The following is a 144,179-nucleotide window of genomic DNA, read 5'->3' as shown; positions in this document are numbered from 1 at the left end:
GGTCTGGTGCTGCCATCTCTTGGTCTGGTGCTGCCATCTCTTGGTCTGGTGCTGCCATCTCTTGGTCTGGTGTTGCCACCTCTTGGTCTGGTGTTGCCACCTCTTGGTCTGGTGCTGCCATCTCTTGGTCTGGTGTTGCCACCTCTTGGTCTGGTGCTGCCATCTCTTGGTCTGGTGTTGCCACCTCTTGGTCTGGTGTTGCCACCTCTTGGTCTGGTGTTGCCACCTCTTGGTCTGGTGTTGCCATCTCTTGGTCTGGTGTTGCCACCTCTTGGTCTGGTGTTGCCATCTCTTGGTCTGGTGTTGCCACCTCTTGGTCTGGTGTTGCCATCTCTTGGTCTGGTGTTGCCACCTCTTGGTCTGGTGTTGCCATCTCTTGGTCTGGTGTTGCCACCTCTTGGTCTGGTGTTGCCATCTCTTGGTCTGGTGTTGCCACCTCTTGGTCTGGTGTTGCCATCTCTTGGTCTGGTGTTGCCACCTCTTGGTCTGGTGTTGCCATCTCATCATAAGATCCATTAAAGTACACAAGTTCGGCAACTTTTATATAACAATATTTGTTCACCATTTATTTTGTGTTAGCCCCACGAAGAGTTGGAACGTGTGTAAGGTTTTCTATTGTAGGGTTAGACCCTCTACTATCCATGCTTGAGTGTGTTATATCAGTGAGTGGAGGGACTGGAGACCATTTTTTTTTATACTTAATAAGCTGTTGGTTCGTGAATATGATAATGTCGATCAATGAAAACCAGTTGGCCTGACTTAATTTTTGGGTTAGATGCACTCTAGTAAAAATGCCATCTTTAACTGAACTAAGACCCGCGTCTGGAAACACTTGTCCTGTTTCCTGACAAACCTTACCTAATCTAACCTACAAAAAACTGTAAGGTTGAGGGACTGATTACCTCTTTTCATCACCCTTCTGATTGTCCTTGTAGTGATGAAGACATTGGTTGAGAAAACGTTTACATAGTAAAGATACCCAGATATTACACGTGTGTCAAATTCATCTACAGAAAGTTTACATAAAATACTCTCCTAATTTTGTAACAATCGTCTACATTTTGAAAACAAAATTTCTTTGTTTATAACCAAGAACTGTGCATGCTCTCTGCCAGTCCTTAGTACCTTCCCTTCTTTCATACATAACCAAGAACTGTGCATGCTCTCTGCCAGTCCTTAGTACCTTCCCTTCTTTCATACATAACCAAGAACCGTGCATGCTCTCTGCCAGTCCTTAGTACCTTCCCTTCTTTCATACATAACCAAGAACTGTGCATGTTCTCTGTCAGTCCTTAGTACCTTCCCTTCTTTCATACATAACCAAGAACTGTGCATTCTCTCTGCCACTCCTTAGTACCTTCCCTTCTTTCATACATAACCAAGAACTGTGCATGCTCTCTGTCAGTCCTTAGTACCTTCCTTCTTTCATACATAACCAAGAACCGTGCATGCTCTCTGCCAGTCCTTAGTACCTTCCCTTCTTTCATACAAAACCAAGAACTGTGCATGCTCTCTGCCAGTCCTTAGTACCTTCCCTTCTTTCATACATAACCAAGAACTGTGCATGCTCTCTGCCAGTTCTTAGTACCTTCCCTTCTTTCATACATAACCAAGAACTGTGCATGCTCTCTGCCAGTCCTTTGTACCTTCCCTTCTTTCATACATAACCAAGAACTGTGCATGCTCTCTGCCAGTCCTTAGTACCTTCCCTTCTTTCATACATAACCAAGAACTGTGCATGCTCTCTGTCAGTCCTTAGTATCTTCCCTTCTTTCATACATAACCAAGAACTGTGCATGTTCTCTGCCAGTCCTTAGTACCTTCCCTTCTTTCATACATAACCAAGAACTGTGCATGCTCTCTGTCAGTCCTTAGTACCTTCCCTTCTTTCCTACATAACCAAGAACTGTGCATGCTCTCTGCCAGTCCTTAGTACCTTCCCTTCTTTCATACATAACCAAGAACCGTGCATGCTCTCTGTCAGTCCTTAGTACCTTCCCTTTTTTCATGCATAACCAAGAACTGTGCATGCTCTCTGCCAGTCCTTAGTACCTTCCCTTCTTTCATGCATAACCAAGAACTGTGCATGCTCTCTGTCAGTCCTTAGTACCTTCCCTTCTTTCATGCATAACCAAGAACTGTGCATGCTCTCTGTCAGTCCTTAGTACCTTCCCTTCTTTCATACATAACCAAGAACCGTGCATGCTCTCTGCCAGTCCTTAGTACCTTCCCTTCTTTCATGCATAACCAAGAACTGTGCATGCTCTCTGTTAGTCCTTAATACCTTCCCTTCTTTCATGCATAACCAAGAACTGTGCATGCTCTCTGTCAGTCCTTAGTACCTTCCCTTCTTTCATACATAACCAAGAACCGTGCATGCTCTCTGCCAGTCCTTAGTACCTTCCCTTCTTTCATACATAACCAAGAACTGTGCATGCTCTCTGCCAGTCCTTAGTACCTTCCCTTCTTTCATACATAAGCAAGAACTGTGCATGTTCTCTGCCAGTCCTTAGTACCTTCCCTTCTTTCATACATAACCAAGAACTGTGCATGCTCTCTGCCAGTCCTTAGTACCTTCCCTTCTTTCATACATAACCAAGAACTGTGCATGCTCTCTGCCAGTCCTTAGTACCTTCACTTCTTTCATGCATAACCAAGAACCGTGCATGCTCTCTGTCAGTCCTTAGTACCTTCCCTTCTTTCATACATAACCAAGAACCGTGCATGCTCTCTGCCAGTCCTTAGTACCTTCCCTTCTTTCATGCATAACCAAGAACTGTGCATGCTCTCTGCCAGTCCTTAGTACCTTCCCTTCTTTCATACATAACCAAGAACTGTGCATGCTCTCTGCCAATCCTTAGTACCTTCCCTTCTTTCATGCATATATTAAATGAACCAGCCATTCCAACCCTCCAAGAACGGGGTGTCTTGTTACTGGTGAAAGGCTCGCCATCAAAGGAATTAGAGCTACTGTCCCCTACCAAGGATCGAACTTTCTGTCCAGGTGCTGAATGATCTTCATTGGTTTGAGACTTCCATTAATAATAATAATAATAATAATAATAATAATAATAATAATAATAATAATAATAATAATAATAATAATAATAATAATAATAATAACTTTCAAGACACACCTTATCTGTTTTCCGTGGGTTCAAATTAATTCCAAGCTAGAGTGCAGGCGGGTTTATAGTCACTGTTGCGAGTACTGACACACCCAGAAATAAGTGGTCTTTTAGCGTAGTGCCTAGTGTTAAGGTGGGTTTATAGCGATGGTCGTTCAGGTTCTAGTCACGATATTTCCATAGCAAGTTCTTGTTCATTTGGGTATCAATTATTACACCCACCGAGACGAGGCCACACCACCTAAATTCAATTTTGATACTGAAGCTGCAGCAGCGACCTTGGCAGTGGAGAGATGGACGGAGGAAGCAATTACTGTGAGTGTGTGTGTGTACTCACCTAGTTGTACTCACCTAGTTGAGGTTGCAGGGGTCGAGTCCGAGCTCCTGGCCCCGCCTCTTCACTGATCGCTACTAGGTCAATCTACCTCTGCTTAAAGCTATGTATGGATCCTGCCTCCACTACATCGCTTCCCAAACTATTCCACTTCCTGACAACTCTGTGGCTGAAGAAATACTTCCTAACATCCCTGTGATTCATCTGTGTCTTCAACTTCCAACTGTGTCCCCTTGTTACTGTGTCCAATCTCTGGAACATCCTGTCTTTGTCCACTTTGTCAATTCCTCTCAGTATTTTGTATGTCGTTATCATGTCCCTTCTACCTGTGTGTGTGTGTGTGTGTGTGTGTGTGTGTGTGTGTGTGTGTGTGTACACCCACCGTACCTTAAATCTTTTTGGCTAGTCGTACCATCACTCACAAAAACTAGAAATCCCACACCTACCTAACCCAGCTCTCCATTGTTCTCTTCCCACCCTGCACCTCTTCTACTTACCCAAGTTCACAGATTCATCATGAACTAATAACCCCCCTTGTCTGAGCATCCATACATTACAAAAAAATCGTAGAAAACTTTAACGAAAACAGCAACACCCAACAAAAAACCAATGCCCAATGTGCCCAAAATCTAGCAAAAGATGACTATCCTGTGGTAGAGGCGGAATGGGTGATCATCCCAACGAGGTTTCAAGGTCGTATTTAACACGCCCAACTACGGGAGTTCCCCGTCCATGGGAAGAGATTCGAACCCTGCAACTCTCATCCTTAGCTGCGACATAAACACCAGCGACCTCGATAAAATTTCAAGGTCCGATATATTTCTGGCAGTGTCTTATGAACCCTCCACATATAATAATAATAATAATAATAATAATGATAATAATAATACATGGTATACAGACCTAGCTGACATCAGTCACATACTATATAGAAAGCCCGTTGTTATGCACAGCATTTCGGGCAAATTAGGTCAATTTTATCCCCAGGATGCGACCCACACCAGTCGACTAACACTAACACTTTACTGACAGGTGAACAGGGACAGCAGATGTCTTAAGGAAACATGTCCTAATATTTCCACCTGTACCAGGGATCGAGCCACGGACCTCCATGTGTGAGATGATGAATCTTACCTATCTCAAGGGAAGCTGTTCCAGCTTCCCTTCCTGAATGACCTATGAGGACAACAACCTCACTCTCAATATACTATACAGAAAGCCTAGCAACAGGGATGACCTTACACACTGCTACATGCATCAAACGGGGAGCATAAATAGGTTTCTTTATTTTCCTGATTTTAAGTCCTAATTTCTTAGAGGAGTGCACCTACCTACTACAAGCATTCCCCAAACATCAGTTCCTAGCCTTCTTTGCACAAGATTGCACACAGAGAGAGAGAGAGAGAAAGAGAGAGAGAGAGAGAGAGAGTACACCTGGAGAGGATTTCGGGGACGAACGCCCCCGCGGCCCGGTCTGTGACCAATTACAATAAGCTTTTTAAAAATGCATTAAAATCTTCATTTATTTTAAATGCATAGATGGAAGTTACAATGGACAGTGTGCAGTTTGCTTGGTTACAATTTGTACATTCCCAAGAAAGGTGTTTATTATGCGACGCATGTACACTCACACATACTCCGCTCGGCGTATATATTCTCACTGCAGTATCTTGTTTTACCGGTGTTTAAGTTTGCTCACTTAACTTCTTTGGGCATTTACCTATATAGATTCTTACTGAATCTATATAATGCTGTTAATGATCAAATTTACCTCGTATAGGTATGCATTCACACCATAACCTAACATAAGTCTCATATTGTTCTTGCATAGTCTGATAAGATCTCAAACGATTGGCAGACAACGACAAAAGCCGACAAGTGGAAAGATGATCATTTTAATGCAACGGTGTATTTGCTTATTCCTATGTGCATTATAAAGGTCAGCCTTGGGGAAACGTTGCACTGAAAGGATACTCTGCTACCACTGTCTTTATTTCCATTTTATACGGTTAACTGGTAAATCTATGTGGATTTTTAGTTCTTCATTATCCAAAGAATCTGCTGTCATATGGTTACATTTGTTGACCAACTGGGTCACATGACCTCCGGGCTAATACAAATAAAATCTTATGTAATAGATATTACAACTGGTACTGTCATCGGGAGGAGTAGAAACCTCCAAGCAAACTGCATGTATCCTAAAGATGACGTATAGTGTCAGCAACATGTCATCAACAGAGATACACAAATAACCCGTACGTAGGAGAGAGGAGCTTACGACGACGTTTCGGTCCGACTTGGACCATTCACAAAGTCACACTAACAAAAATGAGAGGAGGGTGTATATATAGGCCAGCAGACAGGGACGGGACAAGAGAGGTAGTAGAGGAAGACGAGAAGTAGTGGTAGAGGTAGCAGTAGTAGTGGAGTCAAAGACTAAGAAAGAGGAGCACTGCAAGGGAGGAAGCTAAGGGCCCATAAAGGGTAGGAACAAGAGCACAGAGGGGGGGGGGGAATTATTAATAATAGACCAAACAGCCAAGGCAGAAGAAAAAAAATAATGGAGAAAGAAGAAAGGGGAAGAGGGAGAAGGGGAAAACAAGAATCAGGTTAAGTCACGGGTGTTCTGAAGTTTGGAGCATTTTACAATGTAATGGCAGAGGAAGGCATCTACAGAGACAAAGCCAGGGCTAGGATTCAATTCATATAAGGAAAGTTGTGTATAAGGGAGGATTCAACCAGACGGCGACTGTGAAAGTTAGACGTAGGGGTAGACAGTTTTAGCAGAAGACCAGTCAATAGGATGACTGTGATCTCTGACATGACAGAAAAGAACATTGTTGGTGTCGGCAAGCCCAACACTAATTTTGTGCTCCCTGAGTCTGTCAGAAAGAGATCGGTCAGTTTCTCCAAAGTACTGAAGAGGACAAGATGAACAAGAAATAGAGTAGACACCAGGAGAATCTATAAAGGAAGGAGAGGTATGAACTAGATTGGTGCGAACAGTGTTACTCTAGCGAAAAGTAAGTTTGATGTCTAAGGAACGGAGAGAGTTGTTGAGATTAGAAAGACTGGAAATATAGGGAAGGCAGAGAACAGGAAGAGTTCTCAGGAGTAGAGAGTTTGGGAGAAAAGAAAGTCCGTTTAGCACGTGAGAAGGCAGAGTTTATGAAATGGGAAGGGTAGCCAAGACGGGAAAATGAATTACGAATAGCGGAAATTTCTGATTGAAGGAACTGAGGATCACAAATGCGGAGAGCACGAAGAAAGAGGGATATAACACTTTTCTTGACAGAAGAAGCATGATAAGAAAAGTAATGAATGTACATGCCACTGTGCATAGGCTTGTGGTACACGGAAAAAGCAAAACCTGATTCTGAACAGTGGACATGAACATCAAGGAAAGGCAGCAAGGAATTATATTCCCATTCAGCTTTAAACCTAATGGAAGGGGCAAGATTATTAAGGGTATCAAGAAATGGTTGAAAGAGACTACAGTCATGAGGCCAAAGAGCAAAGATGTCATCTACATAGCGGAGCCAGAGTGAAGATCACACATCAGTAGTAGGAAGAACAGTCTCGAAGTATTACGTGTAGAGATCAACAAGAGCAGGAGATGGAAATAAATGGTATAAAATACCGCCACAATGGAAATATAAACACAAATGCAGTATAATGTGATTCTTTATTGACAACGTTTCACCCACACAGTGGGCTTTTTCAAGTCACACACGGATCTACCACGGTAGATCTACACGGTAGATCCGTGTGTGACTTGAAAAAGCCCACTGTGTGGGTGAAACGTTGTCAATAAAGGATCACATTATACTGCATTTGTGTTTATATTTCCAAGAGCAGGAGATAGAGGACAGCCTATAGCGACACCGAAGGTTTGAGAATAATATTTACCTTGGAAGGAAAAGGAATTAGAGTCCACACAGACGCGGATAAGATCAAGAAAGACATCAGTAGGTATAGGGAGATGAAGTAACCCTTCATTGGCCTTCTCTCTGAGAAAATTAAGGACATCATCTACTGACAAATATACAAATCCACTAATTAGTCTTAAACTACTTGATTATGTACGACCATGACCGGTCTTACTAGATTCCTATACTAGTTTTTGCCTTATATCAGAGTTCAAAAGATTAAGAAATGGTTGAAAGAGACTACAGCCATGAGGCCAAAGAGCAAAGATGTCATCTACATAGCGGAGCCAGAGTGAAGGTCACACATCAGTAGTAGGAAGAACAGTCTCGAAGTATTACGTGTAGAGATCAACAAGAGCAGGAATAAGATGAGAGATAGAGTGTGCTTCCCTGGAGCTGGTGTTGGGGACATTGTCAACAGGCTGGATAATATCATGTCAGGTAATGGGAACAAGCCCATTATCTGTCTCAGTGCTAGTGGAAATGATATTGGGAAGGGTAGGAGAGAAGAGCTGCTAGATAAGTACAGGTCAGCTATAGATTTCATTAAGTCTAAGGGAGGGATCCCAATCATATGTAGCATCTTGCCTAGAAGGGGAGTAGGAAATGAATGGTTGTCTAGGGCAATTGGTGTAAATTGCTGGCTAGACAGATACTGCAAGGAACTTGCAATCCCATTCATTGACAATTGGAACAACTTTTATGGCAAACATGATGTGTATGCAAGGGATGGGGTACATCTCTCTGGGGCTGGGGTGGTAGCACTTGCAGACTCGATTGAGAAGGCCATTGGTGAAATGCCTATGATTTTAAACTGATGGAAGATAGAGGTATGGGTGTGTGTGGGAAACAAGCAGGTTGCAACACTTGGGTTGGAAACAGTAAATGTATAAAAGGCATTCAGCATGAAGTTATAAATAAAGACAATAGATCAGGTCAGCAAACAAAGGGGAACAGCAGAGGGCAGCAAGGGACTAGCTCCCTTAAGGTTTACTATACTAATAGCAGGAGTGTAAGAAATAAGATAGATGAGCTAAGATTAATTGCAAGTGCAGGAAACATAGATATTATTGCTATAACAGAGACCTGGCTCAATCTGAAAGATAGAGAGATGCCCTCTGAATGTCACATACAAGGCTATAAATTATTCCACACTAACAGGGTCAACAGGAAAGGTGGTGGAGTAGCGATGTATGTCAGAGACAATTTAAATTGTTGTGTTAGACAAGATATTAAATTAGAAGCGTCAGCCACTGAATCTGTTTGGTTACAGCTTCTCGAGGGCCGAGAAAAACTAATTTTGGGTGTGATTTACAGGGCCCCAAATCTTGATAAGGAGTGCAGTAAACTTCTATGGGACGAAATTCGTAAGGCATCTACATACGAGAATGTTGTGCTAATGGGAGATTTCAACTATAGACAGATTGACTGGAGCAATTTGACAGGAAATTTAGAGTCAGGTGACTTTCTTGTACGATCCAGGATTGTTTTTTTAAAACAGTTTGTGACAGAGCCAACTAGGGGAAATAACCTCCTTGACTTGGTTCTTCCCAGTAGGGAAACACTAATTAATAATCTTGAGGTTAATGATGAGCTGGGGAAAGTGATCACAAATCACTCAGTTTTAATATATCATGGAATTCCCCTAATAATGGCAATCAAGTCTCCGTCCCTGACTTTCGCTTGGCTGATTTCATAGGACTGAAAAATTACTTAGGTGGGCTGAACTGGAATGACCTGACTAAGGGTCAGGTAGGTGGTGATGGTTGCCGATATGATGCTTTCCAGGGCATAATTCTAGCTGCTCAGTCAAATTATGTTCCAAATAGGGAAATCAGATCAAACATAAATGATCCTAAATGAATGAACAATAGATTAAAATATCTGATTGGTCAAAAGAGAGGCATATATAGGCAAATCAAAAGAGGAGAGGGGCAATTGAGAAATCGATATATTCAGTTAAAGAGAGAAATAAAAAAGGGAATTAGAAAAGCAAAAAGAGATTATGAGGTTAAAGTTGCAAGAGAATCGAAGACTAACCCAAAAGGATTCTTTCAGGTATACAGAAGTAAGATCAGGGACAAGATAGGCCCACTCAAAAGTTCCTCGGGTCAGCTCACTGACGGTGATAAGGAAATGTGTAGAATTTTTAACACATACTTCCTCTCAGTTTTTACACAGGAGGATACCAGCGATATTCCAGTAATGATAAATTATGTAGAACAGGACGATAATAAACTGTGCACTATTAGGGTCACAAGTGACATGGTCCTTAGGCAAATAGATAAATTAAAACCTAACAAATCCCCAGGCCCTGATGAACTGTATGCAAGGGTTCTAAAGGAATGTAAAGAGGAGCTTAGCACACCTTTGGCTAATCTTTTCAACATATCACTACAAACTGGCATGGTGCCAGATAAGTGGAAAATGGCAAATGTGATACCTATTTTCAAAACAGGTGACAGGTCCTTAGCTGTGTACGAAATGGTATATAATACCGACAAGATGAGAGTAAGACACATGTGCAACATCTGGGTATCTTTATTGTAGACGTTTCGCCATCCAGTGGCTTTATCAATACAAATTCTAGGACATAACTTGAAGACAGTAGAACTATGTACAGAAGATGAGGTAATCAGTCCCTCAAACTAGGAGTAGGTGCGAACAGCACCATAGTCGTGGAGATTCTGAAGCAGAAGAAAGAATCCTGGCGCTTATATAGTAACGTCAGGTGTAGCAGACGAGGGCATATTCACTGGTAGGCGGGATTCCCCAGTGGAAGTAGGTCCTTCCCAAAGAGATGGGTTAGTTGTAGAAGTAGTTGTCGTAGTCGTGAAGGTTATGTACATGTCCTCAGAATTAAGATTCCATGATGTTGCAGTGTCTGACAAGTTGTGTACGAAATGGTATATAATACCGACAAGATGAGAGTAAGACACATGTGCAACATCTGGGTATCTTTATTGTAGACGTTTCGCCATCCAGTGGCTTTATCAATACAAATTCTAGGACATAACTTGAAGACAGTAGAACTATGTACAGAAGATGAGGTAATCAGTCCCTCAAACTAGGAGTAGGTGCGAACAGCACCATAGTCGTGGAGATTCTGAAGCAGAAGAAAGAATCCTGGCGCTTATATAGTAACGTCAGGTGTAGCAGACGAGGGCATATTCACTGGTAGGCGGGATTCCCCAGTGGAAGTAGGTCCTTCCCAAAGAGATGGGTTAGTTGTAGAAGTAGTTGTCGTAGTCGTGAAGGTTATGTACATGTCCTCAGAATTAAGATTCCATGATGTTGCAGTGTCTGACAAGTTGTGTACGAAATGGTATATAATACCGACAAGATGAGAGTAAGACACATGTGCAACATCTGGGTATCTTTATTGTAGACGTTTCGCCATCCAGTGGCTTTATCAATACAAATTCTAGGACATAACTTGAAGACAGTAGAACTATGTACAGAAGATGAGGTAATCAGTCCCTCAAACTAGGAGTAGGTGCGAACAGCACCATAGTCGTGGAGATTCTGAAGCAGAAGAAAGAATCCTGGCGCTTATATAGTAACGTCAGGTGTAGCAGACGAGGGCATATTCACTGGTAGGCGGGATTCCCCAGTGGAAGTAGGTCCTTCCCAAAGAGATGGGTTAGTTGTAGAAGTAGTTGTCGTAGTCGTGAAGGTTATGTACATGTCCTCAGAATTAAGATTCCATGATGTTGCAGTGTCTGACAAGTTGTGTACGAAATGGTATATAATACCGACAAGATGAGAGTAAGACACATGTGCAACATCTGGGTATCTTTATTGTAGACGTTTCGCCATCCAGTGGCTTTATCAATACAAATTCTAGGACATAACTTGAAGACAGTAGAACTATGTACAGAAGATGAGGTAATCAGTCCCTCAAACTAGGAGTAGGTGCGAACAGCACCATAGTCGTGGAGATTCTGAAGCAGAAGAAAGAATCCTGGCGCTTATATAGTAACGTCAGGTGTAGCAGACGAGGGCATATTCACTGGTAGGCGGGATTCCCCAGTGGAAGTAGGTCCTTCCCAAAGAGATGGGTTAGTTGTAGAAGTAGTTGTCGTAGTCGTGAAGGTTATGTACATGTCCTCAGAATTAAGATTCCATGATGTTGCAGTGTCTGACAAGTTGTGTACGAAATGGTATATAATACCGACAAGATGAGAGTAAGACACATGTGCAACATCTGGGTATCTTTATTGTAGACGTTTCGCCATCCAGTGGCTTTATCAATACAAATTCTAGGACATAACTTGAAGACAGTAGAACTATGTACAGAAGATGAGGTAATCAGTCCCTCAAACTAGGAGTAGGTGCGAACAGCACCATAGTCGTGGAGATTCTGAAGCAGAAGAAAGAATCCTGGCGCTTATATAGTAACGTCAGGTGTAGCAGACGAGGGCATATTCACTGGTAGGCGGGATTCCCCAGTGGAAGTAGGTCCTTCCCAAAGAGATGGGTTAGTTGTAGAAGTAGTTGTCGTAGTCGTGAAGGTTATGTACATGTCCTCAGAATTAAGATTCCATGATGTTGCAGTGTCTGACAAGTTGTGTACGAAATGGTATATAATACCGACAAGATGAGAGTAAGACACATGTGCAACATCTGGGTATCTTTATTGTAGACGTTTCGCCATCCAGTGGCTTTATCAATACAAATTCTAGGACATAACTTGAAGACAGTAGAACTATGTACAGAAGATGAGGTAATCAGTCCCTCAAACTAGGAGTAGGTGCGAACAGCACCATAGTCGTGGAGATTCTGAAGCAGAAGAAAGAATCCTGGCGCTTATATAGTAACGTCAGGTGTAGCAGACGAGGGCATATTCACTGGTAGGCGGGATTCCCCAGTGGAAGTAGGTCCTTCCCAAAGAGATGGGTTAGTTGTAGAAGTAGTTGTCGTAGTCGTGAAGGTTATGTACATGTCCTCAGAATTAAGATTCCATGATGTTGCAGTGTCTGACAAGTTGTGTACGAAATGGTATATAATACCGACAAGATGAGAGTAAGACACATGTGCAACATCTGGGTATCTTTATTGTAGACGTTTCGCCATCCAGTGGCTTTATCAATACAAATTCTAGGACATAACTTGAAGACAGTAGAACTATGTACAGAAGATGAGGTAATCAGTCCCTCAAACTAGGAGTAGGTGCGAACAGCACCATAGTCTGGAGATTCTGAAGCAGAAGAAAGAATCCTGGCGCTTATATAGTAACGTCAGGTGTAGCAGACAATATGCACTCGTCCCCAGTGCTACACCTGACGTTACTATATAAGCGCCAGGATTCTTTCTTCTGCTTCAGAATCTCCACGACTATGGTGCTGTTCGCACCTACTCCTAGTTTGAGGGACTGATTACCTCATCTTCTGTACATAGTTCTACTGTCTTCAAGTTATGTCCTAGAATTTGTATTGATAAAGCCACTGGATGGCGAAACGTCTACAATAAAGATACCCAGATGTTGCACATGTGTCTTACTCTCATCTTGTCGGTATTATATACCATTTCGTACACAACTTGTCAGACACTGCAACATCATGGAATCTTAATTCTGAGGACATGTACATAACCTTCACGACTACGACAACTACTTCTACAACTAACCCATCTCTTTGGGAAGGACCTACTTCCACTGGGGAATCCCGCCTACCAGTGAATATGCCCTCGTCTGCTACACCTGACGTTACTATATAAGCGCCAGGATTCTTTCTTCTGCTTCAGAATCTCCACGACTATGGTGCTGTTCGCACCTACTCCTAGTTTGAGGGACTGATTACCTCATCTTCTGTACATAGTTCTACTGTCTTCAAGTTATGTCCTAGAATTTGTATTGATAAAGCCACTGGATGGCGAAACGTCTACAATAAAGATACCCAGATGTTGCACATGTGTCTTACTCTCATCTTGTCGGTATTATATACCATTTCGTACACAACTTGTCAGACACTGCAACATCATGGAATCTTAATTCTGAGGACATGTACATAACCTTCACGACTACGACAACTACTTCTACAACTAACCCATCTCTTTGGGAAGGACCTACTTCCACTGGGGAATCCCGCCTACCAGTGAATATGCCCTCGTCTGCTACACCTGACGTTACTATATAAGCGCCAGGATTCTTTCTTCTGCTTCAGAATCTCCACGACTATGGTGCTGTTCGCACCTACTCCTAGTTTGAGGGACTGATTACCTCATCTTCTGTACATAGTTCTACTGTCTTCAAGTTATGTCCTAGAATTTGTATTGATAAAGCCACTGGATGGCGAAACGTCTACAATAAAGATACCCAGATGTTGCACATGTGTCTTACTCTCATCTTGTCGGTATTATATACCATTTCGTACACAACTTGTCAGACACTGCAACATCATGGAATCTTAATTCTGAGGACATGTACATAACCTTCACGACTACGACAACTACTTCTACAACTAACCCATCTCTTTGGGAAGGACCTACTTCCACTGGGGAATCCCGCCTACCAGTGAATATGCCCTCGTCTGCTACACCTGACGTTACTATATAAGCGCCAGGATTCTTTCTTCTGCTTCAGAATCTCCACGACTATGGTGCTGTTCGCACCTACTCCTAGTTTGAGGGACTGATTACCTCATCTTCTGTACATAGTTCTACTGTCTTCAAGTTATGTCCTAGAATTTGTATTGATAAAGCCACTGGATGGCGAAACGTCTACAATAAAGATACCCAGATGTTGCACATGTGTCTTACTCTCATCTTGTCGGTATTATATACCATTTCGTACACAACTTGTCAGACACTGCAACATCATGGAATCTTAATTCTGAGGACATGTACATAACCTTCACGACTACGACAACTACTTCTACAACTAACCCATCTCTTTGGGAAGGACCTACTTCCACTGGGGAATCCCGCCTACCAGTGAATATGCCCTCGTCTGCTACACCTGACGTTACTATATAAGCGCCAGGATTCTTTCTTCTGCTTCAGAATCTCCACGACTATGGTGCTGTTCGCACCTACTCCTAGTTTGAGGGACTGATTACCTCATCTTCTGTACATAGTTCTACTGTCTTCAAGTTATGTCCTAGAATTTGTATTGATAAAGCCACTGGATGGCGAAACGTCTACAATAAAGATACCCAGATGTTGCACATGTGTCTTTGTTGTGAAACGTTTCGCCTACACAGTGGGCTTCTTCGGTCAGGTGCAGAGGGGTTGATAGAAGCAGAAGATACTTGAAGACAAGTATCTTCTGCTTCTATCAACTTTTCTGTGCTTGACTGGGGGGGCCTGCTGTGTAGGCGAAGCGTTTCATGGTAGGGATGCCGAACTGTTGCATATGTGTCTTACCTAATGACCTGACTAGGTTGGGTGCATTGGCTTAAGCCGGTAGGAGACTTGGACCTGCCTCGCATGGGCCAGTAGGCCTTCTGCAGTGTTCCTTCGTTCTTATGTTCTTATGTTCTTATTAAAACTGCAGTAGTATTTAAAGTATAAGAGCTGCGTTCCTCCCTATACCCCTCTCGATTCGTACTCCTAAATTCATACACGTCTCTGAGTGAATATACGCTGAGAGTAATGACTAGGTTACATGTAGCTTGAAGATTATTAACCCGGAGGATTAGTAAGGTAGAATAATCCTATAAAGTTTTTGCGTCATCCGGGACTAAGTCTTATTTCTGCTGGGGTCCTTTGCTCCCCCTCCCTCAGGATGCCACCCACAACAGCTGCTGAATTGTGGATGATTATCATGAATAACATAACACACACACACACACACACCTTTATCAATAGCGCCAAAGGGGTTGGATCACTTACCTTTATTACCTCCTCCTCTCCCCATCCCTTTTCTCACATTCCATCCTTACCTATCCTTCTTTCCCCCAACTTACCAAACCTCTGGTGGAAGCATCGCTTAGGATGAGTGTGACAAACTCCCGAGAAACGTCGCTGAAGCTAAAACGTGTGTAGTTTTAAAAGTTTGTTAGACAAATACATGAGTGGGTGTGAGTTGGACCTGACCAGCCTGGGCTAGTATGCCTGATGCAGTGTTCCTTCTATATGTTCTTAACACCCAGGTACCTACTAGTAATAATAATAATAATAATAATAATAATAATAATAATAAAAATACCTTTATTTACTACAAGTACATGTACAAGGTATATAGGCCTAGCTGACAACAGTGACATACTACTATATAGAAAGCCGATTGCTATGCAGAGCATTTCTGGCAAATTAAGTCAGTTTTGTCCCAGGATGCGACCCACACCAGTCGACTAACACCCAGGTACCTATTTTACTGATGGGTGAACACAGACAACTGGTGTAAAGAAACACGTCCAATGTTTCCACCCCTTCGCCGGAAATCGAACCCGGACCCTCAGCGTGTGAAGCGAGAGCTTTTGCCACCAGTAAGTTTATTCAGGTATACACAAATAAACTTACAAAGATTATCATACATAGCAGCATATGTGACCTGGGTCAGTAGGCCTGTTGCAGTGTTCCTTCTTTCCAATGTTCTTTTGTTCTTAAGTTACAAAGGTAATGAACTATTTACATTTTTATAGCTGGTCACAATCGTAATGAGTTATTAATGCAACACTAAAAATACCCAAGTGTTGCACGTGTGTCTAATTTATCAATTTGTCGGTTCTCTGAACCATTTATCTACAATGAAAATATGACTCGAGAATACTTTATTTCCTAAAATAGGAATTAACGTAAATTTTATGCATGTATAAGCAGGGAGGCATAAACCTTTCGGGGTATGAAATATAATAGTAATAATGTACAGATGAGGATCGAAGCAGCTGGAGTTTCTGACAGCATCGTTTATTCTAGTGAATTATCTGCCTTACGATTGTATTATTCTAATTCACATAAGTATTGTTCTAGTTAAGCTCACACAAGTATTGTTCTAGTTAAGCTCACACAAGTGTTCACTCTGGCACAGCTGATACCCGTTTATCAACACACATTGTTGGCTTTCTGTCCCCGACCAACACACAGTGGTAGCTTCAACCTCCAGATCAACACACACTGGTAACTTCAACCTCCAGATCAACACACACTGGTAACTTCAACCTCCGGATCAACACACACTGGTAACTTCAACCTCCAGATCAACACACACTGGTAACTTCAACCTCCAGATCAACACACACTGGTAACTTCAACCTCCGGATCAACACACACTGGTAACTTCAACCTCCAGATCAACACACACTTGTAACTTCAACCTCCGGATCAACACACACTGATAACTTCAACCTCCAGATCAACACACACTTGTAACTTCAACCTCCAGATCAACACACACACACTGGTAACTTCAACTTCCAGATCAACACACAGCTTTAGCTGCAACCTCCAGATCAACTCAGTGGTAGCTACAACCTGCAGATCAACACACAGTGGTAGCTGCAACCTCCAGATCAACTCAGTGGTAGCTACAACCTGCAGATCAACACACAGTGGTAGCTGCAACCTCCAGATCAACTCAGTGGTAGCTACAACCTGCAGATCAATACACAGTGGTAGCTGCAACCTCCAGATCAACTCAGTGGTAGCTACAACCTGCAGATCAACACATCTTTTCTGACTTTAACCTCTGATCAACATACACTGTTGGCACGAGCATCATTTGGTTATCTCTATTCCGAAACGTTACGCCTGAACAGCGGCTTTCTTCAGTACAATACAAAGGCGACTTTTACACTCGAGAAAGTAGAATAAGCGAAGAGGTAAATTTTAGGTGTTCAGTCCCTTAATGTGCTGGGGGCCTCGAGTACCATCCTCACAAGAAACAGTTCGTGAGTCTCTCCTTTGTCAGCGTCTCCAGGATGAGGATATTCCTGCTGCTCACTCTGTTCGCAGAGTTTCTCCTGCTCTACCCTGCATCCTGTCTTCGCTGTAAGTCTACTGTACCTTTATTTTCATACTGATGTTAGTAACTGTACTTCCTGAGTAAAGGGGATAACTGTTGTGATTTAGTGAGGAGGAGGAGGAGAGGGGGTTCTGTCTTTTGTTCATGGTGGTGCTTGTGTGGCCTAAAACCTTTCCTCATATTATAAATGTTATACAATACTGACAAATTCATGAGTAAGATTCGTGTGCAACACGTATCTTAATTGTCGAAACGTTTTGCCCGCGCAGCAGGCGTCTTCAAACCCCTGGGGAAAAAATGCATGTAATGTGCCCAAAGCTTAAATAAAAAATTACAGGTCTACTGTTAAATCTATGGTGTAATTTTTATACTCATTCTCTTCTCGGTATACTTCATCTATTCAATATATATATCCGTGCTGTTCTAGTAATATATATGTATATATATATATATATATATATATATATATATATATATATATATATATATATATATATATATATATATATATATATATATATATATATATATATATATATATATATATACATATGCAATAAGATCACAGTAAACAGGTGATTTCAAAATATGCAAAACAACCACTCTGAAAGAATAGAGAAATTCCAAGCGCTTTCGTGACTACTCACATTATCAAGGAACTATGAAAGTGAAGCATCCAAGGAAGCTATATATATAGTGAGGTGCTGGCCGACCCCTTATATAGCTTCCTTGGATGCTTCACTTTCATAGTTCCTTGATAATGTGAGTAGTCACGAAAGCGCTTGGAATTTCTCTATTCTTTCAGAGTGGTTGTTTTGCATATATATATATATATATATATATATATATATATATATATATATATATATATATATATATATATATATATATATATATATATATATATATATATATATATATATATATATATATATATATATTATATATATATATATATATATATATATATATATATATATATATATATATATATATATATATATATATATATATATATATATATATATATATATATATATATATACATATATGTCGTGCCGAATAGGCAGAACTTGCGATCTTGGCTTAAATAGCAACGCTCATCTTGTCATATAGGACAAGTGAAAATTTGTGTATGCAATAATTTCGCCAAAATCATTCTGAACCTAACGAAAAATATATATTTGATTGTGTTTCTTTAGTACTAAATTACTGTAAAGGTATTTAAAATATATTTAGTTGGGTTAGGCTAAAATAAATTGTTCTTGTTGTCACAGACTTATTGGTTCTTCCCACAGTGTCAGTGTGCCCTGGAGACTGTTGTAGGGTGAGAAGCACTCTCCAAGACTGCCCGGAGGAGAACCTACAGCCCTGTGAATCACTGCCTTATTGTTTCTGCTGCGGCCTAAGATGTTGTGAAGGCGATGATGCTGCAGGAATGATTAAGCCAGCCACTGGTGACCCATCGTAATTAACAAGGCAACGAAGACAAACACCGATTAGGGAATATGATGGGCTTACAAAGTGCTGTGACTTAGGTAAGGTTTGTCTGGAAACAGGACAAGTGTTTCCGGACGCGGGTCTTAGTCATAAGATGGCCCGCAGCTGGAGCTTTTGGTCATCTGAGCGAGGCCTTCCGCTGGCTTACCTGTCCACCCCTTAGGATTCAGCGTTTTAGGGGCCCCCCAAAGTCACGGTGTTTGCCTTGACTGGATTACTTTAGGGTTAACTCTAATGTGATTTTCTGAGCCCATAACGTGCGTGCCGCCAGGACTAGTGCTGAAAAATTTACAGTAGGCGCTCGAAGCCTAAACAAAACTTAATTTTTTTTTTTTTTAGCAATCGAGATTTAAAAAACAGTCATACACACTGATTTATATCATGAATGTATCTTGATGTATGAAATGTTGATGCGTGTGTATACACTTGTAATATTAATACCATATTCATGAGGTGTATATCATTCTTTTTATTGGGAGGTGCGTATCTCTCGGTGTTTATCTCCTCAGAATTCATTAATTTTATTGCATTCCAGTACATAATGATGTAAGGTGACAAATGTCCATCTGGAAAAGTTTACATCTTCGTTTGATCTGGAAAAATACCCTGACTTTGCTCACGGTAAATAAATCATTACCACATTTTTATGTTTGTGACCTAATTCATGTCTGCATAAATAACACATTACAACTGTGACCAGATATTAACATGTAAGCAGTTCATTTAGCACTATAACTTCGTCAGCTATCAAAACTTTGCGGCCCAGTTTCTGGACCCATTATGTGCCTCGGTAATCTTTTGACTACGCCCACATTTGTTCATGATTGTAACCATGTATAGACGTGTAGATGATTCATTACCTTTGTAACTTGGTCATGATTGTGACCAGATCTACCTGGAGTTCCTTACTCTTGTACCTTGTTCAGCTATCAAAACTTTGCGGCCCAGTCCCTGGGCCCATTACGTACCTCTAATCTTTTGATTACCGCCCATAGGATGGGTATGGGGTGCATAATAAAGATATTAGCTAAACTCTCTCCTCATCGGAGGTTCCTGTAACTCTTAGTCCAAGGAATTGGACCTGTCCTCCACTTCCTTGGACCGTACCTGTTACCTCCTGCTCTCTTAGGAGCTGAGACCCCTACGAGTTTAGTGCGCCCCATGGTGTATATCTCTCAGTGTTTAACAAAGTTTAATCCCTATTTTAGTGCTTAAAGAATTCTTGAGAGGTAACTTGCAGCCTTGTGTTGTATTAGTATTATAACTACTAAAGTCATTGAGGAGCTCTAAACCCGTAGGGATCACAGAGCTTGGGGAATAGGAGGAACTCAGGGTCCATCCAAGGGAGGAACGTGTCCAGTTCCGTGGAACAAGAGCCCTGCAGCAGCATCAAGGCACTAGGCTCAAGGGGAGAGAGAGATGCAGGTTGGTTGATTAATAGGGTTCAAAGCCTATCGACTACGGTTGCACGTAACCTTTTCACCGCCAGACAAGAGAACTTTAATCCATAAAACAGGGACTAAAGTAAGCTCTCAGAACATAAACGCTGAGAGAAATACACTTCTCAGTGTATATACTGTGAGATGCAGATGTTGCTGGCTCAGGTGTCTTAGAACTATGGGAGGTGTGTGTGTGTGTGTGTGTGTGTGTGTGTGTGTACTCACCTATTTGTGGTTGCAGGGGTCGAGTCCTAGCTCCTGGCCCCGCCTCTTCACCGGTTGCTACTAGGCCCTCTCTCTCCCCGCTCCATGAGCTTTATCAAACCTCGTCTTAAAACTGTGTATGGTTCCTGCCTCCACTACGTCATTTTCTAGGCTATTCCACTGCCTTACAACTCTATGACTGAAGAAATACTTCCTACTATCTCTCTGACTCATTTGGGTCTTCAACTTCCAATTGTGGCCTCTTGTTTCTGTGTCCCCTCCCTGGAACATCCTGTCCTTGTCCACCTTGTCTATTCCACGCAGTATTTTATATGTCGTTATCATGTCTCCCCTGACCCTCCTGTCCTCCAGTGTCGTCAGGCCGATTTCCCTTAATCTTTCTTCATAGGACATTCCCCTTAGCTCTGGAACTAACCTTGTTGCAAACCTTTGTACTTTCTCTAGTTTCTTGACGTGCTTTATCAAGTGCGGGTTCCAAACAGGTGCTGCATACTCCAGTATGGGCCTGACATACACGGTGTACAGTGTCTTGAATGATTCCTTACTAAGGTATCGGAATGCTGTTCTCAGGTTCGCCAGGCGCCCATATGCTGCAGCAGTTATCTGATTGATGTGTGCTTCCGGAGACATGCTCGGTGTTATACTCACCCCAAGATCTTTCTCCTTGAGTGAGGTTTGCAGTCTTTGGCCACCTAGCCTATACTCTGTCTGTGGTCTTCTGTGCCCTTCCCCTATCTTCATGACTTTGCATTTGGCAGGATTAAATTCGAGAAGCCATTTGCTGGACCAGGTGTCCAGTCTGTCCAGGTCTCTTTGAAGTCCTGCCTGGTCCTCATCAGATTTAATTCTCATTAACTTCACATCATCTGCAAACAGGAACACTTCTGAGTCTAACCCTTCCGTCATGTCGTTCACATATACCAAAAATAGCACTGGTCCTAGGACCGACCCCTGTGGGACCCCGCTCGTCACAGGTGCCCACTGTGATACATCATTACGTACCATGACTCGTTGTTGCCTCCCTGTCAGGTATTCTCTGATCCATTGCAGTGCCCTTCCTGTTATATGCGCCTGATGCTCTAGCTTCTGCACTAATCTCTTGTGAGGAACTGTGTCAAAGGCCTTCTTGCAGTCCAAGAAGATGCAATCAACCCACCCCTCTCTCTCTTGTCTTACTTCTGTTATTTTATCATAAAACTCCAGAAGGTTTGTGACACAGGATTTGCCTTCCGTGAATCCGTGCTGGTTGGCATTTATACTCCTGTTCCGTTCCAGGTGCTCCACCACTCTCCTCCTGATAATCTTCTCCATAATTTTGCATACTATACACGTCAATGACACAGGTCTATAGTTTAGTGCCTCTTTTCTGTCTCCTTTTTTGAAAATGTGTGTGTGTGTGTGTGTGTGTGTGTGTGTGTGTGTGTGTGTGTGTGTGTGTACTCATATACTAGGTTACTCTCTCCCTGCTCCGTGAGCTTTATCATACCTCTTCTTCAAGCTATGTATGGATTCTGCTTCCACGACATCACTTTCCAGACTATTCTACTTCCTGACAACTCTATGACTGAAGAAGTACTTCCTAACATCCTTGGGACTCGTCTGAGTCTTTACCTTCCAACTGTGACCCCTTTTTGCTGTGTCCCATCTCTGGAACATCCTGTCTCTGTCCATTTTGTCGATTCCTCTCAGTTTTTATGTCATTATCGTATCCCCCCCATCTCTCCTGCCCTCAGTGTCGTCAGGTCGATTTCCCTTAACCTCTCCTCCGGGACTAGTCTCGTTGCAAACCTTTGTGTGGTTTTTTGTTTGTGTTTGTTTGTGTGTGTGTGTGTGTGTGTGTGTGTGTGTGTGTATACTCACCTCACCTAATTGTACTCACCTAATTGTGATTGCAGGGGGTCTAGACTCAGCTCCTGGCCCCCGTCTCTTCACTGAGTGCTACTAGGTCCTCTCTCTCCCTGCTCCATGAGCTTTATCATACCTCATCTTAAAACTATGTATGGTTCCTGCCTCCACTACCTCACTTGCTAGGCTATTCCACTTCCTGACTACCGTGTAAGTACACGTGTGTATGTATCACAAGTGTACGCTTCTGCTAACAATGTTATTGTGTTCCTAGTGAAGTTACCGACACAGCCCAGTGTACTTACATAACTAATATGTAGTACATAGGTAGTATCCTGGAAAATGATAAACCTATTATACAGGAATATACAGTGTCCCTTGAATATTTCTAAACACGTATTATTATTATTATTATTATTATTATTATTATTATTATGTATCTCCGAAGGGGGACCTTTACGAGGTTGCTTGTATTTTTCTACCGACTTCTATTTTATTTCGCTCATAACTCAAGAACGCCTCAGCGATATTTAATTTTATTCAATAAGTAAGAATGCTTCTTCTGACTGGCTTCACAGTATTATTGACGAAGCATTCTATAAGGATGATGCCTCATAAGTTTAGTATGAGTAGATACATATTTGGAATTTTACAGAAATAGTTAAAAAAAAAAATCTTGGAATCATCGACGTCAGATTACCAGAGAATGCTTTTTCTGATCGGCTTCAAACTTTACCACTGGTGGGCTTTATTAAAACAGCTTGTCATTCACTTTGAGATGTGTAAATTTTAATTGGCCAATTTTTTAAGCAAATTGTTTCCCTTGAGTAATATCAAGAGAATGCCTCTTCTAATCAGTTTCAAACCATATTTGTTGGTGTATCTTAATAGAAAGCATTTTTATATTAACTTGGTATTATTATTATTATTATTATCATCGTCAACACTAAGCGCTAAACCCACAAAGGTCATACAGCGTTGCCAATGTGTCATTTTTGCCAGTTTTATCAAACTGGATTTTTTTAAATCAAAATATTTTTTTTCATACAGAATTGTTGAGAACTTTAAATATGTGAATGAGAAAAGCAAACTGGGGAAAAAAAATAAAGATCTGCGGTTATGGTGTTTTTTTTAGCCTCATTCGATTGGCTTCAAATTTTCAGCGCTTGTCTTTGGCAAAATTCATGGGACTATTGACTTGCGTGAGCGGCCTCTACATGTTATGCTTCACAGGCCTTTCCCAAATTTTGTTTCAGTATGACAGGTGGTCAGGCTCCTCCTCACACCTGCTGTCACTGTTCACCTAGCAGTAAATTGGTACCTGGGTGTTAGCCGACTGGTGTGGGTCGCATCCTGGGGACAAGATTAACCTAAGCTGCCCAAATTTCTCTGTATAATAACAAGGGGCTTTTTGTATAGTATGTCATTGATGTCAACTAGGTCTGTATAAGTTGTATAATGTACTTTTAAAACTAGAGATTATTATAGTATAGTATTTTACCCTAATTATTATTATTATAATCAAAAAGAAGCGCTAAGCCACAAGGGCTATACAGCCATTTTACCCTTAGACATTAATTTGCGATGCTGGGGAGCTGTTGATCCAAGGAATTGAACTTATTTTCCTCTTGCCTGGCTCTAATCTGCCTCTCATGCTATATGAACCCTACGGCTTTAGCCCTTTCCTCTGATTAAAATATAATTGTGAACATCATCAATCTTCAATGGCTGACACATCGTATGAAATGGACTGATGGTTTGATGGGTTCAAAGCTTTCCAAGCTTCTTGCGTCAGTGATGCTGCCTGGCAGTTTGTTCCACTCATCTACAACTCTATTGCCAAACCAGTACTTCCCTATATCCCGTCTAAATAAAAATCTCACAACTTTAGTCCACTGCTGCGAGTCCTGTCCTGGCTAGATACAGGTATTTTCAACACGTTGTAAATAATCTCCTTCGTTTTCGTATTATAAAATGTAAACTAATACCTAAGTTCTTGCGAGTAGTAGTTGTAGTCTTAGGTTGTTTTAGACCCAGTGTTTATGTCTAAACTAAGATATTAACAAATAATACACGTACAATAATAAATATGGCATTACCCTAGCAGATGACGTACAGATTTTTGGCTTGTATGGCGTCATTCACCCATCCACCTTAGAAATATTTAAAGCTGGACATACCTTTGTAGGTTTTCTATCTTCTTTCCCACGTATAGTGAAGAATTCCGCACCAGGTAGACATATATGTCGCTAAACTTTGAGTTCCTCTGTCAGTTTGAAGAATGTCAACAGGACCTGAGGTGGTGAAGGGATCACATCTTTCTAAAATTACAACCTTCTCTGTTTATTTCACATTATTATTTATTATTATAATCATGGGGAGGGCTAAACCCGTGGGATTATACAGCTGTTTATTTCACAAATTCTTGTTGTGTCACATGTGACCTGTGACCACAGTGCTATTTTGTGACACATTTGTCCTATTATAACTTGGTCACCCAGGGTTGGTGGATGTGTAGTGTTGAGCATGTTGCAGCAGCAACATGCTCAACACACTTCAACTGACTATACTCTCCACTTCATAATACTTGAATAATATATTATAAAATTAAGCGCTAGATCCGAAAGGGTCAGAGCGTCACAATACTCGAATTATTATAATCATAACTACGCGCTAAACCCACAAGGGTCATACAACACAGTACTCTGTTTTTCTTTACCGTTGTATTTGATTATTCATGGAGAATTATTACACATAAGAGAAGCGCTAAACACGTAGTGGTCATACATCGTCTAATATTCATCATACATGGAACAGCGTTGTATAACCCTTTTAGGTTTAGCGCTTCCCCTTGATTTTAATAATAATGACGACGATTATAACGTCAACACTTCCTTTAAAGTAAGTGTTGACATTATTATAATCAAGGGGGAAGAACTAAACTCGTAGGACTATACAGCGCCTGTGGGAGAGGGCTGTGGAAGGTAATCAGGTTTAATTCAGGGAACTGGAGCACATTATTATTATTATTATAATCAAAAAGAAGTGCTAAGCCACAAGGGCTATACAGCTTGTATAGCCCTTGTGGCTTAGCGCTTCTTTTTGATAATAATGTGCTCCAGTTGAACTGGAGCACAGATCCCGGGAACTGGAGCACAGATCCCGGGAACTGGAGCACAGATCCTGGGAACTGGAGCACAGATCCCGGGAACTGGAGCACAGATCCCGGGAACTGGAGCACAGATCCCGGGAACTGGAGCACAGATCCCGGGAACTGGAGCACAGATCCCGGGAACTGGAGCACAGATCACGGGAACTGGAGCACAGGTCCAGGGAACTGGAGCACAGATCCAGGGAACTGGAGCACAGATCTAGGGAACTGGAGTGCAGATCCAGGAAACTGGAGCACAGATCTAGGGAACTGGAGTGCAGATCCAGGAAACTGGAGCACAGATCCAGGGAACTGGAGCACATTAAATTCCCTAGATCAAGAGCCCCTCAGCAGCCTATTGTGGTTACCTCTACTCATGAGCGGTGATACTATTCCAAGCCTTGCCATGCCTGTTCTTATAACCATGCAGGGGCTCCTGCTTCCACTAACTCATCCAGATCATTCCACTTCCCATCTACCTTGAAACAAAGCAATTGTACTATTCATGTGCGAAGCACTAATCCCAAAATATGGTCATACAGCACATGATGATAATAATAATTATTATTTTTTTATCACACTGGCCGATTCCCACCAAGGCAGGGTGGCCCGAAAAAAAAAAACTTTCACCATCATTCACTCCATCACTGTCTTGCCAGAAGGGTGCTTTACACTACAGTTTTTAAACTGCAACATTAACACCCCTCCTTCAGAGTGCAGGCACTGTACTTCCCATCTCCAGGACTCAAGTCCGGCCTGCCGGTTTCCCTGAACCCCTTCATAAATGTTACTTTGCTCACACTCCAACAGCACGTCAAGTATTAAAAACCATTCGTCTCCATTCACTCCTATCAAGCACGCTCACGCACGCCTGCTGGAAGTCCAAGCCCCTCGCACAAAAAACCTCCTTTACCCCCTCCCTCCAACCTTTCCTAGGCCGACCCCTACCCCGCCTTCCTTCCACTACAGACTGATACACTCTTGAAGTCATTCTGTTTCGCTCCATTCTCTCTACATGTCCGAACCACCTCAACAACCCTTCCTCAGACCTCTGGACAACAGTTTTGGTAATCCCGCACCTCCTCCTAACTTCCAAACTACGAATTCTCTGCATTAAATTCACACCACACATTGCCCTCAGACATGACATCACTGCCTCCAGCCTTCTCCTCGCTGCAACATTCATCACCCATGCTTCACACCCATATAAGAGTGTTGGTAAAACTATACTCTCATACATTCCCCTCTTTGCCTCCAAGGACAAAGTTCTTTGTCACCACAGACTCCTAAGTGCACCACTCACCCTTTTCCCCTCATCAATTCTATGATTCACCTCATCCTTCATAGACCCATCCGCTGACACGTCCACTCCCAAATATCTGAATACATTCACCTCCTCCATACTCTCTCCCTCCAATCTGATATCCAATCTTTCATCACCTAATATTTTTGTTATCCTCATAACCTTACTCTTTCCTGTATTCACTTTTAATTTTCTTCTTTTGCACACCCTACCAAATTCATCCACCAATCTCTGCAACTTCTCTTCAGAATCTCCCAAGAGCACAGTGTCATCAGCAAAGAGCAACTGTGACAACTCCCACTTTATGTGTGATTCTTTATCTTTTAACTCCACGCCTCTTGTCAAGACCCTCGCATTTACTTCTCTTACAACCCCATCTATAAATATATTAAACAACCACGGTGACATCACACATCCTTGTCTAAGGCCTACTTTTACTAAGGCCTACTTTTAATATACTAATATATATTTCTACAAGTACATGTACAAGGTATACAGGCCTAGCTGACATCAATGATATACTACTACTACTACATAGAAAGCCACTTGTTTATGCAAATATTTTTGGAAAATTAGGGCAGTTTTGTCCCAGGATGCAACCCACACCAATCAACTAACACCCAGGTACCCACTTTACTGATGGGTGAACATGGACAACCGGTCCATGTTTACCCATGTGAAGCGAGAGCTTTTGCCATCAGGCCATGGGCCACCGTTAATTAAAAGGTCAAATTAGGCTCTGGCTTATCCCCTTCAGGGTCATACAGTGCATCAGGAATGGGAGGCAATCATAATTAAACTAATAATTTAATCAAATTTTTATTATTATATTCATGGGGAGCTCTAAACCCTGAAGGGTCATACAGCTCCAGGGGAATGGAAGACATTCAGGCTTGATTCAAAGTAATGAAGCACACATCTAATTCCTTAGATTTGATCAAACGATCAGAGTCCTTGGATCAAGAACCCTTCAACAACATTAAGGAACACTCCTTGAAGATCAGACTTAAGTACACTGACATACCTGCATATCATTTCAGTGTTTTAACATGCATCTTGGCACACCACACAGAAACATGCAGGTGACCAACAATAAACCCAAATATCATGTGGATTTTTTTTTAGAAAGCTCTAAACCTGTAGGGGTTATAAAGCCTGTGGAATGATCCAAGGAAGAGGACAACCCCAATTCCTTGGATCAAGAACCCTCAATGGTATCAACAAACACCTCTAGAGGAGAGGATCCATTTGGTATATTTATTTTTAACAAGGGTAAAAGTTAAACCTGTAAGGGGTCATGTAGTGCCTAGGAATGGAAGGCATTCAGGACTGATGATAATAATAATAACAACAATAACAATAATAATCTTGGGAGCAAGGGACTAGTAACTCCTTTGCCTGTATACATTACTAAATTTAAAAAGAGAAACTTTCATTTTTCTTTTTAGGTCACCCTGCCTCAGTGGGATACGGCCGCTTATTATTACAGCTCTCTGAAAGTGCTAAACCAGTAAGGATCATACTGTGGCTAGGGAATTTGAACTCATGAGCTTTAATCTGAAGGGGAGAGTAGCTCCAATTCTCTGGATCAAGACCCCCTCAAATGGAACAATACAAGTAATGGAAGAGAAAAAGGTATTCAGACAATCATACATTCTTCAGCAAAACTAACACAAGTTAATGATACTGTATACAGCCTCTCTTCACTTAGCGACGTACTCGTTTACCAACGACTTAGATTTATGATAGGCTTTCTGACCAGAATGCATGCCTAAATAATGTATATTAGAGCTGAGTTCCTCTATTCTTTTTATTACAGTACAGTGGACCCCCGCTTAACGATCACCTCCAAATGCGACCAATTATGTAAGTGTATTTATGTAAGTGCATTTGTACGTGTATGTTTGGGGGTCTGAAATGGACTAATCTACTTCACAATATTCCTTATGGGAAAAAATTCAGTCAGTACTGGCACCTGAACATACTACTGGAATGAAAAAAGTTTATTAACCGGGGGTCCACTGTATACTACTGTATAAATATTTAAAAATATACCAGAAATGTTATAAATGGTGCAAAGGTGACATTAAATCAATATCAAAGATGGTTGACACAAACCCACTACCATTATAGTATGCTCCTCACTTATCGACGAATTTGTTTACCGACGTGGTCTTATTAACGGAACTCCGTCACTAAGTGAGAAAGCACTAAACCCAAAAGGTTCATACAGCAGTGGTAATGCAAGGGGTAAATAGTAATCAAGTTTGATCCATGAAAAAAAAAAAGTCATCTAAGTCATAAACACCAATAAAGACTCTTCTTCCATATCAGTAAAAATATCCACATCTGTTAAAAATCCCAATAACTGGTCATTCCTGTATGCACAGGGGAGCACCAAACCCACAAGGGTCACACAGCATCAAAGAAATAGGAAACAAGTCTGATATGAGGAAAAGGAGGGTGTCTTCAATTCAATGGATCAAGAGCCCTTCATCAGCATCATGGTACTCTCCTTAGACAATCAGTAACTCATTAATACTAAAAGTTTCTCCTAAATTTTCCCAAGGACTGTGCTGGTACTCCGGGAAAGCGAAACGTTACAACAATGAAATGTCACATTAGTTGCACTTAAGTGTCCTTTAACCTTCTGAAACCTTATTTATTTTGTTGCCAATCTGTAGGCCTTACTACTTAAAATTTCCATTTATGAAAACAGTTGTGTAAAAAAGTGCAAATTCTTCACAAGCAGAGTAGTGGACACCTGGAATGGACCCAAGAATTAATGGGCCACACCCACTAGAAACTTTTAAAATATTTATAACAAACTAATGAAAAATAATCACCTGTCTCACAGCACCACTACCTCACCCTTCTGCACCAGAAGCTAAAGGCTCCACTGCAGAAGGAAACAAGTCCTTGTATGCTTGTAATATTCACAAGCGAATCACACTGTCTTCTCTCATAAGCCAATTTGTCTTTCTTTCTTCTTATTATATTTAGTGGGAAGCATTAAACTCATAGGGGTCAAACAGTTCCTGGGGAATGGGTGGCAGCCAGGTCCAATTCAAGAGGAGGCAGCTACGTCTAACTCCCTGAATCAAGGCCCCTAACCATCATTAAGAAACTTCCCTTGAGGAGTCAATTCATCTTTGGTAACCTTCCATTTGCCCTGATGTTTCACCTACAGTGTGACATTGTATACTGTATTGTACCTACATCAACTTTACTTTTATAATGAAATTTAGAATGTAATCACAGTATCACACTGCTTATCTTAAAAATAGTAATGGATAAATATAATACCTGTAGAGAAAAAAATATGAAATTCAGATCAAGATATTTAAAGCTGCATTTAGACAAGAAAATAGTGAATATAATCAGTGTGTGTGTAAAGGTAGAAAGTTGAAAGTGAACATAGACAAGAGTAAGGTGATGAGGGTATCAAATGATTTAGATAAAGAAAAATTGGATATCAAATTGGGGAGGAGTATGGAAGAAGTGAATGTTTTCAGATACTTGGGAGTTGACGTGTCGGCGGATGGATTTATGAAGGATGAGGTTAATCATAGAATTGATGAGGGAAAAAAAGGTGAGTGGTGCATTGAGGTATATGTGGAGACAAAAAAATGTTATCTATGGAGGCAAAGAAGGGAATGTATGAAAGTATAGTGGTACCAACACTCTTATATTGGTGTGAAGCTTGGGTTGTGAATGCAGCAGCGAGGAGGCGGTTGGAGGCAGTGGAGATGTCCTGTCTAAGGGCAATGTGTGGTGTAAATATTATGCAGAAAATTTGGAGTTTGGAAATTAGGAGAAGGTGTGGAGTTAATAAAAGTATTAGTCAGAGGGCTGAAGAGGGGTTGTTGAGGTGGTTTGGTCATTTAAAGAGAGTGGATCAAAGTAGAATGACATGGAGAGTGTATAAATCTGTAAGGGAAGGAAGGCGGGGAAGGGGTCGTCCTCAAAAAGGTTGGAAGGAAGGGGTAAGGGAGGTTTTGTGGGCGAGGGGCTTGGATTTCCAGCAGGCGTGCACGAGTGTGTTCGATAGGAGTGAATGGAGATGAATGGTATTTGGGACCTGACAATCTGTTGGAGTGTGAGCAGGGTAATATTTAGTGAAGGGATTCAGGGAAACCGGCTATTTTTATATAGCCGGACTTGAGTCCTGGAAATGGGAAGTACAATGCCTGCACTCTAAAGGAGGGGTTCGGGATATTAGCAGTTTGGAGGGATATGTTGTGTATCTTTACACATATATGCTTCTAAACTGTTATGTTCTGAGCACCTCTGCAAAAACAGTGATTATGTGTGAGTGAGGTGAAAGTGTTGAATGATGATGAAAGTATTTTCTTTTTGGGGATTTTCTTTCTTTTTGGGTCAGCTTGCCTCGGTGGGAGACGGCCGACTTGTTAAAAAAAAAAAAAAAAAATCTGACTTTTGAGATAGCAGTATATCCATCAAAATACGCATTTTATAAAATTCCACAATCCAAAAGTGAATTTAAATAAGGGTTACAGCGCCAGAGTGAAGCAAGTGACTGATGGGTTTGTAGCGCATCAAGTGCTGACTACCCTCTTGCAAGTCTAACTCTTCATCTCTGTAAAAGAAGAAACACTGTATAAATTATTAGTTCCCAGCAAATGTACATTTGCATATTAATGTTAGAAGGTTATGATTTAATAAAATAAAACTTTTAGGTTTTGATATTACAAAACTAGAAACTGCAAGCTAAAGTCAATTCCACTGCTCAATCTCTAGCTATTTAGTTCTATCAATTAAACACAAGAAACTGCCCATTCAACTATCAGAACTACCCTATAAAGTGCCTGGAAGATGTTAATTTAGCTGATTTTAAATGAAATCAATAAATTCCAATTTAAAAACAGTTCAAAATAAAGACTGTAAGCACTCCAGCCACTAAAGCAACTTTTCTTCTGTTCATTAATCACATCCCCAGGCCTTTCCTATATAACACATGCCCTCTATTTTGAATCTATCATCACACAGAAAACTAAATATTTTGCCTTATTTCTTGGTAATAAATATAACTAAGAATAACTAGTCATGATTCAAGGCATTCAGATAACTGACACAGACCTAATAAAAACACATAAAAGAAACCAAACAATTATGAAAGGAAATAAACAAATGCAAATATTTTAATTAAAAAATATGAAAGTAAGAATAGAAGTGAGATACAAGTAGTAAGTAATAGTTATGCATATACAGTATATTTAAATGTGAAACAAAGGTGAGGGAAAGAAAAAAAAAAAGAGGAAAAGGTGAAAAGCAGAAAAAAGAATAAACATATATTCTGGGATATATTAAGTAAATACTTATGGAATTTTGGATTAAGCAAAGTTTTTGTTTTGAAACATGTCAATACTACAAAAGTGAAAACACTGTTGTTGAAGGTGTAGAGGGTATATATGGAGTGCCTGATGTAAGCAACAACAGAGAACCTTTATTTGACTTATGATTCAACTGCTCCTAGGTAGTAGGTTGGTAGACAGCAACCGCCCAGGGAGGTACTACCGTCCTGCCAAGTGAGTGTAAAACGAAAGCCTGTAATTGTTTTATATGATGGTAGGATTGCTGGTGTCCTTTTTTCTGTCTCATAAACATGCAAGATTTCAGGTACGTCTTGCTGCTTCTACTTACACTTAGGTCACACTACACGTACATGTACAAGTATATATATACATACCCCTCTAGGTTTTCTTCTATCTTCTTTCTAGTTCTTGTTCTTGTCTATTTCCTCTTATCTCCATGGGGAAGTGGAACAGAATTCTTCCTCCGTAAGCCATGCGTGTTGTAAGAGGCGACTAAAATGCCGGGAGCAAGGGGCTAGTAACCCCTTCTCCTGTATATATTACTAAATGTGAAAGGAGAAACTTTTGTTTTTCCTTTTGGGCCACCCCGCCTCGGTGGGATACGGCCGGTGTGTTGAAAGAAAGAAAAGAAAAGGAGAAACTCTCGTTTTTCCTTTTGGGCCACCTCGCCTCGGTGGGATATAGCCGGTGTGTTGAAAGAAAGATTCAACTGCTTTGATAAAAGGCAATACTGTGTGCTAGGCAATACTATATGATTTGGAATGTATATGATTTTAAAAGTGCTTAAGTAATGCAAGAGGAAAGTGTAATACAAACAAAAGAGCACTGGTAATTAAAGAATGTTGCAGGTGAGTGGTACAAACAACTGCTGAAAGAAAAGTTGGCTAGTGCAAGAGAATCATGAGGAAAAAGTGAAAAAAAAAAAAAAGAAAAGCATGATGGAGAGGTATAGATGCTGTTTCAGGTGTGAAAAGGTTTGTGATTATTGGAGGGTAGATGTAAGAGGAAAGAAATAAATTTAAAATTTATAGTGCTGAGACTGAAAGTCATTCAGCATTCTATGCAGTAAAAGATTCTACTCACATGCATACATATTCCACATTAATAAACAGAAACTAACCCCCAAAGTGCAGATGAGAAAACAAATGTTTTGTAGAATGACAAGGAGAAAAGGGTGAAAATGTTGGAATATTTTACAGTGAAATTCATATGTTAATTACAACTCTGATCTCTTCTTAAAAAACAACTGCAAACTACATTTAGTCAAGGTGGCTAATATGAATGTTTGAGCTTAAAGATGATATTTAAAACTTACCGTCCTTCACCAGTGTCATCTTCAATCAAGACTCCCGGAGTCTCTTGCTTGACCTTAAAGAAGATGTAGCTGTCCAAGTTAGGCTTTATACTCATCTTGGCAGAGTCAAAAGTTCGAAGATTTTCAGGTACATGTTGCAACACAAGAGTTTGGAAGTGAGATTCCAAATTAGCTGCATAGCTGAGGAAAAAAAAAAGTTCCACTTAATATCTGTAAATACTGCAAATACATGAACCTGCATTTAATAATTCTTTTACATAAACCTTTTGGAGAAATAGTTACAAACAGCTTTTAAATTTTCCAACATTTTGTACGTGTTTCCTCCAGCATCTTTTTATGATAAGGAATAAACCAGAGAATTATTCAGTACTAGAAGCAACGAAAGATTGATTCTCCTTCCGCTAAGAATAAGACAAACAGGTTGCCTAACTGTTCTGACCTAGTTATTTCTTTTGGAAAACCCATATAGCAGTGATGAGCACAACAGATAAGCAACCTGGCTACTTCATATTCAAGAACAATTTTCAATGTTTTATTGTAATTGGTTTGAGCCAGAGAGAAGTAAATGTACATGTCTTGAAGATCTTTTTAAATTTAATGAACAACTTTTAATTTTTTAAAGATACAAGTTCACTAAAATTGTAAAAAATCTCATTCCTGTGAAAAAAAAAAATGGGCTAAGATGGACTTGATGTTTCAATGAGTCAGAAAATTAGACAAAAAACAATACCAGAAAAGTACAGAAAATATTCAGCTCTCGGAGGCCTGGTCATGGACCAGGCCGCGGGGGCGTTGATCCCCGGAATAACCTCCAGGTAACCTCCAGGTAACCACACCACTACACAATTTCATGCCTAAACAGATATAAATGCAAACACACACTACAGTTTCATATGGATAGTATCAAACTCATAAAAAGTGTCTTGTTAAATGATAGTGAATATACAAAATCAAATATCGGTCAAGTTTTTGAGTAGAGAATGGAAAAGAACATGATTATCAATAGGGAAAATTCCAAATAAAGATCTATTATAACACCAAGTGCTAAGAAAACAAGTTAACCATGCTGTTTTCAGTTATACTCTTCATGAATATACCTTAAAATTTACATACTCTTTTGCATAAGCGACTTCGTGTGGTGAAAGTGCTGCCATGGTCTCATCTGTCATGTTTGCTTCTTTTTCCAAAAGATAATGGGAAAATCTTTCAATTTTTTCAAGTCTGACACGAAGATAGCTACTTATTACGTATCTTATTCGATCGATCTGTAAAACAGATATTGTAAATTACACAAACTTATTATATTAACACTATGAATATACAAATTGAAATATAAAAAAAAAGCAGTAAAACACCATATACAATGTACAGTACAATCTCTACTATTCACTTATGTCTATTCTTGGCCAGCAACATAAACAGTAGTGGATTTTGGTAGAGAGCCAAGGACTCCTCACCCAAGTACACAGAACAATTGCTAGCAGTGTGTTAAAATAAAAAAATTGTAGATAAACAATATTAAAAACAAAAACAAACAGCAGTATGCTAAAGCATTTTGTTTTGGTGAGAAAGCCTATGTTGCAGGGAATTTTTATTAAAAAGCTTCATCCAAGACTGGACTTCATCAGAGCGTCATATATACAGTATTTGATCAAATCCAGTCCGGACTGAAACACTGTAATGAAGGTTTTCCTGTATTGCCTGCAACACAATGGGTTTCTCACCACTTGTTGGCTTATGAGATTGTTCATTAATTTTTTCAATTTACAAAGCATTACAACTGTCTGGTTATTCAGTGCTTTAAACATACAGTTTATAATATGATTAGCAATTAGACACTATCATTACAACTCCTGTATACATAATTGATTATGTATACAGGAGTCAGTGACTTAAAATGAATTTCATTAAGTCACTGACTACAAGCTACAGCAATTTTAGACAAATGAGATGCTGGAAAGCGATGCTGAAAGTGATACTGGATTCTTACTACAGACCAAAATTTATAAAATCTATACAATTTGTTACACAGAACTTCTGTATTCTCAGCATTAAAATACATGTAACTCAACAATTTAATGTTTCTTGAGGTTGGTCCTGCTCAGTAAAATACAGTATTATATTACTGACAGGTCTCAATAGCCAATGACCCAGAGTCAAAACTTCAGTGCTTTGTTGTACTGCTGTGAGCACCACCACTGACATATTCAACATTCTATGTTGAGGGTAATTTGGGAAAAATGTCAATAATTGCCTCAGAAGATGCAGACTAAATCACTTACTATTAAACAACAACCCTAGGGTATCATTTTTTCCACAAATACGCATTACCAGAATATATTTTTATTATTACTGAACATTTATGGTAAAGCATTAAACCTGTAGGGGGTCATAAAACTGCATTACTAGAAAACTTTAAAATTCAATGACAATAATACATTATTATAATCAAAAAGAAGCGCTAAGCCACAAGGGCTATACAGCGACAATAATATAAAAAATCACATTTTAATAGTGATGGAAGCCACACTTTTGTGTGATGATATACTGTACTGATAACGGTTCTTCATACATTCTTTTCAGTATTGAGTGATTCTAATAAGGGCTAAAACATTTGAACTTAAACTCTTTTGAGGTAATTTTTCATGGTGTTGGTCATTAGCCTTACCTCCATTTTATGAATAGCCAATCTAAAATCATGTTTTTTACATCGTTTAAGGTTTTCAGTCATCTGGTTGATCTGGTCAAGCATACAGTCTACCAGTTCACTCTGATGACACTCCAGTGTAGGAGACATTCGTTCAGTGATCCAAGCCTGAAATACAATGCTCTTTTAGTCAAGCAAAAAAAATAAAAAATAAAAAATACTTTTGGCAAATACTGCAGAATTTTAGTAACAAAAGATTTCTCAACTAATTTCAAAAATATTAATTTACAATGTGACCATGAGATCTTTTAATCCTATACATGTAGTTCTTATAGACATTAAATCAAAATAACCTACATAATGTGATGCATTAGGCTCTCAATAACCACACACAACTGTTGTAAAATAAATAAATAAATAAATAAATAAATAAATATATATATATATATATATATATATATATATATATATATATATATATATATATATATATATATATATATATATATATAAAAAAGAGGCATTGTTCAGTTAATCAGTACAGTTTTCTGCTGATGCTGCAAAATATTTCATACACATATATTTATTGTTTAGTGTACAGTGTTATACATGACATCTAAGTGACCAATAAAATTCAAGGTACTGTACAAAATAGCATAAAAATCACACAGCTTTTAAGTTTATTTTAAATACTATACACTCAATGGATCTTACACATTCAATGGCATACTAACCTTCTCTATACTGTATAGTATATTATTTGAAAGAATACAGCAGCTAGTCAAAAACCTAACTGTGGGATATACTTCCTAAACATTTTCTCTTAATATTTATTTTACAGTTAATATGTTATTAAGAGTTCTAATTTTGGTATTGGTATTGGAATACCCTCCATATAAAGGTATACTGCCAACAGTTATGAAGAAAAGATAGGTGCAGTGTAAGTTTCCTTTTCACCACCAGATAGGAAAATTTTCATCCTTAAAATAGGATTTAGAGTAAACTGTCAGCATATATGTGTTGAAATACACCGTCTGGTGTATATATCCTGCCTCACTCTTTATAGAACATGTGTAAAATATACAGTGGAGTTCTACAATTACACAGTAAGGAAAACTTGCCCACTAAAGACTTGTTTTTGGTGATCATCTTTAGCCCCATTTGTAGACACACTAGTAAGTTTATTTAGGTACAAGTACAAATAAATACAGTTAAACAAATTAACATACATAGTAATGTGTGTAAATTACCTAGGATAACCCAAAAGAGTCAAACAAAGTTTATTTATTTCCACTGGGGTTCCTTGTTATGCTAGGGAACTCTCGCCTCACACACAGTGTCTGTGGTTCGATCCCCGGGAAGGGTGCAAACATTAGGTGTGTTTCCTTATACCTACTGTTCACATTCACCTAGCAAGTAGGTAGGTACCTAGGTGTTAGTTGACTGTTTTGGGTCACATCCTGAGGGACAAGATTGAAGGACCCCAATGGAAATGAGAGACAGTCTTCAATGACGCACTTCCTTTCTTGGGTTATCATCGATAGCTAACCCTCCAGAGGTAAAAATCCGAACAAAATCTTATCATTGTGACCTACAGCTCAGTGGTAGATGCACTCAGTTCATAGCCAAAAGGATTAAAACTCAATTGATTGGCCAGGTGAAACATATGGGCAAATCTCATTAAACTTGCTGACCGTATTCACCTAGATGTAAAGTCGAATTGTGGGTAACATCCTAAGAGAAGACTTCCAATGGAAATAAGGAATTATAATTGATTGTTTTTGATCTTACGTTAAATAAACATGTCAATAGCTTGAATATGTTTTACATGTAATGTTTTCATATTAGATGTATTTTTACGTCAAAGGTAATCATCCCTGGTCACAGACCGGGCCGCGGGGGCGTTGACCCCCGGAACTCTCTCCAGGTAAACTCCAGGTAGTAAGTTTATTCAGGTATACATAAAAAGTTACATAAATTATCATATATAGCAGGAAATGGTTAATTACCTAGGATAACCCAAAAATGACAAACATCAATTTAGATGCTTTTCTACCTGAGAAAATATACACGTCGACTATCTTCATGGTAAAATAACTCTCATATCACTCGTCTTAGCACCAGCCTACCTCTTCCAGTTTCTTGAGGACCTCTGATGCAGTCATTGCTTCACCTTCATCATCAGATCCTTCAATAACATCTTCCTCAGTGTCCGACATATTGCCAACTCCTCTTCTTCAAGATAAGAGCTTCTTGAAGGTTTCTTCTTCAAGGGACGTGAAGTTATTTAGAGGTTTCTTAGTCAACACCTCAGAGCAGTGACCCGAGCCAAGGTAAACAAACATTTACCGCCAAAATTTATTATTGTGGTATAAGGGCGGTGACGCCTCAAGGAGCCGTATGAACCCTCTCTCTCTGGACACTATCACTAATAGTAGTTGCCATAGTTTTACTAGAAGTACTTAGTAATGATAATAATCATATTTTTATAAAGTACACGATACAACTGATACAAAACTAGTTGACATTATTGGCATGCTTCATAGAAAGCCCCTAGTTATGCAGAGCATTTCTGGCAGCTTAAGTTGATCTCGTCTCCCAGGATGCAGGTAGGTTTATTCAGGTACAGGTACACATAAATACGTAGTTACATAAATTTTCATACATAGCAAGATATGTGTAGGTTACCTAGGATACGACTGATAACAGTTAGCTAACACCAAGGTACCCGTGGCCTGGTGGCTAAAGCTCTCGCTTTAAACGGCGATGCCAGGGTTCGATTCCCGGCGAGGGTAGAAATGCTGGACGTGTTTCTGTACACAGTTTCCCATCGTTGAAATGGGTATCTGGGTGTTAGTCGACTCGTGTGGGTCGCATCCTGGGACAAAACTGATCTAATTCGCCCGAAATACTCTGCATGACAAGCGGCTTTCCATATAGTAGTATGTCACTGATGTCAGTTAGGCCTATATACCTTGTACATGTACATGTAGAAATAGATATATTACATATTACTGTTAGGTTTTCAATGGAAACAGGTAAGGACTGCAATGGAAATAAGTCACTCTGTCTGACTTTTTGGGTTATCCCAGGTTCTCTACACATATGCTGCTATGTATGATAATCTATGTAACTGTATTTGTGTATACCTGAATAAACTTACTTAGTATTTCACCCGTACCTACCACTACTACTAGTTAGTAGGCCCGGTCTGTGACCAGGCTTCCTGGTGGATCAGAGCCTGATCAACCAGGCATCATTACCTGGAGTTTACCTGGAGAGAGTTCCGGGGGTCAACGCCCCCGCGGCCCGGTCTGTGACCAGGCCTCCTGGTGGATCAGAGCCTGATCAACCAGGCTGTTGCTGCTGGCTGCACGCAAACCAACGTACGAGCCACAGCCCGGCTGGTCAGGAACCGACTTTAGGTGCCTGTCCAGTGCCAGCTTGAAGACTGCCAGGAGCCTGTTGGTAATCCCCCTTATGTATGCTGGGAGGCAGTTGAACAGTCTTGGGCCCCTGACACTTATTGTATGGTCTCTTAACGTGCTAGTGACACCCCTGCTACAGCTGGATGCCCTGCCGAGAGGGAGCCCCGATCACTAGCAGCCAACAATACCCACAACCCAGCAAACCGCCCCGATGGGATCACCATCTATCTTTGGAAGAATGGCAAGCTCTTAGCATGGGACTATACCTGTGTGTCCACACTGGCTGACACCTATATCCATCACAGAGTGCGGCGATAGGGAGGAGCACAAGATCAGCAAGTACAGGGACATAAGCCAATAGTATCAATTTGTCCCAGTGGGATCAGAGACCTTGGGATCATGGGGAAAAAAATGCCAAAACGTTTCCTTAAAGAATTGGGTTCCAGACTCATCGACACCACCAGGGACCCAAGGGCAGCCACTTTCATGTTCCAGCGCCTCAGCATAGCCATCCAGAGGAGAAATGCTTGCTGCGTACTTGGCTTGCGTCCAGCCTCGGAGGAGCTGGAGGAAATTCATGATCTTCGATACATTGTGCCATTGTATTCATGTTTATGTTTTTCTGTAAATGTATTCTGTTTATTAATAAATGTTCACATAGAATATCTAATATTGGGGGTGGTAGGTGAAGAAAATATTCAAACAGCTCCGGGGAGAACCTTGAGTTTTCCCTGAGGTACGTTTATTGTCTTCTCTGAGGATGAGGGTCCCCATTCCAGCCATAGAGGTGGTACTTCCCTATATTATTTAAAAAAAATATATATATATACATATATATATATATATACATATATATATATATATACATATATATATAATGTATATATATATATATATATATATATATATATATATATATATATATATATATATATATATATATATATATATATATATATATATATATATATATATATATATATATATATATGCCTGGAGAGGGTTTCGGGGTCAACGCCCCCGCGGCCCGGTCTGTGACCAGGCCTCATGGTAGATTAGGGCCTGATCAACCCGGCTGTTGCTGTTGGCTGCACGCAACCCGACGTACGAACGACAGACAGGCTGGTCAAGTACTGACGTTAGGTGCCTGTCCAGTGCCTTCTTGAAGGCAGCCAGGGGTCTATTGGTAATCTCCTTTATATATGCTGGGAGGCAGTTGACCAGTCTTGGGCCCCTGACACGTATTGTCTCTTATCGTGCTAGTGGCGCCCCTGCTTTTCATTGGAACTTCAATTATTATTATAATCAAAAAGGAACTTCAAGCGCTCCCAGTAACTGAGGCGATTTATCTCAGTTATGCGCGCCGTGAAGCTTCTCTGTACATTTTCTAGGTCAGCAATTTCACCTGCCTTGAAAGGTGCTGTTAATGTGCAGCAATATTCCAGCCTAGATAGAACAAACAACCTGAAGTGTGTCATCATGGGCTAGGTATCCCTAGTTTTGAAGGTTTTCATTATCCATCCTGTCATTTTTCTAGCAGATGCAACTGATACAATGTTGTAGTCTTTGAAAGTGAGATCCTCTGACATTATCACTCCCAGGTCTTCTACATTAGTTTTTCGCTCTATTGTGTGGCTGGAATTTGTTTTATACTCCGATATAGTTTTAATTTCCTCACGTTTTCCATATCGGATTAGTTGAAATTTCTCATCATTGAAGTACAAGTACACATACTTGTAGAAACCAAGATATTATTATATTAAAAAGCGTTAAATCTACACAGGTGACAGCTCTGTTCACCCCACTTTGATGCTGGTGAAGAGCTCTTGATCTAAATAATTGGACATGTGTTCCTCGGATCAAGCTTAAATGTGTCTTATTCCAGGTTTCGCTAAGTAATTTCCTTGTGAAACTGCCCTCGTCTAACACTGGTATCCCTATCAGCTACTCAGATTTCTTAGCTATCAAAACTTGGGGCCTAGTGCCTGGACCCATCATGTGCCTCTGTAATATTTTGACTGCCGTACACTTGATGGGTACCAGGTGAATAATCAAGTTTTAAACTAACTCAGATGTAATGCATTTTTTTCATTTCACTCTTCGTTACGAGTTATTTCCTTCACTTGGAACCCCTCTCACCGAGTTCTGGTGCACCTTTGTTCACTACCAAAGTTTCTCAGATACAATAGTCTGAAGACAGTACGCAAGTTCCCACTCCCAGGACCAATCCCTAATCGTTATGATTATTAATGTGTGGGTGGAGGGGAGAAGTTGTCACTTGTTCTATTTAATATATTTTTTTTAGAATGTGCGTGGATTATTATTATTATAATCAAGGGGGAAGCGCTAAACCCGGAGGATTATACAGCGCCTGGGGGGGGGGATGTGGAAGGCATTCAGGCTTAATTCGGGGAACTGGAGCACAGATCCAATTCCCTAAATCAAGAGCCCCTCACCAACATCAAGGAAACTTCCTTGATGGGAGAATGTGCGTGGAATACAATCTATGCAAAAGACGATATTCCCGGGATTTCTCTCGGCACAGAAGAATTTTGAAGATTTCCATCATTGTTGCTGTTGCTATATAATCACTAGAGTAACTGTGTGTTGTACTCATCATGGTGCTCATAGATATTCGGTAGCACAAAGATGCGAGTATCCTAAATTCAATATTATTATAATCAAGGGGGAAGCGCTAAACCCGTAGGATTATACAGCGCCTGTGGGGGGGGGGATGTGGAAGGTATTCAGCCTTAATTCGGAGAACTGGAGCACAGATTCAATTCCCTAGATCAAGAGCCCCTCACCAGCATCATGGTACCTTCCTTGAGGGGCGAATATCTTAAAGAAGTGTTGTCATGATCTCAGAAAAGGGTGTATGATACTGACAAGTTAGCGAATAAGACGGAAGTTTATCGTTTAGGATGCTTTAGTGAGGACACTTTTCATCCACCAGAGACTTATCACCCCCTAGTGGATTAATAAAGCTTCTGGTGCGTGAAATGTAGTTTTATTAAAGCTTCTAAACTTTGTATGTGTCTTCTACAAATACAGAGTTTAAGAAACATCTCAATAAATGTCCTAATTGCTGCATCTCACATACGAGGACAATCACCATCGATACCTTTTTAAAGTACTTCGTGCTTTTCTCAGTATCTTGTAGCTTTTAACTAGCTAGCCGTCTTTCCCACCGAGTCAGGGTGACCCACAGAAGAAACACTTTTACCATCATTCATACTATCACTGTACCTAACCTGTACTCATGTTTAATATAATAATATGAATTTGTAGCACTAATTTACAGCTAAAACATGCAGAATAGGTACTAAAACCTTTGATAATCTAAAATTTAGTGTTTAAGGCACTTTGAACAGGGCGAACTGGAGTCTCCCTATTTTAGTTTTTCCCCAACATGTCTTGATGCCAATATGAGCGGCTCTTGATCCAAGGAATTGGACCCATCCTCTATGATTAAAATCTGATTACCTCCCATTTTCCCAGATGATGTATGATTCCTATGGGTTTAGCATGACAGTGTCTTCCATTGCAGACACTGCAAGGCTCCAGGCGGACATCAACCAAATCTTTCAGTGGGCTGCAGAAAACAATATGAAGCTCAACGATGAGAAATTTCAATTACTCAGATATGGTAAACACGAGGAAATTAAATCTTCATCAGAGTACAAAACAAATTCTGGCCACAAAATAGAGCGAAACACCAACGTCAAAGACCTGGGAGTGATCATGTAGGAGGATCTCACCTTCAAGGACCATAACATTGTATCGATCGCATCTGCTAGAAAAATGACAGGATGGATAATGAGAACCTTCAAAACGAGGGATGCCAAGCCCATGATGACACTCTTCAGGTCACTTGTTCTATCTAGGCTGGAATATTGCTGCACACTAACAGCACCTTTCAAGGCAGGTGAAATTGCTCACCTAGAAAATGTACAGAGAACCTACACGGCGCGCATAACGGAGATAAAACACCTCAATTACTGGGAGCGCTTGAGGTTCCTGAACCTGTATTCCCTGGAACGCAGGCGGGAGAGATACATGATTATATACACCTGGAAAATCCTAGAGGGACTAGTACCGAACTTGCACACGAAAATCACTCACTACGAAAGCAAAAGACTTGGCAGACGATGCAACATCCCCCCAATGAAAAGCAGGGGTGTCACTAGCACGTTAAGAGACCATACAATAAGTGTCATTGGCCCGAGACTGTTCAACTGCCTCCCAGCACACATAAGGGGGATTACCAACAGACCCCTGGCAGTCTTCAAGCTGGCACTGGACAAGCACCTAAAGTCGGTTCCTGACCAGCCGGGCTGTGGCTCGTACGTTGGTTTGCGTGCAGCCAGCAGCAACAGCCTGGTTGATCAGGCTCTGATCCACCAGGAGGCCTGGTCACAGACCGGGCCGCGGGGGCGTTGACCCCCGGAACTCTCTCCAGGTAAACTCCAGGTAATATAATACACTACTGCAATTAGTAAATCACATTAACATACACTGCTGCTATAACTAAACTCCTTGTTACTACATAAACATTATACACTGCTTCTATAATTATACTGCCTGTAACTTCTCGTTTTACACTACTGCAACTACTGCTTGCCACCACTATTTTTTTCCTCACACGTGGCATTCCCAGTGTCTTTAGGCCTCATATCAGACTTGCTCTCTATTGACTGTTTCAGGTCATTGTCTTGGAGGTCGTAGAGATCATTTATTTGACCCTCCATGGCTGCAGGCGTCACGCTCGGGGGTTCAGAGCTGGTACATCTCTCCACAAGCTTCCACAGTCGCCGGTAGAAACGGGCGCACGTGCCGTTCACTACCTCACCTTCTAGCTCACATGGCTTCACAGGGCCTGCCATCATGAGAAAAATACAGTAGGCATTAATAATAATATTAATAATAATAATCTTTATTTCTACAAATACATGTACAACATATACAGGCCTAGCTAACATCAGTGACATATGACTACAGTAGGGTATGCGACAACGAATCTAATTGGTTCTAGAACCTCGTTCGTTATAGCGTTCGTTCGTTATAGGGGTAATCCGTTCCAGGCCCCCAAATACAACCACTTAATATAAATGTTAATTTAAACTCCTGAAATAAAGACTTATTAATACTTGTAATAAAAAATACATATTCAACTGCCTCCCAGCATACATAAGGGGGATTACCAATAGACCCCTGGCAGTCTTCAAGCTGGCACTGGACAAGCACCTAAAGTCGGTACCTGACCAGCCGGGCTGTGGCTCGTACGTTGGTTTGCGTGCAGCCAGCAGTAACAGCCTGGTTGATCAGGCTCTGATCCACCAGGAGGCCTGGTCACAGACCGGGCCGCGGGAGCGTTGACCCCCGAAACTCTCTCCAGGTATACCTGGAGAGGCAAGACAGGAGGCAGAGAACTACCGTTCGTTATGTAAATAGTCGTTATATAAACCGTTCGTTATAGCATATCCTACTGTATATAGAAAGCCCCTGGTTGTGCAAAGCATTTCGGGCAAATTAGGTCAATTTTGTCCACAGGATGCGACCCACACCAGTCGATTAACACAGCTAGGTGAACACAGACAGCAGGTGTCTGAAGGAAACACGTTCTAAGGTTCGTGGTCATTAAGATTGCAGATCACATGTACACTGATGTTTAGGAATATTTAAATCTCTAAAATAAGGATTAAAATTAACACTATACAAATAGTGTTCAGTGGTCATAGAGTGTTCAGTGGTCAGTCGTCACGTGAGGTCACAGACCCTGAGCTGCTTTGGGGATTAGCGTGGACGGTTACAAAGCATGGCTTGCTTCTGCAGTGTTTTAAAAATTGAGGTTGGAGAGTTGAAGGAGGAGGTCTTGCTTCTCCAGGAGGAGATTAGGAGGCTGAAGGTCCACCTCAATGGGTCTGGGAGAGAGTGTGAGGTGGCTGGAGTTGTGGGGAATGAGGCTTCTAGCAGTGAGGTGCAATCTGTCTCTCGCTGTGAGGAGGCTGTAGGTGGGGAGGTAGCAACGGCTACCAGCAGTGAGGTGCAGTCCAGCACCTGCTACAAGTGGCGAGTGGTAACCAGTAATGGGAGGAGAATCAGAATAAGGAAAGTTAAGAGTGAAGATCTGAAGGTAGGAAATCGCTTCTCTGTTCTTCAGGATGAATGTACTTCAGTGGCCAGTGAAGGTAAGGGTACTACTGCCCCTGCTAACAGAGGTAAGCGCATTCTTGTGGTTGGTGACTCTCAGGTAAGATATATTGACCGTGCTTTTTGTAATAGGAATAAGAAGATGAGAGATAGAGTGTGCTTCCCTGGAGCTGGTGTTGGGGACATAGTTAACAGGCTGGATAATATCATGTCATGTAATGGGAACAAGCCCATTATTTGTCTCAGTGCTGGTGGAAATGATATTGGGAAGGGTAGGAGAGAAGAGCTGCTAGGTAAGTACAGGTCAGCTATATATTTCATTAAGTCTAAGGGAGGGGTCCCAATCATATGTAGCATCTTGCCTAGAAGGGGAGTAGGAAATGAATGGTTGTCTAGGGCAATTGGTGTAAATTGCTGGCTAGACAGATACTGCAAGGAACTTGCAATCCCATTCATTGACAACTGGAACAACTTTTATGGCAAACATGATATGTATGCAAGGGATGGGGTACATCTCTCTGGGGCTGGGGTGGTAGCACTTGCAAACTCAATTGAGAAGGCCATTGGTGAAATGCCTATGATTTTAAACTGATAGAAGATAGAGGTATGGGTGTGTGTGGGAAACAAGCAGGTTGCAACACTAGGGTTGGAATCAGTAAATGTATAAAAGGCATTCAGCATGAAGTTATAAATAAAGACAATAGATCAGGTCAGCAAACAAAGGGGGACAGCAGAGGACAGCAAGGGACTAGCTCCCTTAAGGTTTACTATACTAATAGCAGGAGTGTAAGAAATTAGATGAGCTAAGATTAATTGCAAGTGCAGGAAACATAGATATTATTGCTATAACAGAGACCTGGCTCAATCTGAAAGATAGAGAGATGCCCTCTGAATGTTACATACAAGGCTATAAATTATTCCACACTGACAGGGTCAACAGGAAGGGTGGTGGAGTAGCGATGTATGTCAGAGACAATTTAAATTGTTGTGTTAGACAAGATATAAAAGTAGAAGCGTCAGCCACTGAATCTGTTTGGTTACAGCTTCTCGAGGGTCGAGAAAAACTAATTTTGGGTGTGATTTACAGGGCCCCAAATCTTGAAAGGGAGTGCAGTAAACTTCTATGGGACGAAATTCGTAAGGCATCTACATACGAAAATGTTGTGCTAATGGGAGATTTCAACTATAGACAGATTGACTGGAGCAATTTGACAGGAAATTTAGAGTCAGGTGACTTTCTTGATACGATCCAGGATTGTTTTTTAAAACAGTTTGTGACAGAGCCAACTAGAGGAAATAACCTCCTTGACTTGGTTCTTGCCAGTAGGGAAACACTAATTAATAATCTTGAGGTTAATGATGAGCTTGGGGAAAGTGATCACAAATCACTCAGTTTTAATATATCATGGAATTCCCCTAATAATGGCAATCAAGTCTCCGTCCCTGACTTTCGCTTGGCTGCTTTCATAGGACTGAAAAATTACTTAGGTGGGCTGAACTGGAATGACCTGACTAAGGGTCAGGTAGGTGGTGATGGTTGCCGATATGATGCTTTCCAGGGCATAGTTCTAGCTGCTCAGTCAAATTATGTTCTAAATAGGGAAAGCAGATCAAACAAAAATGATCCTAAATGGATGAACAATAGATTAAAATATCTGATTGGTCAAAAGAGAGGCATATATAGGAAAATCAAAAGAGGAGAGGGGCAATTATGAAATCGATATATTCAGTTAAAGAGAGAAATAAAAAAGGGAATTAGAAAAGCAAAAAGAGATTATGAGGTTAAAGTTGCAAGAGAATCGAAGACTAACCCAAAAGGATTCTTTCAGGTATACAGAAGTAAGATCAGGGACAAGATAGGCCCCCTCAAAAGTTCCTCGGGTCAGCTCACTGACAGTGATAAGGAAATGTGTAGAATTTTTAACACATACTTCCTCTCAGTTTTTACACATGAGGATACCAGCGATATTCCAGTAATGATAAATTATGTAGAACAGGACGATAATAAACTGTGCACGATTAGGGTCACAAGTGACATGGTCCTTAGGCAAATAGATAAATTAAAACCTAACAAATCCCCAGGCCCTGATGAACTGTATGCAAGGGTTCTAAAGGAATGTAAAGAGGAGCTTAGCACACCTTTGGCTAATCTTTTCAACATATCACTACAAACTGGCATGGTGCCAGATAAGTGGAAAATGGCAAATGTGATACCTATTTTCAAAACAGGTGACAGGTCCTTAGCTTCGAACTATAGACCAATAAGCCTAACCTCCATAGTGGGAAAATTTATGGAATCAATAATTGCCGAGGCAGTTCGTAGCCACCTTGAAAAGCATAAATTAATCAACGAATCTCAGCATGGTTTTACAAAGGGGCGTTCCTGCCTTACGAATTTATTAACTTTTTTCACTAAGGTATTTGAGGAGGTAGATCATGGTAATGAATATGATATTGTGTATATGGACTTCAGTAAGGCTTTTGACAGGGTCCCACATCAGAGACTACTGAGGAAAATTAACGCACATGGAATAGGAGGAGAAATTTTTTCCTGGATAGAGGCATGGTTGACAAATAGGCAGCAGAGAGTTTGCATAAATGGGGAGAAATCAGAGTGGGGAAGCGTCACGAGCGGTGCTCCACAGGGGTCAGTGTTGGGCCCCCTGTTGTTCACAATCTACATAAACGACATAGATGAGGGCATAAAGAGCGACATCGGCAAGTTTGCCGATGACACCAAAATAGGCCGTCGAATTCATTCTGACGAGGACATTCGAGCACTCCAGGAAGATTTGAATAGACTGATGCAGTGGTCGGAGAAGTGGCAGATGCAGTTTAATATAAACAAATGCAAAGTTCTAAATGTTGGACAGGACAATAACCATGCCACATATAAACTAAATAATGTAGATCTTAATATTACGGATTGCGAAAAAGATTTAGGAGTTCTGGTTAGCAGTAATCTGAAACCAAGACAACAGTGCATAAGTGTTCGCAATAAAGCTAATAGAATCCTTGGCTTCATATCAAGAAGCATAAATAATAGGAGTCCTCAGGTTGTTCTTCAACTCTATACATCCTTGGTTAGGCCTCATTTAGATTATGCTGCACAGTTTTGGTCACCGTATTACAGAATGGATATAAATTCTCTGGAAAATGTACAAAGGAGGATGACAAAGTTGATCCCATGTATCAGAAACCTTCCCTATGAGGATAGACTAAGGGCCCTGAATCTGCACTCTCTAGAAAGACATAGAATTAGGGGGGATATGATTGAGGTGTATAAATGGAAGACAGGAATAAATAAAGGGGATGTAAATAGTGTGCTGAAAATATCTAGCCTAGACAGGACTCGCAGCAATGGTTTTAAGTTGGAAAAATTCAGATTCAGGAAGGATATAGGAAAGTACTGGTTTGGTAATAGAGTTGTGGATGAGTGGAACAAACTCCCATATACCGTTATAGAGGCCAGAACGTTGTGTAGCTTTAAAAATAGGTTGGATAAATACATGAGTGGGTGTGGGTGGGTGTGAGTTGGACCTGATTAGCTTGTGCTACCAGGTCGGTTGCCGTGTTCCTCCCTTAAGTCAAGGTGACCTGACCTGACTAGGTTGGGTGCATTGGCTTAAGCCGGTAGGAGACTTGGACCTGCCTCGCATGGGCCAGTAGGCCTTCTGCAGTGTTCCTTCGTTCTTATGTTCTTATATACTCCTGGTATTCGGTCAGTCATATCAGACATGAAGCAGCACTAACAACTATGTAAACAGAGTGAATACATGCAAGCTTCATCTCATCTTCATAAGCCTCTACAATGGTTACAGTTTATTGAGTTGTTCAGAAGTAGCAATAAGCAAGAAATCAAACTTTTCTAAAGGTTTTAAGAACATAAGAACATAAGAACGAAGGAACACTGCAGAAGGCCTACTGGCCCATGCGAGGCAGATCCAAGTTTCCTACCGGCTTAAGCCAATGCACCCAACCTAGTCAGGTCAGGTCACCTTGACTTAAGGGAGGAACACGGCAACCGTCCTGGTAGCACAAGCTAATCAGGTCCAACTCACACCCACCCACACCCACTCATGTATTTATCCAACCTATTTTTAAAGCTACACAACGTTCTGGCCTCTATAACGGTATATGGGAGTTTGTTCCACTCATCCACAACTCTATTACCAAACCAGTACTTTCCTATATCCTTCCTGAATCTGAATTTTTCTAACTTAAAACCCTGGCAGTCTTCAAGCTGGCACTGGACAAGCACCTAAAGTCAGTTCCTGATCAGCCGGGCTGTGGCTCGTACGTTGGTTTGCGTGCAGCCAGCAGCAACAGCCTGGTTGATCAGGCTCTGATCCACCAGGAGGCCTGGTCACAGACCGGGCCGCGGGGGCGTTGACCCCCGGAACTCTCTCCAGGTAAACTCCAGGTAAATTGCTGCGAGTCCTGTCTAGGCTAGATATTTTCAGCACACTATTTATATCCCCTTTATTTATTCCTGTCTTCCATTTATACACCTCAATCATATCCCCCCTAATTCTACGTCTTTATAGAGAGTGCAGATTCAGGGCCCTCAGTCTATCCTCATTTTCAAGATTCCTTAAATTTTGCCACTAACGTGGCTAGTTAATTATGCACCTCATATTCAATCTGTGGACGGTAGCGCAAGAGCACCTGGATGTACAAAAGACCTGGCAAATAAACCCTAGGGCCGCCAAACAGTTAACAGGAGTACATCTGGATTTATATCTGCAGTTGTCTTATCTGTTGCAAGCAAATTTGGGAATATTTGCTTAATATGTCTGATATTTTATTTTCATGAAAGATGCCGTGACATCTTACAGAGGTTTTCGAAAAGCCGAATCGAAGGATTTCTGTCGTGAATCTGAAAGACTAGAAACCAACACTACCAGGAATTGGAGTTACTTTACCTTTCCTCGACTCAAGTCTGACTACCTCTCATTCCTCTGACGATATATGGCCCCTACGGGTTTAGTGTTTTCTCAACAAGAATGAGTAATGGAGTCACCTGTAAGGACGGAGACCAGTGTGCTGATAATGATGGTGTTAATGATGCCAGTGATCCCGCTGTAGCAGTAAGAGATGTCGTAGATGGTGTCACCCGAACCTCTGTTGATATATCATTATCATCGTCATTGCCATTATCCTCGTAATAATATTAATAATAATAATAATAATAATAATAATAATAATAATAATAATAATAATAATAATAATAATAATAACGCACATGTCCTGTAGCCTCGTCTACTCGTGTGTATTAATAATACGAACACACACTACCTCAAAATATACAATAATTCTGAGAAGGAAAGGAATGGGAAATGATAATAGATAAATTGGAGGAGGAGACGAGAAAGAACTGGTGCAGGATTAAAACTTAAAAAGAAGAATCACATGAACAAGAGCACCTGGAAGACCAGTGTTGGAATGCAAGGAGCAAACAAAATAAAGTATATGTTATATAAAGATATATATATAATATATATATATATATATATATATATATATATATATATATATATATATATATATATATATATATATATATATATATATATATATATATATATATATTCTTTCTTTCAACACACCTCCGTATCCCACCGAGGCAGGGCGGCCCAAAAGGAAAAACGAAAGTTTCTCCTTTTACATTTAGTAATATATACAGGAGAAGGGGTTACTAGCCCCTTGCTCCCGGTATTTTTTAATCGCCTCTTACAACACGCATGGCTTACGGAGGAAGAATTCTGTTCCACTTCCCCATGGAGGTAAGAGGAAACAAACAACAATAAGAACTAGTAAGAAAATAGAAGAAAACCCAGAGGAGTGTGTATATATATGCTTGTACATGTATGTGTAGTGTGACCTAAGTGTAAGTAGAAGTAGCAAGACGTACCTGAAACCTTGCATGTTTATGAGACAGAAAAATGGACACCATCAATACTACCATCATGTAAAACAATTACAGGCTTTCGTTTTACACTCACTTGGCAGGACGGTAGTACCTTCCTGGGCGGCTGCTGTCTACCAGCCTACTATCTTTAATATATATAATATATATATATATATATATATATATATATATATATATATATATATATATATATATATATATATATATATATATATATATATATATATTATATATATATATATATATATATGCAAAACAACCACTCTGAAAGAATAGAGAAATTCCGAGCGCTTTCGTGACTACTCACATTATGAAGGAACTATGAAAGTGAAGCATCCAAGGAAGCTATATAAGGGGTCGGCCAGCTTCCTTGGATGCTTCACTTTCATAGTTCCTTGATAATGTGAGTAGTCACGAAAGCGCTTGGAATTTCTCTATTCTTTCAGAGTGGTTGTTTTGCATATTTTAAATCACCTGTTTACTGTGATCTTATTGCATATATATATATAATATATATATATATATATATATATATATATATATATATATATATATATATATATATATATATATATATATATATATATATATATATATATATATTATATATATATATCACGATTAGTGGGCGTTCGAGCCTCCACCACTCTTTGTACTAAATGCCAATAGAGTTTCACATAAAGTATAATAATACAATATCTATAAGTGAGGTAGACTCTGACTCAATCATTGGTACAGCAGTAGTGGCGAAGGTGAAATCAAGAGTGTTATTGAGGCCGCTTTGGAGCACATCGTTGAGGCTGGTTTCAAGTGTGTTGTTGAAATTCTCAGGACAGCCGAGAGTAGAAAGAGGCATATTCTTTGGGCTCCCACCACCTCTTATTATTTTGCCGATCACCAGCCAAATGTTGAACAGGAAAGCCAGAGAGGAGCCCACGATGGCACCCTGCCGGAGACGAGAAAACCCTGCTAGTTCTAGTTCATTTTCTTTTTGTCTCCTAACCCGCAATGAAATCCAAGGAAGCCAGATTATTATTACCAGTATTACATTGAATCAAACAAGATCAGGAATACAACAAAATATCAATTTCAAAATGCCAGGATATATTTACCTTTTTGTTAACCCAAGGGGTGCAGATGCCCACTATGAAAATACCAGAGAGGGGGCCCTTGATGGCACCTATAAGGCTGTTGGTCAAGTTAAAGAGGGTGCCCATCTCTCCCACCAGCAGCCCTATACACATGGCTACCATCATCGTCACAAATGCTGTTACACGTCCATGCCAAGTGAAAAAGTCATCGGTTACATTTCATTTGGGCTACAGATATTTATCTCTGTAATTCATCAATATTGATTACCATTATCTGCAATTTCTAACACTAAACACTACATATATATTACACAGGAGCTTGACGATGTTGGTGGAGAAGCGTTCATCGACATTACTGAAGTAACGCAAGTTTTTCATGAAGTCTACCCAGATGACACAGGCTATGGCGTTCCCGTGTGATGACAGCGAGCTGCAAGAGATGAAGACCATATATGGAGAAAGTAACAAGGTTTGTAGATTGCAAGATGCTTTTACTTTGAAACTTTGGCTGGGCTATTAAGTATCTGACAGTACAGTTTGTATGGAGATATCAATGGTATAAAATGCAGTGTGTGGACAAGACAGGGTCATACACTGGAACATTATTTCTTAGTGTCCAAACATCGAACCTTGCAGAGACACCTCCATTCACGTTTTACAGGATATGACAAAACACCTCATTGTTAATGATATCTGAAATATTGGGGTTGTATCCAGTTTTTCATCGACTAAATGAACAAACTGTCTTTACTGAGATTGGAACCAGCTATGACTAATGTTTTTTTATTATTTATTTAGTGGAAATAAGAAAACTTTTTTTTTGAGATTGTCTTGCCTACTGTACAGCAACTATATGAAATACTTGTAAAATGCGAAATAACAATTATTTTATAGTGATGTAACAATGCTTAGTTGGGTCTTACGAAGAACCACTGTGACCTCTAGTTATTTTTTTTTTTTGCACTACCGCTGACAGGATGAGCATGGGAATGCGTAATAAACTAGCCACTTACGCGGCACAGCTACCTAAACTATTCTCACATCATCTATAAAACTGCTGTGAAGAATAGCCTCCGGAGTGTTGAATAGTTAACTAAATTGTTTTAGCCAAGTGTTTTTGCTTTCATTTTTCTTAGAGCCACTTGACCAATGGGCACACCGCAGCTCCAGTGGCGTAGCCAGGTTCTAAAAAAAGGCGCCATGACACATAAGACAGAAGGAACACTGCGACATGCCTACTGACTCATGCGAAGCAGGTCCATGCCACCCCCCGGCCTAGAACAATAACCACCTAGTCAGGTCACTTCCACTTAGGAAGGAGCACGGCACCAGACCTGGTAGCCCAAGCTAGTCAGGTCCAACTCACACCCACTCATGTATTTATCCAACCTATTTTTAAAACTACACAAGGTCTTAGGGTCTATGACGGTACTCAGGAGTTTGTTCCACACATCCACAACTCTATTACCAAACCAGTCGGTATTTTATACCATTTATTTCCAGTCTATCCTCATAGGGAAGATTTCTGATACATGGGATCAGCTTTGCCATCCTCTTCTGTACGTTTTCCAGAGCATTTATATCCATTCTATAATACGGTGGCCAGAACTGAGCAGCATAATCTAAATGAGGCCTAACCAAGGATATATAGAGTTGAAGAATAACCTGAGGACTTCTATTATACATTTTTTATTTTGTTTTTAAAATCAAAACACAAGGAACATACAGTAAGCTCATAAATCTCAAAACATAATAAAAACATATTTATTATTTATTTTAATTTTAAAATGGAAACAAAACGAAGCAATGTGAACAATGTATGATGCAACTACAACAATCTCATTCGTCTAGGTTTCATTCTAGCAAAGTTATCTATTATTATTATAATCTACCTCAGTAGCCAACTCTCTTTCAATGGAGAGCAAAGTTAACCCAATCTATCCTCCCCCACTGTAGAACCAAGGTGGGACTTTGTGTGTTTGAGCCGACTAAAGGATCGATCGTTCCGCAACTACGCTAGTTATTGGCAAGGTCAGAAAGATCTGGTACAATGTGGACAAGTTAGGATAAATGGAACACATATCATTGGCACAAATGAACTCAAGTTAAAAAATTGTTGAAAAGGCGCCACTTTTTGAAAAAAATTGCTCAGGGACAGCGGTCTCTCCCCTTGCTCTTCCTCTAACTCCGCCACTGCACAGCTCATATGATGTGAAACGAGTCAGTCATGGATCGACAAGACACCGAGGAAACAGGAGTTGGTGTGGATAGATGAAGCGTTTTGGTCGGAGTTGACAGAAGTGTGGATATGTCAAAGTAGTTTTACTGGAGTTTATCTCAGCAGAGGTGTAGCTATGTCGGAGTAGTTATACTGGGACTTAATTAACCCATCAGAAGAGTAGATATTTCAGGCACTGATGAAACCACTCGTGGAGAAATGTTTCCTATTAATATATGGAGGATATTTTTTCTGGTATGCCCCTAGAGGTGTAGAAAGATCAGGGAATTCGACTGAGCTGCAGGGTAGATTAAATGAAGGACTATACCGGTAGGCGGTAGTCCGAAGATTTGAGGTACATGAATGAATCCAGATACTGGGGCCCTTAGGACTCTTCAGAGAAAGTATTTATTTCATTACTATGTACACGTGTTAGAGCCCCACCTGAGAACACCGCCGTACACCGCTGCCACGAAGAGCCCTGATATACCCGGTAGATGATTCAACTTATCTGTCACCAGATAAGGCATAATCTGGTCAGCTTTTGCTATTCTTCCCGAGGTGAAGGGATCACAGTCCCTGTAGACGGCATAGGCGACGAGACCAGATAAGTAGAAGACTCCCCACACTATAAACAATCCTACTGTGAACAAAGTGCAAAGTCTGCAAGAGAGGAAAGAATGTGAGTTAATGAATTAGCCTTGATGTGTTATTGATCTAAACTAATAAAAACTGCGTAGAATGCTAAACGTCAGCTGTAAAAAAAATGTAATAAGCGTAGTTATAATAACAAAAAAGGCACAATACCGTGACTGAACGATACACAAATAACCCGCACATAGTCATCCCTATCTTACAAACCTTATTTTACACCTGTGAGCACCGACAGGAGTTCGCGCTCTGGCTACTAATATAATTATCAAGCTTGATCTTCAGATAGTTCCTGACTATGGAACTGAACTTCTCCAGGCCGAGGGACTGACAACCTCAAATTCTACGACTTCAAGGGTGATGGACTGATTACATCGTCTTCACATCTCTACTGTTCCTGCCTACTTTCTGTATTCGACTGAAGAAGCCTACTGTGTAGGCGAAACGTTTCGGAATAAAGTTGCCTAACTGTTGCCTATGTGTCTTACCTACCAACCTGTCGGTATTGTATACCATTTTGATGTTCATCTAAACTTATCTAATTTAAATCCATTACTGCGGGTTCTCTCTTGAAGAGATATCCTCAAGACCTTGTTAATATCCCCTTTATTAATACCTATCTTCCACTTATACACTTCGATCAGGTCTCCCCTCATTCTTCGCCTAACAAGTGAATGTAACTTAAGAGTCTTCAATCTTTCTTCATAAGGAAGATTTCTAATGCTATGTATTAATTTAGTCATCCTACGCTGAATGTTTTCTAACGAATTTATGTCCATTCTGTAATATGGAGACCAGAATTGAGCTGCATAATCTAGGTGAGGCCTTACTAATGATGTATAAAGCTGCAGTATGACCTCTGGACTTCTGTTGCTTACACTTCTTGATATAAATCCCAGTAATCTATTTGCCTTATTACGTACGCTTAGGCATTGCTGTCTTGGTTTAAGGTTGCTGCTTACCATAACCCCCAAGTCCTTTTCGCAATCTGTATGGCTAAGTTCTACATTATTTAACTTATAAGTGCTAGGATTATGGACACTCCCGAGCTTCAGAACCTTGCATTTATCTACATTGAACTGCATCTGCCACTTTTCTGACCAAGAGTAGAGTTTGTCTAAATCCTCCTGAAGTTCCCTAACATCTACGTTTGAATCAATTATCCTACCTATCTTCGTGTCATCGGCGAATTTGCTCATATAACTAGTAATTCCTTCATCAAGATCATTGATATATATTATAAACAACAACGGGCCCAAGACTGATCCCTGTGGAACGCCACTTGTTACTGATCCCCACTCGGATTTAACCCCATTTATGGACACACTCTGCTTCCTGTCTGTGAGCCATGATTCGATCCACGAGAGCACCCTTCCCCCAATGCCATGAGCTGCTACTTTCTTCAACAGTCTTTGGTGCGGAACTCTATCAAATGCCTTACTAAAATCTAAGTAAATAATATCAAATTCTTTATCGTGGTCAACAGCCTCAATTCTCTTTGTCAGTAAGATGCCCATAGTTATTTTTAAGGGGACCTATCTTATCTCTGACTTTTGTTCTATATACCTGGAAAAAACTTTTTGGGTTAGTTTTAGAATCCCTAGCAACTTTAATTTCATAGTCCCTTTTAGCTTTTCTTATCCCCTTTTTAATGTCCCTCTTAATTTCAATATACTGATTCATAAGATGACCCTCGCCTCTTTTGATACGCCTATAAATTCCTTTCTTATGCCCTAGTAGATATTTCAGCCTATTATTCATCCATTTTGGGTCATTTCTATTTGATCTAATTTCTTTATAAGGGATAAACGTTCTTTGAGCAGCATGTATAGTGTTCAGAAAACTGTCATATAGATAGCTCTCTTCGTTACCCCAGTCAACAGATGATAAGTGTTCTCTAAGCCCATCGTAATCTGCTAAGCGAAAATCTGGGACTGTTACTGAGTTATCCCTACTATCATACCTCCATTCAATGCTAAATGTAATTGATTTGTGGTCGCTAGCACCCAGTTCCTCTGAAACTTCTAAATTATTAACAAGGGATTCATTGTTTGCCAGAACTAAGTCAAGCAGGTTATTTCCCCTTGTAGGTTCAGTCACAAACTGCTTCAAAAAACAATCCTGAACTACTTCTAAGAAGTCGTATGATTCTAAATTCCCAGTCAAGAAATTCCAATCAATATGACTAAAGTTAAAGTCTCCTAGAATTACTACATTATCGTGCCTTGTGGCCCTAACAATTTCCTCCCATAGTAGTCTCCCCTGGTCCCTATCTAAATTTGGGGGACGGTATATCACACCTAAAATTAATTTTTCATGCCCCTCTGAAAATTCTATCCAAACAGACTCTGTATGTGTTACTTCAGACTTAATACCCGTTTTTATGCAACAGTTCAAGCGATCTCGGACATACAATGTCACCCCACCCCCCTTCCCGACACTTCTATCTACTTGGAACAATTTAAAACCCTGAATGTGACATTCTGCAGGCATGTCCCGACTTTTTGAATTAAACCACGTCTCAGTAATGGCAAATACATCAATGTTACCTGCACTAGCAACTAGTCTCAACTCGTCCATCTTATTCCTAGCACTGCGACTATTTGTGTAATAAATATTTAAAGACCCTCCATTCTCTTTACCCTTCCTGCTCCTTTCTGTTATTCCACTAAACCTATTATTGTCCTTGTCAATTAGTGCCACTGGCTTTCCAATATCCACCTCATTTTGCCTATTACTAGTTCTCCTAGTACTCATATTACTACCCTGCGACTTCACAGTTTTCCTGCCAAAACCCATACCACTAACTATTCCTAGTTTAAAGACCTAACAGCTCCCTCCACTGCGTTGGCCAGTGCTCCCACCCCACACCTAGATAAGTGAATCCCATCCCTGGCATACATGTCATTTCTACCATAGAAGAGGTCCCAGTTGTCAACGAATGTTACCGCATTTTCCTTACAGTATTTGTCCAGCCAGCAATTGACACCAATTGCTCTGGACAACCATTCATTTCCAACTCCTCTTCTTGGCAAAATGCCACATATGACAGGTTTCCCACCCTTCCTCCTAATTATCTCTATTGCTGACCTATACCTGCTAATCAGGTCCTCACTCCTACGTCTGCCAACATCGTTGCCTCCAGCACTGAGACAGATAATAGGATTGCTCCCATTACCTCTCATGATGTCATCCAGATGGCTAACAATATCCTTCATCCCAGCCCCAGGAAAACACACTCTCTGCCTCCTACTCCTATCCTTCAAGCAGAATGCTCTATCCATGTACCTAACTTGGCTATCCCCAACAACAACAATGTTTTTACCTTCCTTGGCGTCGTCCGTCGTGATGCTCCGAGTAGTCGACTCACATTCGTCAGGTAGCATTACACCACTTGTGGAATTCGTCAAGACGTTCTCGATGGTCTTCGTTGGGGTTTCTAGGGATGTCTCACTCACGTCTGCCAATGCTTCCTTGGTGCTCGTTGTGGCATTCCCAGTAGAACACTCACATTCGTCAGGTAGCACGGAGAATGGGTTGGAAGTTTCCACGGTAGTCTTCTGGTTTCTCGTTGTTTCTGCCTCTCCAACCGTTTTCTTGATCCTCAGCTTTGTTCCATGTTGCCCGGCCACTGACCAAGCTCCCCTCTTAACCTGGGGACTCACAACAGGAGGATTACTACGAATCCTCTTGTTCTCCTCCGTTAATCGCCGTATCTCCATCTTAGCAACTCTGAGCTCCTCTCTCAGCTGCTGGTAAAGTTGCTCAAGAGAGGGCATCCTGGTTGAGATTCACAGAGAGCACACAAACAGGTCTTCACAAAGCTAAGTACACGTCACCACTGAGCTAAGTACACACCGGGCGGATCGAGATGTCAGGAAAAAAGTCTTTCGACACGGGTGTTATTCAGGTGATGACCCAGTCAGTGGTCAAGCATATGCTTGCCTACCCCAACTAGGTTGTACACTTGACTCAAAAAACGAAGGATCACTATATAACAGTGCACCTGCTGCCCATACTCACCTAGCAGCAAGTAGTTATCGTACCTGGGTGTTAGTTGACTGCTGTGGGTCGCAGCCTACTGAAATAATAATTGTATACAGTCCCGACAAGTTGATAAATAAGACACATGTGCAACACTTTGGTATCTTTATCTGTATTCGACTGAATAAGCCTACTGTGTGGGCGAAACGTTTCGGCAATAAAGTTACTAAAGTGTAGCACGTGTCTTATTCATCTCATCTACTTGGCTAAGAATGCTTTCATCTCATAGCTGCCACTCATTCCTGGAACTCCATAAACTGTTATAAGTGTCCTAAAGTCGATACACTCGTCACGGGTGGGTATATACCGAGAGTTATCTATGTGTATACATATATACAAACTGATTTTTTTCTTTAATCCGTATTTCAGTGATATGCGTCTTTCATTGCATCAAGTTATGCTCTTTGATAATTATGAAATATAGTCTGCCAAGTACTTAAGCGATGTCAAATCTAGTTATTTTTTTTTTAAAGACTAAGAGCTGTTTGTTATCTTACTTCAGTTCTTTTACAGCTTGATGCCACCCACAAGATGAACCCCGGACATTTAGGTTGTAAACCAAATATTAAATCACCAAACTACCTGACAAGTGATATAGATCTGGTGTATTTCAATTTCAAGATAGCACTGTAATAAAATAGTTATGTTAAATTGTATAAAGAATTTTCTACAAGAAAAAGTTACCAATAAACTAAGGTTTATTCCCCGAAACTAAGAACTAATGTTAAACTTACGACTGTGAGAGGCTGAGAGTCTTGACTGAGACGAGTCTCTGGAACTGAGGTTGGTTGAAGCCAACCATACTAAGTGCCATGTAGGCTCCCAGCACTTGTGTCGACCAGAAGGTGTGACGTACAAAGGGACTGGGATCCATACTGCACAGGAGACAGGCAAGAGGCTTAGTTTAATATTTTTATTATGCACCCCATACCCATCCTGTGGGCGCCGAGGCAAGAGACACTTGTATAAATCTAATATTTCACCGTTTACATACTTGGAACATACAAATGCACATGAACACGATGAAACAGATAAACATGCTGAAGAGAATGTTTGGGTATGACAAAATATACAATAATTATCTTTGTTTACTGTTTCCATATCGGTTCATTTGCACCGCTGACCAGTGTTTACTAAACTTTGTGTATGTACACATACATGTCAACAAGTCAAGATACACTCTGGACTCTCTTACTTGAAGAATTGGATTCGCCCTCCTTGTTCGGCGATTGTCCACACGTTGGTAAGTCCTCCCAGCTGATAGCAACAGAGCACTGTCACTACCAACACCCCAACGAACATTAGAAGTGTCTGTACCACGTCTGCGTAGACCACAGCCTTCACTCCGCCCTGTCATCATCACTGTCATTATTGCTGTCACCTTCACTACAATCATTATGAACATTACATCACTAGCTTATCATAGGTTCGAGACCCACCCGTTTGATGATTTGTTCCCAACACGTTTCCACCTGAACAACGAGAACCTTGTTTTTCTATAATTGCTCGTGTGTGCGCATTACCTGGCTCTGTAAAACACTCCGTATAAAAACACCGGCAAGTATGTGAATAAGCCAAAATAAAACTTATACCACTTACCGAGAAGGTATTTCGTCCACTTGACTTCATCAATCCATAAAGCCACTGCCGCACGAAACGACTTCTCGGTAAATGCCGTAAATTTCATATTGTCTTACATTATCTGAAGTATCTCAGAGAAAGATCTATGCAACACTGCCATAGAGTAAGAGCTTTTATTCGTCAGAAGACAGGTCAAGTGTCCCTTGGCACAGGGTTTTCATCGACATTATATTTTGCATTTATGTATAGAATATATGCATGCAATATGTACATATACTGACAGTGTGTGCATTCATATGTATAATTAAAAAAAATATTGTTTTCCATGAAATGAGAAACACAATATTTAAAACCAATTTGTGGAAAAAACTTTAAATATACCAAGTTTGAGCAACCAATGTGTGACGGTTAACAAAGCTTACTCTTGTGTGAAGGTTAACAAAGCTTACTCTTGTGTGAAGGTTAACAAAGCTTACTCTTGTGTGAAGGTTAACAAAGCTTACTCTTGTGTGAAGGTTAACAAAGCTTGCTCTTGTGTGACGGTTAACAAAGCTTACTCTTGTGTGAAGGTTAACAAAGCTTACTCTTGTGTGAAGGTTAACAAAGCTTGCTTTTGTGTGAAGGTTAACAAAGCTTACTCTTGTGTGACGGTTAACAAAGCTTACTCTTGTGTGACGGTTAACAAAGCTTACTCTTGTGTGACGGTTAACAAAGCTTACTCTTGTGTGAAGGTTAACAAAGCTTGCTCTTGTGTGAAGATTAACAAAGCTTACTCTTGTGTGAAGGTTAACAAAGCTTACTCTTGTGTGAAGGTTAACAAAGCTTGCTCTTGTGTGAAGGTTAACAAAGCTTACTCTTGTGTGAAGATTAACAAAGCTTACTCTTGTGTGAAGGTTAACAAAGCTTACTCTTGTGTGAAGGTTAACAAAGCTTACTCTTGTATGAAGGTTAACAAAGCTTACTCTTGTGTGAAGTTAACACAGCTTACTATAGTGATGTAGAAAGAACATATGAGTCCCATCAACACGACGGAGCCCCAGATGGGGAGGCTGGTGACTGAGGAGAGAGCGAGTGATGGAGCGTACAAACCGATCCCCATGTACACGAAGGACGCCAACATCTGGATTACTGTAGCAATCTTGCGCAGTGCCTGGGACTTGAACCGCAGCTCTATATACTGTGAAAGTAGTCCCCTATTTATATGACATGGGTGGTAGCCCTCTGGAAAAGGTAACGTAAAATCATGTTTAAAAAAAAAGTATTTTTGGTTGGTTAATTGGGTTTGAAATCTACCGACTACACGAGGGACATTAAGGCTAGGTTTAGTGCTTCTTTTGATAATAATAATAGCATGTAACCTTTCCAGACAAGAATATTCTGATCCCTAAAATATGGATCAACTTCGAGCTTAAATGCTGGATGACAACGCTTTCGCCACACACACCGAGTGTCTGTGATTCAATTCCCGGCCTGGTGGAAATACTGGGCATAATTCCTTACACCTGCTGTCCCTTTTCACCTAGCAGTAAGTAGGTACCTGGGTGTTAGTCGACTAATGTGGGTCGCATCCTGTGGGGACATGACTGAAAGACCACAATGGAAATAGGACAGTCCCTCGATGGCGCACTGACTTTTCTTGGCTAACCTTCCGAGTTAAAAAACCGAACAAATCTTATTTTACATATTCTGTGAAAACATTAAAAGCATGAATGGCTAATTAATTAGCAACTCTAAGACTCTTTAATTATTGCTTTTTAAAATTTTAAGCATATATTTTTATTATCATTTTTATTCTTTCTTATATGGTAATCATATCTGAGTGGATGTCAGCCTCACTGTTTGTGTGTGTGTACTCAGCTAGCTGTACTCACCTAGTTGAGGTTGCAGGGGTCGAGTCCAAGCTCCTGGCCCTGCCTCTTCACTGGTCGCTACTAGGTCACTCTCCCTGAACCATGAGCTTTATCGTACCTCTGCTTAAAGCTATGTATGGATCCTGCCTCCACTACATCGCTTCCCAAACCTTTCCACTTCCTGATTACTCTGTGGCTGAAGAAATACTTCCTAACATCCCTTTGATTCATCTGTGTCTTCAGCTTCCAACTGTGTCCCCGTGTTGCTGTGTCCAGTCTCTGGAACATCCTGTCTTTGTCCACCTTGTCAATTCCTCTCAGTATTTTGTAAGTCGTTATCATGTCCCCCCTATCTCTCCTGTCCTCCAGTGTCGTCAGATTGATTTCCCTTAACCTCTCCTCATAGGACATACCTCTTAACTCTGGGACTAGTCTTGTTGCAAACCTTTGCACTTTCTCTAGTTTCTTTACATGCTTGGCTAGGTGTGGGTTCCAAACTGGTGCCGCATACTCCAATATGGGCCTAATGTACACGGTGTACAGGGTCCTGAACGATTCCTTACTAAGATGTCGGAATGCTGTTCTGAGGTTTGCCAGGCGCCCATATGCTGCGGCAGTTATTTGGTTGATGTGCGCTTCAGGAGATGTGCCTGGTGTTATACTCACCCCAAGATCTTTTTCCTTGAGTGATGTTTGTAGTCTCTGGCCCCCTAGACTGTACTCCGTCTGCGGTCTTCTTTGCCCTTCCCCAATCCTCATGACTTTGCACTTGGTGGGATTGAACTCCAGGAGCCAGTTGCTGGACCAGGTCTGCAGCCTGTCCAGATCCCTTTGTATTTCTGCCTGGTCTTCGATCGAATGAACTCTTCTCATCAACTTCACGTCATCTGCAAACAGGGACACCTCGAAGTTTATTCCTTCCGTCATGTCGTTCACAAATACCAGAAACAGCACTGGTCCTAGGACTGACCCCTGTGGGACCCCGCTGGTCACAGGTGCCCACTCTGACACCTCGCCACGTACCATTACTCGCTGCTGTCTTCCTGACAAGTATTCCCTGATCCATTGCAGTGCCTTCCCTGTTATCCCTGCTTGGTCCTCCAGTTTTTGCACCAATCTCTTGTGTGGTACTGTGTCAAACGCCTTCTTGCAGTCCAAGAAAATGCAATCCACCCACCCCTCTCTCTCTTGTCTTACTGCTGTCACCATGTCATAGAACTCCAGTAGGTTTGTGACACAGGATTTCCCGTCTCTGAAACCATGTTGGCTGCTGGTGATGAGATCATTCCTTTCTAGATGTTCCACCATTCTTCTCCTGACAATCTTTTCCATGATTTTGCATGCTATACATGTCAGTGACACTAGTCTGTAGTTTAGTGCTTGATGTCTGTCTCCTTTTTTAAATATTGGGACCACATTTGCTGTCTTCCATGCCTCAGGCAATCTTCCTGTTTCGATAGATGTATTGAATATTGTTGTTAGGGGTACACCTAGTGCCTCTGCTCCCTCTCTCAGGACCCATGGAGAGATGTTATCTGGCCCCATTGCCTTTGAGGTATCTAGCTCACTCAGAAGCCTCTTCACTTCTTCCTCGGTTGTGTGTACTGTGTCCAGCACATGGTGGTGTACCCCACCTCTCCGTCTTTCTGGAGCCCCTTCTGTCTCCTCTGTGAACACTTCTTTGAATCTCTTGTTGAGTTCCTCACATACTTCACGGTCATTTCTTGTTGTCTCTCCTCCTTCCTTCCTTAGCCTGATGACCTGGTCCTTGACGGTTGTTTTCTTCCTGGTGTGGCTGTATAACAGCTTCGGGTCAGATTTGGCTTTTGCTGCTATGTCGTTTTCATATTGACGTTGGGCCTCCCTTCTTATCTGTGCATATTCGTTTCTGGCTCTACGACTGCTCTCCTTATTCTCCTGGGTCCTTTGCCTTCTATATTTCTTCCATTCCCTAGCACACTTGGTTTTTGCCTCCTTGCATCTTTGGGTGAACCATGGGCTCATCCTGGCTTTTCCATTATTCCTGTTACCCTTGGGTACAAACCTCTCCTCAGCCTCCTTGCACATTGTTGCTACATATTCCATCATCTCATTAACTTGCTTCCCTGCCAGTTCTCTGTCCCACTGAACCTCATTCAGGAAGTTCCTCATTCCTGTGTAGTCCCCTTTCCTGTAGTTTGGTGTGTGTGTGTGTGTGTGTGTGTGTGTGTGTGTGTGTGTGTGTGTGTGTGTGTGTGTGTGTGTGTGTGTGTGTGTGTGTGTGGGTGTGTGTGTGTGTGTGTGTGTGTGTGTGTGTGTGTGTGTGTGTGTGTGTGTGTGTGTGTGTGTGTGTGTGTGTGTGTGTGTGTGTGTGTGTGTGTACTCACCTATTTGTACTCACCTATTTGTGGTTGCAGGGGTCGAGTCCTAGCTCCTGGCCCCCGCCTCTTCACCGGTTGCTACTAAGCCCTCTCTCTCCCCGCTCCATGAGCTTTATCAAACCTCGTCTTAAAACTGTGTATGGTTCCTGCCTCCACTACGTCATTTTCTAGGCTATTCCACTGCCTTACAACTCTATGACTGAAGAAATACTTCCTACTATCTCTCTGACTCATTTGTGTCTTCAACTTCCAATTGTGGCCTCTTGTTTCTGTGTCCCCTCCCTGGAACATCCTGTCCTTGTCCACCTTGTCTATTCCACGCAGTATTTTATATGTCGTTATCATGTCTCCCCGGACCCTCCTGTCCTCCAGTGTCGTCAGGCCGATTTCCCTTAATCTTTCTTCATAGGACATTCCCCTTAGCTCTGGAACTAACCTTGTTGCAAACCTTTGTACTTTCTCTAGTTTCTTGACGTGCTTTATCAAGTGCGGGTTCCAAACAGGTGCTGCATACTCCAGTATGGGCCTGACATACACGGTGTACAGTGTCTTGAATGATTCCTTACTAAGGTATCGGAATGCTGTTCTCAGGTTTGCCAGGCGCCCATATGCTGCAGCAGTTATCTGATTGATGTGTGCTTCCGGAGACATGCTCGGTGTTATACTCACCCCAAGATCTTTCTCCTTGAGTGAGGTTTGCAGTCTTTGCCCACCTAGCCTATACTATGTCTGTGGTCTTCTGTGCCCTTCCCCTATCTTCATGACTTTGCATTTGGCAGGATTAAATTCAAGAAGCCATTTGCTGGACCAGGTGTCCAGTCTGTCCAGGTCTCTTTGAAGTCCTGCCTGGTCCTCATCAGATTTAATTCTCCTCATTAACTTCACATCATCTGCAAACAGGGACACTTCTGAGTCTAACCCTTCCGTCATGTCGTTCACTGTGTGTGTGTGTGTGTGTGTGTGTGTGTGTGTGTGTGTGTGTGTGTGTGTGTGTGTGCGTGTGTGTGTGTGTGTGTGTGTGTGTGTGTGTGTGTGCGTGTGTGTGTGTGTGTGTGTGCGTGTGTGTGTGTGTGTGTGTGTGTGTGTGTGTGTGTGTGTGTGTGTGTGTGTGTGTGTGTGTGTGTGTGTGTGTGTGTGTGTGTACTCACCTATTTGTACTCACCTGTTTGTGGTTGCAGGGGTCGAGTCACAGCTCCTGGCCCCGCCTCTTCGCTGATTGCTACTAGGTCCTCTCTCTCCCTGCCCCATGAGCTTTATCATACCTCGCCTTAAAACTATGTATGGTTCCCGCCTCCACTACGTCACTCTCTAGGCTATTCCACGGCCTTACTACTCTATGACTGAAGAAATACTTCCTAACATCCCTTTGATTCATCTGAGTCTTCAACTTCCAATTGTGACCTCTTGTGTCTGTGTCCCTTCTCTGGAACATCCCGTCTTTGTCCACCTTGTCTATTCCGTGCAGTATTTCATATGTCGTTATCATGTCTCCCCTGACTCTCCTGTCCTCCAGTGTCGTCAGGCCGATTTCCCTCAACCTTTCTTCGTAGGACAATCCCCGTAGCTCTGGGACTAGTCTTGTTGCAAACCTTTGCACTTTCTCTAATTTCTTGACGTGCTTGACTAGGTGTGGATTCCAAACTGGTGCTGCATACTCCAGTATGGGCCTGACGTAAATGGTATACAGAGTCTTAAACGAATCCTTACTGAGGTATCGGAACGCTATCCGTAAGTTTGCCAGGCGCCCGTATGCTGCAGCAGTTATCTGATTGATGTGCGCCTCAGGAGATATGCTCGATGTTATACTCACCCCCAGATCTTTTTCCTTGAGTGAAGTTTGTAGTCTTTGGCCATCTAAACTATATTGTGGCTGCAGTCTTCTTTGCCCTTCCCCAATCTTCATGACTTTGCATTTGGCAGGGTTAAATTCAAGGAGCCAGTTGCTGGACCAGGCTTGTAGCCTGTCCAGGTCTCTTTGTAGTCCTGCCTGATCCTCATCCGATTTGATTCTTCTCATTAACTTCGCATCATCTGCAAACAAGGACACTTCTGAGTCTATCCCTTCCGTTATGTCGTTCACATATACCAAGAACAGCACAGGTCCTAGGACTGACCCCTGTGGAACCCCGCTTGTCACAGGCGCCCACTCTGACACCTCGTCGCGTACCATGACTCGTTGTTGCCTCCCTGTCAGGTATTCTCTGATCCATTGCAGTGCCTTTCCTGTTATGTGTGCCTGATCCTCTAGCTTTTGCAGTAACCTCTTGTGAGGAACTGTGTCGAAGGCCTTCTTGCAGTCCAAAAATATGCAGTCGATCCACCCCTCTCTCTCTTGTCTTACTTCTGTCACCTTGTCATAAAACTCTAGTAGGTTTGTGACACAGGATTTTCCTTCCCTGAAACCGTGCTGGTTGTCAATTATACACTTGTTTCTTTCCAGGTGCCCCACCACTCTCCTCCTGATGATCTTCTCCATGACCTTGCATACTATACACGTTAGTGGTACAGGTCTGTAGTTTAGTGCCTCATGTCTGTCTCCCTTTTTAAAAATTGGGACTACATTTGCCATTTTCCATACCTCAGGGAGTTGCCCAGTCTCAAATGATGTGTTGAAGATCTTTGTTAATGGCTCACACAATATCTCTGCTCCCTCTTTAAGGACCCATGGAGAGATGTTGTCTGTGCTTCGACTACATAGTTGAGCTCCAAGTGGAGAGAGTAGCAGGAATAGGCTGGGAAAAAACCAAACTACAAAAGGGGGAACTACTCAGGCATGAGGAACTTCCTTCAAGACATTCAGTGGGAGAGGGAACTGACAGGAAAACCAGTACAAGAAATGATGGACTATGTAGCAACAAAATGCAAGGAGGCAGAGGAGAGGTTTGTTCCCAAGGGAAACAGAAATAATGGGAAGAACAGAACGAGTCCTTGGTTCACCCAAAGGTGTAGGGAGGCAAAAACTAGGTGTACTAGAGAATGGAAAAGGTACAGAAGACAGAGAACTCAGGAAAATAAAGAAATCAGCCGAAGAGCCAGAAACGAATATGCACAGATAAGAAGGGAGGCTCAGAGACAATATGAAAATGACATAGCATGTGTGTATGTGTGTGTGGGTGTGCGTCCTTGTGTGTATGCATATATTTGTACGCTCGTGTGCACATGTCCGTGCGTGCGCCCTCGTGTGTGTATGTGTGCGCGCGCGCTAGTGTGGGTGTATGATCCACTTAATATTTGTATTTATAACTCATTACAATTGTGACCAGGTGTGGACGTATCAGTGGTTCATTACTTTGTAATTTGTTCATGACTGTAACCATGTATAGGAGTGAGGCTGATTCATTACCTCTGTAACTTGCCATGATTGTGACCAGATCTACCTGGAGTTCATTACCTTTGTAACTAGTTCAGCTATCATAACTTTGGGGTCCAGTCACTGGACCCATTATGTACCTTTGTAATCTTTTGACTACCGCCCACAGGATGGGTATGGGGTGCATAATAAAGATATTAAACTAAAGTGTGTGTGTGTGTGTGTGTGTGACTCAACAATCAATATTTGCACCAATAACTCACTACAGTTGTGACCGGGTGTGGAAGTGTGAATTGCTCATTACACTATAATTTGTTCATGATTGTAGCCATGTATAAACGTAAGTAACCATTCTTACAGAATTCATTACCTTTGTAACTTGTGAACTCATTACCTTTGTACCTAGTTCAGCTATCAAAACTTTGGGGGCCCAGTCCCTGGACCCATTACGTACCTCTTGTTTCTTGTCCAGACCAGAGCTTTGGTGAGATGGGTAAGGAAGAAGGATGATTAAGGATAGAAATTTTGGAAAAGGGTGGGAGGGGGAGAGAGAGGTAGGATATAAAAGGTAAGTGGCCCAACCACTCTGGTGTAATTTAAAAAGTGTACGTGAAATGATAAGATATTCTTTAAGGGGTATAAGACTAACCCATCAGAGTCACATAGATATAACAGATATATAAGTACATGACTCTGAATTGGTAGTAATTATACAGGTTGCAATTACTTTTTTTTTTTTTTTTTTTTTTTTTTTTTTTTTTTTTTTTTGCGATTGCACAACGGATATGTATGCGGCAATGAAGGCAATAATTTTCTGGCCAGTTTACAGAATTCCGTGACAATGGCTTCTTACAGGTGGTGTCCAGCCATAGTAAATAGCATAATTTTTACATTAGATTGTTATATAAGATGTCTCCCTAATTGGGGGCGATGATGTTCTCAGTATACATAGAAGGGTTCTGGTGTTACCCAATCTTCTTCATCAGGGAGGTTGCTCAATATCATGGGTCGAGGGTAATCAGCTTTATGTATAAAACGACGGACCCTCTGTGGGAGAGTCATTCTTTGAGTCCTGTGAGGAGTATTGATGATATAATCCGTGGTATTTACCACTTGTATAGGATGTTCTCGATCTGGCATGTATAGTTCTTGCATTGTATAGAGTTGTTTCTTTTTTAGGGTGTCAAGGCGTACATTTATGGCAGTAATATCTTGTTGTATGTGTAAATCTGCCATTTTAACTCTGTTTCTCCTCCTGGTATCGGTAATGAAGCGAAGAGCTCTATTCTGGACCCTTTGTAACCGTAGCATGTTGGTCTTTGTTGTTAATGACATTGGGACACAAGGGTATTCGAGTATAGGTCTTATTAACATGTTATATAGATGTTTTTTGACATGTTGAGGGGCTTAATTGAATCGAAAGAGACTGCTAAGACCGGCTTTGGCTATGTTGATCTTTTTAGTTACATGAGATGCTGAGTGGAGCAGCCTGTCTATTTCATATCCCAAAATCTTGTTAGGGTTTCTAATGGCTATAGGTGTACCTCTGATGGAGATACCCCCTTTATCTTCAATTGTTGATGCAAAACATCCTATCGTGCTAACAAGGACCTTGTCAGGATTAGTCGTAATTCTCCATTTCTTTTCCCCAATTAGATGTTCGACGAAGTTCAATATTCATTTTTTCTATGACTCTCTCATACTTGTATTTTCCTGTTACCGGAGTTGATGAGACGACATGAATAACATCATCTGCAAACTGTGTCACAATTGTATCATTAAACTCTGGTTGAGGAAGGTCATTCACATAAATGTTGAATAGAATTGGACTTAGACAAGAACCTTGTGGGACACCAGCTGTCGGTATAAAAGGCTCTGCCGACCTGCCATGAAAGGTGGGAATGATTTTTCTTTGAGTTAAGAAATTATGTATTAATCTGAGAAAAGTCCAGTTATGGTCTGGTAGGTCAATGAGTTTGTATATAAGGCCATCATGCCATAAGCTATCAAAAGCTTTATGAACATCTCTGGTGGCAATTAAGGCAAGATTGCCCTGATGTTTTAGATTGCTACAGTATCGAAAATAACATTTATTGCATGATTGGTACCTCTATGTGTTCTAAAGCCAAATTGTTTTTCAGTAAAAAAGTGATTAAACTCCACATAGTAGTTCAATCTGTTGGAAATGACTTTCTCAAGAACTTTTCCAGTGACTTCAAGTAAAGATATAGGTCTATAGTTCCCAGGTTGGTGGATGTCTTTATTGGGCTTAGCAAGAAAGATCATTCTAGCAGTCTTAAAAACCACTGGAAAATGTCCTGAGGCCAAGATGGCATTAAAGATATTTACCAAAGACTGTTTACAATTTCTAGGTAGGAACTTTATCTGTTTCATTGTTATTCCAGAGAGGCCAGGGGCTCTATTTCGCATTCTTCCAATGACCTGACTCATCTCTAGTAATGTAATAGGTCTAGTAAGCGGGTGGGCGTCTTCAAGAGTTGAAGTATCGATGGAAGGTAGTGGTTGTAGATCATCCAAGTTCTCATCTCTCCATTCATTTACCAACTGATAATGATTATTGTTAAATTGACGACTGTTATTGTGGGAGAGAATTTTCTCCCATACATCACCCATCAAATTAGCCTGGTCCTGTGGATCGTCAAGTTGAATTTCAACATCTTCATCATCCTCATCAGTGAAGGTATGAACTAGGTAGTTAGGAGCCTTGTGCTTTGCCCCTAAAAGTTGTCGGATCTTACTCCAAAATTTTGCTGGTTCACGTTTATACTGATTAGCTTGAAGAACTAGCAATTTCCATAAGTCCCGTTTGTGATGACTAATCATGTTAATTAATTCGTGCCTTAATCGGTGCAGTGTAGCTACTGGTGGTTGTCGCGTTTGAAGATGCCTTCGACATTCTGCTTGATTTCTTAAATTGTCTCTAATTTCCCTAGTAGGTTTATATTGTTGGTATATCTTTGTGGAAGCTAATTGACAAGTTGCATTAGTAGCTTCAATTATTCGATTATGCAGGGACTGGATTGCATCATCAATTGCAGTGGAAGGTAGATTTTCCAATGACACAATTTCATCCTCACCCAGAAATGCCCTGAAGGGGTCAAATCCTAGGGTGTTAAGATTGGGTTTAGGAGGTACAGGGATTCTAAATGGAGAAGTTTGTAGTTGTATTATAACGGGGATATGGTCAGATCCTACGTTTCCACCAGGAGATATACGACATTGAAACATGTCACAGTCTCTGTTTGTCAGTACTATATCTGGTGTCCCTGGATGAGGTCCAATGTACGATTTAAAGAATGGGCCTTGAAATGACAAGTTTCTAGCTGTCATGATATTAAACAGTTGCTTTCCTTTTAAGTCACCCAGTGGAATACCAGCTCCACAGTTGAAGAGGGCAGGGTGATGAGCATTAAAATCTCCTGCTAGAATTGTTGGAATATTTCTGCTTAATATCCTATGTAGAGGAATTGACTCTATATATGTTGTCTCGGGGGAAAATATCCAGTTCCTATCACTAGTTGTCCATGAGACGTTGTCATTTCTATTGCAAGAATGTTATCTTCATCAACATGAATATTTTTAAAAGTATATCCTAATTTAACTAAGATGGCTACACCACTAAAGGGTCCTCTCGATTTCTCCACAGTAGAGTAACCACGTAATTTAATATGTTGATCAACTCTTGCAGCTGTCTCGTTCAAGAGTATAACATCGGGATTTTAATTATGTAGTTCAACCTCAAGGAGGTAACGGTTATTAAAGAAATGTTGAACATTAAGTTGGAAAATTGTAATCCCCATTATTTCTTGCACTTCGCTCGTGTACTGCGGTCTGAACGCCTGCAAGTAATGTCATGTTTGGTATCTACACTATCCCTGCTGGACTCGTCAAGGGGAGGAGGGAACTGCTGCGTAGTTGCTTGTGTATTAAAAATGCCATCATCTTCACTAGAGGTGGTAATATTAACAGACTCATTAGAATCGTTAGAGTCATCATCAGAAAACTGAGGTATGATATTCCCTGTTACAGGAAGCAGAGGCTCGTGAGAGTTACCTGGAGTTTACCTGGAGAGAGTTTCGGGGGTCAACGCCCCCGCGGCCCGGTCTGTGACCAGGCCTCCTGGTGGATCAGCGCCTGATCAACCAGGCTGTTGCTGCTGGCTGCACGCAAACCAACGTACGAGCCACAGCCCGGCTGATCAGGAACTGCCTTTAGGTGCTTGTCCAGTGCCAGCTTGAAGACTGCCAGGGGTCTGTTGGTAATCCCCCTTATGTGTGCTGGGAGGCAGTTGAACAGTCTCGGTCCCCTGACACTTATTGTATGGTCTCTTAACGTGCTAGTGACACCCCTGCTTTTCATTGGGGGGATGGTGCATCGTCTGCCAAGTCTTTTGCTTTCGTAGTGAGTGATTTTCGTGTGCAAGTTCGGTACTAGTCCCTCTAGGATTTTCCAGGTGTATATAATCATGTATCTCTCCCTCCTGCGTTCCAGGGAATACAGGTTTAGAAACCTCAAGCGCTCCCAGTAATTGAGGTGTTTTATCTCCGTTATGCGCGCCGTGAAAGTTCTCTGTACATTTTCTAGGTCGGCAATTTCACCTGCCTTGAAAGGTGCTGTTAGAGTGCAGCAATATTCCAGCCTAGATAGAACAAGTGACCTGAAGAGTGTCATCATGGGCTTGGCCTCCCTAGTTTTGAAGGTTCTCATTATCCATCCTGTCATTTTTCTAGCAGATGCGATTGATACAATGTTATGGTCCTTGAAGGTGAGATCCTCCGACATAATCACTCCCAGGTCTTTGACGTTGGTGTTTCGCTCTATTTTGTGGCCAGAATTTGTTTTGTACTCTGATGAAGATTTAATTTCCTCATGTTTACCATATCTGAGTAATTGAAATTTCTCATCGTTGAACTTCATATTGTTTTCTGCAGCCCACTGAAAGATTTGGTTGATGTCCGCCTGGAGCCTTGCAGTGTCTGCAATGGAAGACACTGTCATGCAGATTCGGGTGTCATCTGCAAAGGAAGACACGGTGCTGTGGCTGACATCCTTGTCTATGTCGGATATGAGGATGAGGAACAAGATGGGAGCTAGTACTGTGCCTTGTGGAACAGAGCTTTTCACCGTAGCTGCCTCGGACTTTACTCTGTTGACGACTACTCTCTGTGTTCTGTTAGTGAGGAAATTATAGATCCATCGACCAACTTTTCCTGTTATTCCTTTAGCGCGCATTTTGTGCGCTATTACGCCATGGTCACACTTGTCGAAGGCTTTTGCAAAGTCTGTATATATTACATCTGCATTCTTTTTGTCTTCTAGTGCATTTAGGACCTTGTCGTAGTGATCCAGTAGTTGAGACAGACAGGAGCGACCTGTTCTAAACCCATGTTGCCCTGGGTTGTGTAACTGATGGGTTTCTAGATGGGTGGTGATCTTGCTTCTTAGGACCCTTTCAAAGATTTTTATGATATGGGATGTTAGTGCTATTGGTCTGTAGTTCTTTGCTGTTGCTTTACTGCCCCCTTTGTGGAGTGGGGCTATGTCTGTTGTTTTTAGTAACTGAGGGACGACCCCCGTGTCCATGCTCCCTCTCCATAGGATGGAAAAGGCTCGTGATAGGGGCTTCTTGCAGTTCTTGATGAACACAGAGTTCCATGAGTCTGGCCCTGGGGCAGAGTGCATGGGCATGTCATTTATCGCCTGTTCGAAGTCATTTGGCGTCAGGATAACATCGGATAGGCTTGTGTTAATCAAATTTTGTGGCTCTCTCATAAAAAATTCATTTTGATCTTCGACTCTCAGTCTGGTTAGCGGCTTGCTAAAAACTGAGTCATATTGGGACTTGAGTAGCTCACTCATTTCCTTGCTGTCATCTGTGTAGGACCCATCTTGTTTAAGTAGGGGCCCAATACTGGACGTTGTTCTCGATTTTGATTTGGCATAGGAGAAGAAATACTTTGGGTTTCTTTCGATTTCATTTATGGCTTTTAGTTCTTCCCGCGATTCCTGACTCCTAAAGGATTCTTTTAGCTTAAGTTCGATGCTTGCTATTTCTCTGACCAGTGTCTCCCTGCGCATTTCTGATATATTGACCTCTTTTAGCCGCTCTGTTATTCTTTTCCGTCGCCTGTAAAGGGAGCGCCTGTCTCTTTCTATTTTACATCTACTCCTCCTTTTTCTTAGAGGAATAAGCCTTGTGCATACATCGAGTGCCACCGAGTTAATCTGTTCTAGGCATAAGTTTGGGTCTGTGTTGCTTAGTATATCTTCCCAGCTTATATCGGTTAGGACTTGGTTTACTTGGTCCCACTTTATGTTTTTGTTATTGAAGTTGAATTTGGTGAATGCTCCCTCGTGACTAGTCTCATTTTGTCGGTCTGAGGCTCCACGCATACATGTCTGAACCTCAATTATGTTGTGATCTGAGTATATTGTTTTTGATATGGTGACATTTCTTATCAGATCATCATTGTTAGTGAAGATGAGGTCTAGTGTATTCTCCAGTCTAGTAGGCTCTATTATTTGCTGGTTTAAATTGAATTTTGTGCAGAGATTTAAAAGCTCGTGTGAGTGTGAGTTTTCATCAGAGCTGCCTCCTGGTGTTATTACTGCAACAATATTATTTGCTATATTCCTCCATTTTAGGTGCCTTAAGTTGAAATCCCCCAGGAGCAAGATGTTGGGTGCAGGAGCTGGAAGATTTTCCAGACAGTGGTCAATTTTTAACAGCTGTTCCTGGAATTGCTGGGATGTTGCATCCGGAGGCTTGTAGACTACCACAATGACTAGGTTTTGGTTCTCGACCTTTACTGCTAAAACTTCCACTACGTCATTTGAGGCATTAAGCAGTTCTGTGCAAACAAGTGACTCTGCAATGTACAGGCCAACCCCCCCCTTTTGCCTGTTCACTCTGTCACATCTGTATAGGTTGTAACCTGGGATCCATATTTCGTTGTCCAAGTGATCCTTTATGTGGGTCTCAGTGAAAGCCGCGAACATTGCCTTTGCCTCTGCAAGCAGTCCACGGATGAAAGGTATTTTGTTGTTTATTGCTGGCTTTAGACCCTGTATATTTGCAAAGAAGAATGTTATCGGACTGGTGGTATTGTTGGTACTGGGGGGGATTTTTTTTCCGGCATTAGTATCTGTATCTGTTGGTTTGGAGTGGAGGCCATCGACTGTGGTTCCACTCCAGGAATGACTGGATTTGGTGTACGATTTCTGCCATTTCCTGCCAGTTTTTTTTCCTTCCTGGCACTAAAAAACCTCTCCCTCTTGAGTGGCTGTGGCTACCCAGGTTTTCCCATGGCCTGGATGTTTTGTATCTTTTTGTCCCCTTTAGATGGTATGCCTGGCAATTTAAGTTATAGCACAGTCTTTCCTGTACTGAAGAGGTACACATTTCAGGGTGAAAAAGCTTACAGGAAGGGAGTTTGCATTTTCCTGTTGTCATATGGGCATGACATTTTCTAGGGTGGTCATAGTTGCATGTCCCATCTGTTTTTCCAGATTTCCCATGCCAGCAGATACCAAGTGCATAGTATGTGCACAGGCTTGGTTTCCGTTTGCCTTGGGTTTCTGTGACTGTATTCCCTGTTGGTGCATGTTTCCCTGTCTTATTCCTATCCTCCTTAGCACCAACAATGGAGCTCCCACCAGTTGTTTTTGGTAATTTATCCTCACTATTGCTATTGGAGTCCTCTTGTTTGCTATTTCCTGCGGTATTTCTGGTTTGCAATATTGGTTTTATCTTATCTTTGACTACACTTGTTTCCCTACTATGGCTCCTGTCCTCTATGAGGTCATTTATATGTATTCCTTCCTGCGTATAATTCCCGACTACCTGGACAAAATCTCCAGCTTCACCATTACTGTCTACCAGGACAGTATCTCCAGCTTCACCATTTCTGTCTCCCAGGACAGCACCTCCAGCTTCACCATTACTGTCTCCCAGGACAGTATCTCCAGCTTCACCATTACTGTCTCCCAGGACAGCACCTCCAGCTTCACCATTACTGTCTCCCAGGACAGCACTATCAGCCCTACATTTACTGACTACCAGGACATCACCTCCAGCCTTACAGTTTGTGACTACATGGCCAGTATCAAGGGCAGTACCATTCAGCCCGGACTTTTTATGTTCCCATCTGTTGTAGAAAGCTTCCAGGTTTTCTATGAAAGCAGCTTTGATGTTATCCTCTTTTAATACCCTTGTGATTTTAGTCCACAGATTTTCCTCATTTGGGCATACCCAAAAACACTTCTCTGTTTTAATACTGCTTGTAGCTAGTTCTGGGATATCTGCACAAGGAGCGTGACACCAATTTCCACAAAAATGACAATTTATCCATGTGGTAGCCCGTTTGTTTGACTGACCACAGACTACACACAGCTTCATAATGATTTGAATGGTTGATTTACTGCAAGTCTACTAGCAACCTCTTGAATATTATATTAATAACCTTAAATGAAGCTCTAGCTATTTGTATTTCTGTTTCTAACTCTTTTTGTATATTGGACAGCTTACCGTCACGTTCCTGATTTTTAATGTTTGTGTTTATAAGGGCGCCTACAAACCCATCCGTTTACAGTCTGCTTTATTGTCCAACGAAACTGTTTGAAACCAGTCCCGGGTTCGGACCAGTCAAGGGTTCGGACCAGTCAAGGGTTCGGACCAGTCGATCTGCTCTGATCAGTGGGTCACTTATTTAAAACATACTGGTCGGTGATTTGAGCTAACACATGAAGGATCTACTGGAAATTATCTACCCGAGTAATATGTGATTTGACTGATACAAAAGTATAACTTGCGTGTTGAAGAGCCGGTGATATCTGGCAGCTCCTACAATGACGTACAGTCGACCTCTTTGTTTATCAATCGCTGTATCTGGCTTTTCTATTTTTGTTTTTCCGTCTCCACCACAATAAATGCTATATTATCACTATAGTTGACTGGTGCAAATTTTGGAGGAAGGACGCTTTTTCTGTAGTAATAATTGCTTCTCGTTGTGTATATTGCGACCGCTGGTAACTACAGGTTATATGAAATTCACAGTAACGTCTCGTATTTCAAGAAAATGAAGCTAATGAAAGTCACTCCACTCCACTAAGTACCATTATAATACTGGTTAGTTGCTACTACAACACTGTATTCTGCTATTCACTGGTATCACTAGATTATATGCGAGTACACTAGCAGGCCAGGAAGATTATTAAAAACAGCTGACCTGTGGTAAGTTTCTGGCGACTTCTGGCACCTGCCTCTATAGGCTTATCACTTCATTTACAAATTCACCTGTTTTCAAATGACACTTTAGCCTTTATCATCAATATACTAGGGAGCCACTGTAGTATACACTATACACTATGTATACTCAATGCTTTCAGGGAGACTTTCTTTCCTCTGACACAACGTTCAATTATTATTATTTTTTTCACACGGGAAACAGGCCTATGATTCCCCTCTGGCAGTAAACTCTGCTAGGTAATGCACACTAATTCTCCTTTTTTGACTCAGTATATAATGTTTTCCGCCCAAGATTGGTTCCAGGCGCTAGAGGGATGTATCGTATAGGATTGATGACACAAATTAAAGTTCTAGCACGTAAGAGCGACCGTGAAAACACCAGAAAGCCGGGAGCACAACGAGGCACGCTGACGGTTGGTTAGTTAGTTAATGGGAGACTGTGGAGGCTCCAAGGGAAAATTAGGTAGGGAAGGTGAGTTACCCTGGTAAAGTTCCTGTTCGACAGGATCAGCTTCAATAGCGGGGGAGTAGGCACCAATTTCTGGGGCATTGTTATGTTCAAGTGTTGACTTATCAGGTTGAGGGGAGTTGACAACCTGGGTATGCAAGGTGGGCGATCCCTGGGCCAGGGATGACTTAGGCTTATTTTTAGATGTAGAGTAGGGTACATACTTCTTGTTATGAGAAGGCTGGGTCATTATAGCCTTCACATTTTCTGGGATGGTGATGGAAGTGATCCCATTAGCCATTAACAGATCATTTAAAACCTGAGAGCAGAGTTGAATGTCACCACCTGCTATGTCTTTGGCCATCATATACATTAGTTGTGCTCTCGTCATATCCCCGGCTGTGGATACCTGAGACATAGGAGATGAGACTGAACCTTGTTGTTGCGTTTGTGTATGTTGTAGGTGGGGCGCTCCAAGAGGGGCAGAATTCCAAACATTGGAACCATTGGTAGAGACCTGAGGAGTCCCACTTGATCCAGGCAGAGCTGGGAAGGAAATTTGGGACATCGTTGGCGGTGCCTGGGGAGTGGTCTTCTTAGAAGTGGACAGTTTCTTGGCTTCAATAATTTTCTGCATTTCCTTTCAGGACAAATAGCAGAAACAGCATGATGTTTTCCGTTGCAGAGGACACATTTGGGTGTATTTTTATTATTACAATCTCGATATGAATGTTGGTCCAAGTCGGACCGAAACGTCGTCGTAAGCTTCTGTCTTTTATGTGCGGGTTATTTGTGTATCGTTCCAGTCACGGTATTGTGCCTTTTTGTTATTTACAAATCTGCCCTTGAGTACTGCATTTGTTGGTGTTATGACCAAAGGCATAACATTTAAAACATTGTGTCACACTGACAAATCGTTCAAGAGAGATTTGGTCAGGTGTACATCTGGTGCCAAAACATTTGAAGCCATTTTGACACACTAGTTTGGCCTCATCAGGTGTCTCAAGTATTAACTTTAAGGTTACCTTGTTGTTATTAGGTTTTGAGAATTAATGTGCTTCGACAGCCCTAAATTCAGAATTCTCTGTATTAAAGTCCTCAACAATTTCATTCACTGTGCTATGTTTCATGAAACTGTTGATTCTTGCAACAAACACAGTCCTCTGAGCTTGATAGCTCTCAGGTGCAACTGGGGTAACACCAGAAGTCTTCAGTTTTTCAAGCACATCATGCTTCAGCAGTTGAAGTAACTCTTCTTCCGAAGAGAGGAGAAGTACTGCTCCAGCGTGGGTTTGAAAAACATCCACTGGAGCAACAGTTGAGTTCGAGCAAATACCTGCTAGAATTTCTTTCATTGACATTTGATTTCCATCAATACGTAATCTTACTCGTATCCTCGCCATGATGTCTAGGAAGGAACATCAGGCAGAGGAGTTTCTTAACAAAAAGGGAACTTTCCTTAATGTTATACTAGCATCCTATTTCAGCTGACTTATGAAGGTCAGCCACCTGGTGGTTCACACTTACACTCATTCACCCATTTGACCATAAACAGAAATATTAATCTCAATCTTAAAATAATAAATCCTATGATACTCCAATACTGAAACTATGTACTGTGCCAAAACAAAAGCATTCACATTGCTAAACTCACAAACTAATATTTAGTCACTTAGCCATAATACCAACTTACCTCATAATTTGTAATATTTTAAAATAAAGAATTAAACTAAGTCTGCCCGAAATGCCTAGCCATGCTAGGCGTTCTAGTGGTACACTCTGTAATCATTATTTAACTACATGTAAACCACACAACAACCAAATTCTGTAAATTCAACATTGTAATCTTTATAGAGAATAAACTTTGAATTTGAATTTGAATTTGAATAAGATAGCCTACCCTCGAGTGGTGAGGGGAAAGGGCCCAAGGCAAAGATCGGCCGGATTTTAAAAAACCACACGGGCTACCGGATGGTCAAAATGCCTTGTGTTAACTCGTCAAAGCGAAGTTGCCGAAAAAGAAGAAGATAGGAAAGTCAGAAGGATAGCAATGTATGTAGTGTGTTTGTGTGTGGGCCAGTGTTGATGTTTGGGTGAGGGGAGGATGGGGATGAGAGGGATGAACAAGCAAGCAAGTCACCGCCTTACCCTCTTGATGGGATGGGGCTCGAAGTGACTGCAAGCAAGTTTCCTCTCAGCTCTGGTGAAGAACTACTCAGGATAACCCAAGAAAAATCTCGAGCAACAGTGTTCCGAGTTGCTCAGCTGAAGAGCAGGAACGACGACGTCTTCTCTCCACGGTATCTGGGCTGCTTCTATTTCTACGTACCTCTGTAATCTGTAAATACCTTTGTAACTTGTCATGATTGTGACCAGACCTACCTGGAGTTCATTACCTTTGTAAATTGTGAGTTCATTACCTTTGTAAATTGTGAGTTCATTACCTCTGTAACTTGCTCAGCTATCAAAACTTTGAGTCCAGTCCCTGGACCAATTATGTACCTCTGTAATCTTTTGACTACCGCCCATAGGATGGGTATGGGGTGCATAATAAACATATTAAACTAACTTTCCTTGATGCTAGTGAAGGGTTCTTGATCCAAGGAATTATAGTCACCTTTCCTTTTCCTCGGATCACACCTGATTACCTCCCATTCCCTAGGCGTTTGTATGACCCCTAAGGGTTTAGCACTACCTTGTGAATAGAGGACAAAAACGTATAATGCCGTGACTGGAGCAATACACAACCCGTACATGGAACAGAGGTTCTTTCTCCTATGTGTGGATTGCTTGTGTACTGTGAATAGACTAATAATTCGCATGGTGTTATCTGCGCACCCTCAGATTAACATAGTAATTGAGGTACAACAAGATGTCAAGCTGATTTCAGACTTGATAACCTGGAGAGGGTACCGGGGGTCAACGCCTCCGCGACCCGATCTGTGACCAGGCCTCATGTAATATTTTGACTAAAGAATAAAAAAAAGCACAGTACCGTGACTGGAACAATACACAAAAAATCTGCACATAGGAGGAATTAACTTACGACGACGTTTCTGTTCAGTTTGTTCCATTAGCTAGTCATATGAGTAGCTAGTTAATATTTTAACTACCACCCATAACATGGGTATGGGGTGCATAATAAAACTGTTAACCTAACATATATTGTGTCAAATATGCAAAAAAAAAACTGTCACACTGACCTAGAAAGCTGCTATATTGATACTCATCAAGGCCACACTGACCTCGAACATGGAGACTAGCTGCAGGGGAAAGAGGACAGGCAGCATCACATTCCTCAATACTAGGATGCCAAAAATGGTGCCAATCAAGTTCAGTGTCAGCTGTGTACCGTAGAAGTACACCTCCGTAGGGAAACCTGCGTGTAACAATGTATTTAGTGAAGCAATACAGAAAAAAAGTTGACAGTGGTGAAGGGTTCACAGATTAATGCTGATGTATGAATCATAATAATGAAATAGTCAAACATTGTGACTTGTTAACTCTGGGATCCCTGACTACACACATAGATACTTACATCTTAGTGAATATACCTATCAGTAAATGCTCAATAATAACCCACATGGACACAGAATTTCAGAAGATTAATTGGTCTTCATATTTCGATCCCCCTCTGGGATCCTCTTCGGTGTATAAATATACACTGAGACATACTTCTTAGCACAATAAGACCACAGTTCATTACCTTTGTAACTAGTTCAGCTATCATAACTTTGGGGTCCAGTCCCTGGACCAATTATGTACCTCTGTAATCTTTTGACTACCGCCCACAGGATGGGTATGGGGTGCATAATAAACATATTAAACTAAGACCACAGTAAACAGGTAATATCACAATATACAAAACAACCACTGTGCAATTATTATTATTATTATAATCAAGGGGGAAGCGCTAAACCCGGAGGATTATACAGCGCCTGGGGGGAGGATGTGGAAGGCATTCAGGCTTAATTCGGGGAACTGGAGCACAGATCCAATTCCCTAAATCAAGAGCCCCTCACCAACATCAAGGAACCTTCCGAGGGGAACCACTGTGCAAAAATAGTGAACTTCCAAGAGTTTTCATGAGTTCTCACTAATGTGAGAAATCATGAAAGCGGTTGGAAGTTCACTAATTATTCTCAGTGGTTTTGCATACCTGTGTGTGTGTGTGTGTGTGTACTCACCTAATTGTGGAAAATTGCATTTATCTGAATGTATCATTATATACATAACAGTAAATGATAACAAAGATAATTATTATTTATCAGAGTTACATCGACAAGTAGGAATTTGGGACACCTAGGTCACAAAAATGTCCCCCTTCGATACCTACAACTGTCATATCCACAAGTTGCTCTGGACCTATTAATTAAATGAAATATACATACACCAGAAATACTGGTAAATATATAAATTTGTGGACTGTATATTAAAAATTAAAGAATAATTATAGATATACACAATTACATAACAGAGAATATCTAAAAATCATAACACTCACCAATTTGACTGGAGATTAATGTGTATCATACTCAGAAAACCTCACTGTCTATCTATGAAAATAACACTGGCCAGGTTACTACATAAGACTTATCTGAAGTTCCTGGAGCTGTCTTGTCCAGTCGCCTGATATCTCAAGTTATGCAGGAATACACATCCAACAATTTCGTCTCCTATTTGAGAGGTGTCAGCCCAATATTAACCTCTAGAGCACGAAAAATTCTTCCCATTACACCAATGTTTCTAATACAAATTCAAACAAAATGGCGACTGACCCCCCAGCCACAGGTTTCCCATTTTCGATAACATACTTCTTTTAAAAATACAATATAGGGCATCTATTTACCTACAAATTACCGTATTTCCGGAAAATATATACAGTATTTTCCACACTAATTGTGGTTGCAGGGGTCGAGACTCAGCTCTGTGTGTGTGTGTGTGTGTGTGTGTGTGACTGAGGCCTTCCTCTGGCTTACCGATATTATCTCTCTCTCTCTCTCTCTCTCTCTCTCTCTCTCTATATATATATATATATATATATATATATATATATATATATATATATATATATATATGTCGTGCCGAATATGTAAAACTGGTCAATTAGCAAGAACTCATTTAAAATTAAGTCCTTTCTAAAATGTTCTCTTATACGTTTTAAGATATATTTTTTTTCATTAATGTTGATGTAAAAATTTATAATTTTGCACCAAAAGTAACTTAGAAAACTTACCCAACCTTATTATAACAAGAAAAATTTATTTTAGCCTAACCCAACTAAATATATTTTAGATTTATTTACAATAATTTAATACTAAACAAACACAGTGAAATATATTTTTTTAGTTAGGTTCAGAATGATTTTGGCGAAATTATTGCATACACAAATTTTCACTTGTCCTATATGGCAAGATGAGCGTTGCTATTTAAGCCAAGATCGCAAGTTCTGCCTATTCGGCACGACATATATATATATATATATATATATATATATATATATATATATATATATATATATATATATATATATATATATATATATATATATATATATATATATATATATATATGTCGGTAAGCCAGAGGAAGGTATAGTCACATGACCAAAAGCTTCAGCAGCGGGTCATCACATGACTCAGACCCGCGTCAGGAAACAGTTGTCCTGTTTCCTGACAGACCTTACCTAACCTATACCGCCACATTACACCTCACTTCTATGAAGGAACTTACATACCAAGTAAGGATACAGCAGATACGACTCCCCCGAGGACTGAGATAGCCACGGGGAGGACAGGCATGGTACGACCTCCAAGCAGGTACTCCTGAGTCGTCACCATTCCACGACTCCTGAAGGCGTTGAACACGCCGATACCTGCCGATATCACCAGCAGCATAGTGAAGATAACGTAGTCCACTGGGGTGAATGTCGAACTCAAGACTCCCTCGGTCACTGGAGGTTCTTCGGACCCTTCCATCCTGTGCAAGACTCAGAAGGCACTTCAAGGAGCGTCGCTGAGATGTCACAAGAACAACTGCTGATGTGAAAACTTGATTACGGAAGCTTGCTGTTGGAGATCTCGCCGTGTTCGTGCCTCGCAGTGAGGAGTTTTAAACGCAAGCTAACACAAGATTCGAAGTGTTAAAAATGACGGTACGGGATACAGTTAGCTGCTAAAATATTACTCTAGTTGCTTCTTGAACGTCTCTCTCTCTACTAGTGCACTTCTGGCAAGGTAACGTGGCGGAGTCATACCACTGCTTGCCAACATTGTGATGCGGGTCACACATTTTCCCCTAAATCACCAAGTAATTAATTATTAAATTAATGTGTGAATAAGAACAATAAAGAATTAAAATTAACTATATGGTAAACTGCCACCGCCTAGTGTTAAAGTTAACGGAGCTGACATAGGAAGCCTTTATAAATATGGAAACCGAACACTGAAAAAATAATTAGTGTGTGGAAAGAAGGCCAGGTATACCCCTAGAGTAGTAGCAGCAACAGTAACTTTGTGTAAGCAACAGACCTCACCCATACCAGGCGGCTGTGGTTCGTACGTCAGTTTGCGTGTGGTCAGTAGTAACATCTTGGTTTATCAGACCCTGATCCACCACGAGGCCTGGTCTCAGACCGGGCCGCGGGGGCGTTGACCCCCTAAACCTCTCCAAGTATATTCCAGGTATACCTAGCTTCTAACAAACCCCTTCCTCCCTCCCTCAGGGGTTTGTTCTGTTAGAAACCAATTGACTATCTTAATAATTCTCACAAAAAGTTTTCCTATAAAATGACGTATAGTAGACCATTGCATTGTAAAATAACAGGGGGAAGTAAAGCAATAACAAAGAACTACAGACCGATAGTGCTAACATTCCGTATCATAAAAATCTTTTAAAGGGTTCTAAGAAGCTAGATCGTCACCCATCAGTTACACAACCCAGGGCAACATGGGTTTAGATTATTATTATAATAAAAAAAGAAGCGCTAAACCACAAGGGCCATACAGCGCTGCACATGGGTTTAGAGCAGGTCGCTCCTGTCTATCCCAACTACTGGACCACTATGACAATTTCCTGGATGCTCTAGAACAGGGGCGTCGTAAGGGCCGCCCCGGGTGACACCATTTACGGGAGGACACCATAGATTATTATTATAATCAAGGGGGAAGCGCTAAACCCGTAGGATTATACAGCGCCCAGGGGAGGGGGGATGTGGAAGGCATTCAGGCTTAATTCGGGGAACTGGAGCACAGATCCAATTCCCTAAATCAAGAGCCCCTCACCAACATCAAGGAACCTTCCATGAGGGGGGGACACCATAGAGCCTCTAAAGAATGTAACACTAATGACCAAAACCATGCTGCAGCAACCTAAGAGAAAAATCCTTCGTTTCTATATAGGCTATTATAAGATTATAGAGTACAAATAATCCTATATAGGGAAAATCACTGATTTTGATGTGATAGATGATTTTGCAGGATTGAAGGCAAGGAAATGAAATATCAAATTCTTTGAGATGTTAGATGTACTCAAGGTTAAATCGGAACTAGTTTTTTTTCAAGTTTTTTTTCAGTGTTGAAGATGAATAAATGTAGGATCTGTTGTCTATACTCAAAGTGGTATTTGAGTTTGTTTCCATAATATTACTACGATCATTTATTTTATCATTAATAAAGTTCGGTTTATGGCCTTTAAACGTTCTCATTGCTATACATTAGTCACTGGTCATGCAGCAGTGATGTAGATAAATTAGACACATGTGCAACTCTTGGGTATCTTTATTGAGGAAACGTTTCGCCACACAGTGGCTTCATCAGTCCATACAAAGGAGAATCTTGAAGAACAGGAGGAGAATGAGGTAATCAGTCCCTCAACCTTAAGTCGATGTGGTCAGTCCATCAATCTTGAATAGAATGATATATATATATGGATATATATATATATATATATATATATATATATATATATATATATATATATATATATATATATATATATATATATATATATATATATATATATATATATATGGACTGATGAAGCCACTGTGTGGCGAAACGTTTCCTCAATAAAGATACCCAAGAGTTGCACATGTCTAATTTATCAACATGTCGGTTCTCTGAACCATTCATCTACAAAGCAGTGATGTAACTGGAGTCTACTACCCCTATCCCTCTGCCCTTAGATTTCATGGGGGTGACTCCAAAGATGCCACCCAGGGTGACACCAACCCTAGCGACGCCTAGATTTTGCCACAGAAGTGGCTAGTTTATTGTGCATTCCATATCCATCCTGTGGACGGTAGCGCAAGAGCATATGGATACACAAAAGGCCTAGGAACTAGGCCCCAAAAAGGTTAACAGGTGTACATATTGTGAGGGAAAAGTAGGTGTAAGTGGGGTTAAGGTTGTTCGGGCAACCAGGAACCATTAGTTACGTCGCGTGCACCCCCCCCCCCCCTTCTCTCTGGCGGGCTGGGGCGAAACTAGTTCCTGGTGTCCGATTTGTTAGTTTCTACTCCTGGTAATATTGACCTTACCTGGTGTGGGTTGAAGTTTGGAGAGTCACTTCACCTCCACTCTTCTCCTAATCAGGTAGGGTGATATACCAGGAGTATCACTGTTTGTTTCTTTATTTTATTTGCTGGTTACCAGTAATGATTTTGGCATTTATCATTCTTTTCAATTCTTAAATGTTATATTATCATAACTATGGGTAACCAATTTATTTTCTTTTATTTACCAGCTCTGTTCCTGGCGTGGTCTTCCAGGATAGACGCCAGATAAAGGAGCAAGACGTGTTAATAATACTTATTAACATTATTCTGCTACTACCGGCCCTTACCTATTCTACTTGTGCTCCATCCAAGTGGTAGGAGATTCCAGAACATCGGATTACCATCTGCCCAGGATAACCAACATAAATAACATCAGAGGAACTATCCAGGGCCATACCTACTCCTGCCCAACTCAAAGAACTGAAGGCCATTTTTTTTATTATATTTAAATTTTAAGTAAAATTCTCAAAAATCATTTTTCTCATTTTTTCCTAAGTTATTTCTTTATTTATTTATTTTTCCATTAATTTCTTTTGTTCAGTTGGAAGGCGTTCCACTGACAATGGCGACCTTGCCAGGATCCGACTCTTGAAGCAACATCGTCCTGATGGTTCAACTGGTTGTGAGTATAACATTTAAGATAGAAAAGGGTGAGTTAGTTGAGGTGTCAAGTCATTACTGGTAGTCTGGTTGACTTACCGTTGTTTGGTTCTAGGGTTCGGTTTAGAAGTTTACCTATTTGTTGGACCTGGGGAACTTTGATGATAACCCCTCCTGTGTGAACCGTGTGTATTTTGCTTAGTGAAGGCTATTGAGCCCACAAGTGTATCCTTCCAGGGAGAAATATTTATTTCATTTTCTACTTTGGGAAGTTTAAAGTGTGCGGACTGTGTCCCTCTTTTGTAACAGACGTTACTGTTAATTTTAATTGTCAGTTGAAGTTGGGTGCTTAATATTTCTTTTTACAAGATGGATTCTTTAGATTTCTGGTTGAAAGCTGGAAAGGAAATGGGATTTACTGGACAAAGCCTTGATAGTTACATCACTGCTAAAATGGCTATTGAAGAGAAAAAGGAACAGGAAAGACTAGCTCGAGAAGAAAAAAAAGAACAGGAAAGACTAGCTCGAGAGGAGAAAAGACTAGCTCGAGAAGAGAAAAAGGAACAGGAAAGACTAGCTCGGGAAGATAAAATCGAACAGGAAAGGATAGCTAGAGAAGACAGAGTTCAGGCAAGAGAGGTAGCCTTCAAAATGAAGGAAATTGAAGAACAGGCTAAGCAGAGGGAGTTAGAACAATCAAGGTTGGAATTAGAAGCCAAGAAGATAGAACTATCTAAACAGAAAATAGATGAAGGGGTACTAGAATATCCTTCCCAAGAACCTAATATTAGGATGCCACAAATACCACCTTTCTCAGAACAAGATGACATAGCGGCATATATTACTCGATTCGAGAGTACTGCTACTCTCTGTGACTGGCCATCAGATTCTTGGGCTACTAGGCTTGGCTTACTACTGTCAGGTTCAGCATTAAACGTCTATTCCACTCTACCCTCTGATGTTATTTCTAGTTATAGCCTGCTGAAGAAAGCTATACTTCTGGCTTTCAAAAAAACTACTCATCATTACAGGTCGGAGTTTAGACACATCAAAATAACTCCTAATCAAAATTATATGCAATTCTTAACACTTTTCAGATTATTTGATTCGTGGATTGAAAGTGCTGAGATTGACCACGATTTCGAATCTTTAAGAGACCTGATGGTAAGAGATCAATTCCTTTCTTCTGTAAACTCTGACTTACGAATATTCATTAAAGAACGAAACGTTCATACGGCTGCAGAAATGGCACAAGCTGCTGATATATATGCGTGCGCTCATAATAACTACCCTAAAGAGCGTAGCAGATATAAGCCTGTTGTGCCTAAGCAATCTGAGGGATCCAAACCCTCCGTACCTAAGAATTCCACGGCCTTCACAGTAAAATGTTTCAACTGTAATGAATGGGGTCATAGGCGGCCCGACTGTCCTAGAAAAAAAGGTGAAAATGTCGGTAAATGTTTCACTGAATCAAACATAAACGCACCTTTTAGTGAAGGTACAGTCAATGGCATGAATGTGTCAACCATTCTTAGAGACACTGGATGTTCCTGTATTGTTATCTCAAGTAAGCTTTTCCCTAACCTAGATTCTTCACGTTATAAGTCCACTAAGTTAACTGACTATTTAGGAAGAAGCGATTCTTTTCCAACAGTCAGATGTTTCGTTAGGTGCAAATGGTTCTCAGGATGGGTAGATGCCGTAGTTGCCCCGATAACCTCATGTTCTGTTTTGGTTGGGAACATACAAGGGGCTACTTTCCCATCTGAGAAGGACTGTTTGGAATTTGGAGTTTCCAAGGAAGGGTTGGAACCTAATATCTCTGTTTCTTCACAGATAGTTCCAGATGAGATTCAGTTGGATAACCTAAATCAGAGAGCTGATGGTTACAAAACTCCGGTAACACCTTTAGTAAGTCAGTCACTTGAACTGGACAACGTAGACGCCAGTGGAAAACTACGTGTGGCACAATCTATACAACAACTAGACTCGATTAACGTCGTTACCAGAGCTCAGTCTAAGGTAAAACCTATCCACCCATTAGTTCTTTCCAAAGGAAAGCCAATCGAGCTGTCTCATATAGATTTAGAGGGTCTTCAAAAGACTTGTCCTTCCTTAGAGGAATCTCGGAAGTTAGCTTTAAATGGCAAGGTGACCCAGAGAAAGAAATTTTCTTACAAGTTTGAGTTCAAACACGATCTTTTGTACAAGACTATAGTGTCTGCGGACAAACCCAATGACGTTGGTCGAAGCCTGTTAGTCATTCCGCAGGATTGCCGTGAAACCATTTTAAAGATTTCTCATGACTTGCCAGTCTCTGGCCATTTTTCACATAGGAAGACCTATAATAAAATCAAGGACCTATATTTCTGGCCTAGCATGTCCGCTGACATCTATAAGTACTGCAGATCATGTCACGTATGTCAACTTTCCACGCAGAAGGGTAGAACTAGGAGAGTTCCTATGGTAAAGATGCCAATTTTCTCAGTCCCTTTTGCAAGGGTTGCAGTAGATATAGTTGGTCCTATCACACCTCGCTCATCAGGAGGTCATAAATATATTTTAACTATGATTGACTACGCGTCCAGCTTCCCAGAGGCGGTACCCTTAAAATCCATTACGTCCATAGAAGTCGCAGAAGCCTTATTTTCTATTTTTTCACGTGTAGGTATACCTCGTGAAATTCTGTCTGACAAAGGGGCACAATTCACTTCAGAATTAATGGAACACGTTTATCAACTTGTGGGTGTTAAACCTCTTTTCACTACACCTTACCATCCGATGTGTAACGGAAGAGTGGAGCGACAACATGCCATCCTAAAGTCAATACTAAAAAAAACTATGTATTCTTAAACCAACGGACTGGCATAGATTTTTACCATGTGCTCTTTTCGCAATGCGCGAGATTCCAAGTGATTCCCTTGGTTATTCCCCTTTCGAATTGCTTTATGGGAGACAAGCTCCTGGTCCACTATCTATTTTGAATGAACTTTGGTCCAAAGATATCAAACCTGAGGTTCAAAACAGCTATCAGTTTCTTTTAGATCTAAGGGAAAGGTTGGAAGAAACCGCCGATTTGGTCAGTAAAAACCTAGAGATGTCTATGGAAACGTACAAGACCTATTTTGACCATAAAAGCTCCAAGCGTACGTTTAATGTTGGTGATGAAGTTTTAGTTCTCCTACCTGACAAATCCAACAAATTGCTAATTACCTGGCGCGGACCGTATAAAGTAGTGAAGGTCTGCAATAAGGTAGATTATATCTTGGATGTCAAGGGTAGAGAGAGAATGTATCACGTCAATATTTTGAAACGGTACCATCGAAGAGAAGTTAATCTTTGCGTAAATGCCTTTGACGAAGATACTACTTCTTTCAGCTTGGATACAAGTGGTGATTCGTACGAATGTAGAGTTTGTATTATAGATGACGAGTCTTTTACAGAATCGAAGGAACTACTGGATATCTTAACGCATGATCCCTCACCAAAGAAGTCAAATGTCAACATTAACAACGACTTGTCAAATAAACAAAAGTCTCAAGTAAGTGCCTTGGTAAATTCATTTTCTGACGTATTCAGAGGTACCAGGACTTACCACCACTATTGTACACAAGATTGAATTGTCGGATCATGAACCAGTAAGGCGGAAAATCTACCCTGTTCCCGTTCACTTACGGAAAACTTTTGATAATGAGGTTGACAAACTATTTAACTTAAATATCATAGAACCTTCGAAGTCAGCTTTCTGTTCACCAGTTGTTATGGTTAAGAAACCGGATAATTCTTGCCGACTGGCACAAGATTTTCGTTATTTGAATACTATAACTAAATGGGATGCAGAACCCATGCCAGTAATTGATCATGACTTGTATAAATTCCATGACTGCAAATTCTTCTCGGAATTAGACATCTCGCAAGCATACCATCAAGTGCCATTACACCCAGACTCGAAACCATACACTGCTTTCCCTACTCATAGAGGTCTAATGCAATACCGCACAATGCCTTTCGGCTTGGTTACCGCGTGTGCCACATACATTAGGCTTATGAGAATAGTTCTCTCTGATCTAAAGAATGTTTCAGTGTATTTTGATAATATTTATATCATGACAAATGTCTGGGAAGACCATCTAAATACACTAGCGCTTGTTTTGAAAAGACTAAGAACTCATGGCCTTACAGTTAAACCACAAAAGTGTTTTCTTGGCTATCATAAGGTACAATACCTTGGGTTCATTATCTCTGATAACAACTTTTCACCACTTCCTAATAAGACCAAAGCTGTTTTAGAAAGTACGTTCCCAGCTACCAAAAAGTTATTAAGAAGTTTCCTTGGATCTGTAAACTTCTATAGAAATTTCGTACCAAATCTAAGTAGCTTAACTTCAGTTCTTACAGACTATTTGAAAAAGGGTGTCAAGGAACCTCTTAGTTGTTCTGAGGAAGCCCTCCAAAGCTTCGAAGAAATTAAGAGGATATTTTCAAACCCCCCTGTCCTAAAATTACCAGATATTAATAAAATATTTTGTCTCCGAACAGATGCCTCCCATTCTGGACTCGGGGCTGTACTACTTCAATATTATGAGGAGACACCTTTCCCAGTATCTTTCGCCAGTAAGAAGCTTCTGCCCAGAGAAGAAAGATATTCCACTGTGGAGAAAGAATGTTATGCTTTAGTATGGGGTATAAGTAGATTTAAATACTACCTATACGGTAAACCCTTTGTGCTTGAAACAGATCACAAGCCACTGATGTACTTGGAAAACTTTAAAGGGTCAAATAGCAGACTCTTGAGATGGGCTCTGGCTATTCAGCCCTATAAGTTTAAAGTCGTTTATATTTCTGGCTCTGAAAACCACTTTTCAGATTGGCTGAGCCGAGGTTGTAGTTAGTACTTTTCCCTCTGTTCGTTGACTTATTGACTCCGTCCATAAGTTTTGGAAGGGGGTATTGTGAGGGAAAAGTAGGTGTAAGTGGGGTTAAGGTTGTTCGGGCAACCAGGAACCATTAGTTACGTCGCGTGCACCCCCCCCCCCTTCTCTCTGGCGGGCTGGGGCGAAACTAGTTCCTGGTGTCCGATTTGTTAGTTTCTACTCCTGGTAATATTGACCTTACCTGGTGTGGGTTGAAGTTTGGAGAGTCACTTCACCTCCACTCTTCTCCTAATCAGGTAGGGTGATATACCAGGAGTATCACTGTTTGTTTCTTTATTTTATTTGCTGGTTACCAGTAATGATTTTGGCATTTATCATTCTTTTCAATTCTTAAATGTTATATTATCATAACTATGGGTAACCAGTTTATTTTCTTTTATTTACCAGCTCTGTTCCTGGCGTGGTCTTCCAGGATAGACGCCAGATAAAGGAGCAAGACGTGTTAATAATACTTATTAACATTATTCTGCTACTACCGGCCCTTACCTATTCTACTTGTGCTCCATCCAAGTGGTAGGAGATTCCAGAACATCGGATTACCATCTGCCCAGGATAACCAACATAAATAACATCAGAGGAACTATCCAGGGCCATACCTACTCCTGCCCAACTCAAAGAACTGAAGGCCATTTTTTTTATTATATTTAAATTTTAAGTAAAATTCTCAAATCATTTTTCTCATTTTTTCCTAAGTTATTTCTTTATTTATTTATTTTTCCATTAATTTCTTTTCTTCAGTTGGAAGGCGTTCCACTGACACATATGGGTTTTTATTTATCTACATATCTAAAGTTCACTTATCTGTTACATGCAAATTTAGGAAATTTGCTTAGTATATCTGGTATCTTATTTTCATTAATAAGATATCTTGACATGTCAAGATAAGATTTCGTTCGGATTTTTAACCCCGGAGGGTTAGCCACCCAGGATAACTCAAGAAAGTCAGTGCGTCATCAAGGACTGTCTGATTTCCATTGGGATCCTCAATCTTGTCCCCCAGGATGCGACCCACACCAGTCAACTAACACCCAGGTACCTACTTGCTGCTAGGTGAACAGGACAACAGGTCTAAGGAAACGCGTCGAAATGTTTCCACCCCGCCGGGAATCGAACCTGTGCCCTCCATGTGTGAAGCGAGAGCTTTAGCCACCAATTAAGCACATAGTGTTCAAGAGAGTGACCATATGCCTGATCACATAATTTACATTTAGTTTGATCATCATCTGTGTGTCTCCCAGACTGCCAGAAGTACTTGTAACAAAGCCACTACATCAGTCAATCTGTTCACATTGCACGTTGCTCCATAAACATATTTATCTACGTTCATGTTATCATAGTGGGTTATAGATCTACTCAGGTTTCTGGCTAGCATATCAACTTTATCATGAAGGAGTAATCCAATGTGTGATGGGATCCATAGCAATTGTATATTAATTTCTTTGTCCCTGATTTTTGAGTATCTCTACCTGGCTTCTCCAATGAGCATGTTGTTGGAGTCATTATACGAGTCAAGAGCCTTCAATGATGACATAGAATCAGTAATGATGATAGAGTCAAGCTCAGTGTCATAGGTTAGCTTTAGCGCCATTAGGATTGCAAACAATTCAGTTTGCAGTGTAGATGCCCAGTTGTTAATTCTTATGCCTAGTTCAACAATCTTATTATCGTTCTTAACTAGGGAGGTGGCAACAAGAGCAGATGCAGCCCTGCTAGAAGACTCCTATTTAGATCCATCAGTGTAAATAACTTGTGATAACTTATTACTACCAGCTAGGCCAGAAATTTCTTCTTGAGCAGTTGCTTTAACAAGTGATTTAAGGGATTACTAGCTGTGTCAATTACGCACACCTTACATTCTTCAGTTGTCGCATCAAGTTCGTGTGGAAAAACTAAGTCAAAGTTATTAAGGCAGTTAACCGAATTTCTTCGGTAATATTTCTTAAGGATGTTGATATGATAAAGCTTAGGTTTCCCCTTGACTTCTATGAGGTAGTCAACTTTCCCACAAATTTTTAATACTTTATATGGACCTTTCCATGCTACTAATAATTTATTTGACTTGATAGGCAGAAGTACAAGAACTTCATCCCCTGCTTTAAAACTTCTCCTCTGACTTTTGGAATCAAAATAGGTTTTGTACTGGTCCATTGACAAGCTTAGATTTTTCGAAACTATGTCAGAGGTCTCCTCAAGTTTGGATCTAAGGTCAAGGAGAAACTGATGAGAAGACTGAACCTCAGCACTCACCTCCTCATTAGTCCATAAGTCATGAAGGATGGACAATGGGCCTCTGGCCTGTCTACCATAGAGAAGTTCAAAAGGTGAAAACCCCAGAGTCACTGGGAACTTCCCTCATGGCAAACAAAGCGCAGGGTAGGTAACGATGCCACTTCTTAGGTTTAAGGGAGCAAAGTTTCCTTAAAATGGACTTGAGAATCGAATGCTGGCGCTCAATCCTCCCATTACAGCTGGGATGATAGGGTGTGGTGAAGAGAGGCTTCACTCCCAGACGTTGGTATAGACGTTGCATTAAGTCAGATGTGAATTGTGTCCCACGGTCAGACAAAATTTCTCTAGGGATGCCCACTCTGGAGAAGATGGACAAAAGGGCTTCAGCCACCTCTGTAGTGGTTATGGTCTTTAAGGGTATGGCTTCAGGGAAACTCGAACCATAATCGAAAGGTACCGTAAAGACTGGCATTTTGACCATAGGTACTCGCCTGGTACCTCGGGAGGATGACAGTTGGCAAACTTTACACGATCTGCAATAGGTAGTGATATCTGAGGACATTTTTGGCCAAAAATAGGTTTCCCTAATTTTATTTAAGGTTTTACGATGCGAGAAATGTCCGGTCACTGGCAGGTTATGAGCCATTTTAAGAACAGTCTCTCTGCATTGACTTGGAACAACTAAGATGGAATAGTCTATCTCATCTGAATTTAATTTGAATACTGACTTGTACAAGATACCTTTTATATATTCAAATTTATATGAAAAGCTTTTCCTTTGGATAACTTGATTTTGTTTAGCGGCATTATGGCAATTCTGAAGAGAAGGGCAATTACGTTGTAAATTGACAAAGGAGTCCTTCGATATATCTAAAGGCTTAAAGTCAGGGAAAATCAAAGGATGGATAGTAGGAGAAGCCTGGGCTTTGGTCTGAGCCCTAGTCAAGACATTTATGGTATCAGAGGTGATATCTTCACTTTCATCTAACAAGTGAACCGGTGATCCTACTACCTCGCTTTCGAGAGTAGCATCACTGGTTTTTAATCCCACATGAATCTCACGAGACATTGTCTCATCTGAACTTTCGAGGACCTTCTCCGACTCTACAGGAAGAGGATCTGAAACACTTATGTCCATCTTTGGTGATGAAAGGTCAACCTCAGAAGGAAGAATGGCACCTTTTACATTACCTATTAGTACGGAGCAAGAAATGATGGGAGCTAGTACGGCTTCAGACCAACCTGTGAACCATTTAGACCTAATGTAACAACGGATGGTAGGAAAAGTGTCTGTACGGCCCAAGTAGTCTGAAAGTATAGCAGAGGAATGAGTTTCTTTAAGATTAGGGAACAGCTTATCAGAAATGACTATACATGTGCATCCAGTGTCTCGTAAAATGGTAGATACATTAAGTCCATTAACTGTTCCTGAGCAGAAGGGTGCTTGGTCATTACAGTCTTTAAAACATCTTCCAACTTTTTGGACCTTCTTAGAAGGACAATCTGGACGTCTATGTCCCTTAACACCACACAAATGACAAACAGGAATAAAAGAAGTCATTTTACTTTCCACTAGAGGCTTTGATTTCTTAAGGTCTGATGAACCCTTGCCCTTAGGGTTCAATCCCTTTAGGTCTTTATAGGAATTGTGAGCCTCAGCATACAGGTCAGCAGCCTCAGCAACTTCCTCAGCTTTAATCAGGTTACGTTCTCTAATGAATGTTCGTATCTGGTGAGGAAGAGCTGTCAGGAACTGGTCAGCAACCATGAAGTCTCTAAGAGATTCATAACTGTGATCAATTCCTGAACTCTCTATCCAAAAGTTGAACAAACGAAAGAGTGTTACCTGTAACTGTTGAAAGTTCTGGCCAGGCTGTAAGGTGGCATACATAAAATCTTTCCTGTAAGAATTTGTGGTTTTTTGATATGCTTTAAGGATTGCCTTCTTCAGTAGGTTATAACTACATATAATATCCTGCGACAAAGTTGCATAGATATTCAAAGCGGTACCAGAAAATAACATTCCTAACCTGGTAGCCCAGGTGTCAGCAGGCCATTCACAGAGGGTAGCGGTATTTTCAAACCTGATAATGTATGAAGTTATGTCTTCCCCCTCTGTGAAGGGAGGTAAATTAGGTGTTGGAATATGTGCACTAGCTGCATGATGTTCAATTACTCCTTCCTCTAATTGTTGTTGTGTAAGAGTTAACTTTTTATTCTCTAATTCAAGGCGAGCTTTTTCGAGCTCGCGATCCTTTTCTCTCTATTAACTCAAGTTCTCTAGCTTTTTCCTCACGTTCTCTAGCTTTTTCCTCAACTTCTCAATCCTTTGCTCTTTCCTCAAGTTCTCTTATTTTAGCCTGTTTCTCACATATTTTAGCCTGTTCCTCACGTATTTTAGCCTGCTCCTCACGTTCTCTAGCTCTTTCTTCACGATCAAGTCTATCACGCTCCTTTTTGTCTTCTCTTTCTCTTTCTAACCATCTTTCTTGGATTTCTCTCTCAATTCTCTCTCTCTCCTTTTTCTTGTCTTTCCCTTTCTGTCTCTCTTCTCTCTCAATTCTCTCTCTTTCAAGTCTTTCCTGGATCTTAGCACTAATGAAAGATTCTAAATTTTTCCCTGTTATTCCTAACTTACTTCCAGCGTTCATCCAAAACTGGTATTCCTCCATACTTGCAAGAATAACTTAAACTATCAGGGGAAATGAAACGGGTATTAAAGAAAACGGAGGGTTCAATTCCTGCTCCACTCAAACTGTAAATAAACCAGAGGGCTCGATCCCTACTTCAATTAAACAATATGTATTAATTAAAACGAAGGGTTCTATGCCGACTCCAAGCAAACAGTAAGTAGAATAGGGTCACTTGACCATCCAATCTTCTCACCAACAAATCAAGAGTGTCCTATGACAGTTCCCTTGATATAATAAAGAGCTCAATGAAACAAATTGTCACTGGAAAATCTCGGGTCCCTAGAGGCTAATCCTCCAAAGTGTTTCAAGCTCACACAAAAATAGATGGCAGAATTAACTAGTATTCCTGCCTTGACTTGACTTACAATAAATTGAGACTATAACAATCACCAAATCTTTTAAATACCTGTACTGTAGTCCTACCATAGAGAATGATACTCATGGCTGGTGGTAACCATCTAAGGTATGCGGCGTTGAAGTTCCAATGGTAGATTCGAGATGGAGTTGAATCTTGATTCAGTAGAGTTGATCCTGGCAAGGTCGCCACTTGTGAAGGCTTACTCAGCCCTGTAACAACTTCAGTCAGTATTACCAAGGCTGGCTCCTCCTCAGGAAAATTAATGAATAGAAAAAGAACAAAAACTGACAAACATAAACAATTTATTATTTAGAAAATATAAAATATAAAACACTTAAATATGAAATATTAATCCTACATTAAAGAAAATGAAAAATGAAAAATATAAATATCTGAATTCAACGCTAATAGATATAAATAAAACTTGAGTGTCTGGTGTTGGTGACACTGCGTGTTGTTGAAATCGTAGCCGTTGCCAATGATGGGAGGGGGTCGCAGGTGTTGATGACAACCCACCGGCTCGTTCTTCACAGATTTTCTAGCAGTCAATAATCCTTCCAGATGACAGGAAAGCAGATTTTCTCCACTGCAATGATGAGGGGTTATATCCTGCTACTTGCATACACAAACAGGTAAGTGGATCAAAATTTGGGACATCTCCGAACGTTAGTCCGTCTCCTTCAATTCTACTCGTTGATTGGCAGGTGACCCTCTCTGTCATCCAAGAGTAGTGCTGGGAGATGTGAGTCTAGTGATTACTGTTTGGACCGGAGCCCCACACGTCACCTTTTGGGGGGGGGGGGAGAAGGAGGGGAAGGGATAGCGGGAGCTAGACTGACCCTTAACAAGCAGCCGGCAATCAAACTATCACTTTCGGGGTGGGGGGAAAAAAGGCGGGAATAGCGGGAGCTAGACTTGCCTTACCTTAACAAGTAGCCGGCAAGCAATCACTTTCGGGGAGGGGGAAAAAGGGGGGAGGGATAGCGGGAGCTGGACTTACCCTACCTTAACAAGTAGTCGGCAATGAAACTATTGTTACTATATCGCTACTCCTATCTATTGAACTTTTCCCTCACACTAGCAATGAGCTTCTTGTGAGGGACTTGCAGGTATGTGATATTAAATGAGCACATCTTCCATGGAGGGGTGAAATGCTCTTGTTGCCTACAGTAATACAGTTCATGCAGGTTATAAAACTTAATGCATTTGCACGCCTCTGCTCTAGAAGACAAACAATATGCAGATGTAGTATACACAGACTTTGCAAAAGCCTTCAACAAGTGTGACCATGGAGTAATAGTGCACAAAATGCGTGATAAAAGAATAACATGAAAAATTGGTAGATGGATCTAAAATTTCCTAACAAATAGAACATTGTGAAAAGCTGTTCCACAAGGCACAGTACTCGCTCCCATCCTAATCCTCATATCTGACAGACAGGGATGTAAGCCACAGCACAGTGTCTTCCTTTGCAGATGACACCCGAATCTGCATGACAGTGTCTTCCATTGCAGACACTGCAAGGCTCCAGGCAGACATCAACCAAATCTTTAAATGGGCCGCAGAAAACAATATGAAGTTCAATGATGAGAAATTTCAATTACTCCGATATGGAGAACGTGAGGAAATTAAAACTATATCGGAGTATAATACAAATTCCAAGCACACAAACGAGAGAAAAACCAATGTAAAAGACCCAGGAGTGATAATGTCAGAGGATCTCACTTTCAAAGACAACAACATTGTATCAATTGCATCTGCCAGAAAAATGGCAGGATGGATAATGAGAACCTTCAAAACTAGGGAGGCCAAGCCCATGATGACACTCAAGTCGCTTGTTCTATCTAGGCTGGAATATTGCTGCACACATTGCGACATCCCCCCAATGAAAAGCAGGGGCACCACTAGCACGATAAAAAGACTTCACAATAAGTGCCAGGGGGCCAAGACTGTTCAACTGCCTCCCAGGATACATCAGGGGGATTACCAATAGACCCCTGGCTGTCTTCAAAAAGGCACTGGACAGGCACCTAAAGTCAGTACCTGAGCAGCGGGGCTGTGGTTTGTACGTCAGTTTGCGTGCAGCCAACAGTAACAGCCTAGTTGATCAGACCCTGATCTACCACGAGGCCTGGTCTCAGACCGGGCCACGGGGGTGTTGATCCCCGAAATCCTCTCCAGATATATTCCAGGTATATCAGTGTTTGAGCTGAGTGAGCAGCCAACTGAGCTATACGACAACCCAACGTGTTGCTGCATACATTATCCCTCAGTATATAATGAACAATCATGTAGTTGCACGTGCTTCATCACACACAAGGCTGCTCACACATATTAATGTCTTTTTTCTTTACAACACAGCAGCAGAACCAGTGTCATCCTCAGCAATGCCAGAAATATTACAATTTTGAATTACAATATTTGATCCCTAACTAAACAATATGATAATCTCCTGACACTCCTAGATTCATTATAGACAACCTTCTCCTGTATTATTCCTACTGAAACCTGGCTTATGCAAAATACTATAGACATCTACACACTACCAGGATACACAACAATCCACAACCGCAGGCCAGAACAAATTGGGGGAGGAAAAATAACCATACCACGGGCGAGATTTGAACCCGCGGTCATTACGATCGTGTCATTACGATTTTGTGAGTCAAATTGGGGGAGGTATTGCCATATATTAGTCTAATGAACTATCATGTTGCAACACCATATCCTTCAATGATGAATATGGTGAATATATATTTGCAAACTTCTCTGTAAAAAACTTAAACACTCCTATAGCAATTGGGGCCATATCCAAGATGCCTCATATTAATATCCCAGCCTTTAGTGACAAACTAAAAACACTGATTACAGATGTACAAATGAATAAGCACCACCTACAGATAACCAACCAGTAACTGACTTCATTAACAATATGAACAATACACTATACATACCAGCAATTACAAAACCAACAAGACTAACTGAGACGAGCACAACCATAATTGACCATATATGGACAAACATACTAGTATCCCTTAAAGCAGGGATAATCACGAACAACACTGCTGACCACTACCCAACTTTCCTCCTAACAAACATTTGTAAACTACCAATGGAATTCAATAAGCTCTCTTTTCGACTCCATGACGACGGATCAATAAATAACTTCATTGCAGAACTAAGCTCAGTTGACTGGCCTACAGAATTTTCCACTGCCATTGGTATCAATGAATAGGTAGACATATTTCTAAACAACATTGTCCCATAAAAACTAAACAGATCACTAATAAAAGACTAAGTTACCCATGGCTTACTAACAGCATCCTAAGATCCATCAATATGAAAAACAATATAGAAGGGGCTTAATAACTGAAGAATTTATCAAACACTATACGTCAGTTAGTTTAATATCTTTATTATGCACCCCATACCCTATACGCCAGTCCTCACCAAATTAATCAGAGTCCAAGCAACTATGCTATTCTAATAGGTTCACTGAAACGAGAGAGTTATAAAAAAGATCTGGAATACACACACTCAGATCCTGAGCACCACAAACTGAACAGAAGTACAGTGGACCCTCGACCAACGATACTATAATATCCGTTCCTGAGAGCTCATTGTGAAATTATTGTTAGTCGAGTTAATTTTCCCCATAAGGAATAATTGAAATCAAATTAATCCGTTCCTCACACCCCGAAGTATTGAAAAAAAAAATTTTACCACATGAAATATTAATTTTAATACACACAAACTGAAGAAGATATGAACAATTACATGACACTTGCCTTTATTGAAGATCTGGTGATGATTGATGGGATGGGAGGAGGGGAGTGTGTGGATGGTGTTAGTGTTTAGAAGGGGAATCCCCTTCCATTAGGACTTGAGGTGTGCAAGTCCTTTTCCGGGGTTACTTACCTTCTTCTTTTAATGCCACTAGGACCAGGTTGAGAGTCACTGGATCTCTGTCACACAACATATCTGTCCATAGAGGCCTGTACCTCCCGTTCCTTTATGACATTCCTAAAGTGTTTCACAACATTGTCAGTGTACAGGTTGCCAACACGGCTTGCAGTAGCTGTGTCAGGGTGATTTTCATCAAAAAAGGTTATCACTCTATGTATGCCACTACGATTCTTAAATTTCTCAAACCAACCTTTGCTGGCCTTAAATTCACTCATATCACCACTAGTTGCAGGCATTTTTCTAATTAAATCGTCATGCAACTTCCTAGCCTTTTCACATATGATCGCTTGAGAGATGCTATCTCCTGCTATCTGTTTTTCGTTTATCCACACCAATAACAGTCTCTCAACATCTTCTATCACTTGCGATCTCAGTTTCGAAAACATAGTTGCACCTTTGGCAAGAAGAGCTTCCTTGATTGCCGTTTTCTTGGCCACAATAGTAGCGATGGTTGATTGGGGTTTACTATACAACCTGGCCAGCTCGGAAACACGCACTCCACTTCCATACTTAGCAATGATCTCTTTCTTCATATCCATAGTTGAAGATTGAGACACTTATGCAACACATGGGAATCTTTATTCAGGAAACGTTTCGCAACACAGTGGCTTCATCAGTCCAATACAAAGTAGAAAGGCGTGAGGAGAGGAGGAGTTTGAGGTAATCAGTCCCTCAGCCTGGAGTCGATGTGTTCAGTCCATCAATCTTGTAGAATGTACAGCATAGGGCCATAGACGTGGCTTATATACTGTAGTGAGGTGAGGCGAAGCAGGAGGGGGGGTCATAGTGGTACCATCCACTAGTCGAAGTAGGTCATCGTCCAAAGGTTGGACAAGTGTTGAAGAATTCTTTGTAACAAGATCCCATGATGCTGCAGTGTCTGACAGTTGTGATGAATGGTTTGAAAAACTGACAAGTTGAAGATTGAGACACTTATGCAACTTGTTACAAAGAATTCTTCAACACTTGAAGATCTACTTCAACTAGTGGATGGTACCACTATGACCCCACCTCCTCCTGCTTCGCCTCACCTCACAACAGTATACAGTGGACCCCCGCATAACGATCACCTCCGAATGCGACCAATTATGTAAGTGTATTTATGTAAGTGCGTTTGTACGTGTATGTTTGGGGCTCTGAAATGGACTAATCTACTTCACAATTTTCCTTATGGGAACAAATTCGGTCAGTACTGGCACCTGAACATACTTCTGGAGTGAAAAAATATTGTTAACCGGGGGTCCACTGTATAAGCCACGTCTACGGCCCTATGCTGTACATTCTACAAGATTGATGGACTGAACACATCGACTCCAGGCTGAGGGACTGATTACCTCAAACTCCTCCTCTCCTCACTCCTTTCTACTTTGTACTGGACTGATGAAGCCACTGTGTGGTGAAACGTTTCCTGAATAGAGATTCCCATATGTTGCATAAGAGTCTCAATCTTCAACCTGTCGGTTTTTCAAACCGTTCATCACATATCCATAGTAATTCTCACCCTTTTTGCTGTAGGGTTGGCACTAGAAGCTTTCTTGGGCCCATGGCGACTTATTTTGCAGGTGCAATCACTAAAAACGCTGTGATAATATGAAATGTTCCTATTGTATGTTTGGATGGGACCCCAGTGGCTGGCTGGCTTATAAACACTGGCGCGCTCAGGTCACAAGTGGACGCGTCTCGAATGGAACGAATCGTTTTGGTCGAGTTTTTTAGCACTAGTCGAGGCAAAATTTTTGCGTTAAAATGTATTGCTAGTCGAATTTAATGTTAGACGATGCCATCGTTGGTTGAGGGTCCACTGTAGTAATATTGTACTAACTAAACCAAAAGAACCAAAACTCCAGCCTATTGATACAGCTAACAAGATAAATGATTTCTCAACCACAATAACAAAAACATATAGTGGAACCAGGTGAACAGGTCCTAAATGAAATAAGCTTGGAAGATATCCTAAGCAACACGGAGCCAAACTTATGTCTAGAAAAAAATTAACTCTGTCACTTGAGGTATACTCAACGCATATTCCTATAAGGAAAATGGAGAGAAGATGTAAACTAGAGAGAGAGAGACGCTCCCTATACAGGTGAAGGTGAAGAATAACAGAGTGGCTAAAAGAGGCCAATATATCTGTAATACGAAGGGAGGCACTGGTCAGAGAAATAGCAAACATCGAACTTAAGCTTAAGGAATCTTACAGGAGTCGACAAACACGGGAAAAACTAAAATCCATAAATGAAACTGAAAGAAACCCAAAATATTTCTTTTCTTATGCCAAATCTAAGTTGAGAACAACATCCAGTATTGGGCCCCTACTTAAATGAGATGGGTCCTACACAGGTGACAGCAAGGAAATGAGTGAACTACTCAAGTTCCAGTATGACTCAGTTCTTAGCGAGCCACTAACCAGACTAAGAGTCGAAGACCTAAATGAATTCTTTATGAGCGAGACTCAGAATCTGGTAGATTCAAACCTATCTGATATTATCCAAACACCACATGACTTCGAAAAGGCAATAAATGACACGCCCATCCAGGCCCATACCCGTGGAACTCTATGTTCTTCAAGAACTCCAAGAAGCCTTTATCATGTGTTTTTAACATTCTATGGAGAGGAAGCATGGACACAGGGGTCACCCTACAGCTGCTAAAAAAGAAGACATAGCCCCAATCCACAAAGGGGGCAGTAAAGCAATAGCAAAGAACTACAGACAGTGCTAACATACCATATAAAAATCTTTGAAAATGTTCTAAGAAGCAAGATCGCCACTCATCTAGATACCCATCAGTTACACATGAGTTTAGAGCAGGTTGCTCCTGCCTGTCCCAACTACTGGACCACTATGATGCTCTAGAAGACAAACAAAACGCAGTTGTAGAACGGCCCTTACGAAAGCCATATTGACTAGTAGAGAGACTATTGTGTCTCTACATGCCACATCAAACATCTATTATCAGATGTTCCATCAACTTGCAAACTACACTGAAAGAGAAATGGGACGATATTGGGAGGCATCATGTTCCGTAGTACCCAGTTTGTAGAAAGGGAGAACAATAGCAGATTTCCACAGCTGGGGAAGAACTCCTTGCAACTAAATAGGATTAGAGTTGTAAGAGGACAGCAAGGGCTGACTGATGTAAATGTTGTAGCATCCAAATATGAATGCTGTCAGGCCCAGCTGCTGATGATCGGCAAGCAGAGAGAGTTACCTCCAGTTCCAGAAGTGCAAGAGGCACATTATAAGATTCTTCTCTAATAGAAGAAAAGTTTAAGGGCTCTAACTCTCTGGCAGACTTGGAGGAAAGAAACGAGGGGCATAGTTGGAGCCCCCGAGAGATACGGACATGATTACCAATTTCAGTGACAACATCAAGAGGGTTTGCTATAGCGATACTGGCAACCCGAAGAATGGGAGCCGGGTCGGGAGAGTACCACTCATTTTCTGTACTTTTTTCCAGACTGCACCAAAGTGATGGTAGAAACACAATCCCACCAGCAAGTGCATTTAGCATCACGATGACACGGCCAGCAACTGCTCTTTCCTGCTTAACCCTTAAACTGTCCAAACGTAGATCTACATTTTTTTCAACATTTGAAAATATGTAAAAAAACATAGATCTTCTTTTTGTTTCTTTACATTTGAAAACGTGTAAAAAAAACTTAGATCTACTTTTTTTTATATTTGAAAATATGTAAAAAAACGTAGACCTTTTTGAGCACTACGCATGTGAACATAGATCTGTTTGGACAGTTTAAGGGTTAAAATCAAGGAGTTTCTCTGTGGTTCTATTGTACTGGTACCTGCCCCACGCAGTGCATTTCAAACATAATGCTCGAGTACAAGCAGGAGACCACCAAGGCACGCACCTCTGAGAATGCCTGCCTGAGGTTTGGGGTATAGAATGTGAAGCTGTGGTTAAAACTGAGGTTGAGAAGAGGTGTTATAGCTCATCAATGGAAGATGAAGAAGGATCCTCACTAAAAACAGTTTGACGCAAGTAAAGGTCCCAATTTGCTCAGTCAAATTGCCAGCGTGGGCTACGAGGAGGTGGTGAATACGAAGAAGTAAGGATGACTGAAAAATGATCGCTATTATGCAAGTCTGGGAGGGCAAACCAGGTAAACTCTTAGTACAGCTGAGGAAGAGCAAACAGAGATCGATGCAAGTGAGAATGAGCACGAGGATCCAAATGGATGGGGGCACCCGTATTTAAAACATGGAAGGGGAGAGAAGCAAGAAAAGCCTCCAATTGAGCGCCACGGGAGTCAGTGATTGGGACACTGCAAAGAAAGGAGTTGTGCAGATGGAGAAGGGTGGAGGAGGAGGAAAAGGAGTTGGATCGTTGTCCATCAATGGTCTAGTTTCCTCAATACATTCGGAGATAGCTTCAAGTGTTTCAGATGACAAGGATGCTGTATGTGGGACGATATTGAAGATGGAAGGAGGAAGGCGAGTAAAGATCGGAGTGATGATGGAATGCACCAAAGTAGGGGGGACAAAAGAGTAGAGGGAACTGGAGAAGAAGTTTGGGAGGGGACAGGAGAGGAAGCAGCCTGGGAGGGGGCAGAAGAGGAAGAAACTTGGGAGGGGACAGGGGAGGAAGGTACTGTACGAGGGGGAGGATGAACCTCCACACTCGTAACAAAGCAAGTTAGAGGTGAAGGACCAGGTAGAGAGACTGGAAAGGAAAAATGTGCAGGTAGAAGGGAAGGAGGGGTTAAAGGAGATTTTAACAATGGGAATTTTTGGACTTCGGAGAAGTAGAGGGGTGATGGGGAGGAATTGTTGTACGAGGTCTTGTCGACACAAACCTGTGAGTGAGAAGAGGAAGAGAAGAGAATGAGGTGTCGAGGTAGGGACCTCCGAGTCCAGGACAGCAAAAGAATTAGAAACGGGCAACTGAGCAAGGGGTGACCACAAAGGAGGCTGCAGAAGTTAGGACCCCAGAGGAGGGAGGGCATTTAGTAACTCTAAGAATAAGAAATAAGGGGAAGTCTTCCCTGGAGGTGTAGATGAGACTGCCATAGCAAATGGAAAACCTGCCTCTTTGAGACAATGGATTTCTCGCTTGTTTAAGTAAGCTTGGCAACGGCGAGAGTAAGATGGACGAGCGTCATGACAATTAAGGCAAGAGGGAGGTAGACTACAAGATGTATTGGTATGGTCGCCAGTACCACAGACTGGGCATTCAGCCATGGACCAAAACGCCAGCAATCTCTACACTGTTGCAGTGTAGGGATTGCCTTTTGAACCCGTAAATGGTGTCCAGCAATATAAACTGAGGACAAAAGCTCACAGCAGTCAAAAGTTAAGCAACCTACATTGCAAGGGTATCATCTCCGCCTGGGGGCAGGGAGGACATAAGTGTCTACTTTGAGGATTGGGAGGTCTTGGAGTTCAAGCTGTTCCAGAATGTCATTGCCACATGTCTGGAAATTGTGTTGGACAATGGCATGAAGTAAAATGACATTACAACAAGAATTGAGAGAACGATATTTTTCAATAGTTACAGGAATAGCATCTATGGTTGTAAAGAGAAAAAGATCGTGAGCTTGGCTAGCATTCTGGACCATGACTGTGTGTACTGCTCTTGAGAGCATGAAAGGATATATCTTGACCAACATGGCATAGGAGTGCTTTGCCAACACTATGATCAGAAAGATAGTCAGGAGAAGAAGTCAGTCGCAGAGTAAAAAGCTTAGTCCATTGTGTATTTTGAAACATAACATGTAAGGGAAAGGAGTGTTGTGCTAGTCTTTTCTGGGCAGAATGCGAAGGAGTATCAGGTAATGGTCATGGGCGTTTAGGTGTGAGACCAGAGTTGGTCTGATGTGGGATGGGCAGGTGATCCAAAAAGTGCCACACCGTAGAGGGAGAAGCCAAAAGCACGGTCAAAGAAGTGCGGAGGCCAGATGTACCAAAGGAGTCAGGCAGAACCCCCAGTATCTGGAGCGGGTGATGAAATGGCACTAGCAGGGGGTATAGGGGCATGAGAAATGTCCGAAAAGTGGTCAGTTAACAAGGTAGGGTCGGAACAAGCTGTTGTAGCAGAAAGGTGTCTGGGGGGAGCCGTTTCATGGACTTGGGACTCCATGGTTATGTCACTTTTCTTTTTGTTTTTTAGAAAAGAAAAAAGAAAAAAAAAAGAAAAAAAAAGGGGGACCTCAAGTAGTGCATATGTGGCATGAAAACCCATGCCATACCCTACCCTTCATGCCAGTAAACCAGCAATCTGGGATAGCAACTTCACATCTAACAAGCCACCTCAGTGGACAAAAGAGGGCAGCTGGATATCCACAAAGCATGCTTTCCTTGGCCACCACCCCCTGGAATCCGAAAGGCAGCTTCCAGAGATACACCCGTCACCCGAAAGACACCCTCGGGAGGCTGGAGGGGGAGTGCGACATCCCCAGGCAATCCAGATTCCACAACAAACTACACCACCATCATGGACCTCAATGGAATGGGATGGACCATGGTACCCTTCCCCCTACCTAAGAACTAGTGCCTGTGGGAAGAATCCCAAAGGCTGAAAATAGGAAGGGGATAGGGAAGAGGAAAGAGAAAAGAGGGGATGGGGAGGATGGGATAGGAAAGGGGGATTGGGGGATAATTAGGTTCAGTCTGAGGAGACCAAAAGGTCGAATTCATCAGACCAAGGGCCTCCTCACATCAAGGAACTCCCCTTGAAGAGGGGTGCTTAGTGGCAATTGCCCAAAAATTATTACTCCAATTTGCAGTAGTGTCACTGGTATCTTGCTCAAAGAAGTCTCATAAATGGCACAACTGTCAGCTTGTGTTTAATGGAAATCAAGTCTGACTATGAAGAAAAACAATAAGATATGAATACACAAGGGCAAGTACATTAGATTAAATGCACTGGCCAATATAAATCAATCACCATTCATCGTTCAGAACCTGAAAAAGAATTCAGTTGAAAAATTAGGCAATTTTGTCTCCTCCATTCCACACCTTTCCAAAGGATTAGGTGTCATACACCTATGTACATAACCCAGGGTAAACAGTGACACAACAATACTGATGCATTTATTTCAGCACTCATAATACAGATACCAGCCTTATATTGCTGTAATTTCCCTGCATTACATGATTTTAATTGTTAGAAGTTCTGACCAAGGAAAACATTTCTGCAAACTCAAAATTACAAGCTAGTAATTGCCGAAGTTATTATATTAAAATCAAGTACCAAATGTGTGATTCATACAGCACTGCAGTGATTACCCAGTTTTTTTAACGTCGATCTTAGGTATTACTATAATGTATTAACAGCGAGTCGTATAAAACTTGCCCTGAAAGTTACTAATAAAGTATTCATTGTTGAAATTATTAAATTTCCCTGGCAACCTTTGTATTTAGGCATTATTTCTTATTAAACTTTTGAAATATATCCTTTACAGAAGAAAAATGACTGGCTTCCTCCCTCCTTTCCTAAATCTTTGCCCTCCATCCTTTTTATATAAATATTTGCAGTTTCAGTGAATTGCAGACACATTTGTATGAAACAATTTGACCATTTATGATGTGGATCCCTCTATGTATCATGAATGATTATTACCCTCTGTATTAATATGAAGTATTATACAAAAGTGGGTCATCACTTAGCACACAGTGGTGGAAGCCAATCATCGGTCTATCAGTGAGGCAGACACACGGCCCCCCCCCCCCCCCCTGTCAGGCTTGGCTTTATATTGCTGGTAGGACATGACAGTTTTCTTAAGTGATAACAAAACTCAAAATGTTTGAGCTATCGTCATTACCAATTTGTTTAGGAGCCATGCTTCCAGTCAGTGTAATTAAATAAGATAAAAATGAAGTTTATAACAATTACTCATGTTAAAGGTATTGTCACCCCATCATCATTCAATCTACTGGATGTTTTTTTTTTTCTCTGAAGATTGATGTATAGCAACCATATTTGAAAAATAAATAAAAAAGGTTGAGGAGACAGGGATGACCGAGTCATACTTAAAATTTAATAATTTATTCCATCACATTTTCATTTAAAAGAATAATTAGTTACAATTAGTTACTTTTTTATCTTTGTTAAAAATATTAATGTACATACTGTACTTTACTTCAAAAAATATGCAGTTACTGAAGTTTTAATAAATAGAAATCTTTAAATAACAATGATCATAATATAGGGGAAGGAAAGAGGGGTAGGGGTCGTCCTCGAAAGGGTTGGAAAGAGGGGGTAAAGGAGGTTTTGTGGGTGAGGGGCTTGGACTTCCAGCAAGCGTGCATGAGCGTGTTAGATAGGAGTGAATGGAGACGAATGATACTTGGGACCTGACGATCTGTTGGAGTGTGAGCAGGGTAATATTTAGTGAAGGGATTCAGGGAAACCGGTTATTTTCATATAGTCGGACTTGAGTCCTGGAAATGGGAAGTACAATGCCTGCACTTTAAAGGAGGGGTTTGGGATATTGGCAGTTTGGAGGGATATGTTGTGTATCTCTATACGTATATGCTTCTAAACTGTTATATTCTGAGCACCTCTGCAAAAGCAGTGATAATGTGTGAGTGTGGTGAAAGTGTTGAATGATGATGAAAGTATTTTCTTTTTGGGGATTTTCTTTCTTTTTTTTGGGTCACCCTGCCTCGGTGGGAGACGACCGACTTGTTGAAAAAAAAAAAAAAAAAAAAAAAAAAAAAAAAAAATAAATAAAAGATGGGAAAAATGAAGGAGAGAAGGGATAGGATGTGGAAGATAAGAAAAAGAGGAATAAGACAAAGGAGACAAGAGAAAGAAAAAGAGGGATAAGAAATATGAGGCCATTAAGAAAAGGAAGGATAAAAAAAATGGGTAAAAAAACAGAAAATGAGGCAGAAGGGTAAGAGGGAGATGAGCAGGAGGAAGAAGGAAAGAAGGGAGGGGAAGAGAGACAATAGGTAACCGTAACAAATGACAAGTAACTGCAGTAAAACTTCGGTATTTTTTTTACTATGTCAATTGCACAATTACTAATAGCAACACTACATGTTCATGGACCAGTGAAAGAAAAAATAACTGCTAGGTGAGAGGGAGACAACTGACACGAGGCAAATACAAAGGGGAGTATATTATTATAATCAAAAAGACGTGCTAAACCTACAAGGGTCATATCACAAAAGGGATGTATAATATCAAGGCAATTTTTTTTTTTTGTACATGCTGGTCATCTCCCACCAGGGCAGTGACCCCCCCAATTTTTTTTTTTTTTCAACAAACTGGCCTTATCCCACCAAGCCAGGGTATATCTAGAGAGGGGAGTGACCTAAAAAGAAAAACAAATGTTTTTCTTTTTAAAAGAAAAACGATTGTTTTTCTTTTTAAATTTAGTAATTCATACAGAAGCGGTTACTAGGACTCTGGTGGCCTGGTGGTTAACGCTCTCGCTTCAAACGGTGAGGGTCTGGGTTCGATTCCCAGCCAGAGTAGAAACATTGGACGTGTTTCTTTCCACCTGTTGTCTATGTTCCCCATCAGTAAAATGGGTACCTGGGTGTTAGTCGACTGGTGTGGGTCGCATCCTGGGACACTGACCTAAGGAGGCCTGGTCACAGACCGGGCCGCGGGGGCGTTGACCCCCGGAACTCTCTCCAGGTAAACTCCAGGTAAGCCCCTTGCTTTCAGCATTATAGTCACCTATTACAACACGCATGGCTTATGGAGGAAGAATTCTTTTCCACGTCCCAATGGATATAAAAGGAAATAAAGAACAAGAACTATGTATTAAGAAAATAGAAGAAAACCCAGATGGGTGTGTAAATATATACATTTGCACATGCATGTGTAGTGTGACCGAAGTGGAAGCAGAAGTAGCAAGACATGCTTGTTTATGAAAACAAGAATATTCACTTTTAATCATTCAATAGCCGTTTTAAAAGTATGCAGACATCATAATTCAAGGGACCATCTGAACTACATCCCTATTCCTCCCCTTAAGAGTGCAGGCACTGTACTATATTAAAGCATTCTTCTTTCGACAAACCGGCCATATCCCTCCGAGACAAGGTGACCCAAAAAGACAAACAAAAGTTTCTCTTTTTAACTTTAGTAATGCACACAGGAGAAAGGGTTACTAGCCCCTTGTTCCTAGCATTTTAGCCACCTCTTATGACATGCATGGCTTAATGAGGAAGAATCTATTCCACTTCCCCATGGAGATAAGAGGAAATAAACCAGAACAAGAACTAGTAAGAAAATACAGAGGAGTGTGTGTGTGTGTGTGTGTGTATATATATTATAAATATGCTTGTACATGAAATAGTAGTGTGACCTAAGTAAGTAGAAGTAGCAAGACGTACCTGAAATCTTCCAGGTTTATGAGACAGAAAAAAGACACCATCAACCCTACCATCATGTAAAACCATTACAAGGTTCCATTTTACACTCACTTGGCAGGATGGTAGTACCTCCCTGGGCAGCTGCTGTCTACCAACCTACATCACTGCATTATGTTCATACAATAGCACTAAGCTATGAAACTATGAAGTGTGAGGTGTTTATAAGGTCAGTCAGAATTTACTAATCCCATAATAAGCTATTATCTCTATCATGATAAGTAGTCTTGACTGGTGATAAAGATCATAAGTATATTCAAGAAAGTAGCACTCTTGTATATTTTTAATCCCCTTGCATCACTTATTTAAAATAATTTTGTCAACATTAAACTAACAGTTATGCATGTTGTGTGCTTATTTGTTATTCACTTTGATCTCATGAATTTATCTTTGCAAATATAAAGGTTCTACTGTACTTAAAAATTAATGATTTCTGGATCCTCAAAACAATCTCAAATTTAGGACTTGTTCAACAATTACACTGCTTTTGAAAGTTTTATAAAAAGATTAGTTAATACTGAGCTGTGTTTTCTGCACCCTAGTCACTATTGTGTTTTCTGCACTCTAGTCACTATGCAAAATAACTTAATAGCAACTGTTAAGGTATGTTTCTATAAATGTTCAATAAAATGTCACTTTGTAAACTACACCATGTCATATCATTAAATAAAAATGTTTTGGCTGTAAATATTTCAAACAGCGAGATGCAGAATTTTCTATCAATGTGATACTTTTCAGTAGGAATTTCCTGCTGTTAAGAGCAAGTCAGTGTTCAGATACTGAAGTCCTGCTCTCTGCCACTTCTAAGGTACTTGAGACTAGCACTGCTAGCCTTAAACATGGACCTGGGGAAAAGAAATACAACAATTATTCAGTTGTATGTATTTGAATGATTACTAATTTAAATGGCACTAATCTTAAAAAAAAAATCATTACCAACAATTTTTCTTACATACAATAGAATCATCAATCATTCCATCTAGTCTTGAACACGCATTTCAGAACTTGCAACCATACATTTATCTACTGTAAATACGGTCTGTACAATACATGACCAAATTTTCTGGGGGATCATTAATATTACACTGACTGGAGTTTGAACTTTATGTCAAGCTCTCGAAACGTGAAAAATTCACTGAAGTAAAATATGGATCAACCAGTTGCTACTCACCACCTTCCGAAGTGCTTGATCAAGGTCATTTATTAGGTCATCAGCATTCTCTAAACCACATGACACACGTATAAGTCCATCTGTGATACCCAGCTTGTCCCTAGTCTCTTTTGGCACAGATGCATGGGTCATCACAGACCTATACAAAATTCACAATGTAAATGAAGATGCCTACAGAAAAAAACACAAATTTAACTATTAATTAGAAAAACTATGTCACTGTATATAATATATGGAAAATTCAATGACATTTGGACAGTGGAAATAGAGGTTCTGTTCCAGCTTCACAAAAATTTCTAAGAGCCAAATTTACTCAAGGACAGGTCAAAATATATTGCTGCTTTTAGGAGAAAGTTAACAACTAATATCTAAAAATATGTAGTACTGTATACAATTTATATTTTAGTAATCTATGATCTTCAAAAACAACACACAATATACTGGTAATGATGTTGAATGCTTAACTATGATTACATAAGAAAAAACGAGTATTGGCAAGAAGCCCATGAGAGTTGACATGCTGTAGGAGCAAGATAATATTTACGAAGTGACACTGTAAGGAAACCAGTTAGTTATAAGTTTTGGAGTGAAAGTAGAGTAGGCATATTAATGTGCATTAAGTCAACACTGGACTGTGAAGGCTGTGTCCTTCTGGAAAGGCAGCTAAAATATGCATAATTGAAAATACACTAAATTCTTTGGGGGTCACCCCTATTTTTTTTTGTTGGGGGGGGGGGGGGTGTATTTGAGATCCAACTAAATAAAAAAATTAGCAAGTCGTGCCAAAAATTATTTTGTTATGCCTACTTCCTCAAATTGTAAATGACATCCATTGTTAAATAAAACATAAAAACACTAATAAAGAGGCATTCAAGATTTTTTTTAACCCTTTGAGGGTTTTCGTCGTACTAGTACGTCTTACGCATAGGGGTTTTTGACGTACTAGTACTCATAAATTCTAGCGGCCTCAAATCTAGTGGGAGAAAGCTGGTAGGCCTTCATATGAAAGAATGGGTCTATGTGGTCAGTGTGCACAGTCTAAAAAAAATCCTGCAGCACACAGTGCATAATGAGAAAAAAAAAACTTTGACCATTTTTTTTTAATAAATCAGCGACTTTGCAGTGTATTTTCGTATGGTATTTATTGTTGTATTCTAGTTTTCTTGGTCTCATTTTATAGAATGGAAGACATATTACTGAAATTGAGATGATTTTGACTGGTTTTACAATGAAAGGTGCCTTGAAATTGAGCTCAAAGTAGCAGAAATGTCCGATTTTTACCAAACTTCAAAAGTAAACAAATCGTGCCAAGCGTGCAATACACGTCAACTGGTGAGTCTAATATTTTTTCACAAGTGCACCAATAATATTTATACCATTTTTTACACTAATGCAGTAGTCTGCATAACAGTAAATCTTATATTTTTTGTGAAAATAAAAATTCAAAGTGGAAAGCAAAAGAATATAAGAGGGGCCTTGAGACGTGAATAATGACTAGAGGAAATGTCATTTTAGTGCCAGGAATGTCTTTCTTGTTTATTCTGGACCCTATTCCGAAATTGGCATCTTTTGAAATTTGTGTGAAATTGGCAAAATTGCTAAATTCTGACCACTGTACTGGATAGTTGAATTTCATAAATGAGTGGTTTCTTGCACCCATTCGATAGAAAAAATGGAGTTCTAGCGAAATATTCATGTTTTTTGTCGACTAGTACAGTGAAATTGGCCGAAAATGGGGCTCAAAGTGGGCAAAATCGCCGATGCGTAAACATCGCCGAGACCGCTAACTTTGTGAGAGCATAATTCCGTAAGTTTTCTATCAAATTTCAAACTTTTGGTGTCTTTATGATCAGGAAAAAATTCTCTATCTTTTCATAAGAAAAAATAATTTTTTTTTTTTTAAATTTGGCCGACCCTGAGAACGAGTTTCGGAGAGGGCCTGTCGACCCTCAAAGGGTTAAACACACCAGCCATCTCCCACAGAGGCAGAATGATCCAAAAAAGAATAAAAACATACTCATCATTGCTTACTGTCACTGTCTTGTCAAAGGCATGCCGACACTACAGTTAAGTTGCCTTTCTAAACTACAACATCCCCAACCCCTCCTTCAGAGTGCAAGCACTGCACTTTCAACCTACAATACTCAAATCCAGCTAACCAGTTTCCCTAGCATTCACTTTCTTTACAATCCCATCCATAAATATGTTAAACCACCATGGTGACATCACACATCCTATCTAAGGCCTACTTTTACTGGAAAATAAACTCTCCTACATACCCTAAAACCTGAGCCGCACTGTCCTCGAAAACTCTAAGATGCTTTATGTAATCTATCACCTATTCCATACACTTGCAACATCTGCCTCACTGCTTCCCTATCCACCCTATCATATCTTCTTTCTTTCAACACACCGGCCGTATCCCACCGAGGCGGGGTGGCCCAAAAGGAAAAACGAAAGTTTCTCCTTTTACATTTAGTAATATATACAGGAGAAGGGGTTACTAGCCCCTTGCTCCCGGCATTTTAGTTGCCTCTTACAACACGCATGGCTTATGGAGGAAGAATTCTGTTCCACTTCCCCATGGAGATAAGAGATAATAAACAAGAACAAGAACTAGAAAGATAATAGAAGAAAACCCAGAGGGGTGTGTATATATATGCTTGTACATGTATGTGTAGTGTGACCGAAGTGTAAGTAGAAGTAGCAAGACGCACCTGAAATCTTGCATGTTCACGAGACAGAAAAATAGGACACCACCAATCCTACCATCATGTAAAATAATTACAGGCTTTTGTTTTACACTTGGCAGGACGGTAGTACCTCCCTGGGCAGTTGCTGTCTACCAACCTACTACCTAGGACCCTATCATATGCCTTTTCCAAATTCAAAAGTGCAATGAAAATTTCCTTACCTTATCTGAGTACTGTTTGCTTATGTGTGTCAGTGTAAACACTTGGTTTACACATCCCCTACCTTTCCTAAAACACTGTTGATCTGCAATCCCCTTCTCTGTCTTTCCCTTAACTCTTTCAATACTAGCTACCATACACCTTAACAGGTATGTTCAACAGGCTTTTTTTTTTATAACACGCTCTCTGTGAATCTCTAGGTACTTTCCCTCTTTCTAGCTAACTTTAAATGAAAAAAAAAAAAAAAAAAAAAAAAATGCTTAGCATAACTACAATTTTTATTAGCCAAGCAATGTTCAAGAATCATCCATATGTTGTGATTTGTGAGAATAGCTCATCATATGTTAATCTTGACTGAACCCAATGTACTCTAAAGAAAACCAAGTGTTATTAAGTAACTCACGGAAGTTCACAGAGCGACTCGTATCCTCCCAAACTCTCGGCGAGGGTGAACACCTTCAACTGCTGGAAGAAACTCTTCGAGGTTTTCAGATCATTTCCCTTTATGTAGAAGCTAAACATACCCGACTGGCCATAGGACTGACGCTTAGATAACTGTAAAGATGGTAAAGACATTAAAAATTTGATTTGTATACAGTATTGTACAGTACAGTAATGCCAATGAAGTACATGTAGTTTGCCATTTCACAAAAAAATTGCAATTACACAACCAAGGATATCACAGTATAAATGTTCATGTCAGAGAGATTATATAGGAGTGAAGAAGAGCAGAATGTAAGTGTGGTGGAGGTACGTGAGGCATTACATAAAATGAAAGGGGGTAAAGCAGCTGGAACTGATGGGATCATGACAGAAATGTTAAAAGCAGGGGGGGATATAGCGTTGGAGTGGTTGGTACTTTTGTTTAATAAATGTATGAAAGAGGGGAAGGTGCCTAGGGATTGGCAGAGAGCATGTATAGTCCCTTTATATAAAGGGAAAGGGGACAAAAGAGACTGTAAAAATTATAGAGGAATAAGCTTACTGAGTATACCAGGAAAAGTGTACGGTAGGGTTATAATTGAAAGAATTAGAGGTAAGACAGAATGTAGGATTGCGGATGAGCAAGGAGGTTTCAGAGTGGGTAGGGGATGTGTAGATCAAGTGTTTACATTGAAGCATATATGTGAACAGTATTTAGATAAAGGTAGGGAAGTTTTTATTGCATTTATGGATTTAGAAAAGGCATATGATAGAGTGGATAGAGGAGCAATGTGGCAGATGTTGCAAGTATATGGAATAGGTGGTAAGTTACTAAATGCTGTAAAGAGTTTTTATGAGGATAGTGAGGCTCAGGTTAGGGTGTGTACAAGAGAGGGAGACTACTTCCCGGTAAAAGTAAGTCTTAGACAGGGATGTGTAATGTCACCATGGTTGTTTAATATATTTATAGATGGTGTTCGGGAGAGGGGTGGGATTAAATTTTGGGGAATCAAATTCAAAATGGGAATTGACACAGTTACTTTTTGCTGATGATACTGTGCTTATGGAATATTCTAAAGAAAAATTGCAAAGGTTAGTGGATGAGTTTGGGAATGTGTGTAAAGGTAGAAAGTTGAAAGTGAACATAGAAAAGAGTAAGGTGATGAGGGTGTCAAATGATTTAGCTAAAGAAAAATTGGATATCAAGTTGGGGAGGAGGAGTATGGAAGAAGTGAATGTTTTCAGATACTTGGGAGTTGACGTGTTGGCGGATGGATTTATGAAGGATGAGGTTAATCATAGAATTGATGAGGGAAAAAAGGTGAGTGGTGCGTTGAAGTATATGTGGAGTCAAAAAACGTTATCTATGGAGGCAAAGAAGGGAATGTATGAAAGTATAGTAGTACCAACACTCTTATATGGGTGTGAAGCTTGGGTGGTAAATGCAGCAGCGAGGAGAAGGTTGGAGGCAGTGGAGATGTCCTGTTTAAGGGCAATGTGTGGTGTAAATATTATGCAGAAAATTCGGAGTGTGGAAATTAGGAAAAGGTGTGGAGTTAATAAAAGTATTAGTCAGAGGGCAGAAGAGGGGTTGTTGAGGTGGTTTGGTCATTTAGAGAGAATGGATCAAAGTAGAATGACATGGAAAGCATATAAATCTATAGGGGAAGGAAGGCGGGGTAGGGGTCGTCCTCGAAAGGGTTGGAGAGAGGGGGTAAAGGAGGTTTTGTGGGCAAGGGGCTTGGACTTCCAGCAAGCGTGCGTGAGCGTGTTAGATAGGAGTGAATGGAGACGAATGGTACTTGGGACCTGACGATCTGTTGGAGTGTGAGCAGGGTAATATTTAGTGAAGGGATTCAGGGAAACCGGTTATTTTCATATAGTCGGACTTGAGTCCTGGAAATGGGAAGTACAATGCCTGCACTTTAAAGGAGGGGTTTGGGATATTGGCAGTTTGGAGGGATATGTTGTGTATCTTTATATGTGTATGCTTCTAGACTGTTGTATTCTGAGCACCTCTGCAAAAACAGTGATAATGTGCAAGTGTGGTGAAAGTGTTGAATGATGATGAAAGTATTTTCTTTTTGGGGATTTTCTTTCTTTTTTGGGTCACCCTGCCTCAGTGGGAGACGGCTGACTTGTTGAAAAAAAAAAAAAAAAAAAAAAAAAAGTTTAACAGGTAAAACAGAAAGGATACCAGAACAGTACCATCACAGAACAGGTACAATACAATATTGTGTGCTTGAGACCTGTCAGATACTGGGCCATGATCTCCAGAACTATTACAAGATGGTTACAAAGAACTAGAACATCAAAAGCAAAATACAGAGGCCAAGTGCAACAGCAAAATCTAATGGGAAAAACTGCATTACTTTATATATGCCCATTCCAGAGAAACGTATGCAAACAAAGTTTAATTTTAGAATTTTGGATTAATGAAAAATGAATAAAAAGGATATAATACTCTGAGGAACAGTTAGAAATACATGGGTAAACTAACTGGAAAAAAAAAGAATAAAAAGAAAATTGGAGGGACCAAGTAAAGCCTGAAAGCACTGAAACAAATATTTTTTTTTTTTTTCAACAAGTCGGCCGTCTCCCACCGAGGTAGGGTGACCCAAAAAAGAAAGAAAATCCCCAAAAAGAAAATACTTTCATCATCATTCAACACTTTCACCACACTCGCACATTATCACTGTTTTTGCAGAGGTGCTCAGAATACAACAGTCTAGAAGCATACACATATAAAGATACACAACATATCCCTCCAAACTGCCAATATCCCAAACCCCTCCTTTAAAGTGCAGGCATTGTACTTCCCATTTCCAGGACTCAAGTCCGACTATATGAAAATAACTGGTTTCCCTGAATCCCTTCACTAAATATTACCCTGCTCACACTCCAACAGATCGTCAGGTCCCAGGTACCATTCGTCTCCATTCACTCCTAACACGCTCATGCACGCTTGCTTGCTGGGATTGTCATGTGTGGGAGAAAAATATCACACAAAGAAAAATGACATGCTAACCTACGACTTTTTTGGAAGGCTTGTATGCTGCAAACAGAAATGAAAGGAAAAGATTATTTCTGAGGCCTAAAATATTTTGCAGAAATCTAAATGCTTAGGAGTGCTGTGATGGTTAAGCAGGAGAATATGTGAATGAACTATGAATACTTACCTCATGCTGAGGGTGTGATGGTAAACCTGGATGTATGACCTTCTCCACACATGGATGATTCTCTAAAAACTTGGCAACTGCCAAACCATTCTTCATGTGTTGTTCCATTCTCAATGCCAAGGTTTTCAGTGATCGGTTCACCAAGTAACAATCAAATGGAGAAGGAACAGGTCCAATAGCATTTTGTAGAAAGAGAAGTTGCTCATATAGGTCATCCCTGTTAATTTAGAAGTTTGAAATTATTTATGTATCAGTACTGAAGACTGGTATGACATACAGAAAGGTTTGCAGTATGACAAATAATTTTTTTTTTTTTTTCAACAAGTCGGCCGTCTCCCACCGAGGCAGGGTGACCCAAAAAGAAAGAAAATCCCCAAAAAGAAAATACTTTCATCATCATTCAACACTTTCACCTCACTCACACAATCACTTTTTGCAGGGGTGCTCAGAACACAACAGTTTAGAAGCATATACGTATAAAGATACACAACATATCCCTCCAAACTAATATCCCAAAACCCCTCCTTTAGGCAAATAAATGCTTAGTAATAAACACTAAAAATTTATTCTGTAGCTTACTATACCACTTTTATGATTTTTTCTTTGGTAAATTATGTCCCTGAAGTTGCCCAATTAATCTACACATTACACTGAATCAATAACACAAACAAAAAGTGACTTGGAAAATTAAAAAGATTTATAACCTCTCCTCACTTAGTGACGTACTACTTGTTTACTGATGCCTCAGACTTAAGACAGGCTCTCTGACCAATATTTATACCTACATAATGTACATATATTAGAGCTGATTTCCTCTATTCTTTTTATTTCAATATACAGTATACTACTGTATAAACATTTAAAAATATACTAGAAATGTTATAAATGGTGCAAAGGTGACATTAAAATAATATCAAAGATGGTCGACACAAACCCACTACCATTATGGTATACTCCTCACTTTGCGACAAACTTGTTTAACGACGTGCTCTTAGGAACAGAACTCCATCAATAAGCGAGGAGAAACTGTAGGAAATATTTCTCATTGCCAACATTTAGCAAGTGAATTGTTGAAATATGCCAATAAAGTAAATCTTTACTTTAGTGTACAACACTACATACACAAATCAATTAACATGTTAGACTGTTAGTTTATACAATGAGCCAGTAAGCATTACCGATTTGTGCAGACAGCTCCCATAATGACATCTGTATGCCCATTTATATACTTTGTTGCAGAGTGCATCACCAAATCTGCTCCAAGTTCAAGAGGTCGCTGAAAGTATGGAGACATAAATGTATTGTCCACAACCACGAATGCTCCATGATTTTTCACAATAGCTGATACAGCAGCAATATCAACAATCTTCAATGTAGGATTGGTTGGAGTTTCAAGCCAAACCATTTTTGTATTGGGTTTCAATGCTGCTTCCACATTCTTGGGATCAACAGCATCAACAAATTCAACTTGAATTCCCATCCTGAAAAGTACCACTTGCTTTATAAAATATAATTAATAAATGTGAGTAGTTTTTACATTACTATATTCATGAACATACTATGAAACTTTTTCACATACAAGGTGGAGAAATTATAATTCCAATTACAATGGAACTTCAATGTTTGAACTTAACTGGTTCCTGGGTGGTGTTCTAACTGTGAAAAGTTTAATGTCCAAAACAGTATTCCCCAGGCTTTAGTTATTAGCATCACACACACTGGAGGATGTTGAATCGACTTCCAAAAGTCTCAGAGCTAGAAGTCACTAACAGAACTTTGATGTTAAGTTTTTTTACAACTGAATTTTAAACAAGCTGATGCATTCAAAGACTGAGTAAATTTTTTTTTTAAACAAAATTGCTCAGACTCCAGTTTGTTCAAGGTCCGGTACGTTACAGTTCCTTGCAACTAACATCCCAATTTGTAAATTTTTCCATAAAAAAATGCCCTTAAATATTCAAAATCAGACTGAAATAATACAGTAGAGTGGATAAAACAACGGGTTTACCCACTTAGAATACAAAGTGTGATTTTTAAATACTGGACATCAGAATAGGAGAGGGGTACTGAAGTATTACAGTAATAATTCCTTATAAAAGGCACGAGTGGGTTGATCACAAAACACTTTTACAATACTGAGAATAGAAATCTTAAATGCTGATCACTGCTTTACCATGTCAGTTGCTGAATATATGCATTTACAGCCAGTTGGCCATCTAGAAAAACTACCAACATGGATTCTTCCCAAAAAGCAATAAACCTGTTAAGCATTACTTGCCAAAGTCATTGAAAAAGGAATACTAAACTTTGAAATACAATGAAAAATTTGAAAACAAATGGAGAGTATTTTTCAGAAACTAACTAACAAAGGACGACAATAATACGGAGGAGAAAAATAATTACCAAAAAATGCTTTCTACTGATTGGTGCTATGGCTAACCTGCAAGTGAAAAGTATTCCATAATTTGAGCATTACTCACCTTGAGGCTACACGGCTGAAGTATCTGTTGGTGCCGCCGTAAAGGTCGTCCATAGATATAACATGGTCACCAGCAGATAGTGTGTGTGTTATAGTGGTGGTAGCAGCCAAACCAGAAGCAAATACTAAACCTTAAAAATGAGAAAAATAACTGATAAGCATAAGATAATATGCAGATAAAAAGCAGGAAATCTCTTGAAAAACATTTTTTACAATTATTACACACCGGGTCCCAAAAAGTTGAATGCTATTGAATGCAGGAATACTACATAGTATATGGAATCTTATGAAATTTGCTTTATTATATGTAATAATGTTGGTAGAATTACCGACAAAATGTAAAGTAAAAGGACACAAGTGCAGCTTGACAAAGCTCCTGGAGAGCAAAACGTTGCCACAATAAAAATGTCACATTAGTTGCACTTGTGTCCTTTTACTTTATTATACATCTCAAATTACATTTGTGTTCATTATTTCCTGTATTGTACCTATTAAAAATATACCAATACTATACTTTTATTTGTTGTAAATTTGAAAATAGTGACAAAAAATTTACCATATTTAGCATTTTCAGTCGCTGCCAGACACTTTTGAAGGCACTGCCTGGTTGAATTCCCTGAACGACCATACTCAAAGAGCTGCAACATAAATAAAGGATATAAAATGCAAATTTTAAACTAAATCCATTTAATGATTTTCCTTTCTTTGTCCAGAGTGCACCTCTGCATATATTCTTTATTGCACCTTACATTAACACTATGATAATTATTTCATCAATACTTTCATTAAGTGAATACAGACATTGTCTACTAGGAAAGGCAGGAGGGTGAATGTTATTATGAGAGATGCTGACAACTGGTGGTGATTAGTGCTGGGAAAGTTATCACACAAGACTAAAACTCATAATACTGTACCAAGGCTGCAACAATTTGCCATCACTGTAGATGAAATTTTGGTTCGTAATTAGCGCATTATTAAGTAAGTGGATAACGGTCCAGTATGGGCCATAATGTCCCATATTTCCCCTCCAGACTGTGGGTTAACAGTGGAATGCTTGCTGTATCCATGGTTGCAGTCACAAAATTTACAAATTCACTGACATGTGGCAAGAACTTATGGAAGGGATACAATACAGCTTCTCCTCACTTAGCGACGTACTCATTTACCAACGACTCAGACTTACGACAGGCTCTCTGACCAGTATGCATACCTGAATAATGTATATCGAGCCAATTTCCTCTATTCTGTTTATTTATTACAATATACAGTACACTACTGTAGAAACATTTCTGGTATATTTAAAAATATACTAGAAATGTTATCAATGGTGCAAAGGTGACATTAAAACAATATCAAAGATGGCTGACAAATCCACTAAAATTATAGTGTGCTCCTCATTTAGCAACAATTTCGTTTACTGACAAGGTCTCAGGAACGGAATTCCATCGTTAAGTGAGGAGAGGCTGTATACATTTTAGCCAAAATTTTAAATTGCAATACTGAAGAATATAATACCCCAGAATATGTAGTAATTGACCATTAGATACAATACATGTTTATGCATATTATACTACATGATTTTATTAAAAATCTTTTGGTATATTTGATCTCTATTTTGTAATACTGTACCAAATAATTTTTTTTTTAACACGTCGGCTGTCTCCCACCGAGGCAGGGTGACTCAAAACAGAAAAAACTTTCACCATCATTCACACAATCACACTCTTTGCAGAGGCACCCAGATACAACACTTTAGATGTCACTCCAAACAGTCAGAAAGTATAAATATACAGTGAGCAGTAGGCTATAAGCCAAGGAATCTCTTGTCCAAGTTTAGTATGTGGCGAGTGTTACATTGCATAGTACAGCACATGAAATTATAAATACATGTAGCAATACGAAATTGCTACAATACATACTATAATTCAAAGATGATACAAAAGGGATGAGATGGTGTGGCTATTTAGAAAGATTAGAGGAAGACGAGTTAATAAAAAAGGATTTAAACAACCTGGGCAGCATCCTTAAAATAAAAACTGGTGTAAAAGTGTCTAGAAGTACAGTGTGTTTAATGCATTCACCAGGCATTGTATGTGAGCATGTAAGACAGGAGTGCAGAGGTAAGAAGCTTAGGGGATATAACACTGAAGGCATGCAAGGAAGGTAATACAGCAATCTATCTATAAAGGAACTTCGAGCAAACCAGTTAGCCGGACTGAGTTTTGTAAGTGAAGTAGTAACGGCACTCTTAATGGGGTGAGGCAGGTTGCAGTTTTGGAAGGTCAACAATGGACAATGGCATCTGTGCCCCCTCTGGAAAGGCATAGTGTGAGAATAATGGTGAGCATTTTCTCTGGAGCCACCCTACCTAGGTTACAAATACCAAGTTAGATTAAACAAAGCTCCCATATAGATTAAGGTAGCATGCCTGCAAAGCGTAAGTTTTCCAACCTAACTATCACAAATAAAAATCTATTTGCAAAAGCCTATACATTATGTGGGCGAGTAATTGGAAAAAAAAAAATAAGCGACTTACAAAGCCCATAAAATATATAGGGTTGCAGTAAGTCTAAACCCAAGATTATTAAAAAAAATAAAGAATTATTTAGATTATTCATAGGTTTGAGTAGGACTAAAACTATGATTCACAGGACAGGACACTATGCTTTTAATATGACACAGAACTCAAACAATGTACAGAACATTTGAGAGGCAAAGATTTGCCAACATGTATGGTAGAAAGATGCCATGTACAGTGTAAATCTTTACTTCTAAAATGTATTTCACTATTTACAGAGCTTTATCAAGTCAGCGACTTGATAAACTGTGCTTGATTAAGCTCTCTATAAATAAAGGTTTGCTCTGCAATCTATTGTGCATCTGTATAATGTAAAATTAAATGATCTTGTTCAGTGTTTAGAAAAGGCTACTGCCATTTTAAATGGAAAATTTAATAATGCAGTAATTGGATACAGAGTGTATACACAAAGTTGAGTGAAGATTTTTCATAAATAAAATTACAGTACATCTTGGCATTCACTATTAAACAATACCACAGGCAGGGATAGAACCCGCGATCCGAGTCATAAAACTCTAGACCAATGCGTTAGCCAGGTTAATTCACTTATAATGGAAATAAAAAAAGGCATTTATTTCCCTTATGGTGTCTAGGGGTTTTGTTATAACTCATCAGTAAGATGTAAGATGTTTCCTTACACCTGCTGTCCCCGTTTACCTAGCAAGTAGGTACCTGGGTGTTAGCCAACTGGTGTAGGTTGCATCCTGGGGGATAAGACTGAAGGACCCCAATGAACAGTCCTCAATGACACGTTGATTTTCCTGTGTTATCCTGGTTGGGTAACCCTCTGGGTTAAAATTCCTAACAAAATCTTATGTTATCTCTTAAGTGGTTAGAAATGATACTCCCAACACTTAATGATATTCAAAGCATAATTCTGTTCCTCCTTCAGGTCACTGATAAAAAGCCATAAAGCTTACTTAGCAAGCTGAAAAAGCCACCTTGGGCAACATGGAAAAATGCTATACCAAGGCACTGGAGAAGGAAGCCAAGCAAGATACAGCACTAGCACGGAATAAGCAATGCCAGAACAATAAAGAGATAGGCAATTTAAAACAAAAATACAGTAGATAGACTGTCACAGTAAGACAGAGTGTCATGAAGTCTAGTTTTATGATCACGAAATCCAAGTTTTGCAAATTAAATAGTCATGAATACTTTATGATGAATGTCAAAATCCCAACACACAAAGCAATTAAAAAAGATAGTACGTAAAAAATACTTTTCTGACCCTGCAGCAAAAGCAGTATCAGGGTCAGGCCTGAAAGGTCTGAAAGCAAGTAATATTGTACATGGAAAAAGACAAGCCTGTAGCTGATCGATAGACATGTATGTCAAGGAAAGGAAGCAAAAGGTTTGATCAGAAGAAGCAAGAGTGTTAAGGGCATCAACAAATGGTTGGAAGAAACTAGTCATGGGGCCAAAGAGCATAGATGTCATCTACATAGCTCCTGGAGGAAGGAATTTGTAGACTAAGGAGCAGAGGCCATTAAAAATATTCATCACTGGGGATCATAAAACAACTCAATGGCTTATGCATTTGAATACATTCTCAAAAATTAAAATATGTAATAAAAAATAAAATGTAGAAAGCAAACCAGAAATAACTGCCATTTGGATGGAGAAAAAGGAAACTGAATCTGATAAAGAGAAAGACCTACAACTAACCATTTCTCCAAAAATGACCCCTGAAATATACAAAGAGCATCAACAACACCTTGCCAGGCTTGTAAACATAAGAGACCTTCAGAAAGTCAGACAAAATCCTATACATATGACCAATCATAAGTGCACAGCACCACTGTATAAACTCTCACCTAGGTAATTAGCACTGAAAGCCAAAAAGCACATCTATACCAGTGTCTTAGTAGAGGAACTGGGCAATGAGTAAAGAATGTGTGTGCTCTAGGCTTCATTTCCCTGTAAGAACTAAGAAGAGAGGATGTGATAACTACAGAATAACTGGGGCCATAAAACAATCAGACAAGAACAAGCTCTTCAATAGCAGTGAAAGGAAGTTTTAAAATTTACAAAGCTCTAACACCAAAAAGTCATTTAACACCTTTATGCAGCAAAACAAAGCCTGTAATTGTTTTACATGATAGTAGGATTGCTGATGTCTTTTTTCTCTCATAAACATGCAAGATTTCAGGTACGTCTTGCTACTTCTACTTACACTTAGGTCACACTACACATGCATGTACAAGCATATATACATACACACCCTTCTGGGTTTTCTTCTATTTTCTTACTAGTTCTTCTTCTTGTTTACTTCCTCTTATCTCCATGGGGAAGTGGAACAGAATTCTTCCTCCGTAAGTCATGCGTGTCGTAAGAGACAACTAAAATACCGGGAGCAAGGGGCTAGTAACCCCTTCTCCTGTATACATTACTAAAGTTAAAAAGAGAAACTTTTGTTTTTCTTTTTGGGTCACCCTGCTTTGGTGGGATACGGCCGGTGCGTTGAAAGAAAGATGCAGTAAAACAATTTACTCTTGCAAAGACAGGTAACCACCAAACAAGCTACAACTAACCAAACCTGCTGAGTAAAAACCATTCCCACAAATTAAACTATTAATATTAAAATCCAATTAATTTTGTCATAGATCCCTAGAAGTACCTGGTACAACAATTATAATAAAAACTAAAAATAAAAAGGCAAACAATTAAAACATTTGCCAGACAGCAGTAACCCTCAAGTCACACACACGGACAAAAGCACTTCCAGGGTGGACATGAGTGAAGTGCATTTGTCCTACCTACAGAGAATTGTCTTGGGGACAATTCTTGTATAACAGAGGATGACTAAAGACTCCAAGTCCTGTAAAGTCCTGTACAACTTGCTGTTAGTCTGTAGGGCTCACCAGCTCTTTTACTTTTCAATGATGTACACCAGCAGAGGAATTAGAAGTGGGCATAGGTGTAAGATGCTGAGCAAACCAAGCCTCTAACGACATCAGAGGACAGAAAAGCCAGGAGGGGGACATGATAATACACAAAATACTTGGGAGAATTGATAAAGTAGAGAGAGAGGCTGTTTGAGATGTGAAATGGGAACTCTAAGGACACAGATCGTTAAAAGTCACAGATGAGCCACAAGGATGTCAGAAGTATTTCTTCAGTTTCAGAGTGGTCAGAAGTGGAATCTTTGAGAGGAAATGGAGGAGACAGCAATACAGCGATAGACCCTACAATGCTAAGAGCAAATGAATTTGGAGAGTGGCAAGTTAAGAGGAAGGGCCAAGATCTGAGAATTGACCTCTGTAACAACACACAGGTGAGCACCGTACATACTGTGTATCAAGAGAAACACTTCAACATAATACAGTAAAACTAATTCATTTAAAAACTGTCATTATTATTATATTCACGGGAAAATTAGTCCAATAAGGGTCATACAGCACCTGGGAAATTTGAGTTAATCATGACTGAGAGGATAACACCAGTTTTTTGGACCAAGGGCTCTTCATCATATAAATGCATTTTTCTTGAAGAGTTACTGTATATTAAAATTAGGAATACTACACTACAAAGCTCTGTAGTACAGTTCCATTCATGCCTGACAGAATATATTTTATATAAACTAGTAGGTATGGTATAACCAATGGCAAAATTTTATGACTTTTCCATTACAAAACAGCATTAATTAGTTTCAACCTAATTTTAAAGATTTTAATTTTAACTTGGTAAACTAACTTTAAATTCAGCTGGGCCATTTTGCTTAAAAGTTGTTGACAAGGAAATTGGTGGAACAGCAGCTAAATCATTCCACTGCTCAGGCTCATTTCCTTCATGAATGGCACGAGTAGAGAAGGAAGGGTCATTCTTCTTATATCCCAAATCTTCCATTATTCCTCAAGATGCAACACAGTCTGTAATTAAAATACAAAAAAATATTCAGTTATAAATCTAAGATAAAGGTAAATAGCAGTCTGCAAAACAATCAAATTTAAAAATAAAGTGACAGCAAAACATCCACTAGGAATTTTTATTGACCTAAGAAAAGCGTTTGACACAGTAGACCACGGCATCCTACTCCACAAACTTGACCACTATGGTATAAGAGGCCATGCGCTTGCATATTTTAAATCCTACCTTTCTAATAGGTATCAGTATGTCACCATTAAAGACAGCCTCATCAATACGGCCACTTGATACTGGAGTTCCTCAGGGAAGTGTCCTTGGACCCCTGCTCTTCCTCATTTACATCAATAATCTTCCAAACATATCCCAACACTTGAAACCCATTCTCTTTGCTGACGACATGACTTATGTCATCTCCCACCCTAATCTTGCCACCCTCAACACCATTGTTAACGAGGAGCTGCTCAAAATATCGACTTGGATGACAGCCAATAAACTTACACTTAACACTGGCAAAACCTACTATATGTATTATGTTTGGTAGCAGAGCAGGTGTTGCGCAACCTAACATTAAGATCGACAACTCTAATTGCCAGACATAATGAGGGCAAATTCCTCGGCCTATACCTCGACAACAACCTAAATTTCAGCACCCATATCCAAAACATAAAAAAAGTATTCAAAACGGTGGGGATCCTCTCCAAGATACGATACTACGTACCGCAAACGGCCCTTCTCACACTATACCATTCACTTATATATCCATACCTCACCTATGCTATCTGTGCTTGGGGTTCAACTGCAGCAACACACCTAAAGCCAATAATAACCCAACAAAAAGCCGCAGTAAGAATAATCACTAAATCCCATCCCTGGCAACACACACCCCCACTCTTCATAGATCTAAACTTACTCCCTGTTCAGAACATCCACACTTACTACTGTGCAATCTATATCTACAGGACCTTAAATTCCAATATTAACCTTGACCTAAAATGCTTTCTTGATAGTTGTGACAGGATCCACAGGCATAACACCAGACACAAACATCTCTATGACATTCCCCGTGTTCGACTAAACCTTTACAAAAATTCAATGTATTTCAAAGGACCTAAAATCTGGAACACCCTACCTGAAAACTCTAGAACTGCAGACACATTCATCACTTTCAAAACTACAGTTAGAAAACATCTTATCTCCTTGATCCACCCTGACAACTAACTACATGATAACCACCTGATGGTTCAAAATTACACTCGCTCACCCACTGACTATAAACCCAAAAATACTAATCTTAATCTTAAAATAATAAATCCTAACTAGTCATAAGTTTGCCTATGATACTCAAATATAGACACCTTGTATTGTGCCAAAACAAAAGCATTCACACTGCTAAATTCACAAATTATGATGTAGTCACTTAGCCTTAATACTATAATCTGTAAGGATTTAATGTTAAGAATTAATCTAAGTCTGCCCAAAATGCCTAGCCATGCTAGGTGTCCTAGTGGCCCCCTCTGTAATTAGTATTTTATAACATGTAAACCACAAAATACCCAAAACCTGTAAACCCCACATTGTAACCATTATAGAGAATAAACTTGAATTGAATTGAACTGAATTAAGCCAGTGAATGGAAAAAAAATGTTTAGCATGGTCCAGCTTGTAGTACAATATGGTACATCTTGTCTGGGGCAACGCAGTAATGGGAGGTGACACAGTTAAGTACATACTGTACCATGTTTGTCTTGTTATTGGCAATGGATCAGGCTTCTACTTTTTGTGCAAAATAGCCCACATGGGTTGAGCACTTCTCATAAAATAAAATAAAAGGGACAGGATGTCTGACTTATCGAGGTTCTCCTCTTCCATTGTCCACAAAATCAATCATCCAGTTATGACTTGCAATGCCATGCCCATCAACATTAACAATGTCATGTCAATCTCTGACAAGAGCTGCCAGGGGAGACATTGCACAAGTAGTAATAAATACAAAAGCTAGGTGACAAAGGATAATTATGAAGGTGACAGCAGAAAAGGAAGGCATTGTTTTACAAAATCTTCCAACAAATTGCTTTCAAAAATCACAGTAGTAGTTATAAGTTATAAGCACAGCAGGACCCCCCATATCCACAGATTCAGTATCCACTGCTTCATTTATCCACGGTTTACTGTGGCCCAAAAATAACCCTTAAGTAGTGATGCTGGCAATTCTTCAAAGCCTAAGAGAAACCATGAAAAGCTTCCCTTCAATGAAAAGGTGCTCATTTTAGAATTATTTTGCTCAATTTATCAATTAAACTTATCATAGATATGTATGCAAACGAAAAATTACTTAAACGTATACAGAGTTTGCTACTATTCACGGTAGGTCTTGGAACGTATCTCTCATGGATACAGGGGGACTACTGTAGTTATAAGATTATTTTAAGGCTACCCAAAATGATCTATATAACCAGGGATTTTCCATAAAGTATATGTCAATAATGTCACCTTTCTGAAACATGTAAACCATACTAGGTAGAAATAAAAATTGTCAGCATTACCATCATTACATAACAGGTCTGAAATCAAGGGATGTATAAGGATTAGAAGGTAAGCGAGATGGCAATGCGACTTTGTTGAATTGAATGAGAGGCAGGAATTGTTTTTCCAACAATGGTCAGCATGACAAATGCAAGATTATGCAGATAATGGAGACTGATTTGAGCCTATTAGACACATGGAACAGCATTTTGCTAGGTAGACCAGAAGATAGGTGGGAAACTGGTATGCAAAAACACTTGGGAAAAGTATGAGTGGGTATGGAATAAGAAATTTAAAAACAGGTTAGTTATTTACGTGTTGGGAGACTTGATGAAGGATGTAGAAGGTACAACTGAATAGAGATATAATTTACCAAAGAAAAATGGCTTTGAAAGTGGTTTGGCAAGACAGAATTGGTCTCTGACAGTGAGTGATTTTGAGGCTGCCAGATTCTAATTTAGTCTGTATCATTGTAAACTTTTTTTTACACTCCATTTATGATATAAACTAACAAAAAATGTATTTATTAGCAGCCACAGTTCAGAGATATCTTCGCATTTGTTGGAGAGGAGAGAACTAAGGAATGGGAGCATACAGTATAATGAAGTAGAAGACTGCACAGGGAGCAGTCTCATATGAGAAAAATTAAATGGGAAAGAGTAAGAGAGATGCAAGGAAACGAGGGGGGGGGGTTGGCCTGTACATCGCAGAGTCACTTGTTTGCACAGAACTGCTTAATGCCTCAAATGATGTAGTGGAAGTTTTAGCAGTAAAGATTGAGAACCAAAACCTAGTCATTGAGGTAGTCTACAAGCCTCCGGAAGCAACATCCCAGCAATTCCAGGAACAGCTGTTAAAAATTGACCACTGTCTGGAAAATCTGCCAGCTCCTGCCCCCAACATCTTGCTCCTGGGGGATTTCAACTTAAGGCACCTAAAATGGAGAAATATAGCAAACAATGTTGTTGCAGTAATAACACCAGGAGGCAGCTCTGATGAGAACTCGCACACACACACACACGAGCTTTTAAATCTCTGCACAAAATTCAATTTAAACCAGCAAATAATAGAGCCTACTAGACTGGAGAATACACTAGACCTCATCTTCACTAACAATGAAGATCTGATACGAAATGTCACCATATCAAAAACAATATACTCAGATCACAACATAATTGAGGCTCAGACATGTATGCGCGGAGCCCCAGACCGACATAATGAGATTAGTTACGAGGGAGCCTTCACCAAATTCAACTTCAAGAACAAAAACAAAGTGGGATCAAGTAAACCAAGTCCTAACCGATATAAGCTGGGAAGATAGACTAAGCAACACAGACCCCAACTTATGCCTAGAACAGATTAACTCGGTGGCGCTCGATGTATGCACAAGGCTTATTCCTCTAAGAAAAAGGAGGAGTAGATGTAAAATAGAACGAGACAGGCGCTCCCTTTACAGGCAACGGAAAAGAATAACAGAGCGGCTGAAAGAGGTCAATATATCTGAAATGCGTACGGAGTCACTGGTCAGAGAAATAGCAAGCATCGAACTTAAGCTAAAGGAATCTTATAGGAGTCAGGAATCGCGGGAAGAACAAAGCCATAAATGAAATCGAAAGAAACCCAAAGTATTTCTTCCCCTATGCCAAATCAAAGTCGAGAACAACGTCCAGTATTGGGCCCCTACTTAAACAAGTTGGGTCCTACACAGATGACAGCAAAGAAATGAGCGAGCTACTCAAGTCCCAATATGACTCAGTTTTTAGCAAGCCGCTAAACAGACTGAGAGTCGAAGATCAAAATTAATTTTTTATGAGAGAGCCACAGAATTTGGTTAACACAAGCCTATCTGATGTTATCCTGACGCCAAATGACTTCGAACAGGCGATAAATGACATGCCCATGCACTCTGCCCCAGGGCCAGACTCATGGAACTCCGTGTTCATCAAGAACTGCAAGAAGCCCCTATCACGAGCTTTTACCATCCTACGGAGAGGGAGCATGGACATGGGGGTCATCCCACAGTTACTAAAAACAACAGACATAGCCCCACTCCACAAAGGGGGCAGTAAAGCAATAGCAAAGAACTACAGACCGATAGCACTAACATCCCATATCATAAAAATCTTTGAAAGGGTCCTAAGAAGCAAGATCACCACCCATCTAGAAACCCATCAATTACACAACCCAGGGCAACATGGGTTAACAGGTTGCTCCTGTCTGTCTCAACTACTGGATCACTACAACAAGGTCCTAGATGCACTAGAAGACAAAAAGAATGCAGATGTAATATATACAGACTTTGCAAAAGCCTTCGACAAGTGTGACCATGGCGTAATAGCGCACAAAATGCGTGCTAAAGGAATAACAGGAAAAGTTGGTCAATGGATCTATAATTTCCTCACTAACAGAACACAGAGAGCAGTAGTCAACAGAGTAAAGTCCGAGGCAGCTACCGTGAAAAGCTCTGTTCCACAAGGCACAGTACTCGCTCCCATCTTGTTCCTCATCCTCATATCTGACATAGACAAGGATATCAGCCACAGCACCATGTCTTCCTTTGCAGATGACACCCGAATCTGCATGACAGTGTCTTCTATTGCAGACACTGCAAGGCTCCAGGCGGACATCAACCAAATCTTTCAGTGGGCTGCAGAAAACAATATGAAGTTCAACGATGAGAAATTTCAGTTACTCAGATATGGTAAACACGAGGAAATTAAATCTTCGTCAGAGTACAAAACAAATTCTGGCCACAAAATAGAGCGAAACACCAACGTCAAAGACCTGGGAGTGATCATGTCGGAGGATCTCACCTTCAAGGACCATAACATTGTACCAATCGCATCTGCTAGAAAAATGACAGGATGGATAATGAGAACCTTCAAAACTAGGGATGCCAAGCCCATGATGACACTCTTCAGGTCACTTGTTCTATCTAGGCTGGAATATTGCTGCACACTAACAGCACCTTTCAAGGCAGGTGAAATTGGTGACCTAGAAAATGTACAGAGAACCTTCACGGCGTGCATAACGGAGATAAAACACCTCAATTACTGGGAGCGCTTGAGGTTCCTAAACCTGTATTCCCTGGAATGCAGGCGGGAGAGATACACGATTATATACACCTGGAAAATCCCAGAGGGACTAGTACCGAACTTGCACACGAAAATCACTCACTACGAAAGCAAAAGACTTGGCAGACGATGCAACATCCCCCCAATGAAAAGCAGGGGTGTCACTAGCACGTTAAGCGACCATTCAATAAGTGTCAGGGGCCCGAGACTGTTCAACTGCCTCCCAGCATACATAAGGGGGATTACCAACAGACCCCTGGCAGTCTTCAAGCTGGCACTGGACAAGCACCTAAAGTCGGTACCTGACCAGCCGGGCTGTGGCTCGTACGTTGGTTTGCGTGCAGCCAGCAGTAACAGCCTGGTTGATCAGGCTCTGATCCACCAGGAGGCCTGGTCACAGACCGGGCCGCGGGGCCGTTGACCCCCGGAACTCTCTCCAAGTAAACTCCAGGTAAGAGTGAATGGAAGAGAAAGAACAAAGGGTAGACGAAGGGAATGAGCAAGGAGGAGAAAGAACAATGGGAGAAAGAACAAAGGGGAGGGAGTAAAAGTAAGATAAGATTTCGTTCGGATTTTTAACCCTGGAGGGTTATCCACCCAGGATAACCCAACAAAGTCAGTGCGTCGTCGAGGACTGTAACTTATTTCCATTGGGGTCCTTAATCTTGTCCCCCAGGATGCGACCCACACCAGTCGACCAACACCCAGTTACCTGAACATTAAAATGGTATAAAATACCGACAGGTTGTTAGGTAAGACACATATGCAACAGTTAGGTATCTTTATTGTGAAACGTTTCGCCTACACAGTAGGCTTCTTCAGTCAAGTACAGGAAAGGTTGATAGAAGCAGAAGATACTTGAAGACGATGTAATCAGTCCATCACCCTTAAAGTTTTGAGGTGGTCAGTCCCTCAGTCTGGAGAAGAGCATTGTTCCATAGTATGAAACAATATGGAGAAGAAGTGACAGGATGGAGCTTTTATAGCGCCAAGAGGTGAGACGTAGGAGAGGTAAGAACTCAGATGTTGAGAGGTCCCTCTCAAATCCAGCCCCTCTCACTAGTGGAAGTTGCCGAAGTTGATTGCAGGTCTGTACCAAGATACCCTTGTGTTGCTGTGTCTGACAGATTGAACATTAAAATGGTATAAAATACCGACAGGTTGTTAGGTAAGACACATATGCAACAGTTAGGTATCTTTATTGTGAAACGTTTCGCCTACACAGTAGGCTTCTTCAGTCAAGTACAGGAAAGGTTGATAGAAGCAGAAGATACTTGTTTCATACTATGGAACAATGCTCTTCTCCAGACTGAGGGACTGACCACCTCAAAACTTTAAGGGTGATGGACTGATTACATCGTCTTCAAGTATCTTCTGCTTCTATCAACCTTTCCTGTACTTGACTGAAGAAGCCTACTGTGTAGGCGAAACGTTTCACAATAAAGATACCTAACTGTTGCATATGTGTCTTACCTAACACCCAGTTACCTATTTGCTGCTAGGTGAACAGGACAACTGGTGTAAGGAAACGTGTCGAAATGTTTCCACCCGCCGGGAATCGAACCCGGGCCCTCCGTGTGTGAAGCGGGAGCTTTAGCCACCAGGCCACCACGGCCAGGACGGATAGAATGAATGGCGTTAAAAAAAAAAAAAAAAAAAAAAAAAAAAAAAAAAAGGAAAAGGATCAAGAGCAAAGGAGGGGGGAAATAACCCAAGGGAAGGCCACAGGAGAGAAAAAGTGAATGAGGTTGGAGAAGAGCACAGGAAGAACAAGAAAATACCTGGGGAAAGATATGACTGGCGAGTAAAACAGCTCATAAATGCAAAGTCAGTTGACTATATAACCTTGAACCTACACCTCGCCACTCACCCTCCCTTCCCCTAAGCCAAGGTCAACTTTTTCTATCCTCCCTCCATTTCTCGTCTTCATGATCCAGTCACAACTACCGCTTCCCCATCGTTATGGAATTATTATATTAAAAAAGAAAACAAACAGTAAACCCGTACGAGTCATATTGGGGAGTTAAGATATACCTCACTATGCCAGTGTGATAACTGGCACACTGAAGACCCTTACCCTCATATTTCCTTACCATTTAACTATACAAAGGCTCGCATGCTCACTCCTCTTCAGGCTTCCCATTACAGGTTATCACTCATCCATTATACATCCAGTATTTTATTTCTACTTGTCACCCATGAAACATCCTAGAGTATTTCCTTCGTACTCTCACCCATTATGATTTAAGAACGTATAACTTTTGTACTCTTACTCATCTATTATATACTCAAAATTCCCTTCTAATGTTTTACCCGTGTTCCTTCCATGATTGCGTCACTTTACGCTGAATTTCAAATCCTTCTTCACTGATATACGTATATACAGGTGTGTATATAACTATGTTCACTGATATTCATGGCTTTAGAGGGAAGCAGCTCATTCTGTGAGTGGAAATTCACTGGAAACAAGTCACTGACTTTTTTTTGGGGTTATCCTAGGTTATCTACACATATGCTGCTATGTATGATAATTATGTAACTATTTGTGTATACCTGAATAAACTTACTTGTCTCTAGTTTATCCCGTTCGTATAGCTTATATACCCGTATTATTATTATAATCAAGGGGGAAGCGCTAAACCCGGAGGATTATACAGCACCTGGGGGGGGGATGTGGAAGGCATTCAGGCTTAATTCGGGGAACTGGAGCACAGATCCAATTCCCTAAATCAAGAGCCCCTCACCAACATCAAGGAACCTTCCTTGAGGGGTATATACCCGTAGCTATCCTTAATAGTAATAAACCGCAGCTCATTCTGATACTACATTGTGCATGCATCCCTCCAAGCTCATCCTACGTGTTAGTTTATTATACCCAGCTTATCCTGGTTGCTAGTTTATCATACCCAGCTCTTTCTTTGAGCGACTGAGGTCACAACGTATACAAATAGAAAGGCACAATACTGTGACTAGAACAATACACATAACTAGTATATAGAAGAATGATACTTACGACGTTTCGGTCGGACTTCGACCACTAGCTACTGGTGTGACTAGTTAATGGTCCAAGTTGGACCGAAACATCGTTGTAAGTTCCATTCTCCCTTGTGTAGGTTATCAAACGCATTTTTATCATGAACTAATTGTATCTAGTTACTTCACATATTACGGTTTCATCATTTATCTACTTAATTCGATAAAATAAATGCAATGTAAAATATTTCGAATATCATTAACAGAAATCACTGGGTCAGTTATAATATACAGTATTTAATTTATACCGTGTAGATACAATTTCAAAATGCTTTGCCTTCTTATCTTACGTTATCCCGGGCTAGTAGATAAGATTTCATTCAGATTTTTAACCCCGGAGGGTTAGCTACCCAGGACAACCCAAGGCAGTGCGTCATCGAGGACTGTCCTTTCCATTGTGGTCTTCAATCTTGTCCCCCAGGATGCGACCCACACCAGTCAACTAACACCCAGGTACCTACCTGCTGCTAGGTGAACAGAACAACGGGTGTAAGGAAACGCGTCGAAATGTCTCAACCCCGCCGGGAATAAGAGGCAGATTCGCAGTTTCTGTCCAGAAACGTATCTTGACGAGGGGTCTCAGTTAAATGTGGACCAGCTCAGCAGACAACCGCTGGGGTGCAAGTGATGGCCAAGTTATCTAACATGTGGAAGATACGAGATATTGGGATTATTCAACAAGACCGGCCGAGCCTTCCTCTCCATTAGTCAAAAACCTCCACCGCACAGCCAACCAACAACGTGTATGTCCCACACTCTGGTCCAATGAGCATCTTGAACCACACTTCCACCGTCCAATCGTATGGTGGCACGAGAAGTGCTCACTGTGAAACGAAAAAATCTGTCGCACAGACAGGTGCTGCGGGATGCCGTGGATTTAGCGGCTGGTACTAATGTAACAGCTGTGGCTGGAGTTATTAATTCACATCGACTGCACTCAAGCAATCAAGGTCACAATTCACCTGCACAGTAACATCAAGAATACTAAAATCCTTAAAATCGAGATTAAGGTTCATCTCGGTACATAATGTCTTAGAAACAAAGATTGTTTTGCCCAACACTATTAAGCAGGTCACTGTTGCGTATATTAGTTTAGTCCTCTTGCTCTAGGATGCAACTTACAACACTTGACTAACACTCAGATACAAACTTTGTTACTGTCTACATGCGAGTTCTTGCCTCGTACATTTATCACGTTAAAAAACTCAATTCTGACCCAAGATAAGTTTGGAAGGATTAAGCTAATCTATAGTGTTAATTTTTGCAAGGTTAGGCTCGAGATAGTTTTATTACAAAAACGAAAGAGAATACTAAGTCAATTTCCAGTCACGTCTATCAATGCATAAGAATTTTGATTTGAAAAGTATTATTTTTACAGCAACTCACCTTGGAGGAATCTTTTTTTTTTTTTTAGATTAAAATGCACTTTGGTTATGTTAGCTACATAAAGCGGCAGATGATTTTGTTGGGTTTATTATTAATCCGGAGGGTTAGTAACCCAGGATAACCCAATAAAGTAAGAGCGCCATCGGGTACCGTCGGTTATTTTCCACTGATTCATTTAATATCTACCTCCAGGATGCGACCCACAACAGTAGAGTAACACCCAGGTACCTACTTACTGCTAGGTGTACAGGGACAGCTGGTGTAAGAAAACATTCCCAACGATTCACCTATGCCGGGGATCGTTCCCCGTTACCTCAGTGTGTTAGCCGAGTACGCTACCAACCGAGACACGAGCACTTATTTTCTCCTATACCGTGGCAATTGCGCCTGCAGCTATTTAGATTATACAATTATATTCAAGGGGAGTGCTAAACCCATAGGGGTCATACAGCTCTTGGAGAATGAGAATTAATCAGGTTTGATCAAATATCTTGGCTCACTTGGCAGCGCCTCAGCTCGCACTGAGGGACCACGGTTCGATCCCTGGACGAGTAGAAGCTTTGGCAAGTTTTCTCGCACCTATTTTGTTCGTACGTCAGGGTGCGTGCGGCCAAGAGTAACTGCCTGGTTGATCAGGCCATGATCTACCATGAGGCCTGGTCACAGACCGGGCCGCGGGAGCGTTGACCCCCGAAACCCTCTCCAGGTATACTTTCCGTTTATCTATCACTAATTAGGTACCTGGGTGTTAGCAATGGTGTGGGTCGCATCCCGGGGAGGGCATTATAGGACCCCTATGGTAACAAGACATCCTGATTATTAATCCGGAAGGTTAATCCCAACAAAATCTTCATCAAGCAAATTTTAAATTAAAAATTATTGTACAGTAACTTGTTTACCTGGAGAGAGTTCCGGGGGTCAACGCCCCCGCGGCCCGGTCTGTGACCAGGCCTCCTGGTGGATCAGAGCCTGATCAACCAGGCTGTTGCTGCTGGCTGCACGCAAACCAACGTACGAGCCACAGCCCGGCTGATCCGGAACTGACTTTAGGTGCTTGTCCAGTGTCAGCTTGAAGATTGCCAGGGGTCTGTTGGTAATCCCCCTTATGTGTGCTGGGAGGCAGTTGAACAGTCTCGGGCCCCTGACACTTATTGTATGGTCTCTTAACGTGCTAGTGACACCCCTGCTTTTCATTGGGGGGATGGTGCATCGTCTGCCAAGTCTTTTGCTTTCGTAGTGAGTGATTTTCGTGTGCAAGTTCGGTACTAGTCCCTCTAGGATTTTCCAGGTGTATATAATCATGTATCTCTCCCTCCTGCGTTCCAGGGAATACAGGTTTAGGAACCTCAAGCGCTCCCAATAATTGAGGTGTTTTATCTCCGTTATGCGCGCCGTGAAAGTTCTCTGTACATTTTCTAGGTCGGCAATTTCACCTGCCTTGAAAGGTGCTGTTAGTGTGCAGCAATATTCCAGCCTAGATAGAACAAGTGACCTGAAGAGTGTCATCATGGGCTTGGCATCCCTAGTTTTGAAGGTTCTCATTATCCATCCTGTCATTTTTCTAGCAGATGCGATTGATACAATGTTATGGTCCTTGAAGGTGAGATCCTCCGACATGATCACTCCCAGGTCTTTGACGTTGGTGTTTCGCTCTATTTTGTGGCCAGAATTTGTTTTGTACTCTGATGAAGATTTAATTTCCTCATGTTTACCATATCTGAGTAATTGAAATTTCTCATCGTTGAACTTCATAGTGTTTTCTGCAGCCCACTGAAAGATTTGGTTGATGTCCGCCTGGAGCTTTGCAGTGTCTGCAATGGAAGACACTGTCATGCAGATTCGGGTGTCATCTGCAAAGGAAGACACGGTGCTGTGGCTGACATCCTTGTCTAGGTAAGATAAGATTTCGTTCGGATTTTTAACCCCGGAGGGTTAGCCACCCAGGATAACCCAAGAAAGTCAGTGCGTCTTCGAGGACTGTCTAACTTATTTCCATTGGGGTCCTTAATCTTGTCCCCCAGGATGCGACCCACACCAGTCGACTAACACCCAGGTACCTATTTGCTGCTAGGTGAACAGGACAACAGGTGTAAGGAAACGTGTCAAATGTTTCCACCCGCCGGGAATCGAACCCGGGCCCTCCGTGTGTGAAGCGGGAGCTTTAGCCACCAGACCACCGGGCCACTATGTCGGATATGAGGATGAGGAACAAGATGGGAGCGAGTACTGTGCCTTGTGGAACAAAGCTTTTCACCGTAGCTGCCTCGGACTTTACTCTGTTGACGACTACTCTCTGTGTTCTGTTAGTGAGGAAATTATAGATCCATCGACCGACTTTTCCTGTTATTCCTTTAGCACGCATTTTGTGCGCTATTACACCATGGTCACACTTGTCGAAGGCTTTTGCAAAGTCTGTATATATTACATCTGCATTCTTTTTGTCTTCTAGTGCATTTAGGACCTTGTCGTAGTGATCCAATAGTTGAGACAGACAGGAGCGACCTGTTCTAAACCCATGTTGCCCTTCGTTGTGTAACTGATGGGTTTCTAGATGGGTGGTGATCTTGCTTCTTAGGACCCTTTCAAAAATGTTTATGATATGTGATGTTAGTGTTATTGGTCTGTAGTTCTTTGCTGTTGCTTTACTGCCCCCTTTGTGGAGTGGGGCTATGTCTGTTGTTTTTAGTAACTGTGGGACGACCCCCGTGTCCATGCTCCCTCTCCATAGGATGGAAAAGGCTCGTGATAGGGGTTTCTTGCAGTTCTTGATGAACACAGAGTTCCATGAGTCTGGCCCAGGGGGAGAGTGCATGGGCATGTCATTTATCGCCTGTTCGAAGTCATTTGGCGTCAGGATAACATCGGATAGGCTTGTGTTAATCAAATTTTGTGGCTCTCTCATAAAAAATTCATTTTGATCTTCGACTCTCAGTCTGGTTAGCGGCTTGCTAAAAACTGAGTTATATTGGGACTTATGTAGCTCACTCATTTCCTTGCTGTCATCTGTGTAGGACCCATCTTGTTTAAAAGTAGGGGCCCAATACTGGACGTTGTTCTCGATTTTGATTTGGCATAGGAGAAGAAATACTTTGGGTCTCTTTCGATTTCATTTATGGCTTTTAGTTCTTCCCGCGATTCCTGACTCCTAAAGGATTCTTTTAGCTTAAGTTCGATGCTTGCTATTTCTCTGACCAGTGTCTCCCTACGCATTTCAGATATATTGACCTCTTTTAGCCGCTCTGTTATTCTTTTCCGTCGCCTGTAAAGGGAGCGCCTGTCTCTTTCTATTTTACATCTACTCCTCCTTTTTCTTAGAGGAATAAGCCAGGTGCATACATCGAGTGCCACCGAGTTAATCTGTTCTAGGCATAAGTTGGGGTCTGTGTTGCTTAGTATATCTTCCCAGCTTATATCGGTTAGGACTTGGTTTACTTGGTCCCACTTTATGTTTTTGTTATTGAAGTTGAATTTGGTGAATGCTCCCTCGTGACTAATCTCATTATGTCGGTCTGGGACTCCGCGCATACATGACTGAACCTCAATTATGTTGTGATCTGAGTATATTGTTTTTGATATGGTGACATTTCTTATCAGATCATCATTATAGTGAAGATGAGGTCTAGTGTATTCTCCAGTCTAGTAGGCTCTATTATTTGTGTAAATTAATTTAGGATAACCCAATAAAACCAAACCCAGTGGCTTATTTAACCTTGAAGGATTCAACGACCACAAAGGCACTTTCAGTGATATAACGACCACAAAGGCACTTTCAGTAACATAACGACCACAAAGGCACTTTCAGTAACATAACGACCACAAAGGCACTTTCAGTAACATAACGACCACAAAGGCACTTTCAGTAACATAACGACCACAAAGGCACTTTCAGTGATATAACGACCACAAAGGCACTTTCAGTGATATAACGACCACAAAGGCACTTTCAGTAACATAACGACCACAAAGGCACTTTCAGTAACATAACGACCACAAAGGCACTTTCAGTGATATAACGACCGCAAAGGCACTTTCAGTAACATAACGACCACAAAGGCACTTTCAGTAACATAACGACCACAAAGGCACTTTCAGTAACATAACGACCACAAAGGCACTTTCAGTAACATAACGACCACAAAGGCACTTTCAGTAACATAACGACCACAAAGGCACTTTCAGTGATATAACGACCACAAAGGCACTTTCAGTGATATAACGACCACAAAGGCACTTTCAGTAACATAACGACCACAAAGGCACTTTCAGTAACATAACGACCACAAAGGCACTTTCAGTGATATAACGACCACAAAGGCACTTTCAGTAACATAACGACCACAAAGGCACTTTCAGTAACATAACGACCACAAAGGCACTTTCAGTAACATAACGACCACAAAGGCACTTTCAGTGATATAACGACCACAAAGGCACTTTCAGTGATATAACGACCACAAAGGCACTTTCAGTAACATAACGACCACAAAGGCACTTTCAGTAACATAACGACCACAAAGGCACTTTCAGTGATATAACGACCACAAAGGCACTTTCAGTGATATAACGACCAAAAAGGCACTTTCAGTAACATAACGACCACAAAGGTACTTTAAGTGATAAAACGACCACAAAGGCACTTTCAGTAACATAATAACCACAAAAACACTGATATAACGACCACAAAACCACATTTATTTTTTGATACATACGACACATTTTTTTCCTATTTTGGAATATATTAACTTAAAATAACAAGGGATAAATAAATCCGTCAAGAATCTTTCCTAAACTCGTAACCTGATACAGTGTGTCACCACACATGCACACTAAATTAAACATTTAAAATATTAGTAATGGCGATAAAAATGTTTTAAATCCAAAAATAGTGAACATGTGATGAAATTTAGTGTGAAATCAATCTGGAATTCAGTAAATCGAATTAAGTTTCGTTGAAGCCATCTTGTTTAAAAATCACACCAGATACTTTCATTTTGCTTAAAAATAACTGGAAATACTAATTTTATAGATGATAGCATGGAGAAGACAGCCTCACTAACCTTCCCCCTTGTAAGTGTTTGTGTCGTCTGAAGCAGTAGTCTGCCAGCCACATCTGCCATCATATACTTCGTACCTTAGGCTTAATGTTGTTGTGCATTATTTTTACAAATTCAAACTTTATTCTCTATAAAGATTACAATGTTGAATTTACAGAATTTGGTTGTTGTGTGGTTTACATGTAGTTAAATAATGATTACAGAGTGTACCACTAGAACACCTAGCATGGCTAGGCATTTCGGGCAGACTTAGTTTAATTCTTTATTTTAAAATATTACAAATTATGAGGTAAGTTGGTATTATGGCTAAGTGACTAAATATTAGTTTGTGAGTTTAGCAATGTGAATGCTTTTGTTTTGGCACAATACATAGTTTCAGTATTGGAGTATCATAGGATTTATTATTTTAAGATTGAGATTAATA

At 40.6% G+C, this 144,179-nt stretch overlaps 4 protein-coding genes across 8 annotated transcripts; 1 reads left to right on the top strand and 3 right to left on the bottom strand.

Annotated features, from left to right (window-relative positions):
• Window positions 1–31,116: 31,116 nt before the first annotated feature.
• Window positions 31,117–38,412, bottom strand: Sld5 (DNA replication complex GINS protein Sld5). The gene is made up of 5 exons (XM_053796331.2): window positions 38,186–38,412; window positions 36,078–36,224; window positions 34,523–34,674; window positions 33,410–33,589; window positions 31,117–31,358 (listed from the first exon to the last, which is right to left on the bottom strand). The coding sequence occupies exons 1-5, from the start codon at window positions 38,273–38,275 to the stop codon at window positions 31,262–31,264; spliced, it is 666 nt and encodes a 221-aa protein (XP_053652306.1). The 5' UTR covers window positions 38,276–38,412; the 3' UTR covers window positions 31,117–31,261.
• Window positions 38,413–43,963: 5,551 nt separating this feature from the next.
• LOC128702202 (sodium-coupled monocarboxylate transporter 1) lies at window positions 43,964–84,521 on the bottom strand. 4 transcript variants are annotated; one of them, XM_070102783.1, is made up of 11 exons: window positions 84,128–84,521; window positions 81,636–81,769; window positions 62,143–62,331; window positions 60,769–60,923; window positions 60,308–60,448; window positions 55,323–55,541; window positions 52,972–53,090; window positions 52,682–52,836; window positions 52,292–52,515; window positions 50,661–50,761; window positions 43,964–44,363 (listed from the first exon to the last, which is right to left on the bottom strand). In XM_070102783.1, the coding sequence occupies exons 1-11, from the start codon at window positions 84,366–84,368 to the stop codon at window positions 44,098–44,100; spliced, it is 1,944 nt and encodes a 647-aa protein (XP_069958884.1). In that variant the 5' UTR covers window positions 84,369–84,521; the 3' UTR covers window positions 43,964–44,097. The 4 variants fall into 4 exon arrangements, with proteins under 4 accessions (XP_069958884.1, XP_069958886.1, XP_069958885.1 ...); XM_070102785.1 differs by lacking the exon at window positions 55,323–55,541; XM_070102784.1 differs by lacking the exon at window positions 62,143–62,331.
• A 2,933-nt stretch (window positions 84,522–87,454) lies between these two features.
• Window positions 87,455–93,119, top strand: LOC138855158 (uncharacterized). The gene is made up of 2 exons (XM_070102782.1): window positions 87,455–89,569; window positions 92,869–93,119. Exons 1-2 carry the CDS (start codon window positions 87,917–87,919, stop codon window positions 92,896–92,898), a joined length of 1,683 nt encoding a protein of 560 aa, XP_069958883.1. The 5' UTR covers window positions 87,455–87,916; the 3' UTR covers window positions 92,899–93,119.
• Window positions 93,120–108,763: 15,644 nt separating this feature from the next.
• Window positions 108,764–143,832, bottom strand: Cth (Cystathionine gamma-lyase). 2 transcript variants are annotated; one of them, XM_053796329.2, is made up of 9 exons: window positions 143,759–143,832; window positions 128,515–128,690; window positions 122,797–122,878; window positions 122,242–122,371; window positions 120,940–121,242; window positions 119,762–119,978; window positions 116,563–116,714; window positions 113,248–113,386; window positions 108,764–112,921 (listed from the first exon to the last, which is right to left on the bottom strand). In XM_053796329.2, the coding sequence occupies exons 2-9, from the start codon at window positions 128,665–128,667 to the stop codon at window positions 112,910–112,912; spliced, it is 1,188 nt and encodes a 395-aa protein (XP_053652304.1). In that variant the 5' UTR covers window positions 128,668–128,690; window positions 143,759–143,832; the 3' UTR covers window positions 108,764–112,909. The 2 variants fall into 2 exon arrangements, with proteins under 2 accessions (XP_053652304.1, XP_053652303.1); XM_053796328.2 differs by lacking the exon at window positions 143,759–143,832 and adding an exon at window positions 137,777–138,034.
• Window positions 143,833–144,179: the final 347 nt, after the last annotated feature.

Source organism: Cherax quadricarinatus, chromosome 83 (genome assembly GCF_038502225.1).
Source record: "Cherax quadricarinatus isolate ZL_2023a chromosome 83, ASM3850222v1, whole genome shotgun sequence".
Classification (NCBI taxonomy): Eukaryota; Metazoa; Arthropoda; class Malacostraca; order Decapoda; family Parastacidae; genus Cherax; species Cherax quadricarinatus.
Note: the sequence above shows the minus strand (reverse complement) of the source record. Positions and strands in the feature narration are given on the sequence as shown.

What these genes read in the sequence shown, in the direction of transcription:
- Sld5 (XM_053796331.2), bottom strand. Translation starts at nt 38,275, where the DNA reads ATGTCGGACACTGAGGAAGATGTTATTGAAGGATCTGATGATGAAGGT. An exon ending in TGGCTATTCATAAAATGGAG is followed by an intron (nt 34,675 to 36,077) that starts GTAAGGCTAATG and finishes TCTGTTTTACAG; the next exon opens with ATCGATCGAATAAGATACGT. An exon ending in GATGACACTGGTGAAGGACG is followed by an intron (nt 31,359 to 33,409) that starts GTAAGTTTTAAA and finishes CTTCTTTTACAG; the next exon opens with AGATGAAGAGTTAGACTTGC.
- LOC128702202 (XM_070102783.1), bottom strand. Translation starts at nt 84,368, where the DNA reads ATGGAAGGGTCCGAAGAACCTCCAGTGACCGAGGGAGTCTTGAGTTCG. An exon ending in ACTGCTGTACCAATGATTGA is followed by an intron (nt 50,762 to 52,291) that starts GTCAGAGTCTAC and finishes ATATATCAACAG; the next exon opens with AGGTTCGGGTGACACCATCT. An exon ending in ACTGGTCTCCGTCCTTACAG is followed by an intron (nt 44,364 to 50,660) that starts GTGACTCCATTA and finishes TCATGATGGCAG; the next exon opens with GCCCTGTGAAGCCATGTGAG.
- LOC138855158 (XM_070102782.1), top strand. Translation starts at nt 87,917, where the DNA reads ATGGATTCTTTAGATTTCTGGTTGAAAGCTGGAAAGGAAATGGGATTT. An exon ending in TTACCAGAGCTCAGTCTAAG is followed by an intron (nt 89,570 to 92,868) that starts GTAAAACCTATC and finishes TTTATTTACCAG; the next exon opens with CTCTGTTCCTGGCGTGGTCT.
- Cth (XM_053796329.2), bottom strand. Translation starts at nt 128,667, where the DNA reads ATGGAAGATTTGGGATATAAGAAGAATGACCCTTCCTTCTCTACTCGT. An exon ending in ATGGCCCAGCTGAATTTAAA is followed by an intron (nt 122,879 to 128,514) that starts GTTAGTTTACCA and finishes TTTATGTTGCAG; the next exon opens with CTCTTTGAGTATGGTCGTTC. An exon ending in GGAGCTGTCTGCACAAATCG is followed by an intron (nt 119,979 to 120,939) that starts GTAATGCTTACT and finishes CTAAATTAACAG; the next exon opens with GGATGACCTATATGAGCAAC.